Genomic DNA, 129,804 nt, shown 5'->3' with positions numbered 1-129,804 from the left:
AATTGCCCAAAATAATCAAAAGAAAATAATCTTAGCTTCACTAAACGAGGAGAATCGCATTGGTATAAAGCTGGATCTCAAACAGCGGAAGAACAGAGGAAGCAATGGCGCTGGCTCTTTTCGTTTCGATCTTGTCAATCCTTGCGGCAGTGAACGCAGTGCGACCGAATGCTTCGCCAGCTCCTTCTCCATTCCTCGCCCCGGAGCATTCACCGAAATCAAACCCATCATTGCTCGCTCCACAAGCTTCTCCAGTGTCAGCTCCATCGCCCTTAGCAAGCTCGCAACCTATTGCGCCATCTCCACTTGCTACTCCTTCCTTGGCACCGACGTCTTCAGATAGATTTACAGCTCCATCGCCACCACCATCATTTTCTCGGACGCCATGTTCCACAAGCCGATCACCATCGCCTTCTCAAACGCCATCTTCCACTGCCACTCCAAGCCAAGCACCATCGGCTTATAATACCGCCCAATCGCCAGCTTTGTCACGCTCAATCTCACCCTCGCCGACATCTGCAAGCTCGGAGCTTTCACCATCAGAGGTGCCAGTCTCTTCCCCAGTAAGATCCATTGCACCATCGCCATCGCTGGTACCAGTTCCTTCGCCAGCATCTTCACACGCATTGTCATCACCCTCAGTTTCATCGCCAACACAAGCACCACCAGCGATTGTATCGTCGCTTTCATCGCCATCACCAGCATTTGCACCATCTCCAGCTCCACAAGTTACAGGACAATCGGCTCCTCCCAAACAAGCACCCGTGCCTATGACACCTTCGCCACCACGTAAGTCCCTTCCTTGATCATACGGGTTTTTAATCGTTTTTATTTCAGGATGTCCATTACCACCACATCAACCAATCAAGCCTCGGCCACTTCATCCAATCCCTCATCAGCCAATCAAGCCTCACCCAGGACGTCCTTGAAGGCATGGTCATGGTACTACCATGGTGACCATTGGCGACCATTCTCAACGACCAGTGAGTCACCACGCGATTCACATTTTTTTTAACTACACAAGCAATAGAATTGGTCAGCGATGATCTTTTCTCGAATATGCTTCAAAAGCCGCCCACATGTCGAGTGGCCGCGTAACGCCACGTCGGTGAAGGCTGGCAGGATTAGAACTGAGCCATGGATTCATATAGATAGTTTAGAAAGTATTTTTTTCTCTTTGTTTCTCTCGAGCGGCATTATTGTGTGTTTGAAGCGATGAAGGAAGGGTTTGGCGAGAGCGCTGGGATGGACGGCGCTGTTGCCGCCGAGCTCGCCTCCGTGCTGCCGCGCGTCCTCATCGTCTCCAGGCGCACCGTCCGCAAGAACAAATTCGTGGATTTCGTTGGTAACTGATTGAGAATGGATCGAAATCTCTTCCTCTCCCAGCCGATTCTAGATTTCTTTTTCAATCCTTGTCATTGAAATGTCGAGCTCGATTCCATCCTCTAAATCTCCTGTTTTCTCTGTTTTCTTGTTTCCTGATCGATCAAAAAAATCCCTGGAAATTTTTTCAGGGGACCTACCGTTTGCTTGCTTTCTTGTGACTTCTTCACAGAAAGCATGGCTAGCTAGCTAACAGTTCGTTCTTTTTCTCTCTCACAGGAGAATACCATCTAGATTTGATCGTCAGCTATGGGGCGGTTCCAGTCATTGTTCCACGAGTTTCCGGATTAAACTCGCTCCTCGACAGCTTCGAGCCAATCCACGGCGTGCTACTGTGCGAGGGTGAGGATATCGATCCCACTCTGTACGACAGTGATGTCTCGGCCTTGACACCCGAGGACGTGGATGAGATCAAGCGAACGCACACCAGTGACATTCTCATCGACCGGAACAAGGATTCGATCGAGCTCCAGCTTGCTCGCCGGTGCCTCGAGAGAAACATTCCATATCTCGGGATTTGCCGCGGTTCCCAGGTACTCAACGTTGCGTGTGGAGGATCACTCTATCAGGTGAGAGAGTTTCCTTTCCACTTTCTGGTTTTCAATGGAAGTCTTTCCTTCCAGGACGTTGAGAAGGAGCTTTCAGGCAAAAGCAGCGTCCAAGTCAAACATATCAACTACGATGACTATGACGGACACCGACACCCTGTGAAAGTTGTCCAAGGCACTCCTTTGCACGACTGGTTTGAGAAATCGCTTAGCAATTCCGAAGACAAGTGTCTTCATGTGAACAGTTACCATCACCAGGTAAGAGACAGAGTTTTTTTTCTGTCTTTTCTTCCTGTTTTCATGCTTGGCTTTCTTGTACGTTTCTAGGGCGTGAAGAGATTAGCTCGAAGGTTCGAGCCAATGGCTTTCGCTCCAGACGGGCTCGTAGAAGCGTTTTTTGATCCGGACGTGTACAATCCCGCGGAAGGAAAGTTCATCGTTGGCCTCCAGTTTCATCCGGAGCGTATGAGACACCCTGAGAGTGGCGGATCTGATTCGGATGGAGCTCTGCTGGAGAACGAGTTCGACTACCCGGGATGTCCTCGTGCTTATCAAGTAAGCTCTCGCTCACGTCTGGCTCATCTCTTTGATTTAAAAATGAATGCAGGAGTTTGCAAAGGCTGTGATAGCATATCAAAAGAGGCTACTATCTCCTAAGAAAGCGAAAGAACTTGTCAAGCTCGACGGCGACATCGAGAAGCAGAGGCAAAAGCTGATTCGGAGCTTCTCGCTGGCCAAGCACATATACGAGGAGGAGCAAGTTTGCAAGATGAGGAGCGATGGCAAAACTCCTCAGCTGAGCCGTGTCAAGAGCAGCCGTGACTTGGAAGTAGGCGCAGAGTTTCTACAGGTTCGTACGACCTATCTCTTTCTTTCTTCTGGCATGTGAGATCTTTCTTGCGCAGTTCAATGAATTCGAGCAAATGGAGAGGCTCAAGCAAATGGGAGCCACAGTAAGAAACTCGACCATTCTTTTAGAGAGGCTCCAGAAATTCAAGCAGCGTCGCTCGGCTGCCAAGTCGATGATGGAATCGATGAGGACGTCGGATCTAACGGAGCTACACGAGTTCTACAAGATGATGGTAGAACTAGGAGACGAAGTCTTGGGAACAAGAGCAAATACTGCGTAACCATGGACGACCGGGAGGTATTGTGTGTAATGCTTAAATTCAATCAAAAAAATAAAAAGGAGTGATCAGTTTGAAGAGGGTCCCTTCTCGATCCTGGGATTCGGCTCTATAGGATTATCCCGGCTTAACCACTACCCCTAGGGTTGATCACTTGAAATACATTGTTTTTTTAATTCATTATGAAGTGTTGATGCATTTCCACCGTTGGAATATTGGGCGGTTGACGATGCCAATGTCCCGCGGCCGTGACATGTTCAACCGCCCAAAACCCTCCCCGAGGGCTCGCTGCGAGCTAGCAGCAATCGCAAGCTAACTCCCCATGGATCCCCAGGTATGAGTGAGTCTCCCAGACAGGCACGCGCGACTGGCGACCAGATGCCCAGCGGCTGTTTCAACCGATCCTTGTCGTGGGCAGCGAGATCATCGGCAGAGCTCTCGATCCATCGCAATTCCTGGGCAGGGCCGCGGATCTGGATGTGGGTTCGCTGAGGTCTTGCAGGAACCCAGCATTTCTCCAGAATGGGTATCAACGATGGGCATGGCAAGAGTGAGTACTCGGTGTGGGAGGTCGGGACGCCCAACAACGACGTTGCCGTCCCGGAGTACGCTGGAGGAGAGTGGTCGCCTCTCCAGCAAGGGAGAAAGAGGGGATATAGGAGAGTTTACGTGGAGCCGGGGCCGCCGTTGGAATCCACAGCGCCAGCATCGCACCACCACTGGGACGCAGCGGGGGTGGCGGCGGCGGTGGTGCCGAACAAAGAGAAAGGAGAGATCTCTTCCCCGGCGGACGACGAGACGAGCGTGTCCGACTTGTCGCTCATATCCGGCCTGGGGTCCAAGAACTTGCGGGATCTTGTGCTCGGGCATGGGGGGCCGGGGATGAGGAAGCTCGTGTATGGCGACCATGGTAGTGCCGCTGGCAGCAGGACGTCGAGCATCAAGTCGGCCGCGGGAGCCTCACGGTTTGATCACATTGGCTCGCTCAAGATGACTTACGCGGCTTTCAAGGATCCGGAGAACGAGAAAGAAGGAGTTCCTCTACAGTTGGTACTTAGCCATTACTCTCTTTCTCTTTCTTCTTCTCTTGCTCATACTTTCACTGCTCTAATCTGCCTGATACTTTTTGCTTTGAGTTCCTCAGTTTGATTTTTGTGCGGGTGTTTTGGAAGTTGCCAGAGATCCTGGAGTCGTCGAGGTTCGTGGTCCCAACCGAGGACGTGCTACTGGCCATAATTCACAAGCTAGACCAGAGATATGATCCCGGGGAGCCACTGAAATGGGACTTGCTGCTACATGTGGCTATGCACCTGGAACGCAAAGACAACAGTAAATCCTTCTTCAATTCCAGGTACATTTTCTATATCTTCTTCGAGTTTTCATGGATTCCGAAACTTACGCAGGACTGGACCACCATTTGTTTGGAAGAGCCTCCAGAAATCCAACCTTAGAAAGCCAGACATAGAAGAGTTTTATCCAGGTCTTGAGCCACAGGTCTGGAGTTTTGACTTGTGAGGAACTTGACTATCTTACGCTTGCCCTCCTCTCAGGTTATGACGATGATGAAGGATCTAGAGCACCACAAGAAAAGATGCGAGAGGGAAGGGAACTACGTCGAGGCGCGATCGACTGCTCGACGCTTGAACGAACTTAAAGTACGTTAAACGTTGTCACTCGAGAGCTTCCAGATTCTTACATTTTGAGTACGTTTGTAGATCCTCGAGAACAACAAGAGGAGGGGAGCAATGCTAAATAGACATATGCAAGAGAGGCAAAGCGCGGAGAGGGCATACAAGGCCGAAGTGGACGACAGGAACAAAGTAAGTTTTCATCCTCGCTGGTATCTTCTCCATCGCTAATCCGCCTGGCAAAGATGGAACACAGTACTGGGATGACAAGATCACGTTGTTCCAAAAGGATGTCATGGAACACGCTTCACGGCTCAAGCGTCAGCACACGACTATCCTCGATACTTTCAGGACGAAAATGGCTTCCAAGAAACCTTGCAAGCCACAATGGTCGGCAGAGCTCTTGAACCAAAGAAAAGTCCAGGTAGGAAGAGAGGAAAGAAGCTCTCAACTCAACTCCCATTGCAGGAATACTTGGGAAAGCAAGGCAAGTACTCGGAGGCGCTGAGAGTGAAGAAAACAGCCGACCGACTGGAGCACGAGGAGCTGGAGGCGACGATCGAGTCATACCAGGCCGAAGTGGGACTGAAGGAGCAAGCCTTGAGAACCAAGCAGCACAGTGAGATGGAGGTGCTTCTCCAAAAGGCGACCAAAGGCCGGGACCAGCTAAGAGAAGGGCGAGCCAAAGATCTGCAGCGAATCCACCAGGTCTGTGTGCGTTTTTTTGGAAGCTCTTGATCCAATCGTCTCTACCTCCTTTCAGCGGCATAAGAACATCGTGAGAGAGCTCAAGGCCCTCCACGCGCACGAGATGTTTAAGTTTGAGCAAATGTATGGCAAGAAGATGAGCGAGTACCAATCCAACCTGGGGAATGGGAGGTATTTGTCGCCGCCCACTCGCGGATACAGCTCCCTGGCGCTGCCCAAGGTGGCCGAGGTCCAGTGCGATGACACGCACAGCACGGAAGGAATGTAGAGAATTTCAAACGCTTGGAATTCACCATACTTGTGGAGCAGTGTACCAGCTTTCCACGGTGAGGAGTTCTTTTGAGCGAATAAAGTAAATAATGAGTGTACATTTATGTTTATATAAAAAATGGCCAATGCCTTTTGGGTTAGATAAGGCAAAGGGTGAAAATATATTTAAGGTGAACAAAGTTTCACACAAGCATCAAATGGTGGCATTGGAATATAATTTTTCAGTGATTGTGTTCACATTGAAATGTAGAGTTTATGGATTTGTTCAAAGAGGTTCTATCAAACTAACATGGAAAAGGCAAACAATTATATAAATAGAAATTACACAATTATATTTGAGATTTTATGAGTTTTGGAAATTTATTTTGAAACGGAGTGGCTACACACAAACAGCTACAATTCCTTGGACACAAACAAGTACAATTCCTTGGACATTATTAGAGATGTATGTGCAAAACCAAGTAGAGCTGACTTGCCACTCAAACACAGACATTATCCAAACGATTGTGTACGTTGCAAAACATTGCGTAATTCATTTCTCTAAGGTCAAAAGCAATTGGTATATCATTTGAAATCAGGTTGCAAATAAATTAGCAAAGATGGGAGTGTATTTACTTACAGACCCTGTGGTTAAGTCACTATTTATAATTAATTAAAAAAAATTGTTTTTAAAAGTTAATTCATTTGGGAATTTAATTTGGCTAACTAATGCTTATCCCTTTAAACTTTAAACCATGGAGAATGGCGTATGATTCCTTCCTCTTGTAGCATCATACGCCCTCGCAATCTCCCCCAAGCTTTCGCCTCCCGTGAATTGTGGTGTCTCGCGGAGGTGATCGATCGTCTGGACGATGGCGCCGCCGCTGACTGGAACACCTGCGCCTGGATACTCCGCCAGTGCGCCGCGGAGCTCGCGCTAGAGCAGGGACGCCGAGCGCACTCCCGGATCGCGCGACGGGGCCGCGACACTGACACCCATCTTGGCAATCTCCTCGTCCAGATGTATGGTAGCTGCGGATCCCTGCGAGAGGCCATCGAGGCCTTCCACAGGATCAGTGCGCCAAACGTCTACTCGTGGAACATCCTCGTCACGCAGCTCGTCCGGAATGGCGACCTCGATCTTGCCACACGCGCGTTCCACCGTGCTCCCGCCAGGAATCTCGTGTCTTTTAATCTGCTTCTCACTGCACACACACGGCAGGGGCTGATCGGCGACGCGCAAAGGATCTTCGATGCCATGGCCGAAAGAGATGGTAGCTCCTGGAACATCATGATCCAGGCGTACTCCAGCAGTGGCGATTTGGAAGAGGCGCTTGTCCTCTTTGGCTGGATGACCCGCCGAGACGTGATCTCTTGGAGCACTGTGATCACCCTCTACACCCGCGCTGGAGGAATCGATGTGGCGGTCCAGATGTTTGACAAGATGCCCCAGAGAAACGTGATCGCGTGGAACGTTCTGATTGCGGCATTTGCCGAGGTGGGGGATCTGGAGAAGTGCCAGGAATTCTTTACAGAAATGCCGCAGCGCAGCTTGATTTCCTGGAACTCGCTGATGCAAGCGTGTGCGCTGCATGGTAAGCTGGATTTAACACTAGCTTTTCTCGATAGGATCCCACAGCAGGATAGTTACTCGTGGAATGCAGTGATCTTAGCTTATTCCCAGTGCGGGTATCTTGCTGAAGCTCTGGCGATGGTGGAAACTGTGCCTCAAGAAAGTTCTGTTGGATTCAACGTGGTCATGAATGCATATGCTCAAGCTGGTGATCTCCATCGAGCTCGTCATATCTTTGATCTCATGCCTGAAAAGAACGTTGCTGCCTGGAATGCCATGATCCAGGCGTATGTGCAGAACGGGCATCTGGGAGACGCCAAGGCACTGTTCGATCGAGCCAGAAAGAGAAACGCCTTGACCTGGACTTTTGCGATCGGTTTGTTCTCGCAGCAATCGAGCAGCGAAGATCTGGTGGATCCGTCCGCAAGGCTCGCTTTTGAGAGGATGCCAAGTCACGACACTTGTGCGTGGAACATGATGCTCCAAGCTTCTTCTCACGGGGATGCCGGAGCAGCCAAAGATCTCTTCGACAAGATACCAGCGCGAGACATTGTGTCATGGACGGCGCTCATCACAGCCTTGGGCCATAGCCAGCAGAGCTCGAGCGCGGAGCTCGTGTTGAGCAAAATGCCGCAGGTGTCGGAGATCTCCTGGAACGCTCTCCTCTCGGCCCACGCTCGCGAACGATGCTCGCCATCGATCGAGAAGGACCTTCACGGGGCCTGGAGCATCTTCAAGAACAGGATGGAGAGGAGGGACGATCTCTCGTGGACGATAATGGTATCCGCCTTCGCGGACTCGTCCACGCCTGAGAAATCTCGCCGGGTCTTCGATCGAATGCCACAGTGGAGCTTGCTGTCGTGGAATGCGCTGCTACGATCTTACGTCCAGGCCGGTCGCATCACAGAGGGAGTGTGGATCTTCTCGCGTGCCATGCCGCAGCGCAACAGCTTCTCCTGGAACATCCTCATTGCGGCTCTCTCTCAGGGCAGCCGCCTCGGCGATGCGAGGGAGCTCTTTGCCGCCATGCCCGCTCGTAGCATTGTGTCGTGGAACTCGATGATCCAGGCGCTGGGCCTCAATGGCGAGCCACGGGCCGCCATCGCGCTTTACTGCGGCATGGACCAGGAAGGCATCCCTCCCAGTGATGCCACCTTTGCGAGCATCCTCGAGGCGTGCTCCATTGCCTCGGCGCTCGAGCAAGGCATGGAAATCCACCGGGATATCGCCATTGCCAATCTGGTGATCAAGGCTTCGCTCGCAAGCGCACTCGTCAACTTCTATGGCCAGTGTGGCGGCGGCCTGGATCGAGCCCGGGAGATCTTCCACGGGGCTCCTCCTGCAGCAGTGTCGGGGTGGAATGCGATGGTCGCAGCGCTGGCGAGGCATGGGCATGGCCGTCAAGCGGTGGAGCTCTTCATCCGGATGGTGCTCGAGGGAATGGAGCTGGACAGCGTCGCATTCCTGGGAATTCTCACTGCCTGTGGCTACGCGGGGATGGTGGAGGAGGCGAGGGAGCTATTCGTGCTTATGACGGAGCATGGGATCGCCGCTGGAGCCGAGCACTACCACTGCCTAGTGGAGGTGGTGTGCCGGGCGGGGGAGCTCGAGCGAGGTGTGGAGCTGACTGTAAGCATGCCTTTCCATCCGGGCGTGATTCCATGGAACATGATACTAAACGTGTGCAGCACTGTTCTGGTGGATGGGAAAGTTGGCGCCTGGGTTGGGGGCGAGATTATGTTGCTGGAACCTGTGGAGTCTGCGCCGTATGTGATGCTCTCCAACCTTTCCACTGCCTGCATTTAGCTATAATTATTTGAGCTCCACTGGCACTAAGAAATCCTTCTCACCTTGACATGGATGATCTTCTTCGTCAAGTTCTCAGCTTTGAAAGGGTTCTTCATCTCAGCAGGATCTAATTATTTGAGCTCCACTGGTGATGAGGTGATGGCAGAAGCAGCCACCACTCTGGACTACTAAAAATTTTAATTTTTACCTACCATAACTATCAACATGTTGTTGAAATTTTATTATAGGAAGAATAATATCATTTGGCTTAATTTTAAAAGTTGTAACCTTCTGTTGTCAAACCATAGATAAAATAATATTTTCATTAAGAAAATTTTGTAAGATATCCATCATTTTTTATTGCAATGTTGTTTTTATAACTTTTGATAAAGTGATATCTTCCTGCTCAAAGTTCATATCAATATTTTAAAATTTTTTAGTGTAAATTACCTTTATAGTAGTCTTTAGCTGAATTTTTTTAATGTTGCACATTTCAATGAATATCTTCTTGCTCAAAGTTTTACAAGTATTTTAAAATTGTAATTAATAAGTGAATTACCTTTGTTATAGCTTCCAAGTCATGTTTTTCAAAATCTTGTTAACAATAAAATAAATCATCTATCCCAGGTTTTAAGATTGCATACGAATGTGATAATTGAGCTTTATAATCTAGTTAATTTACTCTTCGTGTTTGATATAATAACTTTTGCTTCATGCTTATAAAAGTTTCTTTTGGTTGCTTATAGATAATTACATTAAGTCAGAAAAGCCTAATCACTACGTCTTTCACCTTCGACAACAAAATACCACATAGCTAAATCTGAAGAGGATTATATATAGGATTTGTGAGTATTATCTTTGTCGAATTTTACTTGAGAGTTGTTAATATCTCTTGCTTTAACAATCACACCATCAATTAACTTTTTGTATGCATAGATTCAAATAAAACCATGATTTTTATAATAATTAGTAAGTCAGTAGCTCATATAAACCTTAGTAGTAAATTAGTGAATTGCTTAATTTATCCTTCAATTACGAATATATATATATATATATATATATATATATATATATATATATATATATATATATATATATATGACGAGAGTATAACCTTTATATTTGCATGGAATGCCTCAATCAAAATATTTGTCTACTTCGAGCAACAACCCACATATCTATCCAATATAAAGAATTTTTTTTTATAAAAATCAAAAAATTAATTCACTAACTAACTGTAAGCGACTAAATTTTTAATTCTAATTTAATCACTTAATTATCTTGGAAGAATCTCACTCTCAACCTCCATAAGTCCTGGTTTAGAAGCTTGTGTCCAATTTATTATCTGCACTAGGATGTTCTACATTGTCTAGATAAAAAAAGCAAAAGCTGATTTTTTCATGTTCTTTTCGAAAAGTTGTACTGTTTTGTTCTTCAGGTTTGGTTCATCAGGACATTCACATGGACAATGTGATCTGTAACTATTCATCAACAAGGAATTTTATATTGATTGATCTCGAAATGGTTGGAGAGCCAAGTGATGTTGGCGAGTCTTTTCTGACCGGCTGGACACAAACGACTCTGAGGGAAGGATGCTGTTACACCTTCAGATCAGATCTTCATTAGCTTGGGCTGCTGCTGGAGAAAACGGTGGTCCCTTTGTCTTTGTTGGCTTGGGATTTTATTAGCCAGCTCAAATCTCATGGGCAGAAGTAAATTTTGTGATAATTCATAACAAATTGTAGCAGATTGCTGATGCTAATATGTTTCTGACAGTGTTTCCGTGGCAACTGTGAGGAAACACGTGTGACGACTTGAGGCAACACGAGTGGCTTGTTGCTGGCAATACAAACAGCAAGAACAATTAGCTGAAAACACTGTTTGAGACATATTAGCTTCTGTATATTTTTTATTCCTCGAGTCCAGGCTCTCGGAACAGTTCTACACCAAGCTCTACACGAAGAAGATGGAAAAAATGATAAAAATCTCACTTTGACATCGTGTTCGTGATTTTTATGCCTTCTTAATTCTATCAGATGCCACAAGAGATTTAGCATAGCGAATCCATTCAAGAATCTTTATTCAGAGGAATAAACGAGATCACTGATCTTGAAGAGAAGGCAAGGCTTCGGTGATCTCTCTAGCCAGATCCACAACCTCCTTGCTTGCTTTCCCCACGCTGCCCGAATCGAATGGCGGCTGGGGATCATACTCAATCGACAGTTGGACAGCCTTGGCCATTGTTTCATCTGCTAGCAAGGCTGCCACCTCCAAATTCGAGTCGATCCCAGCCGACACGCCGGCGGACATGATAATCTTCCCCTGCATCCCACGAATTGAGCTCATTAGCCCACCAGAAAACGAATCTAGCGAACTCACCTGACGTATATATCTCTGATGAACAGGAGTAACTCCATAAGAAGCGAGGTTGTCAAAAGCTGCCCAGTGCGTCGTCCCCTTGAGGCCATGGAGGATTCCAGCAGCTCCCAAGAGGAGCGCTCCAGTGCACACAGAAGTGGTGTACAGGCTTGTTTTGTGAACCTGTGAAACCAAAGCAATCAATTACAACCAGGGCCGCGAGGTTCTTTCCATTACCTTGACAATGTAATCGAGAAAAGCCTTGTTCGTCAGAGGGAGGTTCTTGACAAGACCGCCAGGAACCACGAGCACATCGGGGCTTGGAACTTGCTCGAAACAAACCGGGGCTTCCACTCGCAGATGACCATCATCAGCAAGGTACAGGCCAGCAGTCTCGCTCACGAATTCCACCCGCACTCCCGGAATTCTGTGGAGAACTTCGTAAGGCCCGATCGCATCCAGGGCTGTGAACCCGTTGAATATGGGAATTGCCACCACAACCATCGCTTATCCCACTTATGATCTCGTCGCAAGACCGCTGTTTTATTCTCTCTTGTAGTTGCGTAGCCGGAATTGTTACTGAAAGTTCAAAGAAACTCACGTCAACCACTTTTCAAGACAATAAAATTGGCCAAACCTGGAGCACGAGACCCGAAAGAGTCAAATCGATTGTATCGAATCTACACAATGAAAGTAATAGTTAACAAACAAAGCAGCACCAAAAACAATTTCCAGACGAATCAACTGTAAAATTGACAGGACACGTACCAGTTAATTTTGCATATCCAGGCAAGGAATATATAAGAAAAAAACATCCGGATGCCTCGAGCTGCAAAAGCAACTGGAAAATTTTCTATCAGGATTTGGAATAGACCCTCCTGTGGCCTCTAACTCCTGAAATGTCAGCTTCTAAACCACCATCACTTTCAAACCCCGTGTTAAAAGCTGAAGAATGAAAATCGCTTTGTGGGCTCCTTGCAGCCAACCCTGAGTTTTGAGCCTTTTCTCTTTCCTCGGATTCTTTCAGCAAGAAATCGATCCAAAGGTCCGCAAATGACTGCACGAAAACAGATTTGAATAGGAAAATACCATGAACAAGATTACCTGATCATTGCTTGTCGTAAAAGACGAATTGTCATTACCGCCAGATAAGATACCTCCGACGACACGCCCTGGGAGGCCAAAAACGCTTCTCATAACACCCGGTTTCCCAGAATTTTGATGAGCGAGTCCAACCCTTCGTTTGTCATCGTCGGAGAACCCCAGCATACGGGCCATTAAATCAAGAACCTGTTAGAACTATTAGAAAGTCAGAATTTCAAAAAGCTCCAACTACCTCGCGGTTATGTCCTCTCTCAAAATATGTCACGAGCAATTTGATGACAATGCGCCTAAAAGAAGAAATTTAGCCAGTACATGATACGAACCTCTTACCTGTCTACGGAATAATCTGAATCTGAAGACATCCTGTTTAGACGGATCATGCTTTCTTCCAGAGCACGGCGTAACCTGATCATGTCTTCTTGCATTTTCTGTGTTTTTTGTTGATTTTCAAGCCCTTTTCGTTCCTCGATGTGTAGTTTCTCTACAGCTTCTTTCTTCTGTGCTTCTACTACCTCAACCATCCGCTTTGCTGCCTGTTGAACAAATATGTAAGTTGAATATTCCATTGACCGACTACTTACTTCCAAACTGTCCGAAAACTTCCTGAGATCTTCCTTTGCAGTATTGAGTTCTCGTTGAAGGCGCTCCTGCAATAATCAACTTAAGCAGCTTCCCAATCGATCAAGAGTACCTTCGCATCAGTTTCTGCATAGTACTGCCCAAGTGCCACTTGGAGATTGGCTATCTCCTTGTTTCTAGCCTCCAAGACGGAATAAGAGTTCACAAGCTTAGACTTTAGAGATTCAATCTCCACCTTCGATGCCTGCAAATCTTCATTCAATCTTTTACTGGTATCAGTTTGAGAAGATAGAGCCTGCGCTAACGCTTGCTCCAGCTGTATGACACGGGCACAAGTTGCTGAAAATTTTCCTTCAAGTATAGCAATCTGCTCGCTATCTCGGTCCATTTTTTCTGAGTCGGCATTTTCCTGTTTACAATCCAGCGTTAAAACAATGAAACAGACATGCTCTCGTACCTTATCTAAAAGGTGCTGCTTTAACCTGTTGAGGTTGTTAAGAGCTTTATCCTTCTCCAATGTGACAGCCTCGAGTTTCTTTCTGGAGTCGTTCCTCTCATTCTCGAGAATTTCCTCCGCGGTTTGCAGTTGCACTGAAAGGACATCCGCCTACAAGCATACAGCTTTTGCTTTTAGCTACTTATCCCTCTAGAGAACATACCTGTTGAGCTTGAGCTCTCAGCATTTCAATCTGGAAAACCTCTGGTTCACTCGTCGTTTTTTCTGCAGAAGCAGCTTGCTGCTGCAGTTCAAGCTCGCGTGAATCTAAAGCCTTTTTCAGCTGTTCCTTTTCTGCCTACATACACATATCTATAGAAAAGAAAAGAAAACATATAACACTATACCTGGAAGAGACTGCGCTCGGTCGTCAGTGCTGATATTGATTCTCGAATCTGACTGATTGTTTCGTCCCTCTCTTGTAACTCCCTTTGTAGTTTCTCAGCATCTGGTTGAGTAGCAGTCCTCTCATCATGATTTCCCAGAGAGCCACTTTGTTGGAAACTATGTAACTCCAAACGAGCTTTCTCCAGTTCTATCGTAAGCCTCTCCAGCTCTTGCTGCGCAGTACGATGGCTGTTATCTAGATCCCGGAACGCTTGTTCCTTGCCCCGCATTTGATCTAGCAGCTCCTGGAATCTAAAGTTTACCACTACAAAAGCAAAAGAAACGACATACCTTCTCGCGATTCGCAAGATCCTGACACTTCCTCTGGCTCTCCAGCAAGCGTGACTCGTAGTCCCCGAAATCGTCTGCTCCCACGCCGTTCCTTTCCTTGTAATCCCGATTCCTCCAAGAGCGATGATCAAAATTCTGGAAACCATCCTCAGATCTCCGCCGGCTGTGGAATCCTCTGCCGGCCTGCGCACAAAATCCTCAGCCCTGGATCACAATCCGGCCACACTCGCCCATACCTGCTGCGATCTGGAGCTGCCAGACACCGCCGGCGAAGAATCTCCCTCCTCGTCCTCCTCGCGATGCGCCTTCGGATCGAGCTCCTCGACCGTCTCGAGCACCTCGGACGCCATCTGGGAGAGATTCTCCTTGAAATTCTTCCACATTGTGGCAGATCTGGATGGAAGGAAGGAGAGCTGGCGCCTGGCGCAACCCAAAAACCCTAACTCTAGGCAACAAAATAGATACACTTATTCTAAGAACTATTCTCGATCGCTCCCTATAAGAGAGATAAAAAGGACGTAGGGAGAAAAAAATATGGAAAGAAGAACAAAAGAATCGATCGATGGATCAAGTCTTGTTGCTCACAAGCTCTTCGTCGTCCTCGCTACTAACACTGTTCTTAGAGACTTTGATGGGAAGGACGTAGGCTCTCTTCTCTTTGCCGCCGGGCTTGGACGACGCGTTGCCATACCACACCATTCCCACCACCGCCATGAGCATTCCCAGCACCACCTGGAGATTAAGTCCCTGGCGGCCGAAGAGGAAAAATCCCAGCACCAGCACCAGCACCGTCTTCATGTGTCCCAGCACCTGGAACGACACCGCCGTGAACCTCCCAATGCAGATGAACTGGCTGAGGTTGGTTCCCACGGCGATGGAACACGAGAGGATGATGAAAAACTGCAAAAGAATTCCCAACGAGTTTGAGAAGCTGGATCGATGGAATGAGATAAAAAGAAAAACAGCTAAGCTACACTTACCAGTGAAGGGAAGGAGAATTGAAACAAGTCGACTCGCAGGCCAGTGAGCCAGTAGTCGATTATGGGGCCGCAGAGGATGAGCGAGCCGGCTTGGACGGGAGCGGTGTGGCCCAGGAGATCGAAGGAGCCCAGGGCGTATTTCTTTTGCAAAAAGTGCACGTACTGCAGCAAACAAACAAGAGTGGATCAATGAAAAGTGTCTTCTGAAACACTTACATATTGCTGGAGTGCTGTGCTCCACACTGCTATGGCGGCCGCCACGAATCCTTTCGTGTTGACACTCACGTCGCTGACCGTGCAGATTCCCACTCCTAGCAACACCACCACGATGCTTAGCTTTGTGTCTCGCGAGTAGCGTATCTTGTCGAAAAGGACCTCGAGAAGGCAAGAGACGGGGATCATACTGAGCTTTGCAATCTGCGCAAGGAGGCATACGAACTCGAGCTCTAGAAAAGAGCAAAGCACAAGCTTACCTGGTAGAAGCCAACGGAGTTCCACATCAGGCTGACGTTCATGCCGACGATGGAGAAGTTTGCGCAAAGAGCGAACTTTGCGAGATCGACGAATGGCAAGTGGGTCGGTTGGATAAAACCCAGGAATCTGAGCACCAGAGTCATTAGCGTGGTCATTCCAAAATGCAGGCCTGTCAGTGTCGTGGCTGCAAAAACGAAAGGCAAAACAACAAAAAACTTCAGCACCAGATAGATCAGAAACGAGCAGATCCAAACTTTCCACTGACCGAAGCTAAAGCCGTAGTGGTCCATGAGCTTCTTGTTCACCATGATGATCCCCACGGACGTGGTCACATTAAAGAGCCAAGCGCCCACATCGGCCACTGCCTTCCTATCCTTGCTGCTCGTCGGAGCCATTTCTGCGAGCCTACCCAGAAGAGAAGCCAAGATCTAGCGTCGCAGATCCACCACCATTGGCCAGATTCCTCGAAACCCAACGAGATCCAATGCCAATTCTCCGCTACCGCTCCACCATTTCGCTCCTCACTCAGCTGTCCCTTTATCCTTTACCCTAAAAGCAGTGTGAGACCATTTTTGAGACCAGCTGTTTCTATGTACCTATAGTTATAAGAGCAGTTGGTTCACGCTCTTCCAAACGGTTATCTCTCCTCCTCCTCGTCCTCCTCCTGGGATTTTCGATGAGGTGAAGATCATGAAATATTTATGATGGTACCTTGTTAGTTATCTCTTGCTACTGCGACAAGCAAGGAGCTCCGCGGTGGCAACCTCCCTAATGGCATAGAAATCCACGTCCATGTGTCGGCCCCTGAGAAACAAAAGAACAAAAAAAAGAACAGGAGAATCAATGTCTGGTGCTAGGAATTTCCATCAAGCGTACGTACCAGAAATGGTTCCTGGACCATGAGGAAGCCGGGTACATGGGACTCCCCAGGCCGTGGAAAATTCTGGCAATGGCACGGCCAGTGAAGTCCATTTCGTTGGAGCGTAGGAAAACCTGTCAGCCAAATGTTTTCAGCTTCACACCATTCGCTTGAAGTCGAGTGAACTGACCTTGACATCAGCACGCAAAAAGGAGCTAAAATCGCAGCAAGTGAGGGGGAATTTAGCTGCATGTGAAAAAGAGAAGTTTGCTTACCTTGTGGTTTTGAGAAAGCCCGGCATCGTAAGAGCTTGTTGGTCGGAGCTGGAATCGAAATAAGCCTTTATGCTGGCTCGTATAGGTGATTCAGCCGAAGGTCCCACTGACAAAGCTGCGGCATTGTACATCGCGTCCAGTTTTCTCACCTGTGGAGCAGCGTTAAAAGAACTACACTCCATAACCAGAGTAGATTAACCTTGCACGATTCGGCTTGTGAAAGGTAGTCCGCAAGTTTTGAAGTGAGCATGCAAATGTCATCCGGAGATTCCAGGACTTGGTAGCAAAATGCTGGATCTTTCAGCTCGTACGCGATTTCTCCTCTTGTCTGAAGGGCTTGAAGCTCTTTCTGAATTTGCATCAGCGTTACTTTCATCTCTGCGGTGAGAGATGGTAGATTGAGAGTGTATCCGCCGTTCTTTTCTTGTTTCCTGCATGCCACGCAGTTGAGTTGGATCCTTGACTCAAAGTGAGCCTACCTTTCTAAAACCGCAGAACAAAATGCATTTGATCTTGCCAGCACATGCGGTGAACCCTGTAATGTGCTGCGTCAAAATTCGGTGCCGCATAGCTGCTATGTTACCTTGTGGAAGTGTAAGATACATGTGGCCTTAAGAGAAGAGAGTACTCTTAAGTGCTGCTCTTCTCCGACTTCCAAGTAGGAGAGAACTGTAGCTATCACCTGTAATGCTTATAAGGATGATCACGAGAGAATTCTAAAATCCAAAACTTTGCGACTTTTTACCTCCTCTTTTAAATCTAATTCCCTGCATGCCTGCTCGATATTTAAAGATTGCAATCCACGGCCAGAACCAAAAATGCGAGAAAGGAGCTTGTTTATCGCGTATTCATCAGCACCATCGCTGCAGCACTCGTTCATCATTAGCAAAGCACCTCAAATTTAGTGTATGTACCTGTGTGCCAAGCTCCTCAGCTTTAAATAGCTACAGTTCTCAAGAAAGAGATGACAAAATGCAGGTTTACCATCGCGGCCAGCACGTCCTATTTCCTGTTTATACAATCAAATGCCGGTTTTCAAAATTCTAAAACTCACCTGAACATAGTGTTCGGGACTTGATGGTATGGAATAATGAATTACCTGAGCATTGCATTGTTTAATATCAATATGACCTTCTAATTAGCTTTCTTACCCCCCTCACATCACTTTTGTCAAGTCCCATTCCAAAGGCAACGGTCGCAACCACCTAAGAAGTATGGTTCATGTAAGAGTCCTGTAAAGCACTCGAAGCAAGCACATTACCACTCGAAGTTTGTTCAAGCAAAACTTTTCCTGGACTTCTCGCCGCGTTTGTAACGTTCTTCCAGCGTGATAACTCTGAAGTTCAACCATGCTGTACATTCAGCAAGCATAGAATGTTGTGCTTACGTCTGTAAGGAGGCCCTTCGACTGGAGATAGTTGCACACTAGGTCCGCTTCATTCTGGACGCATTCCGTCAAATTGGCCCGCAAGCATTATAGAAAGAGAGCGTCACCTGAAATTTGACATATATGATAATGCTCTGCGCATCCACAAATGGGCTAGAGTTGAGCAGCTGAGCAAGAGCATGCAGTCTGCAAGAGAGTAAGTTAGATCCAAGATGAATCAGCACGTACTTGTTGGTTTCACAGCGGGAAACCGTAAGAACAAGATTTTGTGGAACTTCCGGCTGATTCAGTACATTATTCGATGAAATTCCCAGGGAGGACAAAACTGAGTCCTTCGTTTTTCGAGTAGCTGTAGCGGTCATAGCCAGCACGCATTTCGGCTTAACTTTATTACGAAGAACACTCCCAAGCCTGTAGTACGACGGTCTAAAGTTATGTGACCTGCAGTGAAGTTGTTAGTGAGCAGGCAAATTGTACCAGAAAATAAACAAACCATTCCGAAACACAGTGAGCTTCGTCAACCACAGCCAGTGATATACTTGGAAGATCAGTTAATACGGACAGAAAGCTCTCACTGTATAGTCGCTCTGGAGATATAAAAAGAACCTGCGCCATTAATCGTTAAATCCATAAAACCGGACGATTTTCACAGCTAAGAAAATGAATACCTTAACGGCTCCAGTCCTTACTTGTTCTAGTACTTCCAAACTCTCCTTTGCAGACTATCCAATCATGAATGTTATGCACCTTGGATTAGTAAAGGAAACAAACCTGAGTGCTATTGATAAGAGCGCCAGGGATCGCCGATGGAAGATGACGCAACTGATCAACCATCAATGCTAACAATGGGCTTATCACCAAAGTGGTTCCAGGTAGAAGATAGGCCGCAAGCTGAAATAGTTTGCAAGAATTTAAGAACCAGATGAAGAAAAAGAAAAGGAAATACCTGGTAACAAAGTGACTTTCCAGCACCGGTGGAAAGAACAAGCATGGTTGACTGCCCTGACAGCACGCAACGAATCGTCTCTACCTGTCCCTTCCGGAAGCTACCGTATCCAAAAACAGAACGAAGAACCTTCAATAAGTTCTGGTCAGTTGGATCTTTCAAAGCCGCGAGCGCTTCGTCGGGGAGGCAAGCTTCATCTTGGCGTTGAAGAGGCTCTCCATTCCCAGAATCGCACCAGCCATCGTCCTCCCAAATCTGATCCTTCCCTTCATCGACGGCATTGTCGCGGTCCTTCTTCTTAAAACTGGATCTTCTACGTCCACGGTAAGACGACTTCTTCCCAGAAGATGCACGATTGAGGAACTTGCGATTCTTACGTCCTTTCCCGTTGATATTGAGCTTTACAAAATTCCCCGCGGAATTCTGCGAGACCTTCGGCTTTCCGGAGCTATCTGAAGTTCCTCCGACAGCTGGTGCTCGTTTGCTCCTTTTCTCTACCTCTGTCACATCCCCAAAATCTCCCTCGTCCATCGTAACTTTTGAGTCTAGACTTCTTTCCAAAGGAGCTCTCACTCCCCCGAGACTCAAACCAGTGCGCTTGCCACCAAAACGCAAGCTTGCTGCTTGGATCTCGCTCTCGGACCTCTGCCCGCATCGCTGTACGTTGATGACCATCCCCGAGTGAAGAATCCGAGAGGAATACCCGTCGCTCAACTCGGAACCCAAGATTCCTGAGAATTCCTTGCTGGAACACTCCATTCCTCTCGCGTTGGACACTCGCAAGCGCTTTGGATCCTGTGGCTTCACAGCAGCGACCGGCTTCCTCTTGAGCTGGAAAACCTCGTGTTCGTGTTACGCTACGAGCGAGAATGAGAGAGCGAGAGAAGCAAACCTGTTGTGTCGGTAAGAGATTCTCCTTGTCGCCCGCTACAAAGCATCGCATTGGCACAAGAACAAGAATCCCGAGAGCATACCTTCGACACCGAGACCGCCCGAGGCGCAGCTATCGTCCATGGCGCCCTAGCTCGCCCTTGCCCTAGCTCTTCCCGCCAAAATTTAAAAGTTTGCCCCAAAAGATTCGCTTCTTTCCAGATAGATAATAATGCCATTGCCAGGCACGCACGCTCAAAAGAGAGAGAAAATAAAAAAGAATCTCTCCTTTTGTGTCAAGTCATCGCTCGGACATATCAAATAAGAAATCCTCCTCGCTGGAAACTGGCCAGGGATTAGGGCTGGAGTGTGCTCTAAATGAAGTGCCACGGCGATCGCGTGATCCACAGGCGGTGAGCGCGCGCGCGCGAGAATGCGGGCTTGCGGCGAGCTCCACCGCGCAGCGATTGTCGCAGGTCTGTGTTCTTGCAGCAGGGTTAGCGGCAGTGGCAGTGGTACTAGCAGCAGTGGCAGCGGCTCCAGTGGAAGCTGGAATTTGTCGCTGGAATGCTTGCAAGGTAGAAATATAGCAGAATGTAGCTTTGGGCTAGAGATCAGGAACCCGAGAAGCAATTCTTTGGCCTCGTCTCGTCGCCGGGGAAATCTTCGCGACGTTTCCGCGCCTTCTTCTTTCACGATAAATGGGACTGGACGGATCTCTAGGAAGGACGAGGGACAGGTACTTTGATCTTTCTTTTTCTTTGTTTTTGGGCTCTTGGACTGATGAAAGAAAATTATGTAGCACGTCCACTTGCTAAAGAAAATTCGCGATTTGCAGTCACTAGCACTTCAAGGTAGGTACGCTTAAAGGACGTTTGGGTTTTATATCTTTCGATTGATACTCTTGTGTTGTAGGAGCTGCTCAATGGGAGATTGTTCCAGCATCGAAATCACTTCCAACAAATATTTTTCTGGGTGTGCTCGCGCTGGTGGTCATCGTTGGCATGCTCAAGCTCAGGGAATTCGTTCCTTTTGGACGTAGATCCCCGGAAAGTGGCGTTAAATCGAGAATACAGAGGTCAGAGTGGTTCAAGGAGAGCAGGTCGCCGAACGGGAAAAGAAAACTGGATGAAGCATTACTCCGGCCCAGCAAGAACTTCAAGGCCGAAGAGGCCGACTTTCCCGTGTTCGAAAGGCTGGTTATACATGATGGCGAAGTAATCAGGGGTGGTTCTAACAACAGCAAACTGGAGCCGAGTAGCAAAAGAAAGATCTCTCTTGCCCCTCGCAATACTGGTGGTCAAGGTGTCAAGAGCAGCACGCTAGCTGACGCGAACAGACTGTCGAGGATTCGAAATTTCCTTTCTAGAACAAACGATCACAATGCGAGGCCGCTCTTTCAGAACTCGAAAACGACGTCTGCCAAAGAGGCTATCAAGGAACAGGCGGGTGAAACTCGCGTTCAACGCAACTGGAATGACAAAGATGAGGTTTGAGCTTCTCTTTCTTTTTTCTCATATGAAATGTTTCTTCTTAATCTCCAGCTTGACTTGAGGAAACGAATTGAAGACCTTCGACAAAGTGTCCAAGCTGCAGAATATAACCGTAAGGCCGCGATCCAGGCGCTGGTCCAGGAGAGAAAGCGCAGCCTCGAGCTGGAAGTAAAGATCAGGAGACAGGTAAAAGCTGCGGTTATCACATACGAATCCTTCTCACACTAAGCCCGCAGAAAGAAGCTGCCACTGCTCTCGAGGAAGAAGTTCGCGTGCTCAAGGTACTCATTTTTTCTTGCTAGGCAATTAAATCCTATAAAAATTCAACTTTCACAGGAATCTCACGAAGCACTGCTGGCTTCTCTTCGTAAGAAATACAGCTCCTCCGCAGCTGCCCGAGCAGCAGCAGCACTCCTGTATCAAAACTGGGAATCTGGCGAAACAAGTAATGTGTAGAACAAACTAACGGGCGTGATGAAATTTTTGGTAACAAAGAAAAAAATAAAATCTGCTCTCAAGCTCCAAGAAACCCAGATTCAAGTACAAAGGAAAGCATCGAATTTTGTTTATAGGGTTATAGACAATATTTCATTTGACAATGAATTTTTTCAACTTAGAGATGCTAAAATATAAGAAAGCCCTAACGCCATATTCGAAAATGATTTTTCTGAAGCGGGCTATGTGGAGCTCTGAAAGAAGAATTGAAGAGATGCTAAAACCATCAAAATTCGAGAGCTATATAGAGGAAACTTACAGATTTCGAGAAGGAAACATACTGCTCGAATCCAGGGAAAGTTTCCGACGTAGGTCATCCTATAACATTGGCCGTGCGACAATGTTGGCAAAATTGGAGCTTTCTGATGATCTCTACTCCATGATTTTATTGAAAGCTGGTAAAGATTGTTGGATCTTTATTGTGCTATGCTTATTTTCTCTTCTGACGCGATGTGCAACTCGAACTCGAAGCAGATCAAGTCTGCAGACTTGCTGTACAAAGGTTCCCTGGACGAAGCTCAACATTGGCTCCAAACAGGTACTTCCGTTATGTTTCTAAAGTCACTAAGTAGCTCTTTTCACAGGCAAGATCGAATTCAGGCCTTGGCAAACTCGGAAGGGTTCTATGTCCCACCCCAGCTTGAAAACACTCCGGATTTTTCCTAGAGCTTGCAGATAATTTCCGATTCATGGATTTTGTGTTCCCTCCTTTGACACGACCGACCTCCTCCATCAGGAAACTGTTATTAGCAAAGAAATAACAAAGGGTAAAATTTTATTAGGGATAAGCAACGCATACATGGCTGGAGAGTCAGAGTCCTCCCACTGCCTCTAAGGTCACTCAAGGTCATCTTCATTCATCGTGCGGATGACAGTCATATAGTGATTCTGACCCTGAGGCTTTTCCTTTTCGATGATCCAATACACTTTCATAGATACTTCTATGCCATGGGCCTGTCGCAAACAAATCAAACAAAGAGTTGCTCACTTGCCTTGGTGGGGTTTCATGGCAATATCTCCACTTGGGGTGCATCAAGACTATACCACATAGAAATTTCACTCTGCTGCATATTATTGATCTTGTGAAAGGGTTAATATTATTTATCATAAAGAATATTTTCAAAGGTTTTATTTTACATTCTCAATAATTAATAAATGTATTTTATGCCCATAAAAGGAATGTTACTCCAAGTGAATTTAAGGATGTTTTCAATAAGAGGGGAGTTGATATTTTACACTAAATCTACTTTATAATTGTTCAGATGGGTATGGCAAGTTTGTATTCAGCCTTCGACACAATTCCTCAAGCGCCTCAGCATATAAAGCTCTCATTTTTTTCATGCTATTGAAGTAGCCATAATTAATATAAAAAATGTTATTTTCCACTTATCACCTTCCTAAATGCAAATAAAGTTGTAAACGCTATAAAAGTCAATCTTAGTGGAAGCCACATGGAAGAAAAAAGAGCGAAATCGATGGACCTTTTCCAAGAGCCCTAGAACCTACGGCTGGCATTCATTTGTTTCACGCTCGAAGAAAAATCACATAGCCTTGATAAAGACCGTAGAGTTACCTACCCTCACTTCCCACTTAAATGCCTAGCCAGAGTGATTTCCACCGTTGTCCGTCCCAAGTTCATCACGGGACACATTCTTTTCCCGGATCCATAGAAGCTCAAAGTGCTTCCCATACCTCTCAGGATTAAAAATCCCTGCAGAGTCACCCCACCACCTTGGATCTCGAGCGATCGACCAGATGTTAATCAGCACTCTTGTTTTCGCAGGGATGGTGAAGCCGTTTACCTCGCAGTCTTGGAGTGATTCGTGGGGAGCCATTAGAGAAGCCGGCGGATGCAAGCGGAATGCTCTCCTTGACCGCGGCTTTGAGGTATTTTAGTTTGGAAAGATCATCTTCGTTTACTTCTCTACCGCCAAATATTAGATCGATCTCATCTTTTGCTTTGGCCATGCAGGATGGATTTTTATGAGCTCCGAGAGTGCCCACTCTGTGTTAATGGCCGCTGAGTCAGGTCCTCCGGTAAGTACGTCCTGGAATACAGCCGTTTTACGATGGCTTATCAACAGACTCTTTCCTTCTTGCCCTCTGCGATGTGGATGCTGCATACCTTGATCGCTCCTTCCATCTTTCAGCGCTCCGGACCGATATTCTTACCTTAAACCGCACAGGATTAGTGGGAATCTACGTTGTTTAAGCTAACCCAGCCTTTACTTTAGTGCACATATAAATAAGATCAAGTCCTTTAGGGTCATACGAGCTATGGCGAGAGCAAGCAAGAGAAGTAGAGAAGACGATGGTATCATGGTGCTGAAAAAGAAGCGTCGACTGAGAAGCGAGAGGGCTTGCAAGCTCACGGCCGAGGAGGTGAGGGATCAAAACTTGTACGGCGTGTGGGAGCACCACGACCTTCCGGACAACGTGTACCAGTGCCCAAGGTGCCAATCTTACAACACGCGGTTCGATTACTACAACAACGAGAAGAGTACTGGCAAGCGTGACCAGCCGCGCTACGCTTGTAGGTCGTGCAAGGGAAAATGGACACAAGGTGGCAAGGTAAGGGACGTATCGCTATCGCCCACCGGTGGAAATAAGAGAACTTTAAAGAGCCATGGGGGAGACAAGATCACTCCAGTCGTCCAGGAAGAATTTGTAGGCGAATCATCTCAAGTTATGGGTGATTGTGTTGTGGGTTTTGATCAAACTACTTATTGGGAGCAAGGTCATGGTCTGGGTGATTGTGCCCAACCAATATCTCACGAGGCTTTTGATCAAAACAGTAGTTGGGAGCTTCTGCCAGCCTTGGGTCAAGTACCTTTCGGTGATTGTGTGCAAGAAGTGTTTGCTCAAGCTAGCGAGCTTGGCGATGGAGTGTTTGCTGATCAAGTTAGTCAGGAGTTTGTTGGTGGGGTTCAAGGTGGAGATGTGCAAACCAATTGCTGGGGGCAACCTCAAGAATTCAATGATGTGTTTCTTGATATTGAGGGATTTCTGGCAGACCTGCCAGAAATACAGGCTTGCTGATTCATGGAAATTTTTGTCAAAAGAATTTATAGTGGATCCCAGGGTTTCCAGATTTGTTTGATGAATAGAAACCTACATAGTATTATATTTCAATCTGTATGTCAAATATATGAAAAGCCGCAAAGATAAGAAAAAATATATACTTTTTCTTTCTCCTCTTTCTCAAATAGTTTCCTGTCCATCAGTAAGCCGACGACGAAGGAGCTCACAGAAACCTATGGAAATGCCTATAGATATATCTTGAGCTTCACCAGTTTTCTATCATCAACCTTTAGCGCCTTGATTGTATTTACAGCCAAACCATTTGTCATACATTGTGATGAGAATACTTGCGCATGCCTGGCTTCTCGACAGACTCTTTCCTTCTTGCCCGCTGCGATGTGGATGCCGCATACTTTCGACTGATATTTTTACCTTAAACCGCACAGGATTAGTGGGAATCTACGCTGTTTAAGCTAACCCAGCCTTTACTTTAGTGCATATCTAAATAAATAAGGTCAAGTCCTTTAGGATCGTACGAGCTATGGCGAGAGCAAGCAAGAGAAGTAGAGAAGACGATGGTATCATGGTGCTGAAAAAGAAGCGTCGACTGAGAAGCGAGAGGGCTTGCAAGCTCACGGCCGAGGAGGTGAGGGATCAAAACTTGTACGGCGTGTGGGAGCACCACGACCTTCCGGACAACGTGTACCAGTGCCCAAGGTGCCAATCTTACAACACGCGGTTCGATTACTACAACAACGAGAAGAGTACTGGCAAGCGTGACCAGCCGCGCTACGCTTGTAGGTCGTGCAAGGGAAAATGGACACAAGGTGGCAAGGTAAGGGACGTATCGCTATCGCCCACCGGTGGAAATAAGAGAACTTTAAAGAGCCATGGGGGAGACAAGATCACTCCAGTCGTCCAGGAAGAATTTGTAGGCGAATCATCTCAAGTTATGGGTGATTGTGTTGCGGGTTTTGATCAAACTACTTATTGGGAGCAAGGTCATGGTCTGGGTGATTGTGCCCAACCAATATGTCACGAGGCTTTTGATCAAAACAGTTGTTGGGAGCTTCTGCCAGCCTTGGATCAAGTACCTTTCGGTGATTGTGTGCAAGAAGTGTTTGCTCAAGCTAGCGAGCTTGGCGATGGAGTGTTTGCTGATCAAGTTAGTCAGGAGTTTGTTGGTGGGGTTCAAGGTGGAGATATGCAAACCAATTGCTGGGGGCAACCTCAAGAATTCAATGATGTGTTTCTTGATATTGAGGGATTTCTGGCAGACCTGCCAGAAATACAGTCTTGCTGATTCATGGAAATTTTTGTCAAAAGAATTTATAGTTGGATCCCAGGGTTTCCAGATTTGTTTGATGAATAGAAACCTACATAGTATTATATTTCAATCTGTATGTCAAATATATGAAAAGCCGCAAAGATAAGAAAAAATATATACTTTTTCTTTCTCCTCTTTCTCAAAATAGTTTCCTGTCCATCAGTAAGCCGACGACGAAGGAGCTCACAGAAACCTATGGAAATGCCTATAGATAGATCTTGAGCTTCACCAGTTTTCTATCATCAACCTTTAGCGCCTTGATTGTATTTACAGCCAATGCTTTCTTACACAAGTTTCGTTTTCTCAACCATACATTGTGATGAGAATACTTGCGCATGCCTGGCTTCTCGTCAGACTCTTTTCCCGCTACGATGTGGATGCCGCATATCCATCCATCTTTCGACTGATATTTTTACCTTAAACCGCACAGGATTAGTGGGAATCTACGCTGTTTAAGCTAACCCAGCCTTTACTTTAGTGCATATCTAAATAAATAAGGTCAAGTCCTTTAGGATCGTACGAGCTATGGCGAGAGAGACGATGGTATCATGGTGCTGAAAAAGAAGTGTCGACTGAGAAGCGAGAGGGCTTGCAAGCTCACGGCCAGCTTACAGCAAAGCTTATTTTATTTTATTTTTATAGATTATAATCTTGAAGTTTTCAAAAGGAAACTATTTAATCAGTATTTATTTATATATAAACCACTAAAAGGTTCCAAAAAAATTAGAGATGAATGAAATTCCATTGAAAAGACTAAATAAAATTCTATTCATACAATAAAACAGTAAGTGAACGACTTTTACTTCAGTATATTTAGGTCTAGTTTTTTCGAATGTTTGTAATTGATTAAAATCTAAATGAATAAATAATAAGAAAAACAGGCATATATTAATAATATTATTACCGGAATCAATAGGTTTCATTGAAATTTTGTGGAAGGTTTTGTTAAAGTAATATAATATGACAAAGAAATACATTTCCTCTGCTAATTAATTAAGAACTAAAATAATAAATTAATCCTTACAAATGAAGAGTGGGTTTAGTTTCAATAAATAAAATTGATACTAAATAAAGGCAATTGTAAAAATGAAATTAAGATCATGACAGCCAATATCTTAGACTTTATACAAGAAAATTGTGAGAATTTAATATTAGAAAAGGAAAAATTGTCTGATCAACATTATGCCACTTCCAATCCACTTTTAGGTTTACCAGTTCAAATCAAGAAAAACCAAGAATGATAAAAGGGAGATGAAGGAAATGTTGTAATGAGTTTCAAACACTTTATCCTCCACCAAAACGCAATCTCATGTGTGATAAACATGAAAAAGGTTTGTCAATTGTCCATCACTTTAGCATAAGTTAGACATTATGCTAATCAAAAGAGAATGCTATGAAAAGTGCAAACTCCCAATTAATGAAGTTTGTATTAGCATAAGTGTTACATAAAACTTAAAAAGAGAAACTAAATGTAATAAATTGAAAATAATTGGTGATGTAAAAAGGATTGAAAATCCATGAAAAAGGAATTGAGCCAAGATGAGAAGAAGAATAACATCCATTGCATAAGCTTAAGGGTGAGTGTGAAGACAAGATCTAAATCTCTATAATACATGTAAAAGTGATTTTCAATCTAATGTCATTGTTCAACATCGAAAAGACACCATCAACACATGACTCTAATTTCCATTAGAATTGTGCTTTACCATAATTATGTACTAATTCTCTAAGATGGACAAGGAATAAGGGTTTGATAATGATACTCCAATCTATTCTTAAAATAGATTATCATAGTGAGTAATAAAATCAATAAAGATGAGACGTTGGCACATAAATGTTGGATAGATGAAAAAGAATAAAATCTTTGATATCCTCATAAAGGCAAAGGCAAACATGTCCCTTGAAAGCTACATTGGCTCATGAAATATTAATTAGCAACCATTTGAAATAAGTGAATATAGATTTAGGGCCTTTACTCAAGTGTTGTAATTTATTAATGGCAATGCACTCTTGATTAATATTTCTAAATATACTAGTAAAGCATTGAACAAAGAGGATCACTCTTGAAAGAAACAAGGAGTGAACCCTAAGCCCCGTTAAGGCATTCTGGCTTTAAATCCCACATACCATATAATATTTTTAGAATATTTCTATGATTTGTGTCATTCTCCCTTCCCTAGTGACCCAGCCACTACCAGTAGCTTCGAAAAGCTAAATGAGCCTGAAGGGAATCCAAGGCAATATGACCATAAAGAAAAGATGTTCAAAAAACACTAACATCACAACAAACAACCATGAAAGAAAGAAAGAAAGTAATATGACTTTTTGGCATGACAATATGGTTATAGAAATAAATGAATGAAAATAAAGAAAACAACTCAAATTATATAGTAATATGGTTATAAAATTCAATTCTCCCCTTCATCAAGAATGTTATATAAGTTGTAATAGCTATTCCACTAAACCAACAACTTCTAAGTTGTCTTACAGTGTGTCTTCACCAATTTTTAAGCAAGAATATTGGCTGGACCAGCTTTCTCAACATTAATCTTTGAGATCTAGATGATGGATTGATTTGCAACATCACTAGAGTGTAAACACACTTAAAGTTTGCTCATATGGAATGTTAGATGAATATTTAAACTAATTAATAAGTCCAAAGTGTAAGCAAGATCCTCCATGCACTGTAAAATTGTTTAAAGCCCATAATACCATGAAAAAAACTTAACATTGCCACCTCTCAAAGACTTTTATGCATTTGACAGCTTAAAGAAAACCTTGTCACCAACTTTGTACTTTTGATGATAACAATGTGTAAGCCCTAAAGTGTAGCTAAAAGGATGCCATATAATAGTGGTTGAAGTGGAAGTTTAACAAGTGTAACATATTTAGACCAAAAGCTTTAACTTAGAAAGCCAAGAGCAAGAGTGGAACTCTGAACAAAGTGTTCAAGGAATGAGCATGAAACAATCGGTGAATGAGTCTCTAGAAAGGGATATAAAAAAGACTAACACATGACAAGTGTCATGATATATAGAAATGTTAAGACCAAATCCAAGATGGAGAAGATCTCGACATTTTCCATAAATAACATTTAAAAGTGGAATGAGATTAACACAAAGGGCATGATAGCAAAGGTGTTTGGCAAACATGGTAAGTTATCATTAGTAAATATTGAAGGACCAAGTTTAAACATATCTTAACACTAGCAAGTGCAAGTTAATGAATGAGTTTCTCTAGCCAAGTCAAGTATGTTAATAACACTTAGGAATTCCATCCTTATACTCATCTGGTTAAGTGCATATGTAAAGACCAATTTCTCAACTAACTTAGGCGGAGAATGAAAAAGGGACCAGCAATACCAACCTTCTGCTGTCATAGTAGTAAGGAAAGAATATCTAAAAGGACTAACCAACAGATAACTTTCGATACTCAATGTTACATTTGCAACAAAGAAAGAGTTTAAAGTGGAGCCTGAGAAGGAAATCAAAATGGAGTCCAAGAAGGAGTCTGAGATGAAAATTGAGAGTGAAACCAAGACCGAAACTAAGACCGAGACTAAGACCAAAACCAAGACCAAGATTGGGGTGGAGACCAAGTTTAAGTCCGAGGGTAAAAGCCCAAAGTGATCATCTCCTAGACTCTAGGGGGTTTGATGAGCTCTAAAAGGATAGTAGGGGGAAGACTTCAGTGGAACTAATTTAGCTAGGAAAGGCTAGTATGACTAAGGAAAGTTATAGACCATTAAGTCTTATTGACCTCTAGGATTTTCTCACTATGTGACCATATCTTTGGTCACTATACAAGAGGATTACTCCTCTTCCTTTACATAATTTAGAACTTTGGGATAACATTTTGAAACACCGTAGCCTTACACAAACTTCACCTTCCACCTTCCACCTTTCACTAAACCCCACCTTCCACCTTTCACTAAACCCCACCTTCCACCCTTAGGTGCCCTAGCCATATAGCTAGAATTAGGTTTCGATGAGCCACACTAGATATCTAAGTAGGTAATGCCATCTATACTTGATTAGGAGCATTGACTATTCAATCTCCTGGGGGAGCTAGAGCCAACTTTTGAACATTTTACTAAGTTACCCCACTTGTCCATCTGTGTTCATTCTGGCCTCGGACTCCTCAGTGGTTATATCATCACCCACCACATGAGTAGGGCCTTCGGGCCCTAACCCAGTGACATTGTTAGCAAGTATGGCCATGGATGGAAAGGGACTTAGTAGGGACTAAAGAAGTGACATTAAGGAAAGTGTAAGTGATTAATTTTTCCATTCTACTTTAGTCACTTAACCACATCTTCAACTACTTAGAAGAGTCTCATTTACAACCTCCATAAGTCCAAATTTTTAAGACTTGAGCCTAGTCTTAAAAGTACGTGGGGGAGTCAAGTGAAAACAGACAAACCCATGGATAAGAAGGTCAAGTTATATAGCAACGTGGGAAACAACGTATGCTACAACTGCAGTGAAGCGGGACATTTTTTGAGGGAATGTCCCTACCCAAAGAAGGCCAGAGCCAATATGGCCATCAAGTCGGGTGAAGTCTAAATTGAGGTATGTGATCCAGTCCCTAATTCAAAGTTACTTATTACACGAGCAACTTTGGTAGAGAGTTGTTCGCGACATCTACTAGCCCTCTGAGGGAAGCTTGGAGGTAGCTTTGTTAAGATCCTTATTGACACGGGTGTTTCGGATAATTTTGTGGCTGCAGACATAGTCCGGCAAGCCGGACTAACGGTGCAGCGGCTAGGCAAACCAAGGACTATAGAGTTTGTTCAAGGTAGCTAAAGCACCGATGAGGTACTTCGATAAGCGAGAGTCGAAGTAGGGACATGGAAAATAGACATGGATTTCCACCATGTTGGACATGGCGGAATTTGACGTGATTTTCGGAATGGATTGGTTCAATCGGTTCATGGTAGCCCTACATAGACAAGGTGGGAACCTTGTGGTACTGGCGAATGCCCAAGGAAGAAAATCCAAGGTGGAGGCCCAGGATCTAAAGGTAGGGCAATGCAAGGCCAAAGATTCGTGCTTAAACCTGGTGTCCACGAGAGGACAACTCACTAAAGGGACCCAAGTGGCATTTTTGTGCTTACTCTCGGTGAGAAGTGACAAAAAGACAGAAATGGAAAAAGTACCTTTAGTGATCTAGCGGGTGTTGGACCAATTCCGGGATACCATGCTAGAGGAGCTACTGGCGGGGTTGCCCCCCGCATGACCGATAGAACATAAGATTGAGCTAGTCGAGGGTGCTGAGGCGGTGGTTTGTCCCCCTTATCGTTTAAACAAAAAAGAACTTGCGGAGCTCAAGCGCCAACTAGAGGAGTTGGTGGACAAAAGGTATGTTAAGTTGAGCAAGTCACCGTATGGGGCACCGGTGCTATTTGTGAAAAAGAAAGATGGATCTATGCGCATGTGCATAGACTACCGATTGCTCAACAAATATACAAAGAAGAACAAGTACCTTTTGCCAAGGATTGAGGACTTGTTCGATAGGTTGGGAAAGGCAAAATACTTCTCGAGGATTGACCTAAAGTCAGGATACTACCAAATCAGGGTAGCAGAGAAAGATGTCGAGAAAACAACCTGTCGAACGAGGTATGGGAGCTTCAAGTTTCTAGTGATGCCCTTTGGGCTATGCAATGTGTCAGCAACATTTTCAGCGTTGATGAACCATATCTTTGTACCCTATATGGATCACTTTGTGGTCGTTTATATTGACGACATCCTGATTTATAACGAAACGCTAGAAGAGCATGCCAAACACTTGACGAAGGTGTTTGAGAAACTAAGGGAACACCAGCTGTATGCTAAAGAGAGCAAATGTGACTTTGCTCAGCAAAAGGTAAAGTTTCTCGGGCATGTGGTGGGCAAGGACGGGCTCAAGGTGGACCCTGAGAAGGTCCAAGCGATCTAGGATTGGGAGCGACCATCGAATGTACACGAGTTAAGGGCATTCTTGGGGATATGCAACTACTATCGAAAGTTTATCAAACACTATTCGAGAGTAGCCCTGCCTTTAACGGACCAAACAGGAAAATGGAAGATGGTATGGACAGCGGAATGCGAGGCAGCATTCGTCCACCTCAAGGGGAAGTTGAGAAAGGCTCCCGTGTTGGCATTACCAGACTTTGGTAAGAACTTTGAGGTAGAAACGGATGCTCCGGACTTTGCGTTGGGCGCAGTTTTGAAGCAAGACAACCATCCAGTAGCGTTCTTCTTGAAGAAGTTGGACAAGGCTCAACGGAAGTGGCCTGCCCATGAGAAGGAATTGTTTGCGGTGGTCAAGGCGCTCAAGGAGTGGCGACACTACCTTGGGAGACACTTCAAGGTTTACACGGACAATGTGGCAACAAAACACTTCTTGTCACAGCCCGACCTGAGGGGAAAACAAGGTCGGTGGGCCAATGCTTTGGCTGAGTTTGATTGCGAGATTCTGTACAAGCCTGGGAAGAGCAACATCGTGGCAGATGCGCTAAGTCGAAAAGCGAGCTTGAAGTTGGCTATATCTAGCGCGACGGCAACCTTTTGGGATGATGTGTGGACCGCATACGAGAACGATGGTCTAGCACAAGAAGTGTTGCTGAGGAATCTAGATTCACGGGAAGCTCACCAGAGAGGTGAGCTGCCAATGGAAGAGAAAACGGGCTATGCAGAACGTAACAGACTCATATATTACAAGCAAACGAGGGTGTATTTTCCAGAAGGGGAACTAAGGAAGGTAGCCTTAGAAGAGTGTCATGACGGACCTCTTGTGGGACACGGCGGAGTGCCCAAGACAATGGGCTTACTCAAGAGGAAGTACCACTGGCTAGATATGGCTAAGGATGTCCAAGACTATGTAAAGACATGTCCAACATGTCAGTAGGTCAAAGCCGTGACTAAGGCTAGTGGGGGCTTGTTACAAAGCATCCCAATTCCAGATCGTCCGTGGAAATGTCTTACAATGGACTTCATCATGGGACTTCTCCCAAGCGAGGGGTTCGATGCGATATTCGTGGTGGTGGATCGATTTTCGAAGATGGCACATTTCATACCCACCACAACAGAAGTGGATGCGGAAGGTGTGGCGAAGCTGTTCTTCGAACAAGTGGTTCGAGTGTGGGGAAGGCCGGAAGAGATTATCTCAGATCGAAATAAGATCTTCACCAGTAGGTTCTGGAGGACACTCCTAGAACAGTATCGCACCAAGTTGAAATTCAGCACAGCTTATCACCCACAGACAGGTAATGGGTGTTAAGTCAAGATTGATGGCACTAACACTTCTTGACAGACGGACAAATGGAAAGGGTGAATAGGCAGTTGGAGGATTATTTGCGATGCTATGTTTTGGGAGACCAGACTGATTGGGTAAGTCATTTGGGACTTGCGGAAATGTGTTATAACAACTCACCACATTCGAGCATCAGGGTGAGTCCATGGGAAGTCATCAATGGGCGAGCTATTGAAGGTCCTGTGGAACTCGGCATGGCCGAGTATCATGGAAAGTTACCTGCAGTGGAGGCATTCACGGCGGAAAGACTTAGCATTTGGAATCTAGTGAGGGATTCCTTGGAACGAGCTCAACAAAGGCAAACTAAGTATGCAAATCAGAAGCGCCAGGATGTAGAGTTCCAAGTTGGGGAGAAGGTGTGGCTGAACACCAAGAACCTCAGGCTACCAAGTGGGATTAGCCGGAAGTTGACCCAAAGGTAAAAATGCATGTATTCCTGTAAATGAATTGATCTTGAGTTCCTTAAGCAGGTTCGCGGGACCTTACGAGATTGAGGCTCGAATCGGTAAAGTGGCTTACCGTCTCCAACTTCCTCGAGAGATGGGGAAGATGCATCCCGTGTTCCATGTGAACTTACTTAAGCCATATTTTGAGGATCTGCTTCACCAGGACCAAGTAAGACCTTTACCTGAGGTTATCGAAGGGGAAGAGGAATACGAAGTCGAGGCCATCCTTAATGCACGCAAGAGCAAGCGACAAGGACGCGAGGTGAGAGAGTTCCATGTGAAGTGGAAAGGATTTCCACACTACGAAGCAACATGGGAACCGGAGCAGAACCTAGCGAACGCGCAAGATCTAGTGGAGAAATTTCTGCAAGGCAAAACTCTATGTACTTATACAAAGTTTAATTAAAAGTATCAATTTGGGAAGTTGAGCAATAACATATGTTGGGACCCGAAGGCGCGCCGAAGGTAAGCTAACTAGCATGGGTTAGCTCGGTTGACCAAGCATAGGGCACTACGCCCAACTCCCCGCGGGAATGTCGAATCCGTAGACGTATTTTACGGAGGTTGGGTTCGAGTCCCAACCCCCTAGTAAAGCAAGGTTGGGTTCAAGTCCTGACCCTGTACTATGGCGTGGTGAGGTGAGGAGTGGAGGGACATCTATACTCTGTTGTCATGGACTCTTGGCTGGGGAGGCTAACTTAGGCACACCGCTAAGTGGGGGGATGCCCCTGGAGACATGGTCAACAAGTTGTAGGATAAAAAGAGACGTTCAATGTGGGCATCGAACTTCTTCTATGGGTGGTGGAGTTGTAAGGAACCGACTCCCCGAAGTGTCGTAGGCTAAAGGATCCCCGAAAACATGACTGAAATGACAAAGAGTTCATCGAATGGGACCGAGTCGAAGATCGAGTCCAAGACCGACTCTGAGACCGAGTTCGAGATAGAGTCCGGGATCGAGTTCGAGGCCGAATTGGAGACCGAGTTCGAGACCGAGTCCGAGATCCAAATCGGGTCCAAGACCAAGTCCGAGGTCGAGTCCGAAGTCGAGTCCGAGATCGAGTCCGAGATTGAGTCCGAGACCGAGTCCGAAGTCGGGTCTGAGATCGAGTCCGAGATCGAATCTGAGACTAAGTCCAAATACTAATATGGGTCAAGGGGTGAAAGCCCAAAACGTGCATCTCCCAGGGGGGGGGGGGCTGCAGGGGGTTCCAAAAGTATAGTAGGGATAGTGAGGTCCAGGAACCAGTCTTGAAGGAACTCTCCAGTGGTGCTTCCAAACTGACTTGAGGTTGAGACTGGGGCCGAGGGGCCTTGGGTGGGAGTGAGCATGGGCTTGGGTGGTGCCGGAGGGGCCACCCAGGGAAGTGCTCAAGAGTAGCTCCCACTCCTGAAAGGGAAACCGACTGCGGTGCTCCCGGCTCATGTGGAGTGGTGCCCCACGTGAGTACCTTGTGGCTCATTGGTCCTCGCCCTTCCTAGGGGCTTGGGCCTTCCCTTTGGGATGGAAGTGGAGGGGTAGAGGTACCCATACCGGGCCGTTAGGCCACAGTGTTTCGCCCTGATGTCCCGAAGCAAGTGTTGCACCAAAGACTTGGGATTTAGAGGGTCCCATAATCAAGTCTTGTTGTACCAAGGGGTGTTAGGAACCTGGAGGCTTGGTGTGCTTGGCTTCTTGTGCCTGCGGGGAATGTAGCCGAACCTTAAGTCCAGTCTAACTCAGGGAGGGGGATTGGGAGAGAATTGGGAATCCGTAGATGGATGGCTAACACTCTGTTACTCGTGCAGTGAGTAGCTAAAACCAAGTAGGAGTTGGTACAATAGGTAGGAACCTTGGCAAGGGAACTTAACACAAGCCAAGGCAGTGTTGGTTGAATAGACGAGGTAAGCTAGCAAATTGGAAAGGAAAAATTTGTGGCTTACATCGAGCTTTGGACTTCCCAATGGTTATCTCATCACCTAACACTTGGGTACAACCTTCCTAGGCCAAATTGGCTCCACTGGGGTCCAACCCCCACACTCTCTCTACTATACTTTTGGAACCCCTTGCAGCTGCCCCTCCCCTGGGGGACGATCGCTTTGGGCTTTCACCCAACAGCCTGTATTAGTATTTAGACTCGGACTTGAACTCAGACTTAGACTTGGACTCAGTCTTGGTCTCGGTTTCGAACTTGGATTCGGACTCGGTCTCGGTCTTGGTCTCGGTCTTAGTCTTAATTCCATCTTGAACTCCATCTCAAACTCCATCTTAGGTCCATCTCGGACTCCATCTCGGGTCCATCTCAGACTCCATTTCAAACTCCATCTCGAGTACATCTCGAACTCCATCTCGAACTCCATCTCAGGTCCATCTTGGACTCCATCTCAGACTCCATTTTGGGTCCATCTTGGACTCCATCTCGGGTCCATCTTAGGTCTATCTCGGACTCCATCTCGGGTCCATCTCGGGTCCATCTCGGGTTCATCTCAGACTCCATCTCGGGTCTATCTCGGACTCCACTTTGGGTCCATCTCAGACTCCATCTCAGGTCCATCTCAGACTCCATCTCACATCCATCTCGGACTCCATCTTGGGTCCATCTCGGACTCCATCTTGGACTCCATCTCAGACTCCATCTTCGGTACATCTCGGACTCTATCTCGATATTTCCACGTTTTTAGAGACTCATTTATTGCTTGCTTCAGGCTCATTCCTCGAGCCCTTCGTTGGGAGTTCCACTCCTGCTCTCGACTTTTCAAGTTGGAGCTTTTTAATCCAAACCTATTACACTTGTTTGGCTTTCACCTCGGCTCCACTTTGGGGCTTAAGGATTTGTGTATCACAGAAGGGTGTTCCCCATGTCTTCGAGCATTTTAAGGATGCTAATATGTAGTCTTAGGATGACCATTCATGGATAGATAGCCCAATCTTTGAAAGATAGGATTATGGCATGGGTGGTCTTGGATTACCAATGAGACAGAGTTAAATGGATATGGCTTTAGCATAATAGATTGAGATGTCAGTAGTACCTTTAAGGTGTCTATCATGGGATCAGATGCATGAAACACTTGGACTAAATGTAAAGGCTACATGGTATAGATGTCATTCATGGGGCTAACATATCTCTAAGTTAGGAATAAGACTTATAGAGGTTGTGAGTGAGACTCCATTAAATGGTCAAAAGTGTGATTAAGTGATTAAAGTAGAATGGAAAATTTAGTCACTTACACAATGCTTATTAGCCATTTTTTTGTCTCAATCTTGAACTTGTCTTATATTCAATTTTGCTAACTTAAACTTGTCTTACATATCCTCCAGAAAATCACAAGTATAAGGCACCAAAGCTAAGCTCAAACCTAAAGGAGGCTTTAGCTTATAGCCATACATTGCAATAAATGGAGACATGCTAATAACCTATTGATGAGTGTTATTGTGAGAAAATTGAAGTAAAAGTAATTACTTCTCCCATACACTTTATTGAGTCAAGTTTCCTATAAAAACTTTATCATATTTTCTAATAGTTGATTCATGTGTTTTGTCTACCCATCTAATTATAGATGTTCACCACTACTTATGCTCAACCTAGTCTCTAGCTTCTATTTGCCAAAACTTTTAGATGTGAATTTGGGATCTTAATCACTCACAATGTCACCTGACAAACCATAGAGATTGAATAATTGGTTTACAAATAATTAAGAAAGTTCAGAACCTTTAATTGTCATTTTCACTAAGAAAAAGTGAGCCATCTTCATTAAACAATCCACAATAACCCAAATAATATCATTTCCTCAAAAGGTCTTAAATAAACTAGTGATATAAAATCTATCAAAATGCTATCCCACTTATCCTTGGATACACGTAAAGGATGATAAAGGCTAGTAAATTTTTGATGATTAACTTTGACCACCTGGTAGGTCAAATAATCACATATATACTTCTCAACATCTAATTTCATCCCAGGCTAAAAGAAATGCCTCTTTACCAACACATATGTCCTTAATACCCTTAGATGTCCATCACTTGGCATATTATAACACTCAACAAAAATCCTTTTGATGAGTTTATCATCTCATATCTCTATCATTTTTCAAATCTATGGAGGTGTCCCTCAATAAAACCTTCATGCAAATATTAATGATAAAGGGGTTGAAGTCAACAAAGCCCTTAAGCTTATTCAAGAAATCACTAAATAATTTCACAAACGAGGTAGAATTTACCATCTTGGATAATGTATTAAACACTTTATTGTCACCTCATGTTTGTACCAGATCTTAACAGATATTTCCTATAGAAACTTTTGGCAGCCTCAAAGATCCTTTTGATGACTGAAATAATGGAGACACTAATGATTTAAATCTATATAGAATTTTGATTTATATAGATAATGTTGCCATTCCTTTACAACAATGATCATAACATGTAACTCCTTATTTCAAATTCCATTGTGTGGCATCAAACTTATGGCTCATGTATGCTAGAGGATGCCCAAATTGAAGCAATACAACCCTAATAGCAATATCACTCACATCTATTTTGACCACTAAAGGCTTCTTAAGATAAAAAAGCTTCAATACGAGAGCAAAGGCACAACACTACTTCAATCATTGAAATATCATTTGACACTTTTTATCCCAACCATGAATAGTAGCATGTTTTAACATTTTCTAAAGAAGATTGATCAAGGGAGCAACTATCTTTAAGAAGTTATTCACAAATCGATGAAAAACTCCAGCTATACTAAGGAAACTACAAAAATCATGCACTATCAAAAGTATAAGCTAATAAACGATAACTTAGATCTTTGCAGTATTAACTCACTAAAATCAAATGCCCACAATATCCAATCTCCTCTAAGAAAAACTTGCACTTGAATAACTGAGTAGAGTTTATTATCTCTCAAGAGTTGCAAAACACTTTGCACATGCATCTCATATTCCTCCATTGTAGAGCTAAACACTAAAATATCATCTAAATAATTGATTGCAAACTTCTCCAAGTAAGGTTATAAAACTTGCTTCATCAACTTCTGAAAAGTCATAAGAACATTTGTCAAACCAAATGGCATTACCAAAAACTCATAGTCATCCGTCCTCATCCAAAATGCAATCTTTAGAATATCCTCCAGCTTAACACAAATCTAATAATACCCTTTGCCTCAAATGAATCTTTATAAAATATCAAGCACTATGAAGATGATCGAGTAAATCATTGAAATGAAGAATTAGGAATATATTTTTCACCATTCTTTCATTCAATCCCTTATAGTTCACATACTATGTACTGTTTTCCTTCTTGACCATCATCACTGGAGTAGACTAAGATGACTTACTTGAGACTTACTTATTTGCTAACCACCTTTTTCAAAGGTATTCAACAAGCTACTTATTGATCTCCTCATCTTCAATAGGACTAGTATCAGTTGGCTGTCAATGATAAAGAGTAATTATAGGAACTAAGTTGATCTTATGTTAAATCCTATGTTCCAAGGGCAAACCATCAGGAAACTCATCTGAAAATAAGTTATGGAACTCCTTCTATTTCAAAGCATTAATCAATCAAGTATCACTATTCTCTGTTCTAACAATCTCTTTCACAGTGCCACCAATTGTGATATGCTGAACATTGCACTCCCAATCGATCCCTAGCTTCTTGTCATAAACCCTTCTTTCCCAAGAATAATATATATGACTAAAATCCATAACTTAGAATAAAGGATGGTCAAGGAACCCCTAAACGGTCAAAAGAATACTCAAAGCCTATTCACTATAAACATGAGTGCTACATCCATTTGTTACAACCACTTTATAGATTATTGAGTTCTTTTCTATATGCAAACTAAGTTTCTTCACCACTTTGAAAATCAAAAAGTTATATGTAGCATTTAGATTGAAAAGAATATTAATTGCACTACTTTGAGTGTCTCCTTTAGCCTTTATAAATTGATTGCACATAGCACCATTGAGCTCTACAAAGTTAATATGAACTTGAAACTTTCACCACAGGATGTGAAATAGATTCCACCACATTCACTTTAGTATTCTTCTTTCAAACAAATAATCCTTGCCTTGATGTTTAGCTTTGTGGCAATAAAAATAATTACCCTCCACTTTATTCCTCTCTCATTGGTCTGAATGAAATTTCTTTGCCTCATTGCTATCTTCATTCTTTAAGCTCTAATGTAGCAATGGCTATTTTTTCTCTGAATGAGCTAATTGGTCATTATGTTGACTTCTTTGTTGATCATTGCATTGACCATTGAGTTGACAAGTGGTTTTCACAAAAAGATTTTAGACTTAGTAATAGCATTAGTCAACATTATTAAAAAATCCTTTTTGACCTTTTGTTACACATCCACTAAATTTAAACCTTTGATGAAACATTACACCTTTAGCAATTCATTATAGATGCCCATAAGACTAAGGTAAAGATCATAGAACTTGTAGGTATATGCATTAAATGATAAAGTCCCCTACTTGATTTCTAGGAGTGTAGACCATACTTGAGCTCACAAGTTAAAAAGTTGAGCTCGTGAGTTGAGCTAAAGTTTTAATTGTATAAACATTAAAAAATTTAAAATATTAAGGTTATGGCAAACTTAATAATTTCATAACTCTTTACATATTATATAGATAAAAATGTTCTAAAGGACACTTCTTATTCTAACAATTTAAATATTTACTACATGCTATAATAGGGATGTTTGTTATAATATAAAATAAGATGCTTGCAGAAAAAGTATTCTTGTCACTTCCTTAAATCTGTATTTTGTCTGGCTAGTAAATGGTAGGTTTATTGGAATTAAAAGATTATTAAATTTGAAATAAGATTCTATGTAAAACCATATAACCATTTGAAAGAAAAAAAAAACTGTTAATATGAGCTTATTGCATATAAAAGAAAGACTTGGTTCTTTTCTAGAATAAGGGGTTTATCATAATATACTGTTTAAAATTTATAGATCTTTATTCACACTCTTATTTGAAAAAAGGGAAATACACACAAATGTTTGTAAGTTCTAGTGTTGGTAATTTTTACTCTCACAATTTTTCTTCCCAGGGTTCAAGGGCTAGGAGATGCAATAACTATCCCATTGCACAATATAACTAAACTATATAAGAGAATGAAAGAGAGGATAATAAGGATAGTAATCATGAGTTAGAGATAAATGCAATGACAAAGGGCATAACAAATTAGGTGAAAAATAATGCCCTTTACCACTTTCAAGAAATGCTTTATATGTTTTCTAGTGTTTGGTGAAAACGATGGCAATGATCAATATGATGGTATATATGCTCTCGTAACACTTTGCAACATCACGCACCCGAAAGATTACCATGAAATCTTTTTTGAGATGGTAAAGACAGAAATGGAGACATACAAGTACTATGGGCAGTATTGCAAAAAGAACACTCAGAAGTATATAAAATGAAAAGTGAAAAAATACTTTTTTATTAATTATATAAAGTATAATAAACTTAAATTATTGATAGAGAATAAACATCGATAGTGTTAGAGAAATCTAGTTAGCTCCAAAATTTTTTTGGAACTTAACAATAGTAAAGCTTATTTGGTGTATATGAATATCCACTTTAGGATCTTGGTGCAAGATGTTAATGAAGATGTAGTATATATGCTTACAAGGAGCATATGCCTTCCCATGTTCCTCACGCTTTATAAAGTCTGGAGTCCTTCAACAAGAAGGAAAGTCTTGAAAGAGGATGCCCTGTGGATTTTTGAAAAATGATGGGTCACAGTGAGATACCATTGATTGTATGAAAGGATTAGCCAACAAATAACTTTCAATACCCACAATCACATTCATGACACTCACCCCCCCACCCCCTCACCCCCTAGGGAAAATCAAGTGCAAGCCTAGTCTCATCTATTACTTTTATTTTTGGCAATTGTGTACTCTCCACCTTTTGTTTTGACTATGTACTCATTTGCAAGTGTAGTGATGTACTTCATGGAGAGAATCTCACATTCAAGAGAGCCAAGTTTATTTTACCCTGCTTCTGCTTGGAGACGGTATCAATAAATTTAACTACCTTATCTTTTCTTGTTGGCATTGTGCATCTTTGTAGGAATAGTCCTGGTTCTATCACTCATGTCTCCAACTCTCCTCTCAAGATTGAAACCAAATTTCTCAAGGTTTTCAATCTCATCTGAGGTGAGTGCGACCCTATTAACAACCAACCATTCTTTAGGTACTACATCAGATTTAGTCACTATAGTGTTTTCAAGTTGCTTCATATGGTTGGCGTCAGTGTTGCAACAATACAACCAGCACTATCTCGAAAATCCTGCATGCTTTCATTCTTTATAGAAATATGGGGCTGAAATAGAAGTAGATTTGTCACCACAAATCTAGGCTCAACACTTACCCCTCGAAAACATCCCCACACACCTTACATTTGATTTTGCTAACACGTGTTAGATTGCCCATTGCTTCGACTCCATGCTACGGTAAATAATTTCAATCTATTGTGATGCACTCTCTTCATTAGCCACTTAAGGTGGCTTGGTCTAAGAGTAGTGTCTTGGAGAAGAATGGTATTCAAAATCAAGCTTGTGAAAGCTTTTCGCTTTAAGATCCATACCATAAGCAAAGGAAAAACGACAATTTAAGTAGACAATCTTCATATCACTAATAAAAGCCCGAGAAGTGTACTTTATAAATGTGCTACAGACCACTTCCTCAATTGCAATTGCCACTATTTAGGCGGGTGGAGTTAATTTTCTTTTCATCCTATCATGTAACATCTCAACAGAAAGCTCTATTCCCATGTATCTTTCTTCCTCGAATGCTAGTGCTTTTGAAAATTGCTCTATAGCACATATCAAATCTAATAGACAAGCTTCGTATAGACTCATCTTCCTTTTCCCTACCTCAGAGGAACACCAACTTCAGTGTTTACTTTCAGAGAGATTCATAGTTAAGGTGTATGCGAGGTTCTCAAATGGTTGTTCATAATGGAAAAAACAATACTAAAAGGTAATAAAATGAGAAGAAAAAATAGAAACCAATTTGAAAAGAGTGATGTCCTCACTAGAACATCTTAACTTCCTAACCATGACTCAAGTTGTGATAGACAACTTACGTTTATATGGCCATTTTCACACCACCACATTTAGATCTCGTTTGCTTTTGCCTCATGCTCTTCTTTAAAAGGTGCAACCTACCATTATTTGCACAACTCCTTTAAATATTGATTGAAACTTTGGTTTGATAAGGTGGTAGTGTTGGTTTAGGCTTTGAGCCCAATGGAACTCACAAATCTTCTTATGACCTTCCAATAGCTAACCATTCCCAAAAACTACTCAAACATCATTTTAGTTTGCATCAACCCTATTTGCCATGAAACCACGAAAGTTTGTAGGATTATCAATCTGCTTTAGGACAATATTGGAGATGGACTTCCAAAATATTTCCTAGGCTGTCTAGTCTTGTACTTTAAACTCTGCTGTCGCAATTGTCAAGTTACAACATAGCCTGTGAAATCATAAATATTATAACAATTTCAATATAATGAGAATAAAAATTACCTTGGATCATACACATGAGCTCCCATGGTTGTCCAATCCGATACGCACTTCATATGGTCAAAATGTACCTATGCATTTGCAACCCAAACATGTCCATTTGGGAGACAAGATCTACACCAGAGGCAGGGACTATGGTAGATATTTTGAAGACGAAGAGGTGCTTTTGCTTATTCACAACTTGGTCTGGAAACAAACTTTCGTGGATGAACTCATATGGACAAGTTTATTTCAATTCAAGGATGGAGTCAATTTTTTATTGTAACTTCCCCTCTCGAGATTCACATATCCAAGATTTTATCCTAAACAATATAATGTAAGAAAAAGATATTATTATAACATATGAAATATAATAGATGTACATCCTTAGGCTAGTAGCAGGTTGTACTCCTCATAGTAAATCCCGCAAGCTAGCTTCGTTTAATTGAGTCTTTTGGTAACCTGGATTGAGTAAAGTGTTTGCAATAAAATCTTTGAGAACGGTTTTTTGAACTTGCTTCAAAGTTGCAAATGAGTTTTCTATAGTCTCCTACTACACAGCATCTTTGAAACGGTTGAGAAAACTCCTTTGTATCCCTTCCTACATTAGATGCATATGTGTGTCAACATGCATTACAGCTTTTCCAGCCACTCCATCCCGTGAAAGAAAGTAGTACATTTTGGCCTCATAGATAACACAACATAGAGGAACATTTTTACAAAATCGACACTTAAATTCAATAGCAATGGTGTCACAGATTGGAGGATTGATTACAGACCCTTTGAAAAATATAGAATTTCTACAGTGGTCTTGATTGCATGCTTCATCCATGCAATCTAAATGCCTACCACAATGAACTATAGCACTATGCTTTCAAAATATTGGAAGTGTGTGGTCTTGATATTACACCAATTGTGGACATCCTGCTTAGTTTCCATCCCCTTTCGTTTGGAACCTATGATGCTAACAAAAGGTGGTAGCTCGAAGAAAATGTTGCCATTGTAGGAGGATGGAAGCTTGCTCACAAGCTTATACAAAAATAAGTGTGATTGAGAGGCGTGAAAATTGGAAAGTATTGCTAACAACTTTGAATATTACTGAAGCTGAAGATAGTGAATTCGGCACCTACATTAGCATGACTTCTCCACTTGAACTAAAAGAGGATGAGAAGATAGCGACTAAATCTTGCTTCACATTCACTTTGGTTGAAACGCATTTTGGCACTTTGACTGGATATCCAAAAACTCAAACACCCTTTGACTTGGAATTCTATAAATTTTATTGTTGTCCACCCTCACCTACATCAAAAAGAAGAAACTCTGAGTATGCAACTATACCAGTGTCATTGTGAATCATAGCCTCTGAAGAAATAAAGCCAAGATGAAGATCAAAATGCCGATATAAAAAACTTTCATAAACAATATTCTGAGAGAATGAAAGAGGTGGGTGATCTCGAAAATGAAAAAAAAACCTCTCCATCATTCTCAATAGGTTTTGGAGTTCTCTCTCTTTATGCTACTTGTAAAAATCTATAGTGAAACATAATTGAAATTTAAATAGAGCAATAAGAAGAATATCAGCAACGTACAAAATGAATTTAAATTCTATAAAAAATTTAATATATGCAAGTGTAACAGTATTAATATTACTATCATCTATTATGATATCTTATGCATGTATACATATAGATCCAAGAAAGGATTTTCAGCATGTGAAGTTTGATAGTTAATAATAATACTAGTAATGACATTTTGCTATAGCGTGTCAAACCAAGAAATCCAATCTGACTGTCAGCACGTGTGATATGTCAAGTTATCAAATTGTAAGTGGTAGATGATAATAAATCTTGTCAAACCTTATTCTTTAATGATAGATTTGATTCGTAGTACAACTCAAGTTTTATCCATAATTGTGAACACAGCTCAATGACATTTAAAGCACATGCCTATTGTTTAGGATCTAATACAACACAAAATAAATTTCTGGATGAGGATTCATCCATTCATAGATGGATATAGTACAGCATATTTTAATGTGCCTTATTTATACTCTTTAAAGTTCTTATAGTGATTCCAAAATATGTACAAAATATTAATGAGAATGCATCCTTTCTAGATAATTTGTAAAAAATAATATTATATCTCTAATAACAGAAATGTTGATAGGTGCTAGTTATATCATCATTAAAATATACAAAATAAAGAACCATAATTCACATATAATAATATTGATAAGATAAAATAAGATCAAAGATATTGTGATGGTTGAGATTTAGGTTATTCGGAATGAATAGCCAGGATGAGAAATTGGTTAGGGTTAGAGCAGCTATCAAGATTAGGGTTAGGGTAGCTGCCAAGATTACGTTACTGTTTGCACCATGAGTGGAGCGCACGAGAGATCGAAGAATTGAGCACGAAGGAGATCGAGGGATTGAGTGTGCAAGAGATTGAGAGATTGAGTGTGGAGTGCACGAGTGTGAGAGATTGAGCGTGCGAGTGGGAAAGATGGAGTGTGGGAGAGTGTAGGAGATGGAGTGTGCCAGTGTGAACACGAGTTGAGAGGGGTTGGAGAGGCCTAGGTTATTTGAATAACCTTGGCCCCTTAGGCAACTAAAGTGTTTGAGATGGAGTTTGGGCCCACTTGATTTTTTTTTCTCTTTGACTATTTGAATTCCTTATTATCTTTATTTAGTTTGACTAACAAAATTTTTTTTCTTGCAAAAAAAGAAAATTGTACTATATAAAAAGGTTGTTCGACCCAAGAAGACACAAGAAGTTCAATTTGGCACTGATAATGACATCACGATCGACATGTCCATTGGCACATCAACAAAGACGCATTTACTTAAAGATCCACCGCCTACACCACCATCACCTCCGCCATCACCACCTCCACCACCACCATTGCCACCTCCACCACCACCATCACCACCTCCACCACCATCATCACCACTGCCATTGCCACCATTGCCACCACCACTACCACTATTGCCTCCGCTCCCACCGCCACCACCACCACCCCCACCATCATCACTGCCACCTCCACCTTTACTCTTCACTAGCCCATCACTAGCACAAATCCCTAAAGTTGGGCAATCTAGTGGTGTTCACGATAGGGAACTTAAGGAATAGCCTGGAGTTGAAAAAGTTGTAGAACTTCCTAACAATATAGTGGATAAGCGCTTCCAAGAAACTGTTATACGGACAAAGGAAAAAACAATTCACCAAACACTTGATGCACTCAAGTGGCCAAGCCCTTATGACTTGATCAGAGAAATCCCCTTTTGCCATTTGTAGTAGATGAACCTTTTCCGCATAGCATCCAAGTATGTCAACTCAGATATATATAACTTGTTCAAACAAAATAGCTTTGCAATGAATATTGGTATGTTTCTAGTCTCTTTTTGCAAGTTAGGAACAACAGAGATCATTACCATCACATCTGAGATTGTGAATAGTTAGGATCCTATTTGGAGGAGGAAGTCCTTGGAATTTGATAACATGCTTATCAAACATCCTAAGACTCAATAGTTTGCAGGGACAATGTTCCAAATTATTAACAGTAACCATCAATATAGGGCTTGGATAAAGTGTATCAATTATCATTTTTGCGATGATCCTATCTACCATATCAATGTTCCAGTTGGCCATGACTACGTGAGGGGACCTTTAAATGTCAACAGACTTATCTTGGCCTGCCAAAATATCAATGTATAAATTTTATAATTTTACTTCCAACTCCACTTTAACTTGTTTTGTCGTGTTTAAATATAAGCTTGGGTACTTCGCTATTCAAAAGCAAAATTTTGTCCATGACATTGAGCAACTTCGATTTTTGGTAGACTTGAGTGAGGATAACATCCGCCAACATTATGATGGTGATCTTGCAACATTTATTCAGCACTCATGCACTCGAAATGACAGTACAACTTGGTTCAACAACCCAATCAATTTTATGCTCGCTGTGTGGTGCAAGGTATGTCTTTCCTTTTCATTTTATAAGGGCCTCTTTTAATTGTTCTGGTTTTTAGTCTTTGGTGAAGGTCGAGCAAAATGCTTATGAACTTGCATATCTAGAGAAGAGTCGGGAAGAGCTCTCGGCTGAGTTTGTATAAATTGAGCACAAAATTCAACATGTAGAGTCTTCAAAGTTGAAGAAATTAGTATGCATTGCAAACAATTGTAGGCCGAAGGAGTGGCTAAAGACTATAGCTGAAATTTCTTCTCATGAATGTAAGTTTTTTATCACACTTCATTTTTCTCAATTATGCATATGTTACTTTTGCAGTGAACAAACCTCCAGATAACATGATTTACAATATCACAAAATCGAAGCTATTATTAGAGACTTTGGAGTTCCTCAATGTCTGTTTGATGAACAAAGAGAAAGGATTGCCAAAACTATTTGAGAACATGATGAGAAGGGCTATCTACATCACAAAAACTATAAGTGAAAGTGAGAAGTTCTTGGCACCACACATTAATGACGATCTAGATGGCATATTCATGTCTTTCGACACCTACATCAACACATCGTTAGAAGGGATCGAAGAAGGGTGGCTGCCAGAGAATTATACAAGCACAATAATTTATAATTGCCAACATGGTCAGCCTTATTTTATGTGACATGCAGCTTACAGGTATAATATTATTTCTAAAACTTTTTTTAAATATATATTGTTTACAAGTATCTTCGATATAGAGGCATGCCATTTGAGGCACTAGTTTGCACTCAACTTGTTGCAAAGGGTGTAAGGGATGGAGGAATGTACCCAACAATGTTTGCTAGAGTTTCGAAGGCATAGAAAATAAAATGCCTTTGGGAGTTGGAGCTCCTAGGGAAGGAAACCTTTACACTAGATCACGAGGAAGTTATCAATGCTAGCAACAATGGCAATACAAGTGATGATAGAGATGAGGATGAGGAAACTCTAGATCAAGTTCATGTTCCACCACCAGACAGCTAGAATCAGGCTCCAATTCAACCATCAAACAACCAAGATCTGGATCAGGTTCTACCAGTAAATAATGATGATCAAATGGTTCACAGAATATCACATTAACCTCAAGGTAAGCAAATGTGAATTTTACAAACTAAAGGTGGTAATACATGTTTTTTGCAGCAATGACTATTGGTAGTAATTTCATTCCAACTTGATAAGATGTGCGTGAAGAGGAGTTGAAGGAACTCTCATCAACAACATGCCATATGACAGTATTATATTATTTATTGCTTTTTTCATTCACTTAGGTTCGTCTTGTGTCCCCAATAACATAACGAGGCATTGTAAGTATCTTTATTGGCTCCTACATTAGATTGTTGACATCTTTTATGGAAAACGACATTAACATAGATATATAGCGCCAGTTCAACCGTTGGTGCTGAAAGATACAAAGGCCCTTACTCCCTGTTGCGGACTTCATTCTCTTCAACTTTTTAAATGGTCTTTCAAATATCAATGGGAAAGTTGAGGATTGGAACTTTCTCACACTTGACCACATGCACGATGCATTCCTCTTGTCTAAAACACTTATGCTCGAAGTTGACCATGTCATCTTCATCATACCGAACAACCCTAACTGGATGTATAAACTTATAACATGTGCAGTAGAAGTTCATTTTAAGTCATTCTCTTTTAGGTGCATCATAGATCCTATTGGCATCGATATGAGGGGTGTCGAAGGGAAGCTTGAAAAGGTGATTATGTATTTTATATTTTTATCTAATTTCTAAACATTTTTATTTTCTAGGTTATGATGTGGACTTATTATACCTTCTGCAGATGGGTTTTGTAATAGCGAACGTGTAGCACGTGTTTTGCCCAGGTATGACAATTCCACTAACATCATACCCAATCTTGTGGATGAGCAAATCTACAACACATTTCCAAGATACCGATTTTGAACTCCATCGACAATGCAAGTCTTGCTTGAGCTCTATTGCCCACTAGATGGTGCTATGATTGATTGCACAATAAATAGCGAATTTATAGTAGAGGGAGCATGTGACTTTAGTAAGTTAGTATTTGCTATTGAAGAACATCATTTCTTCAAACACCGGCTCAGAGGATCTTGTGAGATGCCTCCAACCTCAAGGGTAAATTATGTTTATTAAAATTTTAATAAATATTTAATTCTATTTTATAGATCACAGTCACTTGAAGTTTTTAGAATTGGAGGCTTTGGAAATCTCTTTGACTATGTAGAAGCCATGGCTTAATAAATACAAGGTGAATCTTCCCCACAATACTAATATAGGAGGAAACATAAAAGAAATCAATATGTTGATGATGAGGTAGAAGAAAGTTAATTGCATCCTTACATAAAATGAAAAATTTGTTATATGTCAAATGTCTGTGAAAGTGTCAGATGTCAGTGTCATATATCATAATTGCAAATTATCATTCTCACCTGTCACTATCACTTTGTAGCACTTGTGTGTTGCCATCTCCTCCAACATTTTGTAAACAATTGTATATGATATGATAGCACCTTCTAGAACAAAGTATGTTACCTATAACTAATATCATTTTATTATATTTTTTCTTTTAATAGTGACAATACTATAGTATAATAAAGTAATTTTAGACCCCACTATAGAGTGGCCTAAAAGCCTTATATTTTGCACTAGTGTTTCTTAAGGGGATGTTGTTTCTCACTATAAAGCGATAGTAGGTATATGTTCGTAACTCATTCTTGAATCTATTATACATCTACACATGCACATTTTTTAGACCCATCATTAAGCAATTGCTACAGTGTTCAAGAAAAATTTGTAAACCCATAGAGCCATTTGTCTTGTCCAAAAAAAAATAGCATATTAGAGACCAAATGTAATAGTGTTTTGTGCTTTCAAGTAATCCTACAATGTCCGGAGCAAGATCTTGCAAAAACATATGGCATTGCTCTTGAAACACTTGAGGCAATCCCTCTCTAGTAGCAAGATTCGAAATTTTATATATAAAGAACTCTAATTCAGCTTTACTAAAGTCCTCAATAGAAAAAGAATTATTATGTGGATGTGAAAGTGGAATGTTGGTAGAACTTGGGGATGGAGGTGGAAACTGATATAAAATGCTGGGGGCCTAAGTACGAGTAGGAGCGACTTTCCTTTGAGCCATTTCAATACAAACTTCCAAAGAGCTCAAGGAGAACAAAAAAACTACGATGACTATAATTTTTCTAAATAGTTTATATACTAAGTTTTAGTCTTGGGAATAAGGTTTATTTATTATGACATTGACAATACTTAGATTCTTTAAATGTCAGTCTTGGAAATGGGGCTTCATAATCATAGCTTGCTTGTATATATAAGAGCTTCTAGAATTTTAGATTATCATGTATACACATGCTCTATCATTATGATGAAATTCTACTTTACTACATATATTCTTTTTTACATATGCCAAATGTTTAAGGAAATAGACTGCAAAGAAATATAAACCATATTATAGTGGCAGAGCACATTGGCACACTACCATTCTCTTGTGTGAAATTGTTTTTTAGTCTTGGAAATGTAGATAAAGTTGATTCTTTGATGTGATATTACTTTTGAGTCTTTCAAAAGATTTCGATTCTTTTATTATTATTCACAAACAACTCCCAAAATCTTTTAATGAGGATTCACTGCAAAAATATACCTTGGTCTTATCATATGAGAGGATTGTGATATAGGCAGGCAACACAGTTTTTAATATAAATTAATATGTAAATTATAAATGTTATAGAAAGTTTTATAGAGTAGATTTTTTGGTGCTTTCTGCCGTGCTGTTCATTTCTTCATTTTTCTTGTTCTAGACTGTTGTTTCAGAAGTAACAAAAGCATTTTTATGAATCGTGATAATGGTCTCTACATTCCTAAATAGGTAATAAGGACCAAGAGTATAATATAGAGATTGTGGTAGTGAAAATAAATTAGCATTTTCACATTCCTTGGCACTACAACTCTTATTCATAGATTTTATATTTTCCTTGTTTCCCATCTTTTTAAGAACCTTAAAAAATCTTTTTAATGAAGGAATAGTATCTACAACTATAAAAGTATTCGAAATATTAAGCAGTCAAATCAAAATATGACAGCTATAATAGTAGTCATAATAAAATAATATAGCTTTGTGAGGGCCAAGTGTACGGCTACGATGCCGTATACTAATATTAGCGTAGTGGATTTTGGTAGCCGTCGGATTGGTTTCAATCCAGACCACTCGCTCCTGTATATAAGCTAGGGTTTTTGGGCTAATTGATATGCACATTTCTGTATTCCCTTTCCATATTCCAGGCACTCACATTGGTGGAGATGAGGGGTACCTTTGATTGTCCCTGAGGAGTGTTTGGATTTGGGATTTTGATTTAGATCTAGCTTTTGCATCGTCTAGATCTAGCTTTTTCCATTTCCTTTCTTTTGTTCTTTCTTTTGGTTTAGATTTAGCTTTTTGCGTTGTCTAGATCTACCATTTCCTTCTAGCTTTTTGTCATCTCTCTTCTTTTGCTCTTTCTTTTTTGTTCATCTTCATGGCAGATCCGCAATCTCCTCCTTTGACTCTAGAGCAGCAGTTGGTACAATTGCTTGATGCTATGCGCTTGCAATTGAACAACCAAACTCAGTTGATGGCGGCGTTCACGGCACGTGGTACAACTCCTCCTGCTCTTGGTGCTAATCCTCGCGTTCGGCCGGAGTTCTTTCGCGGGAATCCTGGGGATGATGTGTACCATTGGTTCGATCACTTCACGGTGATTGCCACATATCATTCTTGGGATGATGCTCGACGTTTGCGTGAGTTTCCCACGTATCTCCAAGGGACGGCATTGCAGTGGTACAATGGTTTGAGCGCAGCCACTCGTGGGGATTGGAGTGTTCTCCCGGACGTCTTTAAACGCGCCTTCGGACATGCCGATGATTGTGATGATGCTTTCCAACAATTGCATCGTCTTCGCCAAGGGCCATCTGAGTCAGTGATGCAATTTGGCGTTCGTTTCTGAAGTCTTTTGCTTCGTGCGGAGCCAAATATGTCGGAGCGGATCAAGCTAGGAATGTTGTGGCCAGCACTTCGTCAAGATCTTGTCGGACTTGTGCATGCACTTGCTCCTGCCACCCTTGACGATGCTCTTCGCTTGGCACAACGTTATGAGACGTCGCCTCTTCCACTTCTCGCTACACGTCCTTCCGCTCCACTTCCTATGGGTGATGGTTCTGTTCCAATGGAGGTTGATGCTGCTGCTGCTCGAGTCCAAGGACAAGCGTGAGGACGTGGTCATGGCCGTGATGTTCGCTGCTGGGCGTGTGATGAAGTTGGTCATACTTATCGGCGTTGCCGTCGTTTTCCGGATTGGCGACCTCCATTTCCTAGGTGGAGACCTTGGCGTCAGCAACGTCCCGTGGGTGCTGCTGCAGTGGAAGGTCTGGACACCGAGATGCATCCGGGAAACGAGGAGTCGCGCGAGTAATGGAGGGACCTTGCGCGAATAAATCAGTGACCCCTCCATCTTTCTTTCGGGAGTATCATCAAGGGGTTCACTCGGCACCGGTTCATCCCGTGTTTACTTTCCAAGCTCGTTTTTATAACAAGAGGTCTCCTATTATTCTCTCCGTGTTGGTTGATACAGGTTCGAGTTTATCTTCTATTGCTCGACCTGTTACCACACGTTGTCGTCTACACTTGCGTCGTGCGGCGGAACCAGTTTTCATTCTTTATGGCAACGGCCGTACACATGCATGTGCACGGGATGAGGTGGACCTGGTTGTGCGTGTGGGCGATCTCGAGCTTGAGTTGCAGTCGTTGCGGGTGGTGCCGAGTCAAGCTTTTGACCTCATTCTTGGTATGGATTGGTTGCAGGGCAATCATGCCAAGTGTGACTTTGAGGCTTCTCCCCCTTGTCTCATACTTCCTTATGTTTCATCCATTCCTCTCACTTCCATACCTCTTCGTCCCTCTACTTCTACCTCTGCTTCCATTACTTTTGTTCCCCCACTCTTTCCTTCTGTGTTTCCATCTTGTTCTGCTTTTCCCTTTTCCGATCCCTCCGACGATCTTTGTGTTGCAGCAGTTGACCGGCTCATGAAAGAGTATTCTGATCTCTTTGAATTTGACCTATCGTCTGGGGCCAAGATTGCCACACGTCATCCGATTCCAACCGGGGATGCTCGTCCAATCAAGGTTCCTGTTCGTCGTCGGTCACCTAAGGAGATCAAGATTTTACGAGCCAACGTCAAGGAAATGCTGGAGAAGGGTGTTATTCGGAAGTCGCGGAGTCCTTGGGCATGTGAACCTCATCTTGTGACGAAGCCTGATGGGAGTATTCGTTTCTGCATCGACTATCGCCCGTTAAACGAAGTGACGATCCCAGATGTGTATCCTCTTCCTCACACTGCTGATCTCTTAGATCGTCTGGGGCGAAGTCGTTGGTTCACCAAGCTAGATCTTGCTTCTGGGTATTGGCAAGTACCGATGGCCGAAGAAGATATTCCTAAGACTGTTTTTCGTACACCATTTGGTTTGTACGAGTTCTTGGTGATGCCGTTTGGTTTGAACAATGCTCCCGCAACTTTCCAGCGGATGATGGACGAGGTTCTTTGCGATATGCCGGAAGTGACTGCTGACTTCATTGATGATGTCTTGATCCACTCGGAGGGGACGTGGGAGGAGCACGTTCGTGATGTTTGTAAAGTGTTGGATCGGCTACGGGATGTTGGTTTAAAGCTAAAGCGATCAAAGTGCGTGTTTGGGTCCAAGGACACAACTTATCTTGGGTACCGTATTTCTCGTGAGGGTTTGCAAGTTGATCCTGACAAACTTGTGGCTGTTCTAAAGTTCCCTACTCCGAAATGTGTGAATGATGTGCAATGCTTTTTGGGTAAGGTGCAGTATCTCGGTCGTTTTGTGGATCATCTTTCCGATCGCACTACACCATTGCGAGCGTTGCTGAAGTCATTAACGTCATCTTTCATCTGGTCTCCGGATTGTGAGCGGGCGTTCGTGGATCTCAAAGAGCTATTGACGACTCCTCCGGTTTTGGCATATCCTAACTACACTCGACCTTTTATTTTGCGCGTGGATGCTTCTGACATTGGTCTTGGAGGTGTGTTGATGCAAGAGAGCTCGAGTGTGCCTGGTCAGCGCCATCCCATTGCATACATAAGCCGTACATTACAACCAGCGGAGATGAACTACTCCACGACGGAGAAGGAGTGTTTAGCAGCAGTCTGGGGTTTCGAGAAACTTCATGCATATCTACATGGTTCTCGGACGTTACTTGAAGGTGACCATGCTGCTGTTACTTCATTATTGAAGCGGAAGAACCTGGTTGGTCGTACAGCTCGATGGGCTTTGAAGCTTCAGATATATGATTTCGATGTTGTTCATCGCCCAGGGAGTTCTATGGCTGATGTTGATGCCCTTTCTCGAGCTCCTCTTCCTTCTCCACTCACTTCTCATGTTTCTGACGAACCTGTTATTCCAGCGTCTGTGGATTTTCTAGATGAGGATTCTGTGCCGTCGGCGGTTGCTGTCCTTGACGTTCAGTGTCCACAGGGCGCAGAGCAAGATCTACCTTCTCTTGATGAGGTTCGCGAGGCTCAAAAGATTGAGCCGTGGATTCGAAGGCTTCGAGATGGGTTTGAGAATCCTGCATCACTTGCTGATGACTTGCCTTTCCGGCATTTACATTCTCAATATCGCCTTGAAGATGGCCTTCTTTATTTTGTGGGGACGGATCCTGATGATCATTTACGGTTGGTGGTGCCTTCGGTGTTTATTCCGCGGTTTCTCCATGCCTACCATGATTCTCCTGTTCTAGGTGGGCATATGGGACACCGTCGTGTCACTGAGAAGCTGCGTAGGTCTTTCTATTGGCCGGAGATGCGACGTGATATTATCCAGTATGTGCGTAGCTGCGTTTGGTGCCAAGCTCGTAATACTCCCCCTTGTGCTGCGGAAGGACGGTTGGAGTCAATTGCAGTTTCCCGTCCGTTTGAGTTTGTGGTGTTTGATCTTATGGGACCTTTTCCACGATCAACTGCTGGCAATGAGTATGTTATTATTGCTTCTGACTACTTGACTCGTTGGGTGGAAGTTGGTGCTCTTGTTAGCGCCTCTGCAACTGCTGTTGGATACTTCCTCCTCAATCGAGTGGTGTTCCAGCATTCTTGTCCAGAGCGGATTCTTTCGGATAATGGTCCTGCATTTATGGCTGAGGTATTTCATGTTTTGACATCTCGGTTGGGGATACGCCACACTTTTACAAGTGCTTATCATCCACAATCAGACGGTCTAGTGGAACGGCTCGTTCGGACATTCAAAGGGATGATTGCAAAGTATGTGAACTTTCAGCATTCGGATTGGGATGGTTATTTGCCGTCTCTTCGGTATGCCTATGTCACAGGGGTGCAGAGTTCTGTTGGTGCTTCACCATATAAACTTCTATATGGTCATGATCCAATTTTACCAACAGAGCTGGGTTTACCTTCGCGATTGCCACGAGCTCCTGATGCTAGGTCATGGGATCAGTATTTGACAAGCATTCTTCCACTTGTCCGAGCAGAGTCTGCCGAACACTTAGGCCGCGTACAAGTGGGATAACAACGGCGCTACAACTCCCATCATCGTCCACCTGCGGAGTACAAAGTGGATGATTTGGTGTTAGTCCGTTTTCCCCATCTTACGGTACGTGGTTTATCTAAGGGGCTCCTTGCGCAGTGGAAAGGACCGTATCGGGTGTTGCGGCAAGTTGGACCGCAAGTTTATGAGGTTCGGCATGACGTTCAGCAGGCCGATCCTCCAGAGATTGTGCATGTGCAGCGGTTAAAACGCTTCATACAAAGGGATCAGGAGCAGTTAATACTGTCTACAGATCCGCCGATGCCTCCTCCTGACGTTCCTCCAGATCCCGGCCCATCTACAAGAGAACCCTGACGGCCTTCCATTATTCCGAGAGGAGGGGATGATGTGAGGGCCAAGTGTACGGCTACGATGCCGTATACTAATATTAGCGTAGTGGATTTTGGTAGCCGTCAGATTGGTTTCAATCCGGACCACTCGCTCCTGTATATAAGCTAGGGTTTTTGGGCTAATTGATATGCACATTTCTGTATTCCCTTTCCATATTCCAGGCACTCACAGCTTTATAAAAGATAGGTTCTCGTGAACTTTGTCTTTTTTAAACAATTCAATCTTATAGAAAATTTTAACTCAGATATTTACGTATTTAAATATTTTAAAGTTTGCTAGAACCTTCATTTGTTCAATTTAGATTTCCTATGTAAGACTTCTAGTTGACTGTGTTGACTTGAGTTGACTTATGTTGAATTAAGCTCAACTCAACTTTGGACCATCCTCATCTCTAGCAATTGGTTCATTAACTTTTTCAAAATAAAGTGACAAAAACCTTCATTAAATCATTTTAGAAAGTCTACTATGAATTAGTTTTGATGTAGTTATTCCACCACAAAGAATCATAGCCTATAAGATTCGTAACAAAAAAATCAATATTCACCTTATCCTTATAAGGTTGTGAGACTAACAACTTTCTCACAATTCCAACCAAGAATCAACCCTTTATCTATCATAAACATTTGGTAATAACTTCCATTCCATGATACTATAATCCTTGGCATGTTTGACATACCAATAGTAATCATAGACATGATATTGATTCAACCCTTGAGGGTCTATGCCAAGTAAAAAATCTTTAATGAGATTGACAAAATCCTTAGCTTCTTTATGTTGTTTTGAACCTCAATAATTTAGCATCCTTACCATGTATCAACATTATTAAGAGATTCTTCCCCCTTGTCATAGCCATTATCACTAATGTTATACTCTTCATCAAGATCTATATCCCATTCCTTTACAATCCCCAAAAGAATGTGCTAATCTGATACTAATGAAACAAACAAGGAACAAACCTAAGCTAACCTCCCAACCTTTAAGGTGTTCCAGCTTTAAATCCCACAGGTTATAGAATATTTTTAAAATATTCTTGTGATTCATGTCTACTTTTCTCAAAAAGGTGGAGAACCAAGAAAAGGGTATCCCAATAATAATAGATCGATTAGTTATATATAAAAAGTTGGAGTGGAATATTGGTAAGGCTATATAACAATTTAAAGCCTAACTTACAAGGAATATATAGAACTCAAACTTTATGCCATAAAATTTTTCTGTCATATTAAGTTTTGGCTTAAAACCAAGAAGTTATTATAAATAATTTGCTAGAACAATGAGTGGTGTGCTATATTAGATTGCTTGAACACTTGATATAACTTTCATAAAGTTTTGAAATTTAGCTGGAGCTAAAGAAGAAGATCTGAGAAAGCCATTAACATTAGAGTTTTTAAATTGCCAAGAGCTCATTATGAAAAGAAGGGAAGACAACAAACCTTTTAATAAAATATTAAAGTAATGATAAGAAAAAGATCGATTTGTGTTGAACATTCTAAACACAAAGTTCTTAAGATCCATCTATGTGCATAGTAGGTCTTAAATCAAATCCTATAAGCAAAGGTTTCCAAATTCAATTCCCACTATAGTTAATAGCAATGAATATACTCTCTATAAATATAGAAAGATAGCACATGTTATGCCTTCATATGGATGGTTTACCCCCTCTATTACTAGAGAATGTTTTACCAAGTCATGACTGCTCAAAAGGACAAGCAATGGATATGTTGATTGTGGAATATTTTAGATGGTAATAAGCCTTGTGGTAATCATAATTTTTTTTGCTATATTAATGATAGCACCAACGTTTTATATCAACTTGTAGTTACACTTTCTCCATGGTAGTCGCATGTCCAACCACTTAGGATGTCACAAAGTTTTGGAGAAAGTTCAGTATCAATTATATTACCCTCAGTTGCACTAAGATGTTTTTGAATATATCAAGACTTTGTGAAGAGTGTCAAAAGTTCAGAATCTTAATAATGCTACATGCTGGGTCATTAGAATCAGCTTAAGTCTCATGTTCCTTTGAATTAGTTGTGTATGACTTGATAGGGCCTTTCCCAAAATCTACTAATGCATTATTGTCGCACCTACCAAGATTAACTAGACTAATTTTCCACATTAGTAATATGGACCATCTTTATGTCTGTATAAGTGTGAGTCATGGTAATTTATCCTGTTTGACACTACTTTTAGAGTTCTCTCAAGTTTACAATATCTACAATGTAGATAAAGTCTTAAGCTCTAGTCTTCATCATCCTCCCTTATGCATTCTCCAAGGCCATAATAAACCACTATAGACCTTAATCCAACATGAACATAAATGGTCCTTCAATTTAACTTTACTCACTACTATATGTTATTCTACACACCATTCCATATAAGGGTTTTAAATATCTATATCTAGTTTATACAAGTCACTATATTGTGTTAGCTTAGAGAGTTCTGGACTGATATGTATGGAAAAGAATCAAATAAATATTCAACTCATTAAGTCTTGTAAAAATTTGAAAAATGCAAAAGAACTCCATATCCAAGTGGAAACAAAGCTTCCATTTGATACTTATCTTTCCAACTTAGTAATTCAAATGTATGGCAAATGTGGAAGTGTGGAAAATTCAAAGAAAGTGTTTGATAGTATACACTCAAAAAGTATCTATACTTGGGGATTGTTGCTCATTGCATACACTTCAAATGGCTACATCACCCAGGCTATACAAGTATTTGACTCTATGCCTGAACACGACTTGTTTTCTTGGACTGTAATGCTTGCAGCATATGCCAAATCTGGGTATTTGCAGCAGGCAAAGAGAACTTTCGATCAAATGAAAGAGCGTGACATTGTCTCATGGAATGCAATGTTAACAGCATACTCCAACTACCAGTTGTTAAAAGAGGCCAAGAATACTTTTGATATGATGCCAGAGCATAATATCATCTCCTGGAGTGCCATGCTTATTGTATATGCCCAATCTGGTTATCTATTCGAGGCTAGGGATATCTTTGATCGGATGCCTGAACGTGACCTCGTGTCCTGGACGGTGATGCTCGTATCCTATTCTGAGAATTTCAAGCCTCACGAGGCAAAATTTATATTTGACCAAATGCCAGAGCAAGACGTGGTATCTTGGACCGCGATGCTTGCCGCATATACCCATACAGGGCATGTAGAACAAGCTCGTCACGTCTTTGATTCCATGCGCGAGCGAAATTTGATCTCTTGGACGACGATGCTCCTGGCTTGCACAAACGTTGGGAATCTTGACCAAGCACAGGGAATCTTTGATTCTATGCCGGAGAGAGACATAGTATCATGGAATGCACTTATTGCGGCATATGCCGAGAGAGGGCAGCTTGATCATGCCAAGCGGCTCTTTAGTTCGATGGCACGCTGGGATCGCGTCTCGTGCACCGCCATCCTCCGTGGCTTTGCGATCTCCGGCGCAATTGAGGAGGCCAAGGTGGCGTTTGATTCCATGCAAGAGAAGGATCTAGTCGCGTGGAACTCGATGCTTTTGGCATATGCCCGGAACAATTACCTAGGCGAGGCGGAGGCCTTCTTCTTGGTGATGCCCGACCGCGACGTCGTCTCGTGGACGGTCATGATCTCTGCCTACGCCATCAACGGCCAGCCCGCGTCCGCCAGGCGCGTGTTTGATTCCATGCCCGAGCAGGACCCCGTGACGCAGACTGCGATGCTCTCAGTACTTGCCCAGAATGGCCATATGGAAGATGCTCACAGGATCTTTCAGGGCATGGGCGACGGGCACAACCTCGTGGCGTGGAACGCGATGCTCGACGGCTACGCCCGGGCCGGCGCCGCGCTGCAAGCCCTAGAGCTATTCCACGAGATGAAAGCATTCGATCTTCAGGACGGGGGATCGTTCGTGAGCGCGCTCACGGGATGCGCGCATTTGGGGGATTTGTGCAGGGGATTGGGCTATTTCGCGTCGATGGTGGTCGATTTCAGCCTGGATCCCAAGAGCCAACACTACTGCTGCGTGGTGGATCTCCTGGCGCGCGCTGGGCACGTCGAGGATGCCGAGGATCTCGTCAAGAACATGCCCTTCGTCCCCTAGAGTGGACGTGCAAGCAGGGATTCAAGCCCAGGGCTAAGTATGCCCAAGAGCGGCTGTTTATCGCTATTTTCAGAACAAGGTTTTCCATGGCGGTTTTTAATGTTATGGTGTCGATTCTGACGGTCAAGAATTTTAGCGGAGCAATCGTGAGATTTTTTTAACACTGTCCACAACCACAAAAGTAATGGACACTCCTGCATTACTCAGAAAAAAGTCGTAGCCATCTAGCCAAAGCACTATCAGCTAGCAAAACTAGGAAAAAGTAAAACCTGGCAGAGATCCTAAGACAGTTAGCTCAGCATGGACCCAAAAATGACTCGCGCCATACCATGGAAAGATCGGCCGGCAGGGCAAGCTAGCTCAATCGAAGCACAAAAAGGACTAACCTAGTGAATGATGGAACCATAAGCCTCTTGCGAGCTTAATGCCTGCTAAAGCTGTACAAGGCTATTGATCCAAGCTCCAATGAGTTCACTTCACTCAAAGTTCTCTTCATGTGTATACTGCCATGAATTTCCACCATTGGTAGCAAGTGACAATATTGATCCACACCCGAAAGAGACGGAGCTCATGACTGCATTGTTGCTCAATCCTGGGCTGCCAAGTCCTCTCATCCATGAAAAAGTTTTTCTTTTATCAAATTTGTTTAGTGTTAAAAATAATTTTATAATTTATAAAAACAAGATTAATCTAATTCCATATCAACATTGTTTAAAAAAGTTTATAAATTTAATTTATTCATCTAAATGAGATGATAGAATATACCATAATATCCAGGTATTCTGGGTATCCATATAGGTTTGCTTATCATCCTCAAGAATGTAAGCACCTAAATTACTTGTCTTAAAATTTAAACACTCATCTGAGAATGTTTAAGAATTAAAAATCATAGGTTTGAGATTGAGAAATATCCCTGAATATACTTAGATATTCTTGGGATATTCATTACCCTCAGACAAAAAATACCTCTCAAAGAATTAAAATTACAGATATGCCTCTAAAAAGTTTTGATATTACAAAAAATAATGGCAATTATTTACTAAAAGAGCCTTTAGTGACATTTTTTATTTTATATATTCCCCAAAGCAAATCTCATCCTATAATCAATATGGTAGGCATTCCAAGCTTTATAACAAGAATGATGCATTATATATACTCTCAACTACTATAAAAGCAACTCTATTGAGTGCACACACCTAGCTTGTACAATTAAGTGACCTCTCTAGGCTTGTGGTTTTCATATATTAGTACTATATATTGAAGAAATTTAAAGAGCTTAGTGATGAATAATATGCAATCACTAGAATATTTGCCAAGTAGTTTGAAGAAAACACATCTATTGTAGGCTATAGTGTATACAAATGAGAAACCTAAAGCCAAGTGAGGTGACCTACCTTTCCATCACCCCAGCATGAGCACTAGAGGCTGTAGTGGTGGGGTTGTTTCTTTGTTTGTGTTGTCACCACCATATTTCCCATCCGTGCCACTACTGCAATCTTTGGTAGGAGATTCCACTTCCAAAGTCTCACTATTCATACCATGATATAGAAGCTAGTGTTTGAGCCAAGTTGCAAAGTGTTGGGTCTTATTGTTGTCTTTTAGCAGCCTATATCAAGGATAAATTGCTCCTAGTGTTCGTCACCACCACTACACCATTATTTATAATATTAATGGCTCTTTATTCTCGAACCTCCTCTTGTTGTGCACTTCCCATATCACTTAAAGCCTAATTACCCTCCATAGGCTTAGCAATTGTGTCTAATGACCTAGGGGTTGCTATCTTGGCCCCAAGTTTGTCCTAATGCACTTGAGCTCCCCACCCTTGTCTTCTGAAGAGATTTTACGCTATTGCAAATGTGATTGTGCGTATCAAAATTTACCTGTAGGACTTGAACTCGGGTCCAATCTTGAATTTGTGTAAGCAACCAAAAAGAACAACTTAAAAATGATTAATATGGGTTCAAATATAGAAGGAACAAGCTTATAAACTAAAATGCCCCTTTTCTAATCAATTAATGGTTTGATGCTTATGGGTTTAAATAATAGTGCTAAGGAAGTTTAAATTTAGGAGTTTATATTTGGTATGAAAAAGGTAAAGGTTAAGGGAATCATACCACATATTAATTGACATTTGGTAGGTCTAGTTTGCTCTAGCTAGGCTCAACCTAAAGGGTAAGGTGTCAAGAAAGTGAAGCTTTTGGGAGAGTTGTGGCTTTTACTTTTCGTTCACGAGGGTGTGAACTTGCATAAAAGTGACTCAAAAATTGTTTGATACATGATCTGTAAAGTTAAAATATAGAGGGAAAATGCTCAGAAACAAGATTACACCCCCTTTCCCAGTCAGTTAAAGATTTTAAAAATATTTGAAGTTAAATGCCTTTAGGTTTGAATAGTTTGGATTTGAATAATTTTAGGCTAGGTGATCTCCCATAACAAACTCTTTTTTGGACTCTTTTTTGTAAGCTCCTGAGTTTGGACTTTCCGGGAGGTTACTTAGCCCAGTACTATTCAAACCCAAGGGCACTTAACCCCAAATATCTCAAAACCCTTAACCGATTGAAAAAAGGGGTGCACTCTTGTTCATAGGCCCTTTCCCTTTATATTTGAACCCCAACAGATTGTTTTTCAAGTCGTTCTCTTTGGTTGTTTACAATCCACCATGCTTCCCTACAAGTTTATGCCCTCATGAACGGAAGCTAAGAGCCGCAACTTTCCCGAGAGCCCTGCTCTCTTGAAAACCTACCCCTCGGGTCGAGCCTAACAAACTCTTTTTTGGACTCAGTCCCAAGGGGTTAAGTATCCTTGGGTTTGATTAGTTTGGATTTGAGCAGTTTTAGGTTAGGTGATCTCCCATTACAAACTCCTTTTTGGACTCAGTCCCAACACTTCTGTAAGCTCCTGAGTTTGGACTTTCCAGGAGGTCACCCAGCCCAGTACTATTCAAACCCAAAGACGCTTAACCCCAAATATCCCAAGACCCTTAACCGATTGGAAAAAAAGGTGCACTTTTGTTCATAGGCCCTTTCCCTTTATATTTGAACCCTAATGAATCGTTTCTCAAGTTATTCTTTTTGGTTGCTTACAATCCACCACACTTCCTTACAAGTTCATGCCCTTGTGAATGGAAGTTGAGAGCCGCAACTCTCCTAAGAGCCCTGCTCTCTTGAAACCTTACCCCTTGGGTCGAGCCCCGCAGAAGAAAACTGGACCAGCCAGATGTCAATCAACATATGGTGTAATCCCCTAGCTATCCAACAGAGTCGAACTTGAGACCCCTTTGATACCAAATGTAAGCTCTTGAGTTTGGACTTCCCAGGAGGTCACCTAACCTAGTATTATTCAAACCCAATGACGTTTAACCCCAAATATCCCAAAACCCTTAATTGTTTGGAAAAAGGGGTGCACTTTTGTTTATGGGCCTTTTCCCTCTATATTTGAACCCCAATGGATCATCTCTCAAGTTTTTTTTTTTTTGTTGCTTACAATTTCCTTGTGTTATGACACTTGCCATTAGTTCATTTTGTGTCCTTTTCTAGAGACTCGCTTATTGATTGTTTTGTGCTTGTGTCAAGACAACTACCATATGTCGGTCCTTTGCCATATGTCAGTCCCTCTTATGTCCCTTTTTAGAGACTCATTTATTGATTGCTTTATGCTCGTTTCATGATACTTACCATATGTCAATCTCTCTTGTATCCTTTATTAATTGCTTTATTGAAATATATGTATACATTACCCCATGTCCCATAGGGACTAAAACAATATCAAAAGTGCACTCTCACAAGGTGAAATTAGTGCCACTCTTAAGCAGTCTGCCCTTCCTAGGTGTCTCTACCACAAAACTTAGGGCTAACTGCTATGCTTCATAACACATAAAACCCACTATAGAGCACTCCACCACCAACATGCCTCTAGTGTGAAAACAATGTCCAATCACAATATAACTCTAGCTTGTAGATCATTTGTAATGTGTGAATTTCTTCCAACTTATGGTCAAAGTGTGCTACCCTACCTCCTACATAAAATAAATGCACTAGCCCATCTTCAAAAGAGTCTTACTCTTGCCATAGGGATTAAAGAATTTATATAAACCTCTACTAAAACAAGTGCTCTTATAGATTTATCATTTAAAAAGAAATATATGGATCTATTATATATATAACATCGAATCACCTTTGTTGGCCACTAGCCTCAATCATGATAGCAATCCTTACCACCAGATCCAAAAATCCTCCTTTCTTAATCATCCTCAAAGTGAAACACTATATATAATCTTCCAAAAAAACTCCAAAAAGTAAAAAAAAAATTCAAGTCCCAACCTCTAAATCACCCTTATAGTAACATTTAGCTCCACCAATCCTTGATTGTTATTGTCTCCATCACAAGATAAACAAAATTGCATAAATCTTGGCAAAGAGCTCCATTTTTAGAGTCTTCGCAACTATCCATCCATCATCGAAATAACTTAAAAGCCTCCTAAAACTATAACAATCCACCATTGCCAGCCCTAGAAGCCCTAGCTGCCAAGGGAGCTCTAGTTGCCAAGGGAACTCTAGCCCTAAAGTAGGGGAATCCACCCTCCTAACTGCCAAGAATTGCCGTATAAGAACCTTAATTTTAGAGTGTGAGCTCCAAATCTTCTAAACCTTGGATCTAAATAAGGTGCTACTAGGAGTGCTTCTCACCACTGCCTAGATGCCAACTATGAAGTTGAGTCAAGAAAAAGAGCAAAAACCAAATTATAGAAGCGAAAAAAGGATTGCAATTTTCTTAAGTAAATTGTTTATTGTCTTCAATTCATAATACTTATGCCCTTTCTTGTTTTTAAATGCACGAATGACAATTCCATTGTTGGGTTGCAAGCAAAAGGACTTTGGCTTATCATCACAATCACTATATGTTTAAGGTCCCACTTTAATCTTGAGAGATCTTTCATAACCTTTTTCCCTTCAACTTCCTTGGTCAAGCACAAATCTTTATAGAGATGATAGCAAAGAGATTCTTAGTTGGGTTGAGCTTGTCCAAAATCTTATTTGCATATGGCTTTATTACTCGAGTAAAACCCATAATCTTGTATATTTTACTCATCTCTTTTAAAAAGTCATCCACACCCAGCCTCTTTGCCACAAGGTAGTGCTATAATGGAATAATTTTCCCATTGAAAAACTTGAGGGATATTGTGGCCTTATGGGCATGGATTAGTGTCTCATTCATGTTCAACACAAGCATGGGTTTCTTCTCTAAATTTGGTGGCAGCAGCAAAGAATCATTTAACAACTTCACCTTTTTGTTCTTCTCTTTGGTGGTGATGTCAAGCATCGCAAAACTCCACTCCCCATATTCCCACGGCCTCTTCATAGCTATGAAGAAAGATAGAAAGAATATGAGCCCTAACTTAATAGTAACAAATCTTTATAAATCAAGTTAATACACTTCCATAATTCTAGCCAAACAGTACATAGAAATTTGACTGTAACGCCAAGAGTCTCTGAGTAACTTGAGCTCCACGCTCGAGATCCTTGTGGATTTGCTAGCAAGCAGCCAACAGCAAGACCCAAGCAACACTCTTGGAATGGATGAGCTCCTTAGCCTTGTCTAGCTCTTCGGCCCTTATAAACGCATCAACAATCTATAGTAGTGTTCTCCCATGGGTTTGATTCCATAGTCTTGAATCATCAACTGGAAGTAGTCTCAAGAGATCTTCACCACACTCAAGTGGTAGCACGCTGCAATTATAACCATCGCACTTTAGAATCTTAATATAGACTTTTCATGTCAATTTCCTAGGTGTTTTTAACACTTTCTATTGCATATATGGTGCAAACTCTACTTCCCCATCCTAAAGAGTTCTTTATTGGAGAACACCATCGCCCTCTCTTTCATTTCATGTTGTCCATAGCTCTATCATTTGGTTCATTATTGCTTCATTTGTTGAAGCTTTCACCTTTTTTCAAATTAGAGCACTTAAGAATCTTATCCTTAGAAATTTAGTATCTATTAACATCCATCACATAATGGTTTATCACCTACCTTATCATTTTGAATTCCCTCATACAATTACTAAAATTCATTTTTGGCCACTAATCTTTTGCTTTTATCCTTTAATTATTGCATTAGGCATTATAAGATTGCTACCTTTATCCTTGGGGTATTCATTTTTGTTCTATAACAAAGGCTTTATTTTACTAAGCCCCAAATGTATTCACCCCTAATAAGTCTCATTAATATTTTATGCTATAGACATTATTTATAGCCCAATTTTGCAATCTTCCCATATATCCATCTTTAGAGACTACTTTATTAGACCCACAATACCATTATATTGTTATAAATCATTCACTTAGGTGTCTTTCCCACTTAATCTCTTTGACCAAGTCATAGTATATTATTTGTTCAAATTACCACTTTGAACTAGAAACCTAGATTATATACTTTTCCCATATAGACATCTCAACATATTTACTAAAATATACTAAATCTACCCGACTTTTGAGTTGTTAATCATGACCTCAAAGGCATCCTTCACACTTGGAAGTGCACCCAAGCTAACCCTTCCGGCCAAGGGTCTATAACAACTAAAAATTAATATCCCCATCCCATTCACCATGCATTCAATGCCACTTACACTAGAATATTCAAGTTAGATATACCGAACTTTCATACCAAACACACTAACCAAAAATCACGACTTTGGGGTGATAGTGTGCCCAAGCCAACCTCCTTATTAAGAGTCCATAACCACCAAAGATTGAATGTCCTTATATTCTAAACCATCATTATGCTCTAGTGGGTTTGGACTTGAACTTAAATATTAGAATGTTGGTCGTCCCTTTCAAGTTGTGAGAGGTGATATATTGTTGTCAACAAGGGACAAACAAGCCATGCCAATAGTGATGGATAACAAAGTTAAGAGCAGAATTCAAGTAGTACGGCAAGTCCTAAAGCAATTAGTAGTGGTTCAATTGAAGGCCACACTTGAGGGGGACAATATCCTCAATTAGTGTAGACAACAACTCATTAAAGATTTAGATTAAAATCTTGTATGGCACAAAGAGCTTCTTCTCGTTTGAAATCAAGAAAGTGCGAGATGATCTCATGACTAGCAAGGAAGAGATTAGTAGGAAGATCCCTAAGCTATGGAGGAAGTGGATCAAGCAAGGAGTTGAGGTGAATCAGGTGGTGGATAACACACTTGCTTTCTAAAAATTACTGATATAAGAAAAAGTCAAGGCCATCTCTTAGTTGGTGGTGAACAACAGGTTAGTAGTGGGACAATGGTTCTAAGAGGAAGCATGCCAAAGATGCAAGGAGTGTGGCAAACTAAAGACAGTGCAACATGCTTTGTAAGACTATGATGTGGTAAGAGAGGTATGGTAATAGATTCTTAAAGTGATATAAGAATTAAAAAACATTCCGAAATTTGAGGGTAGGAGTGGGGATGTTCTCCACTGGTTTGAAAAAGCACAATGTCCAGCCACTGGTTCAGCTTAAAAATGTTTTTGGTCTCAAGGTCGATACAAATGGAGCATGCAAATCAAATGGGACATGACAAGGGCTGAAGTTGATATGTTGGTATAGAGGGTGATGGGCCATGAGTGCCGGTCTATAGAAGATGATAGTCACCAATCTCAGATGATCACCTTGTCTGATATCAGTGCATTTGATTATTACTTTTCTTATATGCTGAAAGTCGAGAAGGCTTCAAGGTTAAAAAGCAAGGAAGTGGCAGCATGCAAGGATCATAGTATGCTCAAGTCATCACCAACTCAGCCAATTCAGATCGGGGATGGACCTCAAGAGCTAGCTGGTCATCAACTTTCCATGGGTGTGGTGCCAATAGCTGAGTTGGAAGCAGGAAATTATCCCATATTTTTTTAAGGTTGCTGATCTTCCACACAAGGAGACTTCCGCTCATTCTCAAGTAGATTTAGATTATTTTGGAACAGGCAAAGAATCATTATCATTTTGATAGAAATGAGTGAGGATATTTGCAATGGTGGCATCATCTTGTAGTGGTCCATCTTCATTATGCCTAAAAGAGTTGGCGAAACAAAGTTGACTAGAGGAGTGGAGGATCAAGTCGCTTTTGTGTTTCGGCAGAGTGGTTGATGGAGAGATTTGTAGTGGCATCCTTCTGACTCTATTCTACATTTGGCTCAAGAAGGAGACTTGGACATCAATATAATCCAAAGGAGACGACCACATCCACTTCTACTCCAAGATTAGGTATAGTTGAGATGCAAATATCACATAGAGTAGCTTATTGAGAGGGTGGTACACCCAGTTTTTGTATTAGTCCCATTGGGATACGGGAATGTACATATATGTTTATTGAAACCAAGTATTAAATAGTTGGGACTTGAATTTAACTTCTGTATATGCATTTATATACAACATTTATACATGTGCTATAGATCACAGTTTTTTCAAGCTTCCAAGTCTTTTCACTTGATAAGTTAGTTAATTAACTTGTGATTATGTATGAACTCCTCTATGTTTAGCTTTATGGGCCACCCCTCTTAAAGTTAACACCTTTAATTAGGGTTTTTGTTCCTTCAACTTGCCATAGCATAATATGGTTCAATGCATAAGCGTGAAAGTCCTTAAATATCGACAAATAAAGCCATCTCTTTGAATATGTGGGAAATATTTCCTCAATCTTGATAGCCTCACCTTGAGAAAGAAATTGAAGAGGTAAAATTGTTTATTGTTGTCTCTGGTGTCCTATTGATGGCTTTCAAGTGCAAGTTTTTAATCCGTACAGAAGAGTTGTCATTTTTCTATATACTAACTTACCTAGAATTGTCTTTAGAATTTTAAAAGGATTTCATTAAGGCTTCTTCTTTCATAAGCTTCATATCTACTATCTAGTCTAACATAAACAATTCCATTTTTAGACTTTATGACACCATTATTATAAATAGTGAGACCCTTAAGTACTTACTTGATTCCCCTGCATAATTATTTTAGGTTATGTTTATTGATTTCTATAGTTCAATTTTATCCATTTGCTACTTGGTTTTAATTTTATACATTCCCTTCATTTATTCTTCTCTATGCTAGAAGGGTAGCTTTACACTTATTACCATATTTTAACAAGTATTTTTAAGGATGAACTTACTCAATGACTTAAGGAATGGTTCCTCAATTTAAATATACTCACCTTGTAATTCCAACATCAAGATTAACATTTGCTACTCATGAGCTATTATATATGCGTTACTAATCATGCCAAAATCTTTTTTGCCCTATCCATTATAAATAGACCATCTTGTAGCACACTTGAATTTGGAACTAAACTCTTTCATGACATGTTATTCAACCTTGAACTTGAATAACATTTCTTATCCATTTTCTCTAAAGATTTAATCTCTTGAGCATTATTTAATCTCTTCATGATATCAAATAATATTTTTTTAGTGTTTTAAGGTGTTTATATGTTTCAATAATGGATTTCTTAGACAATAAACATTTCTTGTTATAATACCGATTCATTATATTGCAATATAAGCACATTATCTTTTAAGAGATGTATTGACTCTATTGGTTGATTAAAGGAGTCACACTATATGTTTAAACTGCCATTTGATAAGTCCAATTTACCTCTAGCAATAAATTTTCAAGGTGATGCAAGAATTAGAAAATGTTCTAGAATTTAAGTCTAGGAGTAAAGATGTTCTCGACTAGTTCAAAGGAGCAAAAAGTCTGGCCATTAGTTCAGCTTGAAAACATATTCAGTGTCAAGGATGACATGGATGGAGTATGTAAGTCCAATGGGATGTGATAAGAGCTAAAGTCATATGTTGGTTTGAGAGGTGATGAACCATGGAGTGCTAGTATATCTCAAGAGCAACCATTTTAGGGATTTGGAAAGACACTTCAGTTTTTGCTACAAATTTAATCACATTTTAGATCTAATACATCTATAAGTGCCTCAATATTGCTTTCTTTTAAAAAGTCACATTATGTCTTGATAAAAACCCTTATATATTGAGTTTAATCCCTCTATATCATTATATGATGATAAAATATTGCTAGGCATCAATTTTGCCTAAAGGAGTTATTTAACTATACATGTATAAAAGATGAATATAGTTTTTGATAGGCAAAAAATGAACTCTCAGGTTGTATAATGTAAAGTTACACATGTTATCATGTCATGAACAATAAAATATAAGTTCTTCTCTGATTGCATAATAAGAAATTGCAACTCACCAATGCCACAAGCACACCATGATGAGGGGGTTGTGGCTCAAGCTATGTAATTTCACTTGCTACTTCAGCCTCCCCTTCATCACATTGAGCCTTTGCCTTAACCTCCACACAAGAGGGCTCCAACTCATGCTATGGATCCTCTATCTCATATAGAATCTTGACATAGGGCCTTCTCACAAGGAGCCTCCACCTCCTCTTCCATCTCACGTGGAGGAGGAACCTTGTCTTCACACAAGGCTTCTTCATAGGAAGTCTCCAGTAAATTCTCCACCTTCTTCAGCGAAGGCCACTTCCAGCTTTTCCTCCATTTTTATGTGGAGGAGGAACTTCTACTTCCACCTTCACCATACATGGAATTTGCACCACCTCGTTGCTTAGAGTAACTACCTTGTCCACCTTAGAAGCTCCATTCACATCCTTACTTAGATGTTCCATCTCTTCATATGATGGCTTCTCATGTAGAGCTTCATAGTCAGCCATCTCTGTGTTATGTTGTTCCTTGGATGTAGTACCAGCCCATTCTATGGGAATGTTTCTTGTGCAATACCAATTGAGTAAAATGTTTTATTTCTATAACCATGGATATGTGCTTTTGATATGATACAGTGTTACACTCACGTGTAAAACAAAAGCTTGCTTTAATAAGGAAAGACAGTGCTAAAGCTCATGTTGTTATTATTAATGTCAAGATGGTTCTCCAAAAATACCTGTTATGTTAGTAGCTCAAAAAGGAAAAATTGTGCACCTGGCAAAGCTTGTGGCCTTAGCCGTGCTTCTGTCCAAGAGAATCATTTCCAGAGGATGGTGCTCGAGTCAAGAATCCCTTCCAGCCCTGATTCAGGATGGTAGGTAACACAGGGGTTTTCGGCAAGGATTTTTAGCGGCCATTTCGTACAGCTGTGCAAGAACGCACTGGGTTGAAATATTATATCGACAGAAACAGCTTTAGAGATACTTCCACCAAGCAAAAATACTTCATGTCAGCTGTGTACTGGAGGTGGAAAATTAAAATCAGCCCTCCATGGATTCGCAGCTCCCCATGGCCATCGATTTTTCGGAGCAACCATGAGAAGTCTAAGCTAGGAATCGTCTGTACGGTAAGATTGCACGGCTTTTCTACGTCTGAAGCGCCTTAAAGTCCACTCGGCTCTCACCTTGAGGAACTCGGTCACACTGTAGTACCTTTTAAGCTCGTCTTGATCAACAGGAAGCATATTTGTGTGCTCCTTGTCAGTGAACTTGTACACGTCCACCGCTGCAAAGAGAAAATTGAGCCTTGGAACCGATTCAAACCACAGGAAATGGTCTAAGCAGACGGCAAAATCGTGATCCTCCACAATATCCACGTCCTGAGGCTTGCAGATAACAACAGGAACTCGAAGAGCACGGCAGACGGGGATTCGCATACTCATGACAAATGGGTATTTTCCCATCTTGCTGTGGGCACGTATGGCATCCCATCTTTGGCGTCGCTCAATATACGATGGAACACGCTCCTGAAAGCCAAGTGGTGACGCCTGTAGAGAAACGGCCCAAAATGAGAAAAACAAAACAAGGATTTGGTTTCAACTCACCAAAACTTGGCGTTCACTTTCAGGTTCTCTATCAGTGTTTGAACAAGCAAGATTGCAATCTGTGAAAAACCAACGTAATCGATCAGATGCAAAGACATGAGATCTGTAGGAGGCTTACACTGGACATTGCTGAAGGCGTAGTAGACAGGGAGAGTGGATTTGCAGAGCCAAAGCCTCGCGTGTGTTGCGCAGTCGAACAGTGCAAACAAGTGGGAGAGGAATGCCGACTGAGGAGGCCTTTGAGTACAGAGACTAGCCAAAAGACCGCTGCCCTCCTCGTCGTGCATGGCGGAAAACAGTTTCTTGGCCTGTCCAGAGCCAAGGCCACCCCAATTCGCGACTGGCAACTGCGACCCCAGTCGAAAGTACTCGTCCCACTCTTCCTTGCTCAGACTAACAGTCTCCCTGTTGTAGCAGTCCATCACTTCGTCTGCAAGGCAGCGCAACTCACTCACGCATCCAGTTCCAGCCTCGATATGATCCCTTATACAAACCAAAGCGGTGGCACAGTTTGGACCCTGAAGGGAAAAGCTTAGTCGACGAACATCACCATCACCGTCGATTCAGTACCTCAACTCGACTTGGAAAAGAACAAAAGTAACCCGAATGGATGATTTCTGTCACTATGTCAGTGACACTCGTGAAAGTGGGCCTAAAGGTAAATCGTAAAGTTAGACATGGATATGAAGAGTTGCAAGCTTAAGCTTACTCGAGTTGCATGGACTCATATGGCGTCGTCCAAATCCTCTCCACAGTAGCAAACGCCGGGGAATCGTCCTCGAGAAAAGCAGATTCGCCAAGAACCTGGCCGACCAGGACAAGACGATGCAGATTATCGGAGCTCGCCGTATGGAGATGGGCTAGGCAGGCTTGGAACTCTGCGTGATTGTCTGAGAGGCAGCGCGAGATGTAGAGCACCGCCAGCAGATTGAAGAGCTCTGGATCATAGGCAAACGGGAGCCAGCAGTCTGATCTCCACACAGTCATGGCCTCGTGAGCGCACTCGGCCTCGCGAAGATCCTCCTCGGCTAGGCTCACGATTTTAGACATAATCTCGTCCCCGAGGGCTGGAAAATGCACCTCCTGCCGCGCCTTTCGGAGATGGAACAGTGCAGCCCATTCGCCAGCTGATCTCCTCCTCAGCCCCGATCTCGCATCCTTGCACTCCGCCTTTAAAAGCTTCTCCATACCTAATTTGATGTGCCAACACAATTTTCACTCTCTTTTTAAGCCAAACTTAAGAAAATTGTTTGGTGAAAGAAATTTTTACTTCCCAAGGTTCTAATGATTTATAATGATAATATATTCAGATTTCATCTTATAATTATCATTATAGAATGTGTTTTTTTATTCATGCAACTTTACGTGCAACAAATTTTGGTGATAGCATATTAAACTCCTTAAATTCATCAGATATATAATACAAGTAATTTTAAATTTTGAAAAGACAATGGGGCGCCAAATGCGTGTCCTAGGGTTTTGTGTGCTAGAATGAAGAGGAGAAGGAGCGGCGGAGGAGGGCATGGATGCCCTGCCCGATCACATCCTCGTCCAATGCTTGGCGTGGCTGCCGCCGCAGCACCAGGCCGCTGCGCGCCTCGTCTGCCGCCGCTTCCACGATTTGCTCCGCCACGGCCGAGCGCTGCGCTACAGCCTCTGCCGGAGCCGCTTGGAGCCATGGCTATGCGTGCTTGGCGGCGTCCAGGTGAGGGATTTCGCGATTTCGCGATTTCGCGATTTCTGACTAGGGCTCTCCCAATCTACAGGAGAACAAGGGGCATCTTCTAGCTGAGATGTATCATCCTCTAGAGGGCCGCTGGCGCTCGCTGCCGGCGGCGCCTTCTAGCTCCTGCCACAACGTCCCTTGCGTGGCCTTCGGTGGCCGGCTCTATGTCGTGGGTGGCTTCACGGGGAGACCCCAAATGGCCGTCTATGACTTTGAGCACAACGTTTGGGAGGAGGCCGCGGCTATGCTCGAGCCCAGGGAGGCCTTCGCTTGCGGTGTGATAGAGGGAAGGATTTACGTCGCTGGTGGGCTTTGCCGGCACTACTCCACGGAGAATGCCCGACTCAGGTCTGCGGAAGTCTATCACCCAGAGAAGAATTCGTGGCTAAGGCTGCCACCCATGAAAGAGAAGAGAAGCTGCTGTGCTTCGGCTGTCGCTGGTGACAAGCTCTACGTGATCGGTGGCTACAGCACTCCGTTGATCCTCACGTCCGTCGAGGTTTTCGATCCTCGCGAGGGGAGCTGGGAGACTTGCTCGGAGATGCAGGAGCCTTGGATCATAGTTGGCTGTGCGGCGATCGGGCCTTTTATCTACGTGGTCGGTTCCAAGTTCACGGAAATGGATAGGCTGGAGCTCCAAGTTTATGACACTATCCGGGGAGAATGGGAAGACAAGGGAACTATACCGGTTTCCAAGCTTCTTCATGGAGCACGATGCAGCTTGTGGGGCTCCGCGGTCGTTGCAATGGCCGGAAACTTGTACATAGCGGGAGGATCGAGCTCCTACGATGGTGGGGGACTTGATTCTGTCATCGTCTACATTCCTGCGAGGAGAGAATGGATCAGTTTGCCGCAGATGCGTAGCCGAAGGCACGCGTGCGCTGGAGCGGTGATCTATCTCTAGCAGCGGACACACAATTATGGTTCGTTTTCTTTCCTTGCTTCTGGGGTTCTATACTCACGCTACCACTACACAGGTTGGTCGAGATATCTACAAAATTCAAACCTTTAATTATATACAACAGGCAAACACTTCTTTCATACGATCACATCTTTATCTACGAAGTGGTCGTGGTGGATCACAGCTTTATCTACGAAGTGGTGGTGGTGGTGGAGTCTTTGTGTTGAGCACGGTCACGGTGTTTCGGGCTAAGATGCAGCTTGTCCATCATCTTCGCCATCAGTCCTTCCTTCTTCACGTTGTCATCCCGGGGACCTTCTTTATGAACACCGTGGGAGTCTTTATACTCACCTCCACCCTCGTTCTGGCCAGTCGGAGTGTCGTGACGAGCATTTCGTGGCGCTGGAGTGCTCGCAGCACCGGGAGTGGAGTACTGCTCCGCTCCCTTGTAGCTCTCCGGAGGATACATCTCTTCTTGGACAGCCTTCGATGGATCATGAGTTCCAGCAGCGGACTTCTGATAATTCGGATCTCCAGCACCGTACGCAGTTCCAGTTGCATGATCTCCAGCACCGTACTCAGTTCCAGTTCCAGCAGCGGACTTCTGATAATTCGGATCTCCAGCACCGTACTCAGTTCCAGTTCCAGCAGCGGACTTCTGATAATTTGGATCTCCAGCACCGTACGCAGTTCCAGTTGCATGATCTCCAGCACCATACTCAGTTCCAGTTCCAGCACCGGACTTCTGATAATTCGGATCTCCAGCACCGTATGCAGTTCCAGTTGCATGATCTCCAGCACCGTACTCGGTTCCAGTTCCAGGACCAGTCTTCTCTCCGCCATTATAAGTCGTTCCCATCAAACCTCCAGTACCAGGCTCGGCGACGTTCTGTCCACCATAGTGCTGCTGCTCTGGATTATACGTAGTACCCTCGTGACCAGGCTTGCCAACATTCTGGTATCTCGAGGCCTTCTCTTCACCATAAGGTCCAGGACCAGTAGAGTAACTCTCCGGAGTACCAGCGTCAGGACGATTAGAAGGATAGTGGGTCTCTCCAGGTCGATCACTGGTAACAGATGCTTTGGACATACCTGGAGGAGGAGCTGGTCGAGGCCACTTGGTATCATGCTCGCCTTGGAACTTCCCAGCGTAGTCCTCCTCGCCAGGAACAGCACCCCCAGTGGTGGCGTGTCCGGTAGCAGCACCGTATCCAGGCTTCTGCCCAGTCAAGGCGTCCTTCATCTTGCCGACGAATCCAGGACTCTTTGACTGCTGCTCGGGTGGAACTCCAGTCCCCTGGCCAGCAGGAACTCCATGAAGCTGATCGTGAGCTCCTCCAGGTCCCTGGCCAGCAGGAACTCCATGAACTTGATCGTGAGACGAGCTTTTCGGGCCACCACCGACGGCGCCTTTCACCGCGTCCTTCATCTTCTCGCCCATTCCGCGGTGACGCTGGTCGGCCCCGGCTGGAGCAACGTAGCCGGACTCCGTCGTGGAGGCCGAGAAGGGCTCGTGCCCGTGGCCGATGTTGGTGTCGTGCGTCGCCTCGAGGGGATGGTGCTGCTGCTGCTGCCCGGACTGGGGATTTACCGCCTCGGTGTCGCCATATCCTGCGTTCTTACCAAAGTGGACGCCGCGATCTCCAGGAGCTTGCGACGGCCTCTCCGAGCTGGGCTGCCCGAGGTGCCCAACTGCGTCCGAGTGAGCGACGTAGGGGCTGTTCTCCTGCTGATCCATGCCGGATTGATCGCGAATGGGCTGCTCGTAAGACATTGCAATTCTTTCACACGATTCGATTTGGATTTCCTCTCATTTTATACGAAGAAGTGGGACGCGTGCACTTCCATCGCTATCTTTCCAAGTGGCATTTCTCGCCAGTAATAAGACACGTGCCCAGGGCTAGACACGTCAAGGGGTATCGTGGCACCGACACATTCGTAAGCGATAAACACGGGTTTTGCTTAGCGCTAATCAACCAACAGGGGTGTTTAGGGCTTATCAGCATGCAGCAGGCGCTACTGCTCCTCCCCCACGCCGGGCTCGTCGCCGCCGCGCCGCTGCGCGCGCGATCCCAGCTCCAGCACCGGCCCCGAGGTAATCTCTTGAATCTTCTCCAGGCGCATTCTTCTTCTCCGAGGCAATTCACCACTTCTTCGATCCAATTCAAGAATTCCAATGTGTCGTCAATCAAGGCGCAGGCTCAGTATGGAACAAAAGAAGCGTCAGGGTTTGGATCGAGCTACACGACTACTGTGGATGCAGCGGAGATCAACATGCGAAACTTGGTCAGTAAAAATGCCGAATTTTAGTTCTTTCTTTTCTCTAGAAATCGTTTTTCTTGAAGAAGCTTTTCGGAAGTTCTTGTGAAGTTCTAACTCTCCCCTTTTTCTTTCTCTTTTGCAGGTCGCAAAGCGTCTCGAAGAGACTGCTCGCCATTTCAAGACGATGGGATCGCTCGGATTTTGGAGTCAGTTCCTGTGCACTCTAGTCTCCGCGGCAATTCTCGCATTCTCGATCTTTGTTAGCGGGACTGCCACAGCCACTGTGACCAAATATCTCACGGCCGCGGGGATTGCTGTGGGATTTATCTCGGTGTTCCGCTCCTTTGGATACATACGATTGTCTGGAAGGCTAGAAAGCGCTATGAACGATCCCTCAAAGGTAAAAACTTAGTTTTTTTTCTTTTCTTTGTTCGTTTTCTCGTTTAGTTTTTTCCATTCTTTGTTGGTTTTTTACTTTGTTCTTTCCTTTGTTGGTTTACTCGTAAGCTAGCTTTTAACTTCCTGTTTTCGTACAGGCTCCTCCCAGAACGGAGGTCATTGACAAGCTCAAAACCGGGATCATAGTCAACGTTCTCGGCCTAGCGTCAACGGTGGTCGGCTTGCAGGCAACGGTGGGGCTGCTCGTTGCAAAGGCGTTGAACTCCCCGGCAACGCCGTTTTTGCAAGGCCCCTACGCCGGCCAGAGCCCAGTGCTAGCTCTCGACGTCTTCCTCGTCCAGGTATCGTCCTCGCCCATCCGCCTTGAATTCGTCTAGATTTCCGGGCGAGAGAAGAGAGCATTAACTCTCCCGTCTTCACTCTCTCGCGCTTGCATTTTCATTTCATTGCGTCCATTCCATCCATACTGTAAGTTGTCCAGTCCTCCTCTGCCCAGTTCTCAGGGAAAACAGCGAAGAAGAAAGCTGTGCTAATGCTCCGTGCTCTTCTCTCTCTGCTTTGTTTCCAGGCCTGTGCCAACGCGCTCCTCTCTCACTTTCTGGGCCTCGTTTTCAACTTGGAGCTGCTGAGATCGGTGTCGGACAAGCCGCCACCTCCGCAAAAGGTTACGGTCCAGGCTGCGACTTGAGCAGAAAAAAAAAAGGACGAGAAAAAAGGAACGAGAAAGAAAAAACGAGAAGAGAAGAGCCGTACATTTTACACTGAGAAGCGTACGTACGGACGTGTCCCGATCTGGCGGCTGCGGTGGTCCATGCGACGGGCGCCGTCGGATGCGTACGGTGCGTTTGATTGGCCCATGTGGGGGCATGTGCTACTGGCTGGATTGAAATCCCGTGATGCGGCATTTGCGCTTCTTACACTTGTGCGTGTGTTTGTCTTTTGTTGGATTTTTCTATAGTTTTTTTTAAATCTTATAATTCTTTCTTTCTGTGAAAAAGAATAAAAATTGCCAGAAGTTTCAGTAGCTTTGCTGGCTGGGAATCAAAATGCTTATAAATTTTGTGTCTGGAAGTTGGAGATCTGCCTGCGGATCCCGCTTGGTGAATTTACTCCCACGCACTTAACGGAGAAAGCAAAAACAAAAAGAAAAGAATCGCAATTACTCCCACGCATTTAACGGAGAAAGCAAAAAAAACAAAAGAAAAAATATCGGAAGAAAAAAAAGAACCGAAGAAATAGATAAATAAAAATTTTAAAAACTTGCTGCCACAATCCACATGCTGTGAGGCTTGGCCCGTTATCGTTTTCGCGTTTGGTTGGAGGATGGGATGGAAAACCTTTGCTCTTGCTGTTGTTAACTTTGATTGCTCGCTCCTGTCCAATTGATTGATTGATTGATTGAGCTTGGGGCTCGATCGCCCTGGTGGTTCCAGCCTGGGAAATGGAATGCTCTCCTCCACACACATGATCGAAAGAGAGAGAGCGAGTGAATTTAAGCCCATAGCCAGGGAAGCGGTACTCTTTTGGCTTTGCTTTCCCATTGATTAAGCCGCGTCGCGGTCGTTGCCTTTGCGATGCTCTCAATCCACTCCAGCGAGAGAGGAAGTGTGAGATTGAAGGAGGGAAACTCCTCTCTTAATGGACGGGTGTATAAAAAGCCACTCGCGCTTCACTGTTCACGACCGCGAGCCTCGCAAAGATCTTTTATTTTTGTGTGTGTGTGTGCGCTGAATCTTCCCCCCTCCAAGGTTCTCTCGTGTCACTCTAGAATATAGCAAGATCTTTGTTGTTTAATCGGTGGATGTAACTTATATATCGATCGATCGAGGTGAGAGGAATGGAGGAGTACTACGGAAGGAAGTATGCCGGCTATCTCCTCCCTTCCCTGGCCGCGGTGATGAGGAGCTCGTCGAGCTTGAGCGTGGACGAGAGAGATCAGGTGATAAAACTGGTCGCGGATGGATCGCTGGCGGCCACTGCTCGAGGAACTAGCTGCTGCTGGAGTGGAGCTCTGGCTCGCCAGGTTCTTGGAGGAGATCGTCGCCGAGTCCATCGAGCTCGCAGAGCTTCCGGATCATCTAGAGTGTGGAGCTGTGTGTCCAAGAGGAGGAGCCGCGTATGCCTGAGGCGGAGCTTGCGAAAGTCTCGGCGGCAATCATGCGAGATCACGGAGGGCCGCATTGAAGTGCTCAAGGATTTGATTCCCGGAGGCCGGCTCGTGAAGAGCTCGGCGGTGTTGCTCCAGGAGGCGGTGGATTACATGATGTTCTTGGAGGTCCAAGTGGGAGTTTTGAGCTCCTTGGCCGCGGGAGTGATCGATCTATAAGTTGGATTTTTTGTCTCTCTTCGCAAGGAAGAGGAAAGTTGTTCCACTGTTCTTGGGAAGCAAGTTGGTTCTTCTTTGAATCAAAGGAAAAAAAAAAAGAAACTCACCTTTTGTAACTTGTTAAAAGTCAAAAGGGTGAAAAGGCCGGCGCCCAAATTTTTTTTTAGGGCTCCTCGTTCCAAGCGATGGCGGCGACGGCAATGGCCGCGCTAGCGGCGGCGGCGGCGGGGGCATCGCCCCAGCTGCGCTTCATGAGCGCCGCGCAGCTACTGGCCCTGCGCGGATCGCCGGACGTAGCGATCATCGATGTCCGGTAAGAAGGAAATGCGTAGCGATTTTTCACGCATTGCAGAGCCCTTGAGAGATCTCTCCTTCCTTTCCCAGGGACGAGGATGAGCGAGCCTACGACGGCCACATAGCTGGCTCCCTCCACTGCGAGAGTCACAGTTTCCAAGACGATCTGCCGCGACTGCTGCAAGATTTGAGCCGCCACAAGACGGTCGTTTTCCACTGTGCCTTGAGCCAGGTATAATTCACATCTCTTTCCACGGAAGATCTAGCAGGAAGAACTACTTTCTAGCTCAACTATTCTCATCCACTGCTACTAGACTAGATATTCTTCCTTCTAAAGTTCTTTCTTTTTTCTCTTCGGGATTGGTGATTCTCATGTTTGGATTGGATAATCAGGTTCGCGGACCAAAGTGTGCCAAGGCTTTCCTCCACTCGATTTCCAGCAGTGGTGGCGGTCCCGAAGTTTTCGTGCTGGAGAGAGGATTCAATGGCTGGGCTCAATACGGCCACCCGCAGTGCTCCTGCAAGGAGTTGAAGAGATGCATCGCTTTGCTCGAGTGACAAAAACAAATCCAGGCCACCACCAACTTAAAAAACACTCACAGGTGACTTTGAAACTTTACTTCCTCGGGACTATTACTCTTTCGTAGATGATCTTCGATCGGATCGAGAAGCCAAAAAAGCAAAACAGGATGGAGGCCAAGGGGGAGGGATCGCTCGATTGAATCTATGGCTCGTCAAATCAGCAAAACCTGTAATCATGTGGAGCAAAAGTTTAGTTTTGGCAATGCTATGATGCAAATCCTTTGGCACGCCTTGTTTGTGTGAGTGCTGGCTTAACTTTTATAAAGCTCGCTCGCTCGCTTTCTCTTTCTTTGTGTAATTTTCCTTTCTTTTTTCGCTCTTTGTTTCTTTCCGTGTACGGTGGATCACCTGAAATCATGAGAAGAACTACAAGTCAAGTTTACGAAGAACAAGAAGCGCGACTTCGCAGTTTTAGCAAGAAAAACGCAATCACTCACCTCTTGCGCTTGTTTTTTAGAGACGTGGACGAGGATGGATTGCTGTGCCAGTTTCGCTTCCTCTGGTTTATAAACCAATTGTTGATCTGCTTGAGCTCCAATCCGGTCTCCTGGACAAGACGTGCCTTGTCATCTTCCTGGAAGAACGCGTAGAAATTAGAAGGCGAAAAAAAAATAAGCATAAACGATTCCATGCTTCTTCTTTCTTTCGGTTGTGGATCCAAAATCTATCAATCTTGTCAATAGAGGCTCGCTTGTAGAAGCAAGCGTATGGGCGTAGAAAAGAAGAACTTACGGATGGATACGGCCATTTGGAGTGTGCATGCCACCACGTCTTGAGCACGGACGTTGTATCGCCTGGAAGCTTTCCGGCCCTGCGCTTTCGAAGAATCTCCTCGCGTACGTCGTTGATCTTAGCCTTGTATCCCTGCGTGGTCATCAAAATTCGATTTTGTCACTCCAGAAAACCAAAGGGAGTTTGTGTCGCTTTACCTGTTTTAACTCGATCTTGAGCTCGTGTCTGACGCGCTCCATGAGAGTCCGCTCTGTCTCGGTGGGGATGAGGGGCCCAAAGCCTGTGAAATCGTGGCCGTCCATCCCCGCGTCGTAGTAGCCGGAATCACTGTCGGCTTGCTGATCGTCCTCGTCCTCGGACATTGTCGCGCCAGTTCCCTCGCCGGGAGAAACGCCTGCAAGTTTTGTAGGATAAAAATTAGATTTTTCCTGTTTTTTCCCGCAAGAACCCACTCGACCAAACCAGGAACAGTGGAGAAAGCAGTAGAAAAAGCTGGCAGACGCTCTCACTCGTCTAGAATTCTCTCCCTTGGAGGAGAAAGGAGGAGCTTTTAAGTCATGACTTTGAGTGACTTTGAGTTATGGACGCTTCTTCTTCTTCTTCTTCTTCTTCTTCTTCTTCTTCTTCTCTTTGCCTTGAAGAAAAAGGAGGGAAGGATTGTCCTGACTGACTTACTTTTTGACAAACGATCATAAGAAAACTGGAAAAGGAGGGAAAAAAAAAAAAAACCTCTCTTTTGGAGCGGCTTGTAAAGTTATGCTTGCCTGTTAGCGTGAACAAGGACTGTTCTAGCTCCCAGCATGCCACGACGGCTTCCATGGCGTGCACACGGACGTGTTGTTGGAGCTGATCCTTGAACGAGCGTAGCAAAGTCACATAGTGTGCCTGATCAGACAAGAAAAAAATATAAAGGAAAAAGAGAGAAAAAAAAAAAAGAAAACACGCAAAAGTGTCGGTCAATGTAAAGTTGCAGGAAACAAAAAGAAAAAAAAAAACGAAAAACACACTAAAACGACAAGAAAACCAAGAGAAAGAACAAGAACAAGAGCACGAGTCTAGCAGCAAATTCCTGGCCTTCGAATGGATTTGTAGGAGAAGAAGAATGCAGTCACTATGCTTCCAGTGTTTCTCTCTCTCACTCTCTCTCAAGTTCACGATCTATCTAGAACTTCTTCTAGAGGGGGCGATCGAGAGAGAACTTACCATGAATTCGTTCACTTCGTCCTTGTCTTTGCTGAGGCCTTGCTCGTTGGCCGCGAGAATGGAATACTTTGCAGCAACCTGGCTGGAATGCGCGAGCTGCGCGTCGATCTTGGGCAGCTGATCCACCGGCGTGGCGGTGCGCAGGCACGAGATGTGTGCCGACAGCAGCTGCTCGTAGAGCGGATGCGTGACCAAGTCCGCCTTGAGCCGCGCGCTCTGCCAGAGCTTGGAATCCATCCCCCCGCCGCCGCCACCTTGCTCCTCCGCCACCATGTCGCCGCCACCCCCGCCGCCACTGTTAGCGGTGTCGCCATGCAAATGCTCCAGAAACCCCTTGGCAGCGGCCGCGGCGGCCGCGGCGGCGTCGTGCGATTGCTCTCCAAGATCCGTGGAAGTCACTTGCGGCTGAGGCATTGCCAACCACTGACTGTAATTCGGAGCTCCCGCAGCCGCTACTGGCGATGGCGATGGCTGCCGGGGCATCACTGCGTTGCTCAGCCATGTCGGGCCACTGGGAGCTAGTCCACCTCCACCTCCAGCCTTGTGATTCTTACCGCGCAGCAGTAGCAGCGAGGGATTCCTGCTATCCCCGCCTTGATCATCCTGATCTCCTCCTTCGTCTAGAGCTTGTTCCCGTTGATCCCGGCCGCCTCCATCTTCTTCTCTCCTCCTCCCACCGCCGGCCTCCACAGCTTGCTCCTCCTCGTCGTCCTCGTCCTCCACCCCGCCATCGCCATCGTCGTCGTGCTGGCGAGATCGAGCTCGCGAGACTGTGGCATCAGTGGCGGCTTGATCTTTGGTGCTCCCGGCAGTGGCTATAGTGATCGCGGTGGAGGAGGTAGTGGTACCAGCATGCCTGGTGTCGCTCGCAGCGGCGGTGGAAGCATTAAATCTGGAAGTGGTGGCGCTGGTGGTGGTGGCGGCGGTGGACGCGACCACTGCCTCCTGGAGCTCTGTCAATTGCTGCAGTGACATATTATGGGGCAAGTTGAAAGCCATAGCCTCGGGAACTCTACTTTAAAGGAGAGCTACGCGCACGATTTCCCCGCTACTGGCCGCTCTCCTTGAATTTCTCCCTGTCCTGGCCTTGTGTTCTTCCACACACCTGGGCTCCAAAGAACTACACTTAACGACCCTGTAAGTCTGCCACTGCCATATCCTCTCTCCTTCTTTTCTTCCTTCCTCGTTCTCGTTTTAGCTTTCTGGCCAGAGGCAAGATGGAAGATTGAAAGCCCAGCAGCAGCGTCCAGCAAGAATAAATCGCCGAAAAAATGGACAAGAAAAGAAGAAAATGAGCTAAAGTTGAACTTGAGCTTGGATTTGAGAGAGTGAAGAGAAGCTACCCTCAAATTGCCTGGAGAGATAAGTGGGGATTGATCCTAAAAGGCCGACTGTGCAAGATCTTGCGAGAGAGAAAGCGAGAGAGAGAGAGAGAGAGAGAGAGAGAGAGAGAGAGGAGGAGCTCGGGCTTTGGTCCTCTAGTTATTTGATCTCATCCTCTCCTCCTCCATATTTCTTTGGTGTGTAGTACGAGCTCTAGGTAGTTACTGGAGCCAGCAGCGTATGCCTGTACAAGACATTGGGTCAGACGGCATAGTGTGTGAAGTGACGATCTTCTCTCTCCTCCTTATTTGAAAGCTTCCTAGCTATGGCGCTACGATAGAAAAAGGATAAACAAGAGAGAAGGGAGGAAAGCCAGCAAATTTTTATATGTTTTTGCGGATGGAGGATTTGGACAGGGATGAAATGCGCTCACTCACCTAACCATGGCTGCAAAATCGGAATTTTATTGTGGAGAGTGTTTGTGTTTTCAATCTGTAGAGATATACGAGGGAATTCGCTCGCGCGCGTGCGTGTGAACTTGATACCGCGATTAGCGATCGAGCGAGCGAGCAAGCCTGGGGACTGCAGAGAGAATCGGTGAAAACTTTCAAGGCTGCTAGATTGTGATGGCGAAGAACATATACACGATCTTCTCTCGACACTGTCGTTGATTCCACGCGAGAGCCGGTGAGTGAGTGAGCTCTACCGACGCAAGCAATCTGGGCGCCAAATCTAGACACTAAAACCCACACCGGTGGCGAGTGGAGGGGAGGGGGAATTGCGCAATCACGACTCACGAGCTGGAATTAGCGACGCGATCGAGAGAGAAAGGGAGAGAGAGGGGGAGAGCGGAGAGAATTTGCGCAGATCCCTTCGCGGTGGTGAGATTTGATTGCCCTAAAGGCCGAGGGAGGAGGAAGAAGAAAATGTCTGGCACAGCATTCGAGAGATTATAGCTCCCCCAAGTGAGTGAAGTGAGAATGTGGGCAAAACAAAACAATCCCTCCGTTCGGACCACTTCCGTCTACGTAACAGAGCGAGACTGACGCGAGCTTTGACTTTTCGGCAGAAAGCCCTAAAGAACCGACGTGGCGAAACCCCTACCGTCCAGGGCCGGGAATCAACGGACGGCCGCACATTTGGCGTACGGAGGCTCTTAAACGCCGGATGTGACGGCGACGGCGGGGGTGCCGTCCGACGTGGCGCCCGGTATCTGCCACCTGTCAGTCTGCCCGCGCGTGCCGGCCGGCGGGCTGTCGGTCCGAATCCCCGTCGGAAACCGGGCCGGCAGGTTCCTGCGGCGCAGCCGTACGCCGTGCGCCGTCCGTACTGGTAATGGCTGACCCTTCCATCTTTTTTTCTTTTGCTGCTTTTTCTTCAAGGAATGAGAGGAGGATTTGTTTAAGGCCGGATAGAAGATTGATTGACCGATTGGAGTGATTGATTGATTGATATCTTAATTGGAGAGGGTAGAATCGATTTGAAGAACTTTTGTTGTATAGTTTTTTGTATGGTAACATGAGTGGGCGCCCCATGATTCAAAGGCTCTTTGCGCAGCGTTTGTCTACTAGTGGTTTTCAAATGTTCTCGTGGGGATTTGCGAGCAAAGTTGACATTTTGTTCTTGGTCTTTGGCCGAGAGAGAAAGAGAGTCAAGCCCTAGAATCGAAATCTCTCCACGCCTCTATGCTCCTCTCCACCACCACCAACAGGAGGAGAAGATGATGACATGTTATTGGGAAGTGGGATGCCCCGAATGCGATTGAATCCCCAAACAAAAAGCCCGCGCTTGGGATTTGTATCTTTGGACAAAATGGTCTTATCAGCTGAAAACATATAAAGAAATATCCTTTTTCCCCTTCCATTTTTCTTCTATCTTATTGTGCAACCAAACACATGATCCTGTTGAATGTGGGGCGGCTTAAAGTTGCGCAACCAACCAACCATGGAAACAAGCGTGTAATATTCGAATCGCATCGAAGGTAGGGCACTGCCGCCGGCCAAGATCCCTCCTTTTTTTTTCAAAGCCGACCTGTTTCCACGCCACCTACGCAGCCGATCGGTCGACCAAGAATTTGACAAACACAACACAAAACGTGGAAAGCGAAACCCGACTGTAGCCTGCGTACATACGCATTTACGTATACACCAAACCAAAGCGTGATTGCCAAAAGGTGGTAACATGGAAAAAGGTGGCGGAGGCGTGGCTCTTTGGGCTGGCACAACTTCCCAATCGGGCAATTTGTGTAAGCTTTTGCAGGACACCCGCCGCCATCCATTCCATGCACTAAAAAGTTGCTTAAACGTATTTTTATCCTGTTTCTTTATTTCGGGTATGTATATTTGAAAGATCAGCGCCACCTTTTCAAGTTAAAAAAGAGCAAGCAAGCATTTGAGATTCCTTTCGCTTTCTGGTAGCGCATCACATGCCCGTCTTTTAAGCCACAAATGAGCATCCCCAAAAGTTCCCATAAAACAAATGAGACGTCGTCCTCCCTTGTTTATTGTAATCGATGATACAGCGGCGGTACTCTTCTTATCTTTCCTTCGGCAGCTCTGTACTCTTCTTCCATCTCTCTTTTTAGAACTCTTTCACCCAAGGAAGTTTGCGTTTGGAGTACTGGTAATACTGGTCGCGCTGCCGTTCGCCGCCTGCGGCTTGTTGCTTTGCTGCTGCTGCTGCTTCTTGTGGCTTCCTTCAGTGCAAAGGATGCACCGCTCGCTTTGCTCCTCGTCGCTGCCCGGTGATCGGCCAGGACTCGTAGCCACTGATGAGTCCTGGAGGCACGTAACGTGGTAAAAGTGGCCGCAGAAGAAGGTTACCACTGCCACTCTCTGACTTGCCAGGAGGTCCGAGCATATACAGCACGGGCTCTTGCCGGCAACCACTGCCGTCCTGGAGGAGCTGTAGCGCTTCAGTTGTAGATCGCGACGATCGGCCTGGAAGGGAGGAATTTAGAGCTAGGATCTCTATCTTTTAGCGGATACACACACCTTGAGAATGTTATTGCAACCGCCCCTGAGCGATGTCTCCGTCTTGTAATCTGTGATCACCTTCACGAGCCTGTCTCTCAAACTGCAAAACAGCGCAATGTCAACGGAGATTGTCCCTCGTCACGGCGAGATATCGTACCGTGGCACTGGCATGTCTTTGGGAATTCTGTTTATGACTTGCATGGGATCAATATTTCCCACGGTATGATCCAAAAGCGCGCCAATCTGTGCACCAGCCATCGTGTGAGTATCAATATATGAGGATCGACCTAGTTATACTGACCATATCTGGATTGTGCAAGCTCTGGTTGATAAGCTCGTTCCATAAATCATCATCGTTGCGAGATGTCACAAACTCCACAGCCTGTAGTGACGAAAATTATTGTGAGTTTACATCTAGGAAATAAATTCATTGTAAATACTTACAGCTTGCATGCTCTTAAGTTCATTGATAATCAGAGCTAAAGCTTCCTTCGCATTTCCCATTTGCCCCAGTAGATAAACTTTTTCCCTTGCAAGATTTAACCTTGTGCAAACGTCGTACGCCTGTAAAAAACATATATTACATCTTAAAAAACAAGATGAACAAATTTGTACCTTATTAAGACTGTAGTACTGACTGCTACGCAAGAAAGGCAGCAATAGCCGTGGTTCAAATTCAGCATACAATTCCACCTGCACACAAATTTAATAGTCTATAGCTTCCCATAAAATAAATTTCAAAACCTGTAAATCATGATACTTTCTTCCAGCATTTGTGTCTCGTTCGAACAGAGTATGCAAATAGTCGTGTAAAAGACGCCGGCGGCTCTGTTCCTGAGGCAGGTTCTCTAAAGAGGAAACCACCTCGCTCGCACTAATTCGGTCCCTTTGCTGAACAAGTAAGTCAATGGCTCTTTTCGAATCCAGCTTCATTAGAAGGGCAATCTGATCAGAAAATAGAAATGCAACATGGATCAGAGGTTACACATGTAGCTTACATGTAACTTACATTGCCATGAAGAGCATCATAAAGATGGTGCTCCTCGATAATGTCAAACGCTGCGGGCTTTTGCAGCTGCAAAAACACAATTTATAGTTAACATCGCATGTAAATTTGAATGGTTATACCTCGAGATATAGGTTCAGCACGTTTTCAAGCTGCCTCTGAGAAAGGTAAAGAATCGCAAGCGCCTTCATCCTCACTGGATCAGCTTACGCTCTTCAAACAACACCAGTAGTTACCTCGAGTAAGAAAGGAGTTTTTCCGCCGGTACTGCATTGTATCTCAGCGGCAGATATAATGGTGGGTACAGAATAAATGTGTTGGGGCCAGCTTCGAACTAGCTCCAAGAACTGCTCATGGTGCGCCGGATTTACAAGCAACCGATCAAGGACAACCTTAAAACTTTTAAAAGTCCATGTTAGAGCTCACGCTGCACATTCGGAAGCTCACCTCATATACAGTATCGCGAAGCTGCGGATTGACAACTGGTATGTATGGGGCCAGGACGTGCAACTGTCTCAATTGGCCGAAATGAAATACCCGCCTGCTTTTACTCATCTGAACATCTGCAGGAATAAAAATAGCAGCCTCACCTTTCCCAAGCCTCAACACTACCACGCAAGATCTTTGGACATAAAGAAGCTGCCAGCGCGTACTCCCTCCCCAGGATCAAGTGATCTAAGTATTGCGCACCAACCTGCACGGACACGCATTGGCCATCGTCTTTTACCGTGAAAAAGAACACACCTCGTCCAGAAGCTCGACACGAGCATTTCCAGCTTCTACAGCTTCCAGTGCTTTCTCGTGCCACCCATGCTTGAGAAGCCATTGAACATGGTCGTCCGCATCCCTGCGAGAGTTTGCAGAAGAATCAGCTGCCTGTACAATTTATAGTTCTAGCCAAACCTTTGTCGAGCAACAACCACGTCCTTTGGAGACACAATGTAGTACAAAGGCTCGTACCCAGCGGCCCACTGGCCACCAGCGGTGCTACTTCCTACACACGACACGCAAATGAATTTGCTTTTTAAAATCTTATCGTACCAGAGAATGGAGCGTGAGCAAGCTCGTAATCCTTAGCCTTGTAGTGTTCATAACCATGCATAGAGAGCGCATCTGTTGCCAGTTCTTCGTTTTTCCAGTTCAAGATGCATACTTCAGGCCGTTGGGCATGTCCTGTCTTAGCACAGTTAGTAGTTTAACGTTACGTACTGAAATAATAGCAAAGTCATGTACCTGTTTCGGAGAGTAGCCCGTTGCCGATTCCGTTTTGCTGCCCTCCCTCTCGATGTAAGCAAGGACCACGAGAGCGCCTCCATACGGAGCCAGGCCGCAAATAAAGTATTCAGTTTGCAAAACTGATACAATCTCGACATACTTCGTCCCCGGCAGAAGGTTGAACCTTTTCCCAAAAGAGAATGTTTCGGAGTTGAGGCCTCCAGGAAGGTCAGCTCCCCTCACTCTGAGGGCAGCAATCTTGATGCAATTTCCCCAGCCGACTAACAGGTGAACATCATCCTGGAAAACAAAAACTATATGCTATACAGAAGAAATACCAAAGATGATGAGCACGAACCTGCCAAACTAGATGCGGACGCAAGTACTCGGCGTCTGGACTGTTCTTCGGCTTCTCAATAAAAGTAAGGCGCTGCTGTGAGGCTGTATCGAACAGTTTGACACCCTCGTCATTCGCCCACGCGATAAGGCTCGTTCTCCATTTGACAGCATGGATGGGACCCTCTCCCGAGTGCAACACCTGCAAAAGAACAAAAGAAAAGGTGTAGAAAAACCGAAGTGATCGTGACAAAGCTTTGAAGAATGAAAGAAAAATGGAGAGAGCAGAGTAATCTTCACAAGTGTCGCTACCTGATCTTTGGGACCAAACCAGCCTTTGCTGTTGAGTATGAGATGCCCTGCCAGTCCCCCGCCAGCAAAACGATTTGTTTTGCAGTAGTCTGGATCCAGCGCGACGGCCTTCATCGGCCGGTGGTAGTGGAACTTCTCGTGACTGTCGGTATACAGGCTGCTCACCACCACGGATCCATCGTCACTGCAGCTCCCCACGAATTCTCCAGCGCTATCGAAGCTCAGCTCGTTCACAGTGGCAGTGTGAGCAGCGAATTCCTTCACCTGGATATCCCATTCCATTCCATTTCCATCCAAAAAAACTGATAGGAGACTCACCTGGTTTCCCTGGTAATCCAGCAAATGCACCCTGCCGCCGTGCGTCCCCAGCGCGATCATCCGCTCGGCGACGCTGATGCACGAGGCCGTGTCGCTGGAGAGAAGAGAGGGAACACTACCTCCCAGGCGCTTGTACTTGAGGCGCGGCTCTTCGTCCTCGTCATCGATCGCCTCCTGCGCCGAGGAGGAATCGTCAGCGGCGTCGTCGTCGTCGTCGCATTCGTCGTCGGCATCGGCGCGCTCCAGCTCCTCCTCGTCCTCCATTGCCGATCAATCCAAGAACCCTAGAAACCCAATCTCGAGTAGGATTATTCCAAAATCTATTATGTTACAAAAGGCACACTATCTTAGTTTCTAGTTGTCAATGGAAAGGGACGCTGTGTCATGCTCAACGTAAGATCTGTTCTTGGAGGTTCCGGGCTTGAATTCGTATGGCCCCTGTCTTACACCCCACACCTGCAAACAAAGCGTAGAAAAAAAAGAAGAACGAAGAGAAAGAAAAACGCAAGTTTTAGAATCGAGAGCGACTTTGAGGAACCTGATTTCCTTCGTCGTCGTAGGCGCGATCCCAGCAGTGGATCTCTCCACTTTTGAGGATTGTGAGCTCGGATGTGCACCGGGAAGCACCGTTCTGCCAAGAAACGAAGAGGAAAATGTGAAGAACTCTAGAAAAAGTAAAATGCTTTTTTTTTTCGTTACCCAGTTGTTTGGAAAGCCTCCGGGAGGTGTTGATCCTTCGTAGAGACAACGTTGGCCTCGCGCACAGGCGGAGAGATAGACGGAAGTTAAATGCTCGGAGATGTCCTTGACAATCCAAACAAAAGAGGTGAATTCTTTTCCCAGCTCGAAAGGCTTGTTGTTACTTACTCCAGGGATCTCTTCCGGCTGTGGTCGCTGATCCTTTGGCCTCTCACAGAAGTTCTTGTATTCCTCAATGTCACGAACAGCGTAGGATCCAACCTACAGCGATCGAAAAACTTGAAAGTTCTACTCTACAAAGCTAGATGTGTTTTACCTCCACATCGCACTTCATTTCTTTCGGGCAGGGCCTCACAACGTAGAATCTCTGGAGAGAAAATGAAAGAACTCTCTGATCTGATACATAAAAGCGTTGTTCGTGCGCATACCTGTCTATATGGCTTATCAGGCGTTCTCCAGAATGCCTGGAAGAACGCAAAAGATCATTTTTCTTGTTTCAGTGCATGAAAACCAAAAATACTCAAGAAGAGCACCTGTTCGAAGTAGAGAACTTTCGCTCCATCGTCCAGAACAGTCGCGGGGCATGCCAGCATCCTGCGATCAAAAGCTTTTCAATATTCTTCCTGTTCTCGACAACCAGCGCGCTTACCTCAGATTGAAGTACGTCATTGGATCCCTTGCCGCTTGCTCTTGGGAAAACTACGAAAAGCAACCTCTAAGAAAAGTGGAACAAAACGATCACACAAGCAAAGATAATGGGAAGAACAAAGAAGACAAGAAGAAACAAAGCGATGGAAAGATCGAAAGGGTGATCTCTCGCTTACTTTCTCGCCTGTGAGAGCATCGGCGACGAGACGAGTGTGATCCCACCGCGTCTTTGCTTTGGTGAGCTTGCGGAGCAGAAGAACACCACCCAGCAGACATACCGCTTTCAAGACGAAGCTGCGAACGCCGCCGCCTCCTCCGTCACCGCCGCCGACGCTCACATTTCCAGCGCCACCGGAGGATTGGAGCGAGGAGGCGTCCTCCCTGTCGCCTCCCGCCATAGCCGAGAGGGGAAGAGGACAATAAGCCCTAGATTTGTGTGTGACGTGCTACCAGTCGCCCGCCACACACATTTTAAGTTTTTCTCGCGAGCGTGAGCTCAAATCGGAGCTCCGATTGGATCAATGAAGTTCGGATTGGATCAAAGATGGTGACGGGCGCTCAGAGCGATCGAGATCGCGAGATAGATCCCAAGCGTGGAATTTATGATAGTAAAGTGAATGTGGTGGAAAGTATGAGCGCTCTCTTTATAAAAAATTAGGGTTCTTGGTGGGCGAAGAATGCAGCCTCCACTTGTCCTCCAGCAGCATCCCCACTGCGCCAAGGTAGGCAATCGCGCGCGTAGGTTTCTCCTTACTCGTCGCCTCTCAGATCATCACCTCCCTCTTGCGCTGCCACAAGGAGCATGCCGCGGCCGCCAATTTTTCGGGGAAATGCAAAGGTCTCAAGCGTGAGGTGGCGCGCTGCTTGGAAGAGGAGGTATGTTTTTCTGCCAGGATTGACGCACGGGCTTTTGGATTTCTCAAGGTTTTGCTGCTTGAATTCGATAGAGAGCGATGAAGGAGAAGAGCACGCAAAGTTACTCGCGGACAAAGTAGAGAATTTCATGATTGCTCCATGTAATCTCCCGTGGAGGATTGGAGCGAGGAGTCCCTGTTTGGATCAAAGATGGTGACAAGCGCTCATAGCGATCGAGAGCGCGAGATTTCCAGTGGACCCTTCCATAGTAACGAAAGAACACTGCTAGAATTTGGAAAGCCATCTATGTTGTGACATACTTGGGTCAAATCAATGTTACGACATTCTTTGGCTTGACAGTGAGCTGCAAGGTACGAATTTCCATCGGCCCGAGCTCCACAAGCAGCGACTTTTGGTCGATCCGAGCTCCACGCTTGGCTCCACCTTCGCTTTTTTCGGCCACTTTCCATTCCATACGCCTCTTCATGCTGCTCTTGTCTTGGTTTGTTGACAGCGAGAGCTCGTTCACACCTTGTATCTGGAAGAAGTGTTAATCCTTAAGCGATCGGAATCGAAAACTCGAGCACGAATACCTCCCAGTGCCAGAAGAGCTGTTTGAGTTGTACATTTGCCGGCTTGGAGAGGGTATCGTCTTCCCCGGCCTAGAAACAAGCCATTTCGTTTGTAAAAAGCTGGTCTTTTTTGAGATGGAAAGGTTCTTGCGTACCTCAAACAAGTGAGCCAGCCTCACGAGGATGGATTTATCCTCCAGCTCCTACGTAAAATCAAAACCAGCAAGGTTATACACCTGGAGAAAACTTTGCTACTTCTTCAGAACCTGGATTGTGAGAAGCGCGACATTGTCTGGAAGAGCATATCCACTCTTTACCATCGAGAATTGCTTAGGAACATTTTGTCCACTCTGAGACAAGATCATGGTGGACAAGTTAGAAGAAACAAACTAGAAATAATCATCTACCGGAGTGCTGAAAAAGAGCTGGAGTGGAGAGTAAATTCTCTGGCCTTTGAGACGACGCCATCGGCTTGCTTCCTTGACGGGACCCGAATTTACGTAAACCATCCTTCTAACCTGCAGAAAAATTTGAGACGATGTTCGAAAATGAGACTTTTACTTGCCGTTAGACCTTCGCATTCCTGTGACCCAATACAAACTTGCTCGTCCAAAGCTTCGGAGACTCCTCTTTCATCATCGGCCATTAGACGTCTGCGTGAAAGCCCGACGATAAACACGCGTTTGGAATCAAATGAATACCTGTGAAGCATGAGCTCAACTTCACCATCGTTGATACTCGACGCTCCTGAAGCTCGATCGACAAGAAGTGACAAGTCCGTTTGGTTATCGTTGATATAAATTCCCAGGTTTACCTGCGGAAAGACAACGATTAAGAAACTACGGTGCCAAAAAGAGAAGTGAATACTTACGGGATAGTAGTTTCCAGCAACGGGCTGAGTCACTTGCTTTGATCGCACCTAAGCGTCCATGCAAAGAATGAATTTTTAGTTCGAAAGTTTCATGGAAACTCGTACTCGTTCTAGAAAATCCCGGCCGTTTGAATCAGTGTAGAACTTGCTGTTGCTCGTTGTGTTCGCCTTGACCTTCACAATGACTTCCTTTCCAACGCCATCATCCAGTGGAATGGGGCCAACCTGCATAGAAGAATCTCAAAACATAAAACGCTAGCAAGGACGACTGATATGTACCGTGATCTCAAGCTCATTATGGGTTTCGCCATTGTAAAGACGATGCTCCTGGAAAGAACTTTCAGATGTAGAAGCAAAAAAGAATGCCTCACTTCGTAAATCCAAGGTGAAACTTGTCGTCGGCGTGCCTTGTACAAAGGCCCCTCCACAGCCAGCCAAACCTGAAGCAAAAGAAAAATAAAACTTCAGAATGAAATTAAAAAACACAAGGAGCTTACAGATGATGTTACTGGAGTTGGATTGTTATCAGCTGGTCGAAAGATATATGCACCAGAGTTCTATCAAAGAAGAGTAAAAGTAAAAGTTTATGGTACTAAAAAATCACGTAAAGAAATACCTGGCCTCCAACTTCGCCAGTGTACCAAAAGTACTCAGTCGACGAATCCGTAATATTTGCCTCATATACTCTAGAGTTTCCAGCTGAACCTGCATCGATCACTTAGAACGTTAATCAGAAAACATGCAAGAAACCGAACCACTTGCCATTTTCATTGGGCTTGGACGGCTTGACAAGGTAGGAGCTGAAGCCAAGAGGAGGAACCACTGCCTTAAAGACGAGCGAGTAAAGAGTTTCGTCTTCTGGTATTACGCCGATATCTAGCTCGGCATGAAGCTTTCTAAGCTTTTTGGTTGCGTCACTGATGGGTGCTAGCTGTGAGTCCACTGCTTTGCCAGTAGCGTCTGTGACAATAAGAGCGTTGGAGCTCACCTGGTAGAAGAACAAACAATGCCTTTGGATACGCGAGAAGGATTACGATAATGAAATGTCGAGAGAACTTACCGGTATTTGAATGTATTCCTCACGAGCCCATCCAAGAGGATTATAGGCAGTGACAACCTGAATGATATAGAAAGCTAAGCAGCGCCAAGCAAGCAATAAAAGCTACTCTTACCAAAGGCTTGTCACTGGTAATGTTTTCGGACGAGGGGCAAAAACTTATATCGAGATGAGGACACTGAAACAAAATCAGGCTAGTCTAAGCTTCAAGGGCCATGGTAAACTCACTTGAACGGCGTCGGAAGAAACGTTCTTTCTGAGGCAGTCGGATGGAGAAACGCCGGCTGCTAAGCAAGAAGCAGCCAAGTTCATTGATTTCTCAGCCTGCACGAATGGATGGTGATATGATCGAAGAACAGGGAAGAGATTAAACACAGCACAAGCACAAACCTCGGAAGCTGCGATAGCAAGTAGTCTAGCATAGTCGTCAGCCACCTTTTGCCGCTCGGTGCCACTGACTCCATCGTGATGCTGTACAACACTCAAGGCACGCCACAAATTATCTGTGTTTGGATGGTCTCTTTTTCCTGTCAAGGCCTCCAGTTGCCGAGCCGCCTGTCGATAGTTTCCTTCTCGCGTTAAACAGGCTTCTAAGATAGAAAAGCACGTACCTGTAAGTAACCAGAAAGAGCACGAACGTAGCCCTTCAAGACGGGTCTACTGGTATAGTATCCTGTCCAGAACGAGTCCTTATTGTCCGCGTATCTGAATCAGAATTCTTAGTCTAAAGCTCTTGGAATAATTCAATTATACTCACGGAAAGAAGTCATTCTTTGTGACATTCCACACTTGATCAGCCGCGTGCTTAGCATCCAGATATATGGATGGCGTCGAGTACAGAGCGTTCACTCGACCATCCTGACAAAAAAATGTAAGAAAACGATTTAGATGATCGCGGTTACCTTATTCACGTAGTGGATCAGCTTGTCCATCTCAGTGTACCACTCTGCAGAGCGGTAGTATTTGAAATCGTCTCCCATCGTCCACATGACATGATTTGTTTGAGTCGCATTTGCCTGTGGAACAACTAAATGAGACCGTTCTTATGGATATGGTGGTGGAAAAACTTACATACACCTTGGCTGCGTTTACAAACGCTTCTACACGCTCCCCTATGTTCGTAGCGCCTTTGGAAGGGTCATCCTGGACATAGGAAAAACTTTACAAGGAGCAAAGATATAGTAAAACATAAATACCTGCATGATAATTCCACCGCTTCCTTCGTAATCAAATCCTTTTGGGGGATTGTAGTGGCGAAGAAACACACTCGTAAACAACTGTTTGTCAGACTTCAAGGTGTTTGATCCTTCCCAGACGAATTCGAGGTTCTTGTCTCGGGTCCTCCTAAGCCTGTCTTGATAATCGATCCTTGCGAAGAACAGACCATCAAAGCCAAGCTGGAAAAACAAAAAACAAGTTTTTAAATTTTCAAAACAGAGAAACTCAGAGATGTTTTGTCACTTTGCAAACTCACCTCAGTGCCTAGGAGATATGCTTGCACGGCGGAGTGTCCAAACGGGTCTATTTGCCATCCAATGCGAGGAACTACATCAAACTCTTGCTTGAGAAACCTGTGACCGAGTGTAGTTTGATCGATCATATCCGCGTAGTGAGTCGCGGCTTCATCGTGCATGCACCATCCACCATTTCTAAAACCAGCATTCACAAAGTTTTGTCTCAAATAGTAGAACCGAACTAAACAAAGTGATCAGATGCTACTTACGCAAATTCGAGCTGCCCAGACTTGACAAGCCGCCTCACGACCCCCTGAACGCTAGAGTTCTGCTCGTTCCACCATCTGCTAAAGAATGCCTGAAAAAAACAGCATTTTTACCATTGGGAAAAGAATTAAGTTCGCGATCGCAAAGCCAAACCTGTTCAACTTCCACAAATTTCCTGTCCGGGTTCTCTTGCAGGGAAGCCAGGACTGAGTCAAGAATGCCCTTAACAGTGTCCTGGGAAAGAGAGAACAAGCCATTTTTTTCTCTCTTGGTCTTGATAGAAAACTTACATAGTAGTCGTCCACCGTTTTGATCCACCCAACATCGTCGTGACTGTGAGCAACGAGATGGACGTTGAGCTTCCCAGCGACAACGCTCGCGTTAGTGATGTAAGCAGCGTAACAACATTGCCCTAATAAAACAAGCAGAAGAAACACCACTTCCATTCCACTTATCATTGAGACTAACAAAGCGTCCCATTCTTTTATAATCCACGATCGGCACGAGACGAACGAGGAGAAAAGCTAGCGCCCTTTTGTTTTCTTTCGCTGGCCATTTTCTTGGACAGTCCAATTCTTACCGTGCTTTAAGTTTTGGAGCTATTCGTTACATTGTTGGTCTCGATCGCATGGCAAATGGCTCGATTCTAAAGGGCTAAAGTTTTCTCCATTTGCCCAGAATGGGCATTTGCGTCCACTGCTCACTACTCACGGCGCTTCCAGGTCCCGTGGATCGCGACAACTCGGTCGCCAGCCAGGAGCACACCTCGGATGATCCGCAAGAACTGGAGCTCCCATCGCCTAGTTTCGATAACTACGCCTCCCTCCTCCGCCACTGCTCCCTCTCCTACGGCAAGCGCCTCCACGCGCATATTGTCTCCTCGGGGCAGGACAAGAATGTCGTGCTCAACAATCTCGTCGTCCAGATGTACGGCCGCTGCGGCAGCGTGCGCGACGCCAAGACCGCCTTTGACTCCCTCCCCGTACGGAACGTCTTCTCGTGGACCATCCTCATCGCGGCCTATGCCCAGAACGGGCATCATTCCGGGGCGCTATCGCTCTTCCGGCAAATGGACTGCGAAGGGATGGAGCCCAACGAGATAACTTTGATCACTATCTTGGGAGTTCTTGCGGCGACGAGAAGCGTCCGCGAGGCCCGCTCGCTCCACGCGCGCATTCTTCACACGCGTTTCCACTCCCATTGCCAAGTCCTCACGGCCGTGATCCACGTCTACGGTCGCTGCCGCTGCCCGCAAGACGCGCGGCACGCCTTTGACGCCATGCCCCCCGGCAAGCGGAATGTGGTGGCCTGGAACACCATGGTGGCGGCGTATGCCCAGAACGGGCATACCGCCGAGGCGTTCGAGGTGTACCGCGTGATGAGCAGCGGGGATTCGCCGGTGCGCCCCAACTCCGTCACCTTCCTCAACATCCTGTCGGCGTGTGTCGCCCCCGCGGACCTCTCACTGGGGCGATCCGTGCACGCCGGCATCCGCGGCTGGGAGACCGACGTCATGGTCGGCACCGCACTAGTGAGCATGTACGGCAGGTGCGGATGCGTTGACGCCGCCACCGCCGCCTTCCGTGCGATGCTCGTCCGCAACCTCGTCTCGTGGAACGCCGTCATCGCCGCAAATGCCCAGAACGGGCACGGCGCGTCGGCGGTGCTGCTGTTCCGGGAGATGAGCCTTGAGGGTGTAAAGCCCAACAGCGTGACGCTCGCGAGCGCGCTAGAGGGCTGTGCGTTTGCGGGGGCGCTGCAGCAGGGGAGGACAATCCACACACTAATGGTAGGCGGCGCCGCCCCGTTGACCTCCGAGTCTGGGGTCGTGCTGTGGACCTCGCTCCTCAACATGTACGCGAAATGCGGCACAGTCAACGACGCCGAGGGCATTTTCCACAGCATGGCGTGTAGAAATATCATCACTTGGAATACTCTTCTCGCGGCATATGCCCAGCGTGGGCATGTGTGCGAGGTGGTGGACACCTTTGCCCTCATGCAACAGGAGGGTATCGGCACAAACCCTATCACCTTTGTCAATGTTCTCTACGCCTTCAGCCATGCGGGGCTGCTGGAGCCGGCGGTGAAGTGCTTTGGATCGATGCTTCCAGAGTATGGGATCCAACCGGACGTGGAGCACTTCGGATGCCTGGTGGATCTCATGGGCCGTGCGGGCTGGCTCAACGAGGCCGAGGACGTGATCAAGCTCATGCCTCTCAAGGACGACGCCGTGTGGCTCGCGCTTCTCAACGGCTGCAAGATGCACCACGATTCCCAGCGCGGGGCTCAAGCAGCGGGCAAGGTCTTCAACATGGAGCTCAAGGATTCGGCGCCGTACGTGCTGCTCTCCAGCATTCACTCAAGGTGATCACTAAGATCGCGTACTTTTCTGTACGGAAGAGATATTCCTCGGAACCGGAGCGTGATCTACGCTACTCTACCGTATGATGCTCTCCGAGCTACGTACATATCACCTCATGATGGCGTTTAATGGCTGACTGATTTGACCGCGGGCCTCCGGAGGGGTCGCTCCCCGTCACAGTCACCGTCAGGGTAGCTGTCCCCCTGGCCCGCGACAAGGTGACGTGGCACTGGAGAGCACTCCTTCTACCAACCGGCCGGTCAGTGCCAGCCAGGAATCTCAATTTCTTGCTTTCCCGGCACCGGTAACGTGGGAACGAACGATATTTATTGGCGTGCATTATTGGGTTGGAGGGGATGCATTTATGTACCAACATGTGGATGCATGGATAGCATGTATGTGGGCATTTATTCGCGGCCATGCATGCCATGGGATTCCATGCCCATGGCCGACAAGGGCATATGCTTATGACAATGGCCATGAATGTTATGGGTGCACGATATAATAGGTTAGAAGGCACCACCTTTTTGCCTTTCTGCGTGTCTTGCGTACAAGTGTGTAATGGATTGGATAGGCGGGAAGGTTAGAATGTGTTGCTGGCCAACCAAAGTACCTTACAAAGCTGCCATGCAGTGGGAAATGCCCCCTTAAAGAGCTCTGGGAAGGAATCGAGCGATTGATTGAATGTGGTGTTGAAAATTGGAAGAAAGAGGGAAGAAAAGACACCCATACGAATCGCCCTCCCTACTACTACGACTACTACTATGTGATCGAGAAAGACCTCTCACTCCCGTGGATAAGAAAGAACTAAAGTGTCTTGGTGATGCATCTTCTAGAGCTAACTTTTCGTTGATTCTTTAAGTCGTTGTCGAGGTGTTTTAGAACTCCCAGTGGAGTGGAGTGGCTCGTCTAAAACCTAAGAAAATGGAGAAAAGACCGTCGCGAGCACACACGTGCACTTTTGGGTTGATTGGGTGGAGCCTCGCGATTATTTTAAATTTTGGCATCCTCTGATTGGCGGCTGCGCTTTGCTGCCCGACATGATTCGGCAGCGTCAATCATGTGATTGTTCTCTGGATGGCTTTGTTTGCAGCCAAAAGCCTGATTAAAGTTTGAGTTAAGCGGGGCACGTCATATGATTCACATGACTTTGACCCCACACCACCCGCAAGCTCCCAAGCTGACCAACGACAACAAGCAATGGAATTATGCAACAAATCCAAACAGAGAATCTAATGTTTCACTTTGGTGTTGGTGTGAGTGAGGGTTGCTTGCCCAAAATGCCCAGTCATAAAACTATGATAACGTGATTGCAATTGTTTTGAGTAGTCTAAGCTCGTTGTGCTCTGGGAGGTGTTGGAAAAGAAAAGGAAAGAAACTCTGTGGAAATGCATATGCTCCAAACTCCAAATGTCCCCATCTGGCATTACACGCCCACATTTCTCTACACTTTTGCTGTATCATTGGGCAAGTTGCGCGCGCATATTCGACCCCGGAGATACAAATCCAATAATTCATGACCCCATGATAAGGGGCCGGTCGCCGGCCAGTGGGGGACCGCCGGCCGGCAGCCGAATCACCGACATATCTCTCAGGCCGACAAGCCGGCCACAAACTTTCGTTTCCAAACTATCATGGCTTCACGTTATACATGTATGGGCTGAGCCTGAGAGCTCTACAGTTGATTGCCAGAACTTTAGCAAGGCTCTTTTGATTCGATCTGGAAGATTTTTTCCAAGTCTTGCTTGTGTCGACTGGTATGGTCACCTGCGTACCAATTTGGCTCTGGTCACTGCTCCTGAAGGTTTATATCGCCTGGTTTGGATCGCTATGTTGGTCCAAAGAGATAAAAAAGAGATATAAACGTCAATTTGGAGGGATCCTCCCAATCAACCAGTCAGTGTACAAAGTGTTGTAGGCTGGTGACCACAACCAAAACCAAAGCTACTGGCTTCATGAGAAAAGAAATATATGTGTATTTTTTTCAGTGGCGTGAGCTTGGCGTGGCGTGTACCAAAAGCGAGAGAGCAGCAAAAGCAATCGGGAAAACGATGAGGTTGTTGTGTGTAAGAGACTACTGCGTTCTGTGTGTATGTGTGCTCTTCCAACTACACATATTGAAAGCGTGGGCTCCTACCGTTGTGTGATCATAGAGCTTTTTTTTCATCTATGCATCCATCGACCATTCTTGAGGAAATGAGTGAAATGAATGAGTGACAAGGGACTGGAACAAACAAAGGGGCGGAATGTGTATGATTTCAATCAATTTCCAGGGAATTTATAGCTAGCGAGCATCAGGCACCTTTCTCTTCTCCAACCAACACAGATCTATTATGGGATTGACAATGGGATCAGACCATTGATTCATTCACTCCCTTGTAAATGCTGTAAAGGAAAAGGAAAGAGGCCCACACGAGACCCTCTAGCTCAGACAAGGATGGACAAGGTCTTTCTTGCTTGGAAAGCATCTATGGTTTAATCCCCTTTTGTTTCTCTCATTAAGTCTTAGCTTGACGTGTTCCTCGTTTTCTAAGATGAGAAAAATGGAGATGAAGCTCCTCGTTTTTAACAATCGAAACTCGTGATCGACGTCAACTTTGAGCTTCAAATTTGAAGCAGTGGCCAAATGAAGGCTGGATAGGACTGATTGCCACCTTGCGCAACATTTACCTTTGTTTAAAAGGTTGACGGAGAGATCGACGTGTAGGCGGGGCTTTTGAAGGCTGGGTGAAGTTTTCGAGTTGGAGATGAGTACACACTCGCAGCCTAGAAGAGATCATACATCCACTCGCTTGCTCAGACAAAAACAAACGAAAGGCCTCACGGGCGTCCATCTGGTTGAATCTTTGGTATTGCTGTTCCAACAGAAGAGGCCAAGAGGAAGAGAACAAAACCCGACGAATGAATTCATCCATCATCTCCAAGTGTTCCACCACCGCTTGATTGATTGATGATATCATAACGACAAGTCCTATTTTACCTTGGAATGCAAGCAAAAGCAAAACGTTACCGGCAATGGCCAATGAGCACAGAATTTCCCTCCCATTTTCCGAATGTTTGTTTCCACTTCTTCGGGGGTGGTGGACTCACCCATGGGGTCAAAAATTATTGCCGTGGGGTCCAACTAACCAACCAACAAACTACTAGCGAGCAGCAGCAAAGCAAAAGTTAAAAGGCAAAGCAAGAAAAAGGGGGACGTGTGAGTGAATGACCCCACTCTCCTCTCTCTCTCTCTCTCTTTTTCTATCCGCCCCCATTGTCAACAATCACTCCAAGTGATTGCATGTGTGTGGATGAAGCAAAAGGTGACGGTGAAAGAAATTCTCTATGATTCTTCCCTTCCGACGATGAGACGAGATTTTTGGGTCGGTCGGACGGCCGGTTGGGTCGGGTCGGTCGGAACCAACACGCCAGCAGTAGAAGCGTGATTCTCTAATCGATGAGTTTCTTGCGACTCTGTGGGGACGCTTTGGTGGTGGTGCGGGGGTTGGAGCTGGGTCGGGTGGGACAATTCTTTCTCCCTTGCTGTGCACATTTACCGCAAGCAATGTCAGTTCTTGTCCCCGGAGGCAGCCACACGGAACAAGAACATTTCACCGCCACCGTAAAAACAGAGCGTGGGGGCTGCTGCTTCCAACCCGGACCAAAGGGTTAATAAGAAAAATGGGGTTAAAGTATGGTTGAAAAAGTTTCACCATACGTACGAATCATGTCCACATATGTTGCGTGTGCGTGGTTATTTTTCTAATGTATTCTTGCTGCAATCACAAATCCGCCGCGAGTCAGCCCGCCACCGCACAGGCCCAAAGCAGCGGCATTTCTATATTCCCTCGTTTAATCATATGTGGTTTCTTCTTTCCTATGGTCTGGTTGGTTTGGTTGCGCTGATTGATTTGAATGAATAAAGTGGGATGGATATGCTCTTCCCAATGATTGTGTGTGCTCCCGGCCTGCCCCCTCAAGGCCGACAACCTGACGTGGCCGCTTCGTACGCTGCCACGCTCGACACGCCGGCTTGTCAGGGGACGGCCCACTCATCGCGGCCTCATCATTGGCTGCCGCGCTCCTGTCCTCCCATCATTCGCGCCCCCGCCGGCAGCTTCACGTGGACGCTGCCACCGGGGCCCACTCACGTGGTCACACATTCGTACGGTACGATTGTGCCATGTGGCTTGTAGCTACCGCGCGTTATCCTAACGGAACGTCGTTGGCTGGGCCTCCGTCCGTCAATGCCGTCAACGGCTACTGCGCTGCTGACGTGGATGGCCGGGCGGGTGGCCACACTGTTTTGGCCAGGGGGAATGCCCGGTAATTTGGGTGGCCTCTCTTTATAAAACCAAACGGTCCAGGGTTTTTAACCCTACATTATCGATCGAGAGAGCTTCCAGTGGGATCATCGCTAGCAGGCCACAGCGAGCTCTAGATTTCTCCGTTGAGAGATTTGAAAATTTCTTGTTTGGCTGTGAGGAGTGATAGCACACGCACGCACGGCCTTCTTCGTGTTTTAGCGAGCCAGCACAAGAGATCAGGGAAAACGAAGAGGGGATCTTGTTCCTTCTCGTTCTTGCTTCCCATGTTGTCGCTAGAGGTGGGCGGGAGGAGCAGCGGCGCCGCCATGTTCCGACGGGAGGAGAGCCACCACGAGCGCCTCCGAGCAATGTCGAGTGGTCTCACACTGGGCCTCGACACTGCCACCAGCAGCTGCTTCGCGATGGCCAAGAATTCTTGCGCCGTGCGGAGGGAGGAGATCGAGATGGCGATGGCCGCGCAGTATCACCATCACCAGCAGCAGCAGCAGCAGCAAAGATCTTTTCCAGTGCAGCTGGATCTCTTGCCGAGAGCTCCAGCGGTGCCAGCGATGGCGGCCTCGAATCACAACACCGAATCGCCACCGCCCGTCTCTTGCGTGTCGCAGCTCACTCGGCAGTCGCTGTTTGGAGGAGCGGCGAGCTCGGGGATCCACAATGGTGAGATTGACGATCCCAGTAATGGGTCTTGATGGGTTTCTCACCGATTATTCATTTCTTTCTGTGTAGATTGCGAGGAAATCGCTGCGCCTGAGACGCACTCGTCGAGCAGGGGGGCGTCGCCGGGGCCGCCGCGCGGCATCGACATGAATGAGATCCCTGCGGACGTGGATGGAGGGGCATCGTCCCCGCGGAGCTGCAGCGTCTCGCCCGGCGGCAGCGCCGGCGCGTTCGCGTTCGACATTGCTCGCAAGGGCGGCGAGAGCAGCAGTGTCAACATCAAGAGGGAGAGAGATCCGCGCCCCAGCGGCGGCGGCGACGGCGATGCTGGCGATCGTGCCAATTGCGAAGTCAGCTCCAGGGGGAGTGACGAGGAGGATGGAGCTCCGCGCAAGAAGCTCCGCCTATCCAAGGAGCAGTCGGCTCTCCTCGAGAAGAGTTTCAAAGAGCACAGCACTCTCAATCCGGTGAGTTGGAGAGTGGAAGAACGTCTCATCTCGTTTCGATCTATTCGACTGACTGGATCTTTTTCTTTCTTTCTCGCTCTCGCAGAAGCAAAAGAACGCACTGGCCAAGCATCTCAATTTGAGGCCTCGCCAAGTAGAAGTCTGGTTCCAAAATCGTCGCGCAAGGTAGGAGAAGATCAAAGCTCTCTTTTCTCGTTTCTATCGATGCTCATCTCGTTTCTCTTGTTCTTGCAGGACCAAGCTCAAGCAGACCGAGATCGACTGCGAGCTCCTCAAGCGCTGCTGCGAGACGCTGACCGAGGAGAACCGGCGGCTCCAAAAGGAGCTCCAGGAGCTCCGCGCCATCAAAGTCCCTCCTCCCTGCGTCATCTCCCAGGACTTTTACATGCCGCTCCCTGCAGCCACGCTTACAATGTGCCCATCCTGCGAGAGATTGGCGGCGGTGGACACCAGATCCGGCCACATCCCACCATCTTTCTCCAAATCCCACCACCCCCACCACCTTCAACAACAAGCAGCAGGAGCCATCGGCGGCGGCCATCACTTCGCGCCTCACTCCCAGCCCCCCGCCGCCTACCAGAGCTGATTCCGCGCGAGCGAAGCAAGCGAGATTGATCATCCAAGATCATCCCGACCCAGCGGCAAAGTGGTGATAGATCCGAGGGCCGATCTCTGTTCCATGGCGACCAAAAGTGGAAGGTTTCCAAAAGTTTCTTTCTGACTGGATATACTACCAACTTGCGCGCGTTCGATCATGATCACTCCACACACACACACGCACTCACACTCGCACCAGCAAGCAAGCAAAGCAAGCAAGAACAACTGTGAGTCATCGCTATCGTACTTTTGGGACGATTTTAAGCGAGCAAGCAAAGCTGGGCTTGGCTTGTCTCTCGCCTGGCCTTTGGCAAAGTCAAAAGCAAAGGCTGGAAAAATTTGGACAGTCAGTTGAGTGGATGGGTCAGTCATCAGTCAGCAAGCAGCGAGTCAGGCTCAGAGAAATCATTCACACACAAATTTTCTTCTTCCACACAGAGCAAGAAATACATATGTACTTACACCCAAGCACAAAAAAACCTTTCACACACACAAAGCTCTCTCTCTCTCTCTCTCTCTCTCTCTCTCTCACGCCAGCCACAGTTTGGATGGGGCCAAGCCCAGCAAAGGAAGGAAGTCGTGCGCGACCCGTGAGGTGTGCCGAGATTCAACAACACAAATGTGGTGTGTGTGTGTGTTTGTAAAGCTTGTTTCTACATGCGGTACAAGAATTCCGCGGTACTTAGGACAGTGGCATCTATCTTGCTTGTGGACTGTTGCTGCTGTTTTGCTGCTCTTGCGCTCTTGCGCTCGCTCGTGTAAATTATTCGCAGGAATTCGCTCACTCGAGACTTGTGAGCGGTAGTAGCCACGAGGAAGAAGATAGACAAGTTGATCAAATCAAGTTTAAGCTTGAATGGGGGCATGCATGGAGATGCATGGGCCATGCATGAGTCATGCACGAATCATGATGAGTGGGCCGTGTGTGTGTGTGATGCAATCGCCATGAATGATGATGATTTTGAATGAGCTTTTCCTTTTTTATCCATTCTTACTGCGTGGCGCTGGATCTCGTGTTTACAAAAGTGATTTAATGCGTGACCAGGGCGGGCATACCTGACTGCTACTACTACTCTACTAACGCTAGCCGCGTGTGAGAGTTTGTGTACTGCTCTAGGTAGACTGGACGTGTTCATAGCCATCGGCTGCTTGGATTGGAGTTTTGACTAATTAGCGGTGAAGCGTAGAAGACTGAGAATTCAACGGACCGAGATCGAGAGGAATTTTTGGTTTTCACGATGGTCATGAGAATTTATTGGCTGCGGCCGCGATTGGTTTGGTGGGCGAGGTGATTTAAGACCTTGATGAATCGAGGAAATTTCTATTTTTACTTACTATTGGAGATTTTCGCGATTGATTTGGGCGTGGAGATTTGGTTCGAGATCGATGGAGGAAATTTTTGGTTTGAGATTTCACAATGGTCATGAGATTTTACTGTACTATTGGTATGATTTTCGCGACTGATTGATTGTTGGCCAGCAGAGGCGATTTAGTTTGAGGAAAGAAGGCTTTGAATCTTCCACATGCTCCATAATGGGATCCAACCGCCCAACGGTACGGACTGGTGCTGACTCACGTGGTCCCCGCGGAATACCCGCCGGTGATTGGGCCGAATGGAACCACGTGGCGGACACGTTGCGCCCCTCGGCGGTCAATCATACATTGGCACTGGCGGTATGATGGTTGCCTCGCGTTTTCTCCTGCCTGCGCTGCGCCCTCTCTCTCATGGTTGTCATCATGGTGGCGACGATGGTCATGATGGTGTTGATGATGATCATGCATGTGGCGTGAGGGGAGTCGTGCGACATGATGTCCGCGCGTGCCTGCCTTCCAGGGTGCACAGGCGCCACCTCACCTTGTCGGCTATGGCATTGTCGGCTATGTATGCATGAATGATGCCTGGGGCTAACTAGGGCGGAGGAGGTTGCGGGTTCGACTCCGGTTCTAATATTGTTAAGGGGTTTTAGGGTTCTTCCGATGGAGGAGGACGCAGAGGAGAAGGTCGTGCTAGAGTACCTGCGGCGCAAGAAGTACCGCGTCGCCGAGATTGCGCTGCTCCAGGAGCAGCAGAAGCAGAATAGCGATACGTCTGGCGCCATCAGCCACATTATCAACCATTCCAGGTAATCTCTTCTCTAGCGTGTAGGGTTTTGATCAGCATTGCGTGCTAAATTCTTAGAGCTGACAATGAGGCTGGGCGGTACAAGGAGAGCTATAGTAAGCTCCGAAACTGGGTTCACTCTTCTCTGGATCTCTACAAGGTTCTTATTGCAGCTCTTGCTTGTTTTCAAGGTTTTGTGAATTTTTCTCTCTGTGGCAGACTGAGCTACTTCGTATACTCTATCCGGTGTTTGTGCACTGTTACATGGAATTGGTGGCGAAAGGTTTCGCGCAAGAAGGTACGCTGTTCCATTTGGCATGGTTGTTTTCCCGCTGAGGGGAAAGTTACAGCACGAGAATTCTTCCAAAGTTTTCGGGATGACCATCAACCGCAACATATAAGAGATCTTCAGAAACTAGAGGGAGTGATTACTCCTCAGCACCTCCAGGTAGCTTTCCTTTTAAGGGTCGAGCTTGGAGTCTCAAGGTTCTGGTTTTTTCGTAGGAAAACGAGACTGCATGCACGCTTCAAGAGAACAAAGTACACGTCAAGATGTGCCAGGTAGAAATTTCGTGCTGCAACTGGAATGCTCATAATCCCGTTTAAAATGCAGTATTCTTTCGAGTTACTTCTGCAATATCTCCAGAGCACAGAATCAATGTTAATGCTTGGGATCGTCAATTCACATATCAACTTGAAAGGTCGTCTCTAGTTTGTCGGTTCCATTGGACTAACTCTTTCAGGTTGTTGAAAGCAGTCCTTCCTGGGCAACCAGCAGCTTTAGTGGACGATGATGAATCTAGCTCTCTTCCTGCAAAGGTCCAGGCAGTGGTTGAAGCGACAAATCAAAAGGAGATTCACTGGGGGGTGGGTAAATTTCCTTTCTGGTTGGGCTGGACCTTCATTTTCTTTATGCAGATTCTTGAAGGATCCTTGGAAGATAAGTTTGAGAAGCAAATAGCGGCAGAGCTGGAGAAGGCTGACGCGGATAAAGATGCGGAAACAGACGAAGCTAAAGTGCGCGATTTCCTTGTTTTTCCTTTGTGATATCCATCGTCTTACGAGATTGATTCTTAGAAACGAGCTGCCGACGGGAAAGTAAAGAGAGTGAAAAGGGACAAAGCAGGTAAAGGATTAAAGGCCGAACCGGCTGCCAGATCTGTCCCCCGATTGAAGCCGGAGTTGACGATGCCACTGCTGTAAGCTTTTCAATTCTGCAACACGAGGAATTTGAACTGGCTTCTCTGCAGGACTGACGACTTTGAACGGCAAGCTCTGGATGACCTGCGTAATAGAGTCAAGCTCGGAAGCACTGCGTTGCCATCAGTGAGCTGTTACACATTTGTGAACACAAACAACAGGTTTGGATGCATGATGAGTTTTGAGAATGATTTGGTGAACTTGGAGCCACTGGCAGCCTGAACTGTGCTTCAATATCAGCAGACGGTGCTTATCTGGCTGGAGGATTCTCTGATTCGGCAATTAAGGTACGTCTATAATTGTTATTCGTTGCGTGTATTGACTTTAGAAACTTCTTATAGCTCTGGGACATGGTAAAGATGGGCGAGCCTTCAATGTATTCGGATGCTGGTAAGCAGTCTCTAAATAAAAGACCAACATCAATTCGTCAGTTTTGTAGGCAAGGGCCAGTTTGAGGGTCGCAGTTCCAGCTACATACGATTGGTTGGACATGCTGGCCCAGTATATGGTGTGGACTTTAGCCCTGAGGGTGATTCACTGCTATCAGCATCAGGAGATTGTACAAGTGAGTTATCTTGGTCTTTGCAGGAGCTTGCTAAACGTTTTGCTATCTGTCTTGAAGTACGCCTTTGGAGCACCAGGCTGAATGCCAACTTAGCTTGCTACAAAGGACATAACTATCCCGTCTGGGATGTTCAGGTATGACAGGCTTTTGGCCTTATAGTCGGTCTGATCTCCGGCTACTCTTGCAGTATAGTCCAGTGGGACATTATTTCGCGAGCGCGTCTTACGACCGGACTGCAAGAGTGTGGTCCATGGATAGATTGCAACCGCTGAGGATAATGGCTGGCCATCTCTCAGACGTGGATGTAAGTTCTACCTTTCCGCTTATGTCGTTTCTCTCCCTCGCATAAACTTGAGCGAGTTGCTGCATGCGTTTGCAGTGCGTGCAGTGGCATGTCAATTGCAATTATATTGCTACAGGCTCAAGCGACAAGACTGTCAGGCTGTGGGACGTACAAACTGGAGAGTGTGTACGCATTTTCACAGGCCACAGGTCGATGATCGTGTCGATTGCCATGTCCCCTGATGGACTCTTCATGGCATCGGGTGACGAGGATGGGGCCATTATGATGTGGGATTTGGCATCCAGCCGCTGCGTGACTCCTCTGCTGGGTCACACCGGCTGCGTTTGGAGCCTCGCTTTCAGGTAGCAAGAGCCTCTGGAGAAAAACGATTGATTTTTTTCTTGATTTTTTTTCCTCCAGTGGCGAAGGGTCCATTCTGGCTTCTGGTTCCGCTGATAACACTGTCAGACTGTGGGATGTGAACGGGAGCTCTAAAGTCACTGCAGACAAGTGAGTATTTTAATCATCTTCTTTTAAAGCTCTGAGAGCTTTGTATTTGTTTTTTTTATTCTCTGTTTGTGCAGAACAAGGAGATTGCGATTGTTGAAGACACTGCCAACCAAATCGACTCCAATCTACACACTAAGAGTGAGTAACAACACGCTTTTTCTTTGTAGTTACACGCTGATTTACACCGTTATTTTCCACTGTAGTTTTCTAGGAGGAACTTGCTGTTCGTCGCTGGCGCCTTTAGTCCCAGCAAAGGCCACTAAGTTACATTCTCCTGGTGGAAATCATCTTGGAAAAGCATAACGCTGAAGGAAGCGAGAACCTCAAGCTCTGTTGTGTTTGAGAAACTTGAAAGACGTGACCGCCAGCGCCGCGAAGAAGAGCGCCATCCCACACAGCGCCAGATAGTCCCAGTGGTTGCGGCTCATCTCGATGGGTCTGGTAGCCAGCAGTCTATCCCACACGAACGCAGGCCGGGTGGTGTTGGTCCGGGTCAGGAGCTGCTCGACGTCGTGAAGCCTCTTGCAGTGGCAGCCGGGGCACGGCTGGCGGATGACGCAGCTCAAGCAGGCCGGGGTCCCAGTGTCGCAGTAGAAGGAGGTCGGGGTGAGGATGTTGATCGTGTACTGGAACGGGTTCATCCAGTAGAGCCACTTGTAGAAGCGGATCCTGTTCCTGGGAACCGAGACGCCGGACGAGGAGATCCACATGGACATGATGATGGAGGAGAAGGTGACGGCTATGGTCGGGATCGGAGCTGCGCAGGCCAGGAAGACGCCGTAGCACACCACCACCATGGTGAAGAGGAAGAGGCACGTCCAGTACTTGAGGAACATCGTGAAGGTGTCGACTCCGACGCCGGCCATCCCGTTTGCTATCCCGACGAAGACGAACGTTCCCAGGAGGATGTATGGGATCTCCGAGACGAGCCAGGACAGCGGGTAGAGCAGCGAGGTGTACATGCGAGCTCGGCTCTCGCGGACGTAGACCTGCCTGTCGGTGCCGAGCTGCGGGATGAGATTGTTGGCGGTGGTGGCGCAGATGAGGATGGCCTCGATGTACATGATGAGCGACGCCGACTGCATGGAGGTGGACCGCTCGACGTCGATGTTGAGGAAGAGTGTGCCGATGACGAGCGCGATGATGACAATGCCCGTGAGCCGGTTGAAAGTGTAGCGGACGTTGCGCCACAGGAACCTGGCGTTGCGGAGGAACACCATAGCGAACTGCGTCTTGTAGGGGGCGATGTAGCGGGAGTTGAGATGGTGGAGGCCGTCGTCTTTCTGGTCACGCAGGGACTGGAGCTCGGCCGCGTTTGCGAGCTGCAGTGGGCTGTTATGATATGCGGAGACGAAGTCCGCCGCGGGCTCCCGCTTCGTGGTTCCGCCACCCAGGATGTCCAGCAGGAACACCATCGGGCTCCGCCGCGGGTCGTAAGGTGGCACGCCTGGAATGGCCGTGAAATAGTCGAGGAGCTGGCTGCCGTTGGTACCGGGTGGTCCGAAGTAGACTTGCTTCCCCTCCCGCAAGACCAGCACGCTGTGGAAGAGGCCTAGTGTCTCGGCGCTGGGATGGTGCAAGGTGACGAGCAGCGTGCGTCCGTTCATGGCCACCGTTTGCAAGAGGTGCAGAACGTTTCTCGCGCTGGCTCCGTCCAGCTGCGAAGTTGGATCGTCGAGAAACAGGATGCTGGGATTTGCTGCCAGCTCGATGGCTATGGTGAGCTTCTTGGTGATCTCCCGCGGTCGCTTGTTCATCTGCTGGAACACCCCGACTAGCTTGTTGCTTACGTGGGAGAGGCCTGTGAGCTCGAGTATGAGATCGACGTGACGAGCCTTGTCGGCGGAGCTTATGTGACGCCTGAGCCGGAGGTTGGCGCTGAACTCGAGAGACTCTCGGACTGTGAGATACGGCTGGTGCATCTCGACGTTCTCGGCAAAGCCAGAGATGCGGTGGAAGCACGTCTTCTTCAGCCGGACACCATTGACGAGTACCTCGCCTTCCGAGGGCATCCTGCCGGCCAGGCACTTGAGGAGTGTCGACTTTCCTGCGCGAGTGCTTCCGACGAGAGCTAGCATCTGGCCTGGCTTGACATAGCCGGAGATCAGGCTCAGGTGCCCTGTCGGAAGAGTGATGTCGAAGAACGTGAGAACTAGAGGCCTCACAGGAAGATGGAGTTCCATCCACTTGGCTGCTTCTTCTTGACCGGGACCGTCGCGGAGGCTACCGTCCTCTACTCTGCTCAGCTCCTCCGGATCTGGTTTTACAGCTTCTTCGTCGGCAACTGGATGAAGCTGACCTTTCCTGACAGGAGATGGCGCCAGCTCCGGCAAGCGGGACTTTTTGTACGCCAGGTATGCGAGGAAGTTGAGAGCGAGGATGAAGATGACGATTGCTGCGTACGCGAGCACCAGCCTTCCCCCGGAGGCTTCCAAGTCATAGAACTTGATAAAGGCCCGGCCGAGCGTGAGCCTTGGGTTTACCAAACAGAACTGGAAGTTGAGATGGCTCGTGCATGGCTGGTCGTACCGGGTCTTCATCTGAGTCGAGGAGTAGATGATGTTGCCCCAGCGCGTTGGAACGATGTAGAGCATCCATTTCCAGTAAGCGGGTGTCACACTGGGTAGCAAAATCACGCCAGAGAAGAGAAGACACACGAGGATGAAAAGTCCTGTGGATGAAAGAAAATAAACCCAATGTTTTGTCAAAAGGTGTTTCAAACCTGCCAAAGCTGCGGCATTCTCCAGCAGCGGAGCGAATCCGCCGACGAGAAACACGAACGACGATCCCATGTATCCTATCACAAAGATCAGCGCCAAATACTGGAAGTAGTGCGCAGCATTTTCCAGTGAGAGGCCCGCGAGGAAGTACGTACACATGCTATAGATTATTGCCTGCTCAAGAGAATGACCATGTATGTGTGAAGCTTCCGACAATCAAGCGACTCTTACCTCGAGAAGTGATTGCGGGAGACTCACGAGGCCTTGAGCCACGACGTATGAAGAAACTGGGAAGAAATGCAGCTCGCGGTGCTTTTGGAAAACCGGCCGATGAATCAAGAGGTGGATTGGGAGTTGTGTGAGGTTTATAAGCATCAAGACCATCATCGAGACGAAGCCAAGGGTTCGTAGCGCAATCATCTCATATTGATCGATCTTGCCGCCTTTCTTGTAGAAGAAAGAACCAGCAAAGAGTCCAAGAACAGTAATCTGTACGAATACGATTGTTGAAAGCTAAGAAAAAGTCTAGAGCTTTTCAAACCTGGAACAGCCGAAGTATGATCAGGATTTTGAAACGAATCGCAAATGTAAATTGACGCTTCACAAGGCATTGCGTAGACCATAGCCAGTCCTTCACGTTGACAAATCCAAACCGCTTTTTGTAGCACGCACCGGTTTCTTTCTGGACAGGAAAACTCCATGAGATTACCATTAACATCTGAAGATTTGGTATGAGTTCTCACCTCTTGCATTTTACGCTCCAGTTGCACGTGAAGTGATCCTTCTCTCGAGTTTAGCAAGTCGGCAACTTTACAAGCTTGAGCCGCCTGTTCGGCTGGAGAGCCACCTCTAACGTAGTGAGTACTACCGTCAGGCAGCACAACAGCAGTGATTTCGTCTCCCACTCGAACCGCTCCATTGGTTATGATCTCTCCGGCCTCGGAGACATTTGTCACGTAAACACCTACAAAACCTTATAATTCGACACTAAAGAGGAACACGTATCGTTACCCGGGCCATTCAGAGTGTCATGCTGGATGGAGATCTCAATATCGGAGATAGTCTCGGCCATGTAAGTGTGAGTCACGTCTTTGCTGGAAACGATACGCGTGACGTCTTTGAAATGGTCGGATGCTTTATAAGATACAACAAGCTCCGGAATTCCCAGTTTTGTAAAACCAGGCATCAGGTATCCAGCTCCAGACCCCGCAGAAATATCTTGAAGGAACACAGCAGGATCGACATAGCTAGGTTTTTTATATCTGGCAGGCAACAAGGAAGTTAGTTCGTCAGCAGATAAGAGAGTTTAGACATACCCAAGCTTGAAGAAGTAGTTTTCCACACTGTGTCGAGGACCTTGGTAGATCATCTGGCCCTCGGACAAGATAATGATCCTGTCAAAAAGCTCGAAAACTTCCGGAGCTACCTGAGCCATGCAAGTTACTAGAGCGCATTCTTGAACACGAATCACTGTGTCTAAGAGATTATGAAGCCTGTCATAAAGGCGTAACGAGTCCTCTGCCGTTGCTGGCTGATCGTATAGAAAGACTGAAAAAGTCCGCATCGCGATCTCTGCTGTCGTAAGCCTGGCTTTCGCTGATTCCTTCAGGAGAGGCCCGACCACCAAATGCTCGATTTGCTTTAAGCCGAAAGTCTGTAGAACATATTCCAGGAATGGATTGTCGCTGTCTGCCAAGTCCGGAGCAAAGCACCTGATCATTTGGGCCGTGAGTTCCTGCGGTCGAAGCCGTCGCGTGCATTTCTCGGCAAACTCGAGAGTTTCTCGAATGGTAAGCACCGGCAAGTGGCTGATAAAAAGCATTAAATGGAGTTCAGACAAGAAGAAAACAAAACAAAGATTACGTACACGTTGTGAAGGCCTGTAGCATAAGCAATCGGACGCTTGGTCTCGAGATCTGGCGTCAATACGGAGTCGTTGTATAAGACCTGGCCTTCAAACTTTACGAGCTTGCTGGGATGAAAGTGTCCGGCAAGGACCTGGTATAATCACAGAAAGATGGATAAGTCACATTGTAATAAGAAACCACTAAATTACCTTCAAAAGAGCAGTCTTTCCACTTCCTAGAACAAAGAAAAAAAAGAAAAAAACCGTGAAAATGTAGCTAGAGTTCGTTAAGTTTTGGAGAATTACCTGCCGGACCGATCACTAGAGTCATGGAGCCAGGCATAACGTAGCCACTCACGTCGTCAAGTACCTTGACACTGCTCGGTTGATCTCTTTTCTTCGCGAGAAGCTTTAGAGGACCGAGAAAGCAGCCCACAATCTTCCTTCCAAACGTTTCATAGCTCTGCGCTTGCTGCTGAGGACTGTTCACGGTCACAGTGACACCCTTGAATCTTATCACCTGCAAACGCTCGCCTGGTAAAGATCTTCCCGGACAGAAAGAAAAGAACAAGGAAAATTTTAAATATCTGGTACCAGGTCATATGGATCCGTCGCAGCGTGGTACTGCTCCAGATCGCTCTTGAGCGAGCTCGATCTCGCAATGCTGAGGCTCACAGCCCTTGGCAGCTCCTCATCGACGACGAGCTCGCGGAGGGACGAGGAATTGGAGACTCTCGCGGCCTCCATTTCGTGGCGGCGATCATCGGCGCCATCATCCGCGGTGGCAGCCATCCCCGATCGACGATCGGGAGCTGTATTCTCACAGAAATTCTCCAAATTTCCTAGATCAAGGAGAAAGAAGCGCAGAGATCACTGGAAGAAGCTCTACCTGGCCCAGATTTCCAAAAAACGTCACTGCGTTGAAATTCGTAAAAGCCCTATCTCTCTGGAGAGAGATCCTAGTCAAACTCAAACACCTCCATATAGCTCCCATATCTCTAGAAATTTTATAGTATTTCTTCCCATATGTTAGTCCACGACGCTCGCAATTATCCAAGCAAGCCGCCACCATCGATCTTAATTTTTTCCTCCGAAGTTTCGCACGAAAGCTGAAAAAAGAAAAGAAAAAAATTGTCGTCTTGAAGTACGTAAGCCTTGAGCTCAATCGTGAAAGGTCCACCATCTGGGAAGGAAATTTAGAAAACTAAACTGCGAAGTACCTCACTCTAGTCCTCCAAAGTTCTCGTCATAGCCCAGAGCGTCGCGAGAACGTCGTGAGTTTTACTTCCTGTTGTGCTTGAGTCGAGCGAAGGATACGATCGCCAGGACCGCGAAGAGCAGCACCATGAAAGCCAGAGCCAGGAAGTCCTTCCCAATCCTGTGCTTCTCAAGAACTCTTGCCTTGCTCAGCCTCTCCCACACGAAGCTTGCTCGAATGAACTGGCTGAAGACCGGCCCATAGATTTGCACCAGCTTCTTCTCCAAGTCGACCAGCCTCTTGCACTTGCATCCAGGGCAACTCGCGCCGATCGTGCAAGCATTGCACGCCGGAGTTCCGGTGTCGCAGTAGAACGCAGTCGTGGTGAGGATATTGACGGCGTACTGATACGGGTTGATCCAGTAGAGCCACTTGTAAAACTGGATGTTGTAGCGCGGAATGGAGACCCCCGAGGACGCCACCCACACCGAAGTCGATATCGACGAGACCGTCATGGCCAGCAGCGAGTTTGGAAACAGCAGCGTGACGAAGATGCCGAAGTAAGTCACGGCCAGGGTGAAGAGAAACAGGCCGATCCAGTACTGGACGAACGCGGACACGGAGTCGACGGCAAGGTTGGCCAGGCCGTTTCCAATCCCGACGAAGGCGAGTGTGCCGAGCAGCAAGTATGGAACCTCGGCGATGGCCCAGGACAGCGGATACAGCATCGGGGAGTACATCCTTGCTCGGTTCTCTCGATAGTAGACGAGCCTGTCCGTTCCGAGCTGCGGTATAACGTTGTTGGCCGTGAGCCCGGAGATCATAATCAGCTGGATATACGGGAAGAGGCTGGCGGACGTCATGAACAGCAGCTTTTCCACGGAGATGTTGAGGTAGAGTGTTCCCATGACGAGAGCGACGAGAATGGTCCCAAGGAGGCGGCGGAGTGTGTATGTCACGTTCCTCCATAAGAAACGCTGGTTCCGGAGGAACACCATGGCTGCCTGCGTCTTGAACGAAGCTGCGTATCGAGAGCTGATGTTCTTGAGCTCGGGATCTGGCTGCTGCTTGAGAAGCCTCTCGAGTACCTCCGCGTTTGCCTGATGTAGAGGGCTGGACTGGTACAGCTGAGAGAAGTCGTGCAATGGTTTTCGCTCCTTTATGCCTCCGCCAAGTGCTTCGAGGATGTAGGTGACAGGGTTCCACTGCTCGTTGTAAGGTGGCGAACTCGGCACTGACGTGAAGTAGTGCAGCACTTGCTTGCAGTTCCAGCCAACGGCGCCGAAATAGGCTGTGTGACCGCCAATAGCTAGTACCAACACATCGTTGAACACGCTGAGTGCCTCTCCACTGGGATGATCCAGCATGCTGATGATAGTACGCCCGCTTAAAGCAACACTCTGGAGCAGTCTCAGAATCTCTCTGGAGCTAGTGCCATCCAGCTGCGCCGTGGGATCCTCCAAGAAAAGTATGCCGGGGTTGACGGCGAGTTCCACAGCTATAGTAAGTTTCCTTCTTGTCTCCTGGATTCGAGCAGTGACGAGCTTCAAGTTGCCAACAAGTTGATTGCTCATAGCTGACAATCCCAAAAGTTCCAGGACCTCCGTCACATGCCGAGCTTTGTCGTCCGCACTGATTTGTTTTCCCAGCCTGAGATTTGCACTGAACTCCAGGGACTCTCTGACAGTAAGATACTGTTGGTGAGCTTCCAACTTCTCAGCAAATCCAGATATCCGGCAGATGGCGAGTCTGTCCAGTTTCAAACCGTTTAAAGAAACGTCACCCTCGAGCTTGCCGGGTGGTAGCCTGCCTGCAATGCAGTTGAGTAACGTTGCCTTGCCCGACCGTGTGCCCCCAGCAATTGCTAGCATTGTTCCTGGCTTGGCATAGCCAGAGACGTTGTCCAATACTACTTGCTCAAAAGAAGATCGCGCGTCCCGCCTGGTGAACCTCAGCTGGTGAAAGGAGAGCGTTACAGGCTTGACAGATAACTTGCAAGTCCACCTCCCAGGTGCTCGTGTACCTCCGTTCTCTGCTTGTTCCACATTGTTGGGGCCGCGAACATACTGTTTCTGCCTTGGTATAGCCGATGCCGTTTCTTGTATCCGGACTTTGCTGTACGCAAGATATGCCAAATAAATGAGAACCAGAATATATGCAACGATGACTCCGAATGCGAGAACAAGCCTTTTTCCACCAGCTTGTAGCTCATAATACTTGAGAAATGCTTGGCCAAGAGAAAGTGTTGGATGAAGAAGACAGAATGGATACGTGCGGTAAAGTGTGCAAGGTAATTCATAGCGGTTGTCGGTTTGAGTCGATGTAAAAATGACATTTCCCCAACGAGTTGGTGTAATGTATAGAACCCATCGCCAGTACCAGCTGATTACACTTGGAATAATCGTGGAGCCCGAAAATAGAAGGTTCAAAGCGACAAATGAACCTGTAAAAACAAGTAGACATGTTGCTGAAGCTACATTATCTCAGAAAAAGTCATACCTCCCATCGTTGTGGCTACTTCCAGCATTGGTGCAATGGCACCTACCAACAACATCCAAAGTGAGCCCAAATAAGCAGTGACAAAAATCAATCCTAAGTACTGAACATAATGTGCTGCCTTCTCTTTAGACAGCGAAGCTAAAAAATACACGCACAAACTGTAAAGCAGTGCCTGTAATACTTTCAACGCTCAAGTCATACGAGAAAATAATAGCATACCTCTGTAACTGATTGAGGAATGTTCAAAATGGCATGTGCTACTACATACGAAGAAACAGGAAATAAGTGTTGACCTTGCTGCTTGTAGAAAACGGGTCGATGAAACACCATATGGACCGGAAGCTGGACGATGTTAATTAACATCAAAGTCATCATAGATATAAATCCAATCGTTCTCATAGAATTCATTTCGTATTGATCAAGTCTGCCTCCTTTATGATAGAACAAGGAGCCAGTGAACAAGCCGACTAAAAGAATCTGAAGAGTCAGCATTTAGCATGACTAAATCGGACGCTGTCATTACCTGGAGAAGTCGTACAATAGCTAATCCCTTAAGTCGCATTACAAATATTGTTTGACGCCGGATCAAACACCAGGTCGACAACCACCACGAACAAAATTGTTGCCATCCGAAGTGTCTTTGATAATACATAGCATTGCCTCCCTGCAAACTAAAGACATAAAGGGACTTTCAAATTACGAGATGCCCAACCTCATCGAGATTTCGCTCCAACTGTAAAAGGATGGAGCTATACGATGCCTTCAACATGTTGGATACTTTCGAAGCTGAATCCGAGCTCTCAACATATTGAAATTCTTCACTACGCACGCAAACTCCTGTCACCTTGTCGCCAACACGAACGCAAGCACAACTTTCTACACTCGGAGCTTCCGTCACCAACACATCTGCACGGCTCACTGCATTTTAGTAGCAAAAGAACACATATTCTTTTCCATACCATTCCCTTGCAGCGAAGCACGAATGCTAGAAGTTCTGAATAAGGTTGCTTGAGTCGCCTTTTCAGTTGAAACAAGCCGAAAAACGTCTTTATAGTAGTCCGATCCTTTATAGAACTTTATAAGCTCCTCAATACTAAGCGATGAAGGCTGCTGTGAATACTGTCCACCCTCGCCAGCTGCAATATCCTGTAAAAATGTTCCAGAGTCTACGTGAGCGGGCTTCTTGAACCTGCCAGGCAAAAATAAAACGAAGAACAAAGTGTGCCAAACACATACCCAAGCTTTAAGAAGTAGCTCTCGACGCATTCACGCGGGCCTTGATAGAGAACCTCACCCTCGCTGAGAAGGATAACACGGTCGAAAAGATCGAAGGATTCCGGTGAAATCTGAACCAGCGATATGACGGCAGCACAATGCTGTACGTGAACCACGCTTTGCAGCATTTGAAGCAAGTCATACGTGATAAGCGAGTCCTGTCCAGAACTTGTCTGATCATACAGCAACACAGAGTATGTACCCATAGCAATCTCCGCAGTTGCCAGTCTGTTTCGGTCGCTATCCTTGATGCCATCAGCAAGAGTCCCAACCCGTTCGTTTTCAATCTTTTTGAGACCAAACATGTGTAGGATGTAGTCCACGTACGAGTCCCGGCCCTGTACAGCATCGGACTGTGGCATACAACGCTGCCATAGAGCACACCGTTGAACAAACTCGATAGTTTCTCGGACTGTGAAAAACGGCAAATGCCTGCAAGTGTAGGCCAGTTTATACGGCTGAGAAACATCAACGAGCCTACTTACACGTTGTCGTGTTGAGTCACATAAGCGATGGGCCGCTTTATAGCAAGTCTGGGCGACAAAGGGTCGTTGTTGTAAAGCACAACGCCCTCCAGCCTGAGTCGTCTGTTAGGACGTAGCTTTCCTCCCATCACCTGTTATCACCACTGTCTGTAGAATTAACAGCCAATGTAGCATATGAAACAAAGCATTTCATATCTCCAAACAATCACCATGCTACCTTGAGGAGAGTGCTCTTCCCACTGCCTGTTTAGAAGGAAAAGGTCTCAAAAGAAACAAAAATCAAGGTCACGAACCTGGCGGACCGAGAACAAGAGTCATGGAACCCGGCATCACATAGCCACTCACGTCCTTGAGAACCTTGATCTTGCTGGATTTCTTCTTGGAACGAGCCAGCTTAATGCAAACTCCTAGAAGGCATCCAAGTAGCTTCTTGCCAAAGGTATCATAGCCCGGACCAACTTCGGTGTGATCCATCGTAACACTGATGGCTTTGAAGCGAAGAACCTGAATGGAACGTAAGATCCCTCCACGGTAGAAAAAGGGAACTTACTAGAGTCCAGGGAGGGGATTTCTCCTTGGAAGTGGATGGAGATTCATGGCTGACATCACCAAAGGAACGCCTTGTGGCACACATTGGACAAAATCCCGGGCCAGCATTTTCCTCCGGGCTCCTCGCCCGTGGCGCCGACTCATCAACCGGCGATGGAGGCGATTCTTCCTGTTCCTGAGAGCTAGAAGAGCTGCTCATCGGGTGCGGCATGGCGATCGGCGCGTAGAGATCCTCGACCAGCGACGCCGACAGCTGGAGCGAGAAGGGCCTCACCACCGAGGACTTGCGCGATGATCCATGCTCCATGAGCCCTAGAAATAAAATTCAAAACGGTCGGTTATGCACTTCAGAATATTTTCTGTATCTTCAAAAAAGATATTTAGTTTTATATAAAACTTCTATAAAATTGAGTCTAGAACTTTAAAATATTGATTTCTAATTATCAATTTTTATATATAATTATTTTTTAAAATAAAACATTTTAAGAAGTTATAAGTTTTATAATATGCTATTTGTTAAAAACAATCTAAAATTTTAAATTATCTATAAAGAATGTTTTATAAAATAAATTATGCCTTCATTAGCAAGAGGATTTTAAAAATAACCAATCTCATGGCCAATCTAGGAATATTCATGAGATTAGGTTTTTAAAAAAAAATATGGTGAAGAACCTTTGAAAATGCTTGTTTGTATTACATGATTTACATGATAATTGTGTCCAATGTAAATTAGTGACAAATGTAAATTAGTGATTTTAAAAAGGATTATATACTCTTATATAAAAGTATTCTAAATATTCATAAATTAAAAAGAGCAATATAAAATTAAATATTTTGTTAACATGATTAATAAGTAATAAAAGAAGAATACATGAGTTGTACAATATTAAATAATAATATATTCTAGTTATTTTGACTTATTGCATAGATTTTATTTATTTCAGCTTAAAATTTATTAGTTAAGATACTAATCTTAAATATTTTTAAAATAGATTTATAGTTTTGTTATTTTCTTGAAACATCTCACTCCAAAGACAAAAATAAAAAATAAATATTAATAATAGGCATATAAATATAAATTACAGTAATGTGGCATATTTTAACTTGATATATCAATTGACGATTCATTCATAGAGTGAGATAGTATAACCAAACTAATATATCTGTTCAAGAAAGCCGAGCTCAATGAATCCTTTCGACCAAAAAAACAATAAAGCAATAAAGTATCTATACATTCATACAAGCATTTACTTATAAATTGCTATTGTTTGTAATCTTGTTCAAGAGTTTAACAAAGAGATCTTAAATATTTTACCATATAATACAAGGTGCCTTATCCTTCCCATTTTTTATGCTCTTGAGGGGAAAACACATTTAAATGCAAGATTAAGGAATAAAGTATAAAGTTGTTACAAATCCTGCAACTAATTGAATGTCTTGTATAATAAATCATGTTACAAAATCTTAAAACTAGAAGCAATAATTTGTGGCAGCTACTTTTTATAAATTAATTGTGGGAAACCCAAAATCTTATAAACTATACTAAAATTCTAGATTATATGCCTTAAAAATTCTTTCACCTCAAATCCACTTAATTTGAAGAGAATTTTTACAAAATTAAGGCTTCTTATTGTGTGAATTTTGCATAAACACTATAGGTCTTATGTATAGAAGCTTATATATGTGCTTTCATATGTAATTGCAATACACTGCAAATATATATAGATGTAATACTACGTAGTCATTAAAATATATATAGATATTCATTTATCAAGAGCATTCTTCTATGCAAAAAAATCAGAACCACTGCAAGAAATAAACTCCTTACCCAAGTTGCATGAAATTTATGTATTTATATTGTATCTTTTGCATCTAAACTCTAGAATATCAACTCAAGATAAAAAGCCACATCTCTTAACACATGGACGTAGGCAAACAAAATACTCATGGCCAAAATTCTTCTCTGAATATGAAATAAAAACTTGCATTTCATTAACACATCCTCACTTTGTGGGCTATCAAAGGTTGCTCAAGCTTGTATTTGCCACCTTGATTTATATGATGTAGTAATGATGATTTGAGTCTAGAGATCCAAGGCTTGCATTAGTAAAACCCTAAAAACACCAAACTATAAAATTCATTTATATATAAACTATAGTATAAAAATTTAGTAACTCTATCTTGCCTCCTTCCTTAGAGTCTTACTCATAAAGAAGCTTTCATAGAGCCTCATGCTTTCAAGGAGGCTTGTGTGGAGCCTCCACCTAATGGAGATTGTCAAGTGGCACCTCCACCTCCTTATTTGGAACCATTAAATCAAAAGGAGCCTCCACTTTGCTACCCTCCTAATAGAAACTATCATATGCCACCTCCACCTCTTTGCTTGTAACCACTACATAATGAGGCGCCTTCACTTTGTTGGTTGGAGTATCCTTCATATCATGTGGAGCCACTAACTCATTGCCTTGGGGAACCTCAACTAAAGCCTCATCCTTTACCTCACATAGAGGATTTAACACATCCTTCTCATATGAATCGTAGTTAGGGGTGTCCATTTTACGAGAAGGCTCAAAAGCCTTTTCCACTACTATGCTGTATAAGCCCTCCTCCACAACCACCTTGTGCCCCACATAAAAGATCCTCTTCCATAACATCACAAGGATAGTTTTCCTTTACCATTTCGTGTCTGTTAGTGACCTTATGTTTAACCACCAGCTCAAAATCATCCACCACCATATGCCACACAATGTAAAATTGCACTATAAGCTTTACAAAAATAGCCTTGCAAAGGAAAATAAAATCTAAAAACAAATAAAGGATATTTATTAGTATTCAATACAAGACTTATATGTCATAAATGATTATTAAGTTAATGGATCATCTTGCACTTGTAAAGCTGTTTTCTCTATATTCTCAGGATCCAACACCTTTCTTCTGCAATCTTTATAATAGAAGAATCCTCCTCTACCCTTCCCTCTTCACTTTCCTCTAGGATACTGTTATTGTTTATATACCTCTATATATTTATGCTTTTATGGATTTTATTTTCTTTCTAGAAGAAAGATTTATGCTCTATTAGACCAGGGTGTCAAGAGTTCTTAGGCACAGCTTAGTGGCAATACTTGCATAAACACAACCTCAAGATTGGAGACTATATCATCTTCTTTTCACCTAATATAGTGAATGTACATATATTAGGGTTTCCATACAACCCTCTTCTATTGCAAGTCACAAAGCCAATAGCATAAGTGGAGGCCTGCTATCCTCATTTAATATAGCAATTCCTCAATTCCCAATGCTTTACAAAAGAAATAAGATGAATAACTTTGCATGCATTTCAAAATTCAAAGCATACTAGCAAGGGGCTCACTTGGAAATGTGTTCATATCAATGAGATAATATGAGCTTCTGCGTCCAAGAAGTTTGTAAACTATCACACTATAGGTGTATGTCATGTAGAACACTTAACTTCTTAGTCATGGAAAAAATATAGAATGAAAACACACATAGCATATGCATTAGAGAAGAACATGCATAATCAATTAGTTATGTGCAAGCGTGTGTTGCAATGTTCTCATTTACCACAATACAATCATTGCAACAATCACAAAGTTCAAGCCCAAAAAGCAAAAATCCAAGAAAGAAAAACTTATATTATCAATTTGTAACATGCCCAAGTGCAATAAACTAGTGAAATGCCAAATAGTTGTGTGTATGATTAGAATTGCAAGAAATTAATAAATACAACAAGATCCACTTGCTCGTATAAAAACTATTACATTTGATGCTCTAACCACATAAAAAAATGTTTTACCCTCATCTCTAACAACCAATTACACTTGCTTTTGTGCTAATCAATCATTACCTAAATTAGGGTGTCGTGTACAAACAACATATGAGAAATGAGAGACTTACGAGAGTGATTGAAGCACCTTACATTAGAGTATATAAAGTATGCCTATAAGCTGTTAAACATTAAGCACAAACCCTTAAATTAGGAGGAGAGAGATGTTCATAATCAAAGATAACAAATTTATGCTCATGACATAAGAATGAAATAAAATATCCCTTGCTAGATTCACAGTAATGTCATGCTGTTTAAGATGATGTGGCATTAATCTTGTGTGGTAGTCTGAGATGTCATGCCCTATATATACATAGCATAACCCATGATAAAAATATTATGTATACAATCATGTTTCGATTATTTATATAGCAATTGAAAAGTGATTGTGTATATAATAAAACTCATAAATAAATAAATAAATAAATCCATATATGTGTAAATATATTATTTAAACATTCATAATCACATATCCATTGCTATACAAATAGCAATAATAAATTATGATGAATATTTGAATAAAAATTTTATTTTTCAATTAATTTTTTTAAATATAAAATTTGTCCCAAATTGTAACCAAAACTAAATTAGAGTTAAAAATTAATACTTAAATTAACAATAAGTGCCAAATTTGAGTTGAAAAAATATGTAATAATAATGGTTTAGTGTAGTAGTACTAGCAACTCAAAAGTAGAGCAAGCTATTATTGATTGCTAGAGCTCTAGCTTATTGTAAAGTAATTCCAACATAATAACCACTATAAATGTAATATAAGCACCATTGCAATGTTCTTTATGATAAGTCATAGTAGTTTCTAGAATCTACTACCCCTATGCATTGATACCACATACTATAGTGAATTTCTTCTTCACTTTCATGAAAACCATAACAAATAAGTTTCAAGTGATTAACTCTGGGGAGATGGGATAGTCTTCTAAAGTTGAATCCTAGATAGAAAAAGAGAGACCCTAATCACTCATTTTTATTTTTAACATCAAACTTCTTTCTTCTTTCTCAAACTTTTTGTTTCTTTTTGTTTTTTCTTGTTTTGTTCCTCCCTTCAAAATGTTGCATCAATCAATCAATGTATGGCAATATATAGTATAGAAGAATTTCAATATGGTGATTGATTTGAGGGTAATTGATTGAGTGATGGATTCTTCTAGGAGCTAGGTTGTGATAGTGCATAAGACTTGCATATCACCTAAGTCAAAGAAACTTATTCTCTTATCTCCTACAGTCTTCCTTTCAATACACTAGATTTGTTTCCTCGATCATGATGTGGTGCCCCTCAAGGGTCTTTAGAAACTTGGTGGTATGGTGCTTAGGTCTCTTAGAAAGGATATCAGTTTCCTCAACATAAAAAAGTATAGTTGCAATTTAAGATAGGCTAGGTATTCATATACCACATATTCCATATCCAAGTAGATTCTATACTATAGGGTTGCATTACTATACTTTAGGGTTTTTTTCTTGCGATACAATTGTTATTCTTAACTTGGTATTAGAGCAGGATGTAAAGATCTAGGAAGATAGGAGATGCATCCAACTCTAGCAATAAGCCATTTGTCTTCAATAGGAGAGATTTCTCTTTGTGAAAGAACCTTATTAAGGCATAATTCCATCTTCAAGGTGTGTATGGGATTATGAATAGTACTAAGGTAGAACCTTATGTTGGAACTAGAGTAAAGGCCCAAAGGGTCCTTAGGGACTCAAGAATTAGGAAGGAATAGGTTGTGGGGTGCATTTGCATCTACCTAAGTCATGGGATCTTACTTAAAACAGACATGGAAAAAAAATGACTCTGATTTGTATAGCTTGAAGTTTGATATGGAAGTGATGAGAATCTATTCAATCTTAGAGGCTTGCATTTTTTAGGATGGTGGGAATATGCAATAGCATGTGAACTCTCTAAATAGGCTATTTGCAAATTTGGTTGCTCAAGGAAGGAACATAAGGTTTTTGACACTATGCAAAATGTGAAGCTCTAGAAGTCACTCTCAAAAGAGTGGGATAATATTGACAAAGCATTGATGTGAGAGCCAAACTTGTCATTTAATGAGACAATATCAAAGTTGGTGAACACTTGTTGTGTAAGGAGAAGTCCCAGATTTATTAGGTACATGGTGCTATGTTTGCAAGGAGGGTGAAAGGGATCTCCTTTTATAGAGGCTGTGGATATGATGGTTGTGGCAATGGAGGTTGTGGATGCAATGGTGGAGGTCATAGATGTAATAATAGAGGTTATAATGGACAAGGACACACCTCATTGGTGGTGGAGCAACTTCCACCCTACAACAACATGAAGAGCATGTTAGTAGGACTCCTCGTAATAGATAATATGCCAATCACAAACCAACACACATTGGTCGAGATCAATACAAGTGGTGTTGGGAATGCCTAAATGTGATAAATGTTGTAGCAAACTTTAGAGTAGAAGGCAATGGTGAAGGATCTTATGAATAAGTAAAAGAATAAAAGAGCTTTAATGTGAAGACTAGTGTAGTTGGTCAGCTTTGGGTCTTAGACTTTGGTTGCACTAACTTTATAATGACAAATAAACTCATATTTAGCAATATAAACTATGGTTGGGTGTTAGTACTTTAAAGCTTGCTTTTGAAGATGGTAGTGAGATAAACTTTATAAACACTATAGTGTATGTAAAGAAATTTAATCTCTATTGCAAAAGTTTATGATAGCAATATTGTTGTCATCTTTAATGACAACAATGTCACTTTTGTGGATAAGCAAAGCTTCTGCATGATAGGGCAAATGATGTTGCATGGGAAACATCAAGAGAGCCATATAAAGTATATCCTTTCGACTATATCACCACAAACATTAAGATTGAAAATTCAAAGAGCAATGTCTACATTTGGCATTGTTATTGTCATGCCAACTACAGAGCTCTTCAGAATGTCCTTGTGAAGAAAATGGTAACTAAATTCAATTTAAATGCTGCATTTTGAGAATTCTGCATGTTGGGGAACACTATTATAGGAACTTTGCTTTGTCTGCATGAAAATATCTCAACCTTTAGAGTTGATCTATTCAAACTTTTGTGGACCACCTAATCATTTGGTGCAGGATATATTATGACATTGATTGATAATTTTAGCCAAAAAGAATAAGTAAAGTAGTGGAGGCCTTTAAACTTTACAAGGCCACAGTCTAGACGAATCTTGTGAAGAAAATTCAAGTCTTCTTAACTGCAACAACTTTGATATATGCTATTGGAGCTGGAATTACCGCGGCTGCTGGCACCAGACTTGCCCTCCAATGGATATCACTACACCTCACAATAGAATGGTGTTGTGGAGTGTAAGAATTAAACATTGGTGAATGTTCTTTGTAGCTTCCTTGCTGAGAACAAGTTTCACAAAGAATTTTGGCAGGAAGCAATTGTGGTAGCCATGTATATTAAAAATTTATTCATGGTCACACTCAAAGGAAAGGCTACCAAAGAAGCTTAGACTGGCATAAAATATGATGTCTCTCATCTCCAAGTCTTCAATTACACAATTTGTGCACCATCTTGGATTTGCTCCACAAAAAGCTTGATCTAAAATGTCAAATACTCATCGTCATGGGATATGCTTATGATGACGAGTGAAGCTGGAAAGCTTAAAAATTAAGGGATCCCTCCACCAAGGAAACAGTGCTTAGTATAGACATAATTTTTTTATAAGAATAACTTTTCATAGGAGCAACTATTGGATGCAGTGTCACCTAAGTTTGTTGAGCTTGTCCAACTTATTCCAATTTAGCTCGGTAACAACACCACTATTGTTAACAATCCTAGTGCCAATTGATGACCCTCATGAGGATCATGTTGGTGGAAGTGACCCTCTGCCCAATTAGCCATTACCTCCTATCATCCCTTGAAGTAAAGGTTTGCTATATCTTATTTTAATCCATGTGTGTGATAACCCTTTCAAAAGGTGCTTAAAGATGTGATACCCCTTTTTTACTGATGATGAGGCTGAATTTTACATGTTTGTGGACAATCAAATCCCATCAATGCACCATGAGGCCTTGACTGGAGACAAGTCCAATCCTAGATAAATGCCATCAAGAATGAAATAGATGCCCTTTTGCCAAATAACACTTTTGAAGAGTGTTTCTCACCCTGATTGAAAGCTTCTTGATCACAAGTGGTTGCTCAAAAGAACTCACAATGCAGCCAAACTACAAGGCTTACCTTGTTGCTAAAGGTGGGGTGGATTATAATGAAAGTTTTTTGCCAGTAGTGCAGATGATCAAGGTTTGTGGAAAGTCCACCAAATGGATGTTAAAATTGCATTTCTCTATGGATCTCTTGATAAGGAGATATTCCCCTTAGCCATGGCAATGTAAAGAAAGCATGGAGATTGAAGAAGACTTCAACTCAATGTATATGCCAAAGTAAAAGGTGATAGTATGATCCTTATTGCCTTATACGTTAATGTCATTGGAGGGGATGATGATGCTATCCAGCACTTAAAAGAGAGCTTGGCCTAATGCTTTTGCATGAAAGACCTTAGGGTGACAAAAAGAAATTTTGGGAATCCAAGTGGAACAGGAATGGAAAAAGATGATGCTCTCAAAACACTGAACAGCTCCCATGTCGGTTTAGCATGGAAAATTGCCATCCTATACACACCCATGGTAGCAGGTGTTGTCAACTCTGCTATGCCTCAAGATGTAAGAGGCATGCTTGATTCACAAGTTCCTTGTCAGAACTTGATCAATTGCTTGATGTACTTTTTATCTTGACATTTGCTATGCAACTATCATGCTCAGCCAGTTCAATTCAGAGCCTTGCACAGGACATTGAAAAGCTGCAAAATATGTTTTGAGATATTTGAAGGGGATAATAAACCAAAGACTATGCTGCTCTCGCTATGACACAAGCCTAATCTACTACACAGGTGCCAACTGGGCCACAAACAAAGGGTGCCAGTTGACCACTACAGATTTTGTATGCAACTTTGTGGAGCTCCCATCAAGTGGGCTGTAAGAATTTTACTTAGTTAACTTTATGTGTCACTTTAATGCATCTATTTGATAAGTTGATGTGCAGGATCGCTAACTTAGTAATCTTGTGTTTTCCCATATAGGCAAGCAAGAGGCAAGCTGTGGTTGCTCTTTCTTCTGCAAAGGCTAAATATATTGCCTTAACTGCTGACTGCCATGAGATTGTATGGCTAAAGGCCTCTTGGAGGGAATTGGCATCACACAGTCACACCCAATCATAGCATGATGTGACAATCAGTATTGCAAAGAACCTAATGTTTAATGGTGAAGGAAGCACGTCCACTAGCAAGTTGAGACACCCACGCCCTTAGGGCTCAACAAGTTCCTTTTGAGCTTCGGTTTATGGATCAAGTGACTGTACTTTAAGGCTCCAACTCTTCTCTTGCCGTTCTTGACTAGATTGGGCACCCTCGCTGGCTCCTTGGGGGTTGGGGCGTTCACCTTCTGCCGACCGCAACATGTAGACTGTGCATCCCTCTCCAATATTGCAAAAGGACGCGACAGGTGGCTGGGACGAGAGCATGGCCAGAGAATCTTCTTCTTGGTTTGACAGTTTCATCTCTCTTTTTTTTTCTTATTTTTCTCTGAGACATGAGA

General features: G+C 44.5%; 25 protein-coding genes across 27 annotated transcripts in view; 11 read left to right on the top strand and 14 right to left on the bottom strand.

The window, feature by feature from the left end:
* Positions 1-971, bottom strand: part of LOC112347612 (pentatricopeptide repeat-containing protein At4g02750-like) — a 2,705-nt gene extending 1,734 nt beyond the window's left edge. Inside the window, exons 1-3 of the mRNA XM_024678724.1 lie at positions 950-971; positions 505-801; positions 84-411 (exon numbers count right to left, since the gene is read on the bottom strand). Coding sequence (XP_024534492.1) covers positions 84-411; positions 505-801; positions 950-971 — 647 coding nt within the window. The remainder of the gene's footprint in view (positions 1-83; positions 412-504; positions 802-949) is intronic.
* A 203-nt stretch (positions 972-1,174) lies between these two features.
* On the top strand, positions 1,175-3,136 carry LOC9657042 (putative glutamine amidotransferase GAT1_2.1). The gene is made up of 6 exons (XM_002974077.2): positions 1,175-1,345; positions 1,603-1,952; positions 2,007-2,189; positions 2,259-2,486; positions 2,539-2,781; positions 2,837-3,136. Exons 1-6 carry the CDS (start codon positions 1,216-1,218, stop codon positions 3,059-3,061), a joined length of 1,359 nt encoding a protein of 452 aa, XP_002974123.2. The 5' UTR covers positions 1,175-1,215; the 3' UTR covers positions 3,062-3,136.
* A 1,807-nt stretch (positions 3,137-4,943) lies between these two features.
* On the top strand, positions 4,944-5,729 carry LOC9657041. Its single transcript, XM_024678848.1, has 3 exons — positions 4,944-5,110; positions 5,155-5,394; positions 5,450-5,729. Exons 1-3 carry the CDS (start codon positions 4,982-4,984, stop codon positions 5,660-5,662), a joined length of 582 nt encoding a protein of 193 aa, XP_024534616.1. The 5' UTR covers positions 4,944-4,981; the 3' UTR covers positions 5,663-5,729.
* Positions 5,730-6,412: 683 nt separating this feature from the next.
* LOC112347611 (pentatricopeptide repeat-containing protein At4g02750-like) lies at positions 6,413-9,022 on the top strand. Its single transcript, XM_024678723.1, has one exon. It carries the CDS (start codon positions 6,413-6,415, stop codon positions 9,020-9,022), a length of 2,610 nt encoding a protein of 869 aa, XP_024534491.1.
* Positions 9,023-10,985: 1,963 nt separating this feature from the next.
* Positions 10,986-12,175, bottom strand: LOC9655976 (isonitrile hydratase). Its single transcript, XM_002973874.2, has 5 exons — positions 12,131-12,175; positions 12,000-12,042; positions 11,600-11,941; positions 11,384-11,545; positions 10,986-11,326 (listed from the first exon to the last, which is right to left on the bottom strand). The coding sequence occupies exons 3-5, from the start codon at positions 11,864-11,866 to the stop codon at positions 11,105-11,107; spliced, it is 651 nt and encodes a 216-aa protein (XP_002973920.1). The 5' UTR covers positions 11,867-11,941; positions 12,000-12,042; positions 12,131-12,175; the 3' UTR covers positions 10,986-11,104.
* Positions 12,091-14,645, bottom strand: LOC112347640 (golgin candidate 4-like). Its single transcript, XM_024678843.1, has 11 exons — positions 14,456-14,645; positions 14,220-14,402; positions 13,889-14,173; positions 13,705-13,839; positions 13,503-13,652; positions 13,158-13,454; positions 13,048-13,113; positions 12,797-12,999; positions 12,699-12,753; positions 12,467-12,652; positions 12,091-12,419 (listed from the first exon to the last, which is right to left on the bottom strand). The coding sequence occupies exons 1-11, from the start codon at positions 14,600-14,602 to the stop codon at positions 12,219-12,221; spliced, it is 1,908 nt and encodes a 635-aa protein (XP_024534611.1). The 5' UTR covers positions 14,603-14,645; the 3' UTR covers positions 12,091-12,218.
* Positions 14,646-14,756: 111 nt separating this feature from the next.
* Positions 14,757-16,249, bottom strand: LOC9655975 (UDP-rhamnose/UDP-galactose transporter 4). Its single transcript, XM_024678845.1, has 5 exons — positions 15,939-16,249; positions 15,673-15,857; positions 15,416-15,616; positions 15,200-15,361; positions 14,757-15,119 (listed from the first exon to the last, which is right to left on the bottom strand). The coding sequence occupies exons 1-5, from the start codon at positions 16,066-16,068 to the stop codon at positions 14,787-14,789; spliced, it is 1,011 nt and encodes a 336-aa protein (XP_024534613.1). The 5' UTR covers positions 16,069-16,249; the 3' UTR covers positions 14,757-14,786.
* Positions 16,175-20,169, bottom strand: LOC9657040 (ATP-dependent DNA helicase Q-like 5). The gene is made up of 23 exons (XM_002973872.2): positions 20,115-20,169; positions 20,033-20,067; positions 19,141-19,971; positions 18,966-19,085; positions 18,863-18,916; positions 18,688-18,800; positions 18,423-18,635; positions 18,302-18,380; positions 18,195-18,248; positions 18,069-18,143; positions 17,959-18,012; positions 17,862-17,906; positions 17,722-17,816; positions 17,553-17,670; positions 17,391-17,489; positions 17,287-17,342; positions 17,007-17,238; positions 16,808-16,956; positions 16,723-16,747; positions 16,554-16,666; positions 16,385-16,477; positions 16,270-16,337; positions 16,175-16,222 (listed from the first exon to the last, which is right to left on the bottom strand). Exons 1-21 carry the CDS (start codon positions 20,152-20,154, stop codon positions 16,393-16,395), a joined length of 2,685 nt encoding a protein of 894 aa, XP_002973918.2. The 5' UTR covers positions 20,155-20,169; the 3' UTR covers positions 16,175-16,222; positions 16,270-16,337; positions 16,385-16,392.
* A 187-nt stretch (positions 20,170-20,356) lies between these two features.
* Positions 20,357-22,121, top strand: LOC9657039. Its single transcript, XM_002974074.2, has 6 exons — positions 20,357-20,749; positions 20,813-20,864; positions 20,926-21,500; positions 21,555-21,689; positions 21,740-21,784; positions 21,840-22,121. The coding sequence occupies exons 1-6, from the start codon at positions 20,444-20,446 to the stop codon at positions 21,957-21,959; spliced, it is 1,233 nt and encodes a 410-aa protein (XP_002974120.1). The 5' UTR covers positions 20,357-20,443; the 3' UTR covers positions 21,960-22,121.
* Positions 22,122-59,254: 37,133 nt separating this feature from the next.
* Positions 59,255-60,601, top strand: LOC112347610 (pentatricopeptide repeat-containing protein At4g02750-like). Its single transcript, XM_024678722.1, has one exon. The coding sequence runs from the start codon at positions 59,255-59,257 to the stop codon at positions 60,599-60,601; it is 1,347 nt and encodes a 448-aa protein (XP_024534490.1).
* A 13,289-nt stretch (positions 60,602-73,890) lies between these two features.
* LOC9655973 (kelch-like protein 17) lies at positions 73,891-75,165 on the top strand. The gene is made up of 3 exons (XM_002974071.2): positions 73,891-74,095; positions 74,157-75,039; positions 75,094-75,165. Exons 1-2 carry the CDS (start codon positions 73,913-73,915, stop codon positions 75,018-75,020), a joined length of 1,047 nt encoding a protein of 348 aa, XP_002974117.2. The 5' UTR covers positions 73,891-73,912; the 3' UTR covers positions 75,021-75,039; positions 75,094-75,165.
* LOC9657036 (hornerin) lies at positions 75,107-76,849 on the bottom strand. Of its 2 annotated transcripts, none has more exons than XM_024678664.1 (2): positions 75,690-76,849; positions 75,107-75,548 (listed from the first exon to the last, which is right to left on the bottom strand). In XM_024678664.1, exons 1-2 carry the CDS (start codon positions 76,789-76,791, stop codon positions 75,208-75,210), a joined length of 1,443 nt encoding a protein of 480 aa, XP_024534432.1. In that variant the 5' UTR covers positions 76,792-76,849; the 3' UTR covers positions 75,107-75,207. The 2 variants fall into 2 exon arrangements, with proteins under 2 accessions (XP_024534432.1, XP_024534431.1); XM_024678663.1 differs by having other exon boundaries at positions 75,582-76,848.
* A 99-nt stretch (positions 76,850-76,948) lies between these two features.
* Positions 76,949-78,666, top strand: LOC9657035 (protein TIC 21, chloroplastic). The gene is made up of 5 exons (XM_002974070.2): positions 76,949-76,955; positions 77,001-77,303; positions 77,422-77,679; positions 77,816-78,019; positions 78,247-78,666. Exons 2-5 carry the CDS (start codon positions 77,022-77,024, stop codon positions 78,364-78,366), a joined length of 864 nt encoding a protein of 287 aa, XP_002974116.2. The 5' UTR covers positions 76,949-76,955; positions 77,001-77,021; the 3' UTR covers positions 78,367-78,666.
* A 331-nt stretch (positions 78,667-78,997) lies between these two features.
* Positions 78,998-80,115, top strand: LOC9657034 (transcription factor IBH1-like 1). The gene has a single exon (XM_002974069.2). It carries the CDS (start codon positions 79,516-79,518, stop codon positions 80,002-80,004), a length of 489 nt encoding a protein of 162 aa, XP_002974115.1. The 5' UTR covers positions 78,998-79,515; the 3' UTR covers positions 80,005-80,115.
* Positions 80,116-80,171: 56 nt separating this feature from the next.
* LOC9655972 (arsenate reductase 2.2) lies at positions 80,172-81,107 on the top strand. 2 transcript variants are annotated; one of them, XM_024678665.1, is made up of 4 exons: positions 80,172-80,317; positions 80,389-80,530; positions 80,692-80,900; positions 80,946-81,107. In XM_024678665.1, exons 1-3 carry the CDS (start codon positions 80,190-80,192, stop codon positions 80,854-80,856), a joined length of 435 nt encoding a protein of 144 aa, XP_024534433.1. In that variant the 5' UTR covers positions 80,172-80,189; the 3' UTR covers positions 80,857-80,900; positions 80,946-81,107. The 2 variants fall into 2 exon arrangements, with proteins under 2 accessions (XP_024534433.1, XP_002974114.2); XM_002974068.2 differs by having other exon boundaries at positions 80,692-81,107.
* On the bottom strand, positions 81,059-85,093 carry LOC9655971 (homeobox protein HD1). Its single transcript, XM_002973869.2, has 7 exons — positions 84,576-85,093; positions 82,816-84,382; positions 82,377-82,497; positions 81,810-82,006; positions 81,613-81,744; positions 81,318-81,454; positions 81,059-81,228 (listed from the first exon to the last, which is right to left on the bottom strand). Exons 2-7 carry the CDS (start codon positions 83,812-83,814, stop codon positions 81,225-81,227), a joined length of 1,590 nt encoding a protein of 529 aa, XP_002973915.2. The 5' UTR covers positions 83,815-84,382; positions 84,576-85,093; the 3' UTR covers positions 81,059-81,224.
* Positions 85,094-86,479: 1,386 nt separating this feature from the next.
* Positions 86,480-90,588, bottom strand: LOC9655970 (vacuolar protein sorting-associated protein 41 homolog). Its single transcript, XM_024678770.1, has 19 exons — positions 90,301-90,588; positions 89,983-90,246; positions 89,693-89,872; positions 89,353-89,634; positions 89,161-89,296; positions 89,023-89,113; positions 88,864-88,966; positions 88,710-88,813; positions 88,567-88,660; positions 88,356-88,511; positions 88,242-88,304; positions 88,123-88,188; positions 87,858-88,058; positions 87,729-87,806; positions 87,558-87,677; positions 87,415-87,495; positions 87,271-87,356; positions 87,132-87,213; positions 86,480-87,077 (listed from the first exon to the last, which is right to left on the bottom strand). The coding sequence occupies exons 1-19, from the start codon at positions 90,562-90,564 to the stop codon at positions 86,730-86,732; spliced, it is 2,799 nt and encodes a 932-aa protein (XP_024534538.1). The 5' UTR covers positions 90,565-90,588; the 3' UTR covers positions 86,480-86,729.
* A 1-nt stretch (position 90,589) lies between these two features.
* On the bottom strand, positions 90,590-92,107 carry LOC9655969 (chromophore lyase CRL, chloroplastic). The gene is made up of 9 exons (XM_002973866.2): positions 91,824-92,107; positions 91,649-91,698; positions 91,533-91,593; positions 91,428-91,463; positions 91,316-91,366; positions 91,168-91,260; positions 91,000-91,104; positions 90,839-90,931; positions 90,590-90,756 (listed from the first exon to the last, which is right to left on the bottom strand). The coding sequence occupies exons 1-9, from the start codon at positions 92,043-92,045 to the stop codon at positions 90,655-90,657; spliced, it is 813 nt and encodes a 270-aa protein (XP_002973912.1). The 5' UTR covers positions 92,046-92,107; the 3' UTR covers positions 90,590-90,654.
* A 491-nt stretch (positions 92,108-92,598) lies between these two features.
* Positions 92,599-97,762, bottom strand: LOC9657033 (alpha-mannosidase At3g26720). Its single transcript, XM_024678721.1, has 28 exons — positions 97,435-97,762; positions 97,014-97,135; positions 96,877-96,957; positions 96,726-96,814; positions 96,477-96,651; positions 96,199-96,399; positions 96,074-96,145; positions 95,905-96,018; positions 95,760-95,860; positions 95,614-95,707; positions 95,393-95,557; positions 95,231-95,326; positions 95,118-95,180; positions 95,006-95,062; positions 94,708-94,933; positions 94,562-94,650; positions 94,443-94,502; positions 94,317-94,385; positions 94,225-94,272; positions 94,051-94,170; positions 93,946-93,993; positions 93,776-93,888; positions 93,640-93,727; positions 93,482-93,592; positions 93,341-93,424; positions 93,230-93,277; positions 93,096-93,164; positions 92,599-93,040 (listed from the first exon to the last, which is right to left on the bottom strand). The coding sequence occupies exons 1-28, from the start codon at positions 97,760-97,762 to the stop codon at positions 92,828-92,830; spliced, it is 3,144 nt and encodes a 1,047-aa protein (XP_024534489.1). The 3' UTR covers positions 92,599-92,827.
* A 5,700-nt stretch (positions 97,763-103,462) lies between these two features.
* On the top strand, positions 103,463-105,923 carry LOC9657032 (homeobox-leucine zipper protein HOX19). Its single transcript, XM_002974067.2, has 4 exons — positions 103,463-104,052; positions 104,122-104,519; positions 104,605-104,684; positions 104,754-105,923. Exons 1-4 carry the CDS (start codon positions 103,659-103,661, stop codon positions 105,103-105,105), a joined length of 1,224 nt encoding a protein of 407 aa, XP_002974113.2. The 5' UTR covers positions 103,463-103,658; the 3' UTR covers positions 105,106-105,923.
* A 1,122-nt stretch (positions 105,924-107,045) lies between these two features.
* Positions 107,046-110,118, top strand: LOC9655968 (transcription initiation factor TFIID subunit 5). Its single transcript, XM_024678760.1, has 19 exons — positions 107,046-107,239; positions 107,296-107,377; positions 107,437-107,515; positions 107,568-107,665; positions 107,722-107,778; positions 107,831-107,918; positions 107,975-108,084; positions 108,136-108,234; positions 108,295-108,416; positions 108,468-108,578; positions 108,635-108,704; positions 108,759-108,807; positions 108,857-108,982; positions 109,040-109,116; positions 109,170-109,286; positions 109,362-109,627; positions 109,686-109,775; positions 109,850-109,913; positions 109,979-110,118. The coding sequence occupies exons 1-19, from the start codon at positions 107,094-107,096 to the stop codon at positions 110,036-110,038; spliced, it is 1,911 nt and encodes a 636-aa protein (XP_024534528.1). The 5' UTR covers positions 107,046-107,093; the 3' UTR covers positions 110,039-110,118.
* Positions 109,915-115,480, bottom strand: LOC112347624 (ABC transporter G family member 31-like). The gene is made up of 11 exons (XM_024678759.1): positions 114,936-115,480; positions 114,648-114,861; positions 114,552-114,577; positions 114,363-114,493; positions 113,812-114,303; positions 113,507-113,757; positions 113,239-113,459; positions 113,037-113,177; positions 112,727-112,984; positions 112,498-112,669; positions 109,915-112,446 (listed from the first exon to the last, which is right to left on the bottom strand). Exons 1-11 carry the CDS (start codon positions 115,131-115,133, stop codon positions 110,099-110,101), a joined length of 4,452 nt encoding a protein of 1,483 aa, XP_024534527.1. The 5' UTR covers positions 115,134-115,480; the 3' UTR covers positions 109,915-110,098.
* On the bottom strand, positions 115,189-118,273 carry LOC9655966 (ABC transporter G family member 43). The gene is made up of 3 exons (XM_002973863.2): positions 118,039-118,273; positions 115,627-117,982; positions 115,189-115,450 (listed from the first exon to the last, which is right to left on the bottom strand). The coding sequence occupies exons 1-3, from the start codon at positions 118,091-118,093 to the stop codon at positions 115,189-115,191; spliced, it is 2,673 nt and encodes an 890-aa protein (XP_002973909.2). The 5' UTR covers positions 118,094-118,273.
* LOC112347609 (ABC transporter G family member 38-like) lies at positions 118,132-120,032 on the bottom strand. The gene is made up of 8 exons (XM_024678720.1): positions 120,016-120,032; positions 119,799-119,945; positions 119,275-119,745; positions 118,998-119,227; positions 118,751-118,944; positions 118,562-118,702; positions 118,258-118,515; positions 118,132-118,176 (listed from the first exon to the last, which is right to left on the bottom strand). Exons 2-8 carry the CDS (start codon positions 119,924-119,926, stop codon positions 118,132-118,134), a joined length of 1,467 nt encoding a protein of 488 aa, XP_024534488.1. The 5' UTR covers positions 119,927-119,945; positions 120,016-120,032.
* Positions 120,004-120,654, bottom strand: LOC112347608 (ABC transporter G family member 5-like). Its single transcript, XM_024678719.1, has 3 exons — positions 120,349-120,654; positions 120,092-120,302; positions 120,004-120,041 (listed from the first exon to the last, which is right to left on the bottom strand). The coding sequence occupies exons 1-3, from the start codon at positions 120,652-120,654 to the stop codon at positions 120,004-120,006; spliced, it is 555 nt and encodes a 184-aa protein (XP_024534487.1).
* Between the last annotated feature and the right edge of the window lie 9,150 nt (positions 120,655-129,804).

This window comes from Selaginella moellendorffii, unplaced genomic scaffold, assembly GCF_000143415.4.
Source record: "Selaginella moellendorffii unplaced genomic scaffold, v1.0 SELMOscaffold_23, whole genome shotgun sequence".
NCBI lineage: Eukaryota > Viridiplantae > Streptophyta > Lycopodiopsida > Selaginellales > Selaginellaceae > Selaginella > Selaginella moellendorffii.
The sequence above is the reverse complement of the archived record's forward strand: the minus strand, read 5'-3'. Positions and strand labels throughout refer to the sequence as shown.

Excerpts from the sequence above, each read along its gene's own strand:
- LOC112347609 (XM_024678720.1), bottom strand. The coding sequence starts at position 119,926 with ATGGGAGGAAAGCTACGTCCTAACAGACGACTCAGGCTGGAGGGCGTT. Across the intron at positions 119,746-119,798 it reads GTGACTCAACACGACAACGT|GCATTTGCCGTTTTTCACAG; the intron begins GTAAGTAGGCTC and ends CTACACTTGCAG. Across the intron at positions 118,945-118,997 it reads TGCTTCGCTGCAAGGGAATG|ATGTGTTGGTGACGGAAGCT; the intron begins GTATGGAAAAGA and ends TGAGCCGTGCAG.
- LOC9655971 (XM_002973869.2), bottom strand. The coding sequence starts at position 83,814 with ATGGCTTTCAACTTGCCCCATAATATGTCACTGCAGCAATTGACAGAG. Across the intron at positions 82,007-82,376 it reads GTCCTTGTTCACGCTAACAG|GCGTTTCTCCCGGCGAGGGA; the intron begins GCAAGCATAACT and ends CAAAACTTGCAG. Across the intron at positions 81,745-81,809 it reads TCAAGATCGAGTTAAAACAG|GGATACAAGGCTAAGATCAA; the intron begins GTAAAGCGACAC and ends ATGACCACGCAG.
- LOC9657035 (XM_002974070.2), top strand. The coding sequence starts at position 77,022 with ATGCAGCAGGCGCTACTGCTCCTCCCCCACGCCGGGCTCGTCGCCGCC. Across the intron at positions 77,304-77,421 it reads AGATCAACATGCGAAACTTG|GTCGCAAAGCGTCTCGAAGA; the intron begins GTCAGTAAAAAT and ends TCTCTTTTGCAG. Across the intron at positions 78,020-78,246 it reads TCGACGTCTTCCTCGTCCAG|GCCTGTGCCAACGCGCTCCT; the intron begins GTATCGTCCTCG and ends CTTTGTTTCCAG.
- LOC112347624 (XM_024678759.1), bottom strand. The coding sequence starts at position 115,133 with ATGGCTGCCACCGCGGATGATGGCGCCGATGATCGCCGCCACGAAATG. Across the intron at positions 113,460-113,506 it reads TGACACTCTGAATGGCCCGG|GTGTTTACGTGACAAATGTC; the intron begins GTAACGATACGT and ends AAGGTTTTGTAG. Across the intron at positions 113,178-113,238 it reads TGGAGCGTAAAATGCAAGAG|AAAGAAACCGGTGCGTGCTA; the intron begins GTGAGAACTCAT and ends TTTCCTGTCCAG.
- LOC9655966 (XM_002973863.2), bottom strand. The coding sequence starts at position 118,093 with ATGTTGTTGGTAGGTGCCATTGCACCAATGCTGGAAGTAGCCACAACG. Across the intron at positions 117,983-118,038 it reads AGTAGCCACAACGATGGGAG|GTTCATTTGTCGCTTTGAAC; the intron begins GTATGACTTTTT and ends TTGTTTTTACAG. Across the intron at positions 115,451-115,626 it reads CGACTCAAGCACAACAGGAA|CTTTCGTGCGAAACTTCGGA; the intron begins GTAAAACTCACG and ends TTCTTTTTTCAG.
- LOC9657042 (XM_002974077.2), top strand. The coding sequence starts at position 1,216 with ATGAAGGAAGGGTTTGGCGAGAGCGCTGGGATGGACGGCGCTGTTGCC. Across the intron at positions 2,190-2,258 it reads TGAACAGTTACCATCACCAG|GGCGTGAAGAGATTAGCTCG; the intron begins GTAAGAGACAGA and ends GTACGTTTCTAG. Across the intron at positions 2,487-2,538 it reads GATGTCCTCGTGCTTATCAA|GAGTTTGCAAAGGCTGTGAT; the intron begins GTAAGCTCTCGC and ends AAATGAATGCAG.
- LOC9655975 (XM_024678845.1), bottom strand. The coding sequence starts at position 16,068 with ATGGCTCCGACGAGCAGCAAGGATAGGAAGGCAGTGGCCGATGTGGGC. Across the intron at positions 15,362-15,415 it reads GCACAGCACTCCAGCAATAT|TACGTGCACTTTTTGCAAAA; the intron begins GTAAGTGTTTCA and ends TGTTTGCTGCAG. Across the intron at positions 15,120-15,199 it reads AATTCTCCTTCCCTTCACTG|TTTTTCATCATCCTCTCGTG; the intron begins GTAAGTGTAGCT and ends ATTCTTTTGCAG.
- LOC9655969 (XM_002973866.2), bottom strand. The coding sequence starts at position 92,045 with ATGGCGGGAGGCGACAGGGAGGACGCCTCCTCGCTCCAATCCTCCGGT. Across the intron at positions 91,594-91,648 it reads ATGACGTACTTCAATCTGAG|GATGCTGGCATGCCCCGCGA; the intron begins GTAAGCGCGCTG and ends TTTTGATCGCAG. Across the intron at positions 90,757-90,838 it reads ACGACGACGAAGGAAATCAG|GTGTGGGGTGTAAGACAGGG; the intron begins GTTCCTCAAAGT and ends CTTTGTTTGCAG.
- LOC9657033 (XM_024678721.1), bottom strand. The coding sequence starts at position 97,762 with ATGCCCGTTCTGGGCATAGGCCGCGATGAGGATGGTCCACGAGAAGAC. Across the intron at positions 96,815-96,876 it reads AATTTGTGGAAGTTGAACAG|GCATTCTTTAGCAGATGGTG; the intron begins GTTTGGCTTTGC and ends TGTTTTTTTCAG. Across the intron at positions 93,425-93,481 it reads AGCTCTTTTTCAGCACTCCG|AGTGGACAAAATGTTCCTAA; the intron begins GTAGATGATTAT and ends ATCTTGTCTCAG.
- LOC9657040 (XM_002973872.2), bottom strand. The coding sequence starts at position 20,154 with ATGGACGATAGCTGCGCCTCGGGCGGTCTCGGTGTCGAAG. Across the intron at positions 17,907-17,958 it reads ACAAAAGTGATGTGAGGGGG|GTAATTCATTATTCCATACC; the intron begins GTAAGAAAGCTA and ends TGCAATGCTCAG. Across the intron at positions 16,478-16,553 it reads TGGTCCAGGAACCATTTCTG|GGGCCGACACATGGACGTGG; the intron begins GTACGTACGCTT and ends TTTGTTTCTCAG.
- LOC112347608 (XM_024678719.1), bottom strand. The coding sequence starts at position 120,654 with ATGGAGCATGGATCATCGCGCAAGTCCTCGGTGGTGAGGCCCTTCTCG. Across the intron at positions 120,303-120,348 it reads AATCCCCTCCCTGGACTCTA|GTTCTTCGCTTCAAAGCCAT; the intron begins GTAAGTTCCCTT and ends CGTTCCATTCAG. Across the intron at positions 120,042-120,091 it reads TCTTGTTCTCGGTCCGCCAG|GCAGTGGGAAGAGCACTCTC; the intron begins GTTCGTGACCTT and ends CCTTCTAAACAG.
- LOC9657041 (XM_024678848.1), top strand. The coding sequence starts at position 4,982 with ATGGAACACGCTTCACGGCTCAAGCGTCAGCACACGACTATCCTCGAT. Across the intron at positions 5,111-5,154 it reads TGAACCAAAGAAAAGTCCAG|GAATACTTGGGAAAGCAAGG; the intron begins GTAGGAAGAGAG and ends CTCCCATTGCAG. Across the intron at positions 5,395-5,449 it reads ATCTGCAGCGAATCCACCAG|CGGCATAAGAACATCGTGAG; the intron begins GTCTGTGTGCGT and ends ACCTCCTTTCAG.
- LOC9655976 (XM_002973874.2), bottom strand. The coding sequence starts at position 11,866 with ATGGTTGTGGTGGCAATTCCCATATTCAACGGGTTCACAGCCCTGGAT. Across the intron at positions 11,546-11,599 it reads TTCTCGATTACATTGTCAAG|GTTCACAAAACAAGCCTGTA; the intron begins GTAATGGAAAGA and ends TTGGTTTCACAG. Across the intron at positions 11,327-11,383 it reads ATCAGAGATATATACGTCAG|GGGAAGATTATCATGTCCGC; the intron begins GTGAGTTCGCTA and ends CGTGGGATGCAG.
- LOC9655970 (XM_024678770.1), bottom strand. The coding sequence starts at position 90,564 with ATGGAGGACGAGGAGGAGCTGGAGCGCGCCGATGCCGACGACGAATGC. Across the intron at positions 88,189-88,241 it reads TGCTGAACCTATATCTCGAG|CTGCAAAAGCCCGCAGCGTT; the intron begins GTATAACCATTC and ends GTGTTTTTGCAG. Across the intron at positions 87,214-87,270 it reads AAAGACATGCCAGTGCCACG|TTTGAGAGACAGGCTCGTGA; the intron begins GTACGATATCTC and ends GCTGTTTTGCAG.
- LOC112347611 (XM_024678723.1), top strand. The coding sequence starts at position 6,413 with ATGATTCCTTCCTCTTGTAGCATCATACGCCCTCGCAATCTCCCCCAA.
- LOC9655973 (XM_002974071.2), top strand. The coding sequence starts at position 73,913 with ATGGATGCCCTGCCCGATCACATCCTCGTCCAATGCTTGGCGTGGCTG. Across the intron at positions 74,096-74,156 it reads GCGTGCTTGGCGGCGTCCAG|GAGAACAAGGGGCATCTTCT; the intron begins GTGAGGGATTTC and ends CCCAATCTACAG.
- LOC9657032 (XM_002974067.2), top strand. The coding sequence starts at position 103,659 with ATGTTGTCGCTAGAGGTGGGCGGGAGGAGCAGCGGCGCCGCCATGTTC. Across the intron at positions 104,520-104,604 it reads AGCACAGCACTCTCAATCCG|AAGCAAAAGAACGCACTGGC; the intron begins GTGAGTTGGAGA and ends TCGCTCTCGCAG. Across the intron at positions 104,685-104,753 it reads TTCCAAAATCGTCGCGCAAG|GACCAAGCTCAAGCAGACCG; the intron begins GTAGGAGAAGAT and ends TTGTTCTTGCAG.
- LOC9657034 (XM_002974069.2), top strand. The coding sequence starts at position 79,516 with ATGGAGGAGTACTACGGAAGGAAGTATGCCGGCTATCTCCTCCCTTCC.
- LOC9655972 (XM_024678665.1), top strand. The coding sequence starts at position 80,190 with ATGGCGGCGACGGCAATGGCCGCGCTAGCGGCGGCGGCGGCGGGGGCA. Across the intron at positions 80,318-80,388 it reads GTAGCGATCATCGATGTCCG|GGACGAGGATGAGCGAGCCT; the intron begins GTAAGAAGGAAA and ends TTCCTTTCCCAG. Across the intron at positions 80,531-80,691 it reads TCCACTGTGCCTTGAGCCAG|GTTCGCGGACCAAAGTGTGC; the intron begins GTATAATTCACA and ends TTGGATAATCAG.
- LOC9655968 (XM_024678760.1), top strand. The coding sequence starts at position 107,094 with ATGGAGGAGGACGCAGAGGAGAAGGTCGTGCTAGAGTACCTGCGGCGC. Across the intron at positions 107,516-107,567 it reads GAAAGGTTTCGCGCAAGAAG|CACGAGAATTCTTCCAAAGT; the intron begins GTACGCTGTTCC and ends GGAAAGTTACAG. Across the intron at positions 109,117-109,169 it reads ATCCCGTCTGGGATGTTCAG|TATAGTCCAGTGGGACATTA; the intron begins GTATGACAGGCT and ends CTACTCTTGCAG.
- LOC9657036 (XM_024678663.1), bottom strand. The coding sequence starts at position 76,791 with ATGTCTTACGAGCAGCCCATTCGCGATCAATCCGGCATGGATCAGCAG. Across the intron at positions 75,549-75,581 it reads AACTGAGTACGGTGCTGGAG|ATCCGAATTATCAGAAGTCC; the intron begins ATCATGCAACTG and ends ACGGTGCTGGAG.
- LOC112347640 (XM_024678843.1), bottom strand. The coding sequence starts at position 14,602 with ATGTGGAAGAATTTCAAGGAGAATCTCTCCCAGATGGCGTCCGAGGTG. Across the intron at positions 12,754-12,796 it reads TCAGATTATTCCGTAGACAG|GCGCATTGTCATCAAATTGC; the intron begins GTAAGAGGTTCG and ends TTCTTCTTTTAG. Across the intron at positions 12,653-12,698 it reads AGAGAGGACATAACCGCGAG|GTTCTTGATTTAATGGCCCG; the intron begins GTAGTTGGAGCT and ends TAGTTCTAACAG.
- LOC112347610 (XM_024678722.1), top strand. The coding sequence starts at position 59,255 with ATGCCTGAACACGACTTGTTTTCTTGGACTGTAATGCTTGCAGCATAT.
- LOC9657039 (XM_002974074.2), top strand. The coding sequence starts at position 20,444 with ATGCGGGCTTGCGGCGAGCTCCACCGCGCAGCGATTGTCGCAGGTCTG. Across the intron at positions 20,750-20,812 it reads CTAGGAAGGACGAGGGACAG|CACGTCCACTTGCTAAAGAA; the intron begins GTACTTTGATCT and ends AAAATTATGTAG. Across the intron at positions 20,865-20,925 it reads GCAGTCACTAGCACTTCAAG|GAGCTGCTCAATGGGAGATT; the intron begins GTAGGTACGCTT and ends CTTGTGTTGTAG.